At 36.9% G+C, this 121,896-nt stretch overlaps 2 protein-coding genes and 1 pseudogene across 3 annotated transcripts; 2 read left to right on the plus strand and 1 right to left on the minus strand.

Moving 5' to 3' along the window:
* The first annotated feature begins 8,865 nt into the window (after positions 1–8,865).
* RBMX2 (RNA binding motif protein X-linked 2) lies at positions 8,866–23,268 on the plus strand. The gene is made up of 7 exons (XM_081276992.1): positions 8,866–8,976; positions 9,177–9,292; positions 10,438–10,489; positions 16,528–16,657; positions 18,191–18,368; positions 18,899–22,573; positions 22,759–23,268. The coding sequence occupies exons 1-6, from the start codon at positions 8,972–8,974 to the stop codon at positions 19,711–19,713; spliced, it is 1,296 nt and encodes a 431-aa protein (XP_081133118.1). The 5' UTR covers positions 8,866–8,971; the 3' UTR covers positions 19,714–22,573; positions 22,759–23,268.
* A 17,698-nt stretch (positions 23,269–40,966) lies between these two features.
* Positions 40,967–117,471, minus strand: LOC308639542 (fibrous sheath-interacting protein 2-like; the record flags this gene model as incomplete). The annotated part of the gene is made up of 15 exons (XM_081277749.1): positions 40,967–41,488; positions 44,427–47,143; positions 47,486–53,560; positions 55,429–64,222; positions 75,910–76,001; positions 77,796–77,841; positions 79,883–79,986; positions 112,197–112,314; positions 112,838–112,948; positions 113,620–113,758; positions 114,555–114,694; positions 115,228–115,317; positions 116,002–116,163; positions 116,864–116,989; positions 117,376–117,471. 15 exons carry the CDS (start codon positions 117,469–117,471, stop codon positions 40,967–40,969), a joined length of 19,332 nt encoding a protein of 6,443 aa, XP_081133875.1.
* On the plus strand, positions 117,470–120,314 carry LOC308639543 (14-3-3 protein theta-like; annotated as a pseudogene). Its single transcript has 3 exons — positions 117,470–117,506; positions 119,405–119,512; positions 119,780–120,314. The product of its transcript is annotated as a 14-3-3 protein theta-like (transcript).
* The last annotated feature ends 1,582 nt before the right edge of the window (positions 120,315–121,896 follow it).

The raw sequence follows: 121,896 nt of genomic DNA on the forward strand, positions 1-121,896 counted from the left end.
TATTCAGTTCTTGTTTCTTACTTTTTTCATTGAAAAATCTTTTTTGAAGGGTTATTCTTCAACAAGAATAACCTGATCTCAAGGGACCATTCTAGCCTGAATTTTATATAGTAACCCTCAAATTCTCAGATAGCTATTTACAAAATTTTCCTAAGAAGGAGCTGGTTTAGTTCATTTGTGGTTTGTAGAAGGGATGGGGGTTGTAGCAATGGCTGGGAGTATTTGGAACCTAAGAAGACTATTAATATTGGTAACACCTACTCTTTATCTCAATCCTCACAATATTCCTGAGAGTCAGTATTTTCACCATGTCATAACTTGGGAAGCCTACCACAAAGAAATTAACCAAAGTTAATTAAATTGTTTAATGGTTTCATAACTAGCAACTGGTGAAAGTGAGATTTGAACTCACATCTGTGAAGCATCTGAGTCTACATTCTTCTAACTATGCCACCTGGTCTCTTCAAAATATAAGATGCTGACTAGAGATAGAATGAAAGCTGTGTAGCAGCTGTGCCCAGCCTCATGAAGGAAGACAACCCCCAACCCGGAAGAATGCTACCAGCTTCACGTAAAATCATTGTGACTTCAGTCAAGACAGACCCAGCCTGTTTCATCTCTGAGGGCTTTGTATGGCTCCTTAGTTTGTATCTGTCATCACCCATCTGCTCTGTTCTTTCTCTAGATCAGTGTTTCCCTTTGCACTAGTAGTAACTGGCTTCTTCACCTTGGGCATGTTATGCCATCCTGTGATCTGTTGGAGCAAGAAAATACCCCAAGAAAAGTCTGGATCAGTACAGTGAAACTGACTAAAAGGATGGTAAAATTTGCACTTGCAAGAAATCTTTTAGAGAATATGGACAATAAAGTGTCTTGAGGCTTGACTTGCTTAGGTGCAACTGTGATGACCCTATGGGAACTCCTACTGTAGGCAGACTCTTGTTATCCCTTGAAAATGAGTTTCTGTTTAACTCCAGTTAGATCAGCCCAACATTACTTGTCATTCTACCTGGTCTGATAGTCCCATTCTGTTCAATCTGGCACACATGCTCCTTAGGTCTGTGTTACAATGGGGATTTCACATTATGAATTTAGAATAAATGTGATTTGTGATCACAGGTGGGTTGTATTTGGATGAAAGCATCTGTTCTCCCACCATTTTTCTCTCCCTTTCTTCTCTGGAACTGGATTTTGCATTTAACTAAGCTCATCAAAGAACCTTGGCAGTTTCTGAAATTTGTGCAGCTTGAAGTATGGAAAATGGTTGTTTTGGCTTGGAAAGTGGGGGAAAGATAAACAACAACAGCCTGGTGATAAAAAGATATCTATTGTGTGTCTTCTAGAAGGTATACACACCCCTGGAAGCAACTTGGTCTCTTCCTCCTTAAGGGTTTGGGATTCTCTGTTCAGTCCCTCCAGATTGCTGACTCTTATAATTCTTGTTAATTATCTTGATACATCTTCTTTTTCCATATTTAATTGGTGCATCATAATTATACATATTAGTGTGATTCATTCATATTTGCTACAGCCTCTTGATAAGCTTTGCAAACTGTTCTCCATTATCTCTGGGTGACGGTGTTCATAGGTAGTCCTTAGATATACTAAAGCAGTGCCCCTTAGCAGTTGTTTTGGGGCCATGGAACCCTTTTAGAATCTGATGGAAGGTATAACCCTTCTCAAAAATGTACATCTTAATATACATATATGTCATGCAAACAAATTCAAGGTCCTCATAGACTCCCTGGAGCCCATGCATGAATCCCAAATTAATAAGATCCTCTGAAATGCATCATTTCTTATTTTCTTTATTCCCCCCCAGCCAATAGATAGATACCTAATGCATTTCAGAGGATCTTATTACCTCTTCCAAGGATATTAATTTGGGATTCATGCATGGGCCTATGAACAGAAATACTTAATCATCCTTTTAAACTCTAGCAAGCATCTACATCTACCCTCTGAAATTTGTGTTTTGCTTCCATCAGATAGCATTTTTCCTAAGTCTTCATCATAGGAGCAGGTAAGTTCAGAATACATCCTGGTGAGATTTAGAGGTCTCTCAACTCAGTTTTCCTGATGCTGACATTGTTTTGGGTCAATTGAAATAAATGGGTGAGGGGCTGGGGTTGTAGCTCAGTGGTAGAGTGTTTGTCTATCATGTGTGAGTCATTGGGTTCGATCCTTAGCACCACATGCAAATAAATAAATTAAATAAAGGTCTATCTACAACTAAACAACAAGAAAGAAAGAAATGAGTGAAAACATTGAAAAATTAAATTTGCTTCTGCCAAGAGAATGTTTCTGTATCATCTGACAATAAGGACCACCTATTACTTTTCTTTTCTTTTTGAGTACACTTTCTCCTGCTTCTTTATTTTCCTCTCTCATCTTCCTGCTCAGTCTTCTTTGTAGACTCCTCAGGAACTTTGGCTCCTCAATTGGACAAGTTAATTCATCAGTTTTCTCCCAAACAAGTCTTCTTACTCAAGCAAAGGTCATCACTACCCACCTAGTCTCTCAAACCAGAACCTCAGCCTCATCTCACATGCTTCCTCACTACCCACATCTTCTTTACTCAACATGCCTCTGACGCCTCTTGACCTTGAACCTGCCCATCACAGCCAACTGATCTAACTGATATGCCAGCATCAACACTTGTGTTCCTTTAATCCATCCTCCATTCTGGATCCAATGTGATCTAAAGTAAAAATTGACCATGTCACTCCCAGGCTCAAAGAAGCATACCTGAATTGTGTTTTATTTTTAATGTTTCCCCTGTAGACTGCACATATTCACCTTTGTATTCTCAGCATCTAAAGCAATGTCCTCAACAAAAATGGCTGGCTGGTTGGTTGGTTGAATGACTGATTAAGCACATGAGCTCTTTTATCTGAAAAGCTAAAATCTTACCTTCTTTATCTCAACAACAAGTCTTTTCACAAAATGGCCCTAACTCTTCCATCCTCACATACTGCCACTAATGCCCTGCCCCATGCCATCCCCTGCTCACACCATACATTTTGCACAGTTTGATGCTTTTGCATCTGGTGGTTCCTCTGCTAGAAATTCTCTCTCTGTACAGCACCCATTCCCTAGCTTCCATCTACATGCTGACTGACTTACAGGCCAATCTCAAGTGTCACCTGCCTCTCTATTGCTTCCCCTGACAATCTGCTTTCTACTCCCAGCTTCTGCTGACACCCCCAGCAATCAGACTTAATTCTCCATCATCTAGTGCTAGTGGCATTTTATGCACATCTCCATTATGACATTAATCAAATTGTATTATGTTTATTCACGTTTCTAACTACCTTGCAACACTATGAAGCTGCTCAGGGGCAGGGAATGAGTCTTGTTTTCTTGTTCACTGGAGTGTCCCTAATGTCAAGCCCATTACCTAAGCACTGACAAACAGGATATTCCTTTATGTTGCTGTCATGTTTTTTCTTATTTATTTTTATTTAAATATATTTTTAGTTTGGAAAAAATGCCATCAAGAAACATTAACTTTGATATCACCCCGAGGCAAACCACCATCATCTCATCATCTCTTCCCTGACTAGTTGTTGTTGTTATTATTATTATTATTATTATGGTACCGGGTATTGAACCCAGTGGTGCTTAGCCACTGAGAAACACCTCCAGCCCTTTTTATTTAATTTTTTTCTAGTTGTAGATGGACACAATGCCTTTATTTAATTTATTTATTCATTTTTATGTGGTGCTGAGGATTGACCCAGGGCCTCACACATGCAAGGCAAGCACTCTACCATTGAGCTACAACCCCAGCCCCTCATTTTTTTATTTTGAAACAGGTGTTGCTAAGATGCTAAGTGCCTTTCTAAATTTCTGAGGCTGGTTTCAAACTTGCAATTTTCCTGCCTCAGCCTCACGAGTTGCTTGGATTACAGGTATGTGCCACTGCATCCAGTGCTCTTGTGTAAATTATTGCAGAGCTTCTTTCTTAAAATATATTTTTTACTTGTTCTAATTAGTTATACATGACTGTAGAATGCATTTTGACCCATAATATGTAAATGGAGTATAACTTCTCATTCGTCTGGTTATACATGATGTAGAGTTACACAGGTCATGTAATCATATATACACATAGGGTATTAATGTCAGATTCACTCTACTATCCTTCCTACCTCCATGTCCCCTCCCCTCCTTCATTCCCCACTATCTAGTCCAAATTACCTCTATTCTACCCGCTGCCCTTATTGTGAATTAGCATCCTCATATCAGAGAAACATTTGGCTTTTGGTTCTTTGGGATTGGCTTATTTTGCTTAGCATAATATTCTCCAGTTCCATTGATTTACTGAAAAATTCCATAAATTCTTCTTTAGGCTGAGTAATATTCCATTGTGTATATATTCCACAGTTTCTTTATCCATTCATCTGTTGAAGAGCATCTAGTTTGGTTCCATAGTTTAGCTATTTTGAATTGTGCTACTATAAATATTGATATGGCTGTGTCACTGTTGTATTGCAGAGCTTCTTAACTGGTCTTCCTGCTTTTACTCTAGGTATTCCCCTGCACTCCCACCCCACCCCCAGTCTGTTGACAGCACAGTAGCTAAGGTGATCCTGCTTAAATGTAAGTCTGACCAAAGTCCTTTGGTAACTTTCCACTTCATAAAGTCCAAGGACATTTATCAGCATGGCCCTTCCCAATCTTCTCCCCTTACTTTCAGTTATTCTGGGTATTGTGGTCAAGAGTGCAGACTTTGGAGCCATAATACCTGGATTCCAATCCTGCCTCTACCATTTACCAGTGGTGTGACATAGGACAAGCAACTTAAGTTCACTGTGCCTCCATTTCCTCATCTTGTAAATGTTAACAATCGTATCTACTGTATCTACTTCACTAGATGAGTTAATATATGCAAAGTACTTAGAACATTTTCTGGTCCATCATAGGTACTAAATAAGACTTTGTTAAACAAACATAAACCTCCTATCATTCTCACTCTTGCCCACACTTCCAGTCACACTGGCTTCTTTGCTGTTTCTTAATACAGTCCAATCTCAGCAAGTTTGGATTTACTGCTCCCTCTGCCTGGAACACTCTTCTCTAATGCCGCCCATGGCTTGCTCTCCATAATCTTGCACGTCTCTATGTCTCTACGCACAAGTTACTTTTATCAGGGAGGCTACCCTTGACTAAACTCCTTCCCTTTATAAAATAGTAACATCCTACCACTCTGTCCAATTAGCTTAATTCATTTTTCTTTCATAGCACTTATCAACATTGGACTTATATTTATATGTTTATTTTCCTTCTTCATCAGCAAGAATGAAAGCTCCATGAGGACAGGGATTTGCTTGTCATGTTCACTGTTATTACCCCAGAACCTAGAATGTCATCTGGCACTTAATAGCTACCCATTAAACATTATATGAATGAAAGACAAAAGAAAAGGCATGAACACTGCCAAGGTACCATTTAAATAAAAAAAATAAGTGATATCTAGATAAATATCAGAATATTCTAATAGTATAGATAGGAACAACGGGAAAATAAAAGCATCTCCTACCTTCATCTGTTTCCCAAAGGTAACCATACTTGTGTGCATTTTTAAATTTCATTAATTGATAAGTACATTGGATGCATGCTATGTCTGCAGGAAAGTGAGGTTTGAGGTGTTTGGGGCATATAAATGCAAAGCCTTTACCTTCCAGGATCTCACAGTTTCTCTGGGGGAGAACATGAAGAAGTTTTTTTTTTTTTTAATTCTGCAGAATTTAGAAGTAGAAGTCATCACTGGGAACTGGGAAGTCAGTAAAGGTTTCCTGCAAAAGAAATGACTTGATGGGGTTTGGGCAGGTTTCAGTCAGAGAGAGGAGGTGTGTGGCTGAGGGATGTCTAGGTTGGGTAATGAAAGGGCTCCATAAGGAATGTATAGAAGTAGATCCTGGCTGAGGGTGAGGCTGAGGCTTTGTGTGCCAGAGCAGTAAGAGAAAAGACTGAGGCTGTTATAGGTGTACACTGCAGTGGTGCAATTATTAGGACTGATGATAGGATGAATTTTTTAAAATATTGTTTTTAGTTGTAGATGAACACAATTGTCTATTTATTTTTATGTGGTGCTGAGGATCGAGCCCAGTGCCTCACACATGTGAGGCAAGTGCTTTACTACTGAGCTACAGCCCCAGCCCAGGATGAATATTTTGAGGTGAGGAATGGCAAAGACTGAAATATGACACCCATGATTTTGAGACTGGGAGAAATGATGATTACATTACCCAAAATATGAAAGTCAGGAGGAAAAAGTGTTTGAGAGTGTGGTGTGGTGTTAGGAAGTGGTGAGAGGACAAATTGTTCAGCATTTTCTTGAATATGAGGACTGCCTTTGTATTCCTTAAGAGTGCCCAGAGGAGCTAGAACTTAATTCTGCATACAGTAAGTGCTAAATGAAAGTTTTCGGTGGAGATCACTACTAGTCATCTTGATGACAAACTCTCTTCCTTCTCTTACATAAATTCAGAGAGTCCTTTGGATCCCTATTCCTTCTCAACTCAGATTTATAGATATTTATCATCATCATTTCCATACCAATTCCTACTAATTGAAAGCACATCTCTGAAGAATTTGACTTCCTTGCTTCTTTCTTTACTTCAGGTTCTTCCTGCTGATCAGCTATCCCACTTTTCTCTGGGCTTGGCAATTTTAGCACTGATAGTTGGGAGTCCCAGGAAACCCCTCAGTTCCAGGCAAACTGAGATAGTTTTCAGTGCTCCCAGATTCAGAATACTTCAGCTGAATCTGCTGGTAGGATAGTAGTAGACTTCTCATATTAACAGTCTAAACTGCCCTTCCCTTTGGTTGGTGTTTTCTTTATTTGCTCCATCTTCTTTCCAGATGTTGATGACTGAGCCCTGGCATATAGCCCTCTTATTTCACAGTCAACTGAAGAAACCAGCAAGATAATGCCATGTGGTAGCTTACTACCTTGCAATGGCCACTTCAACCCTATCAACTAAGCAACCTGAGATTCCTAGGAGCAGATAAAACTCAAACGCAATCTGTCACTGTTTAATTTTCATTGCCAAGATAATTCTTCAAAGTTAATGAATAGCTGGGTGGGAGTGGGGGAAGGAGAAGGACAGTCCCTGTTCTGGTTCTTGGCAGGATATTGGTTACAGATTGTAATCAATCAAAATGCTTTTATGTAGGGCTTACTATCTGGTGCTCTGAGCTAGGCCTATACAGAGAACTAGAGTTCTGAACCTTCATTTTGAAAACATTGTGGTCCAAGAACACATAATGCTGTGCACACATGAAAGATGGACTCAAATCTTCAATATGGTTTAAATCACACATTATATGTCACCATTTCTTTTACTGATTCCTGGGTATTTCTGGAGTGAAATACATGAAGCAGAAATATATATTTACCCCTCATATCATTAGCTCTTTGAATGTAGAGTACCCACTCTTATAGTTCTTTCTACAGAACTTAGCTGAAGAGGACAGAGTTAGGGTAAAAAAGTGAAGAAGATATGTATAGATACTCAGTAAGGACTGATCAAATGGATGTGGTCTGATGGGTGTTACCACTGTATACTGGTGATGAGTCTTTGCTTCTCCTAATGCTGAAGTAGAACACCAGAGAAGCAAGCTGAGGCAAGTGTAGAGAGGAAAGTGGAAGGCTTTATTAAAGGACAGCAGAAAAGACTTCTCCCGGACCTGAAAGACAGAATCCATGGAAGGGGGAAGTCTTCCCTTTTTTATAGTCAATGTCTTCTTTTAGTCTTCCCACATTCATGTCTTTAGTTTCCCTTTATCCTGCAGTGATAGAATGCAGGTGGGAAGCCCAAAAGGTGGGAGACAGGTGGACTATTTCATGGGCAGAAAGGGCCTGGGTAGTTTGATTAACACTTCCCTGTTTGCTGGAAGCTCATTCATTAACAGTTCCTTAGGATGGGCTCCAGGCCTTGGGGACAGTAACATTTCAATTTCCCCAAGTGCTGCTCAGCTTTCCTGGACTCTATTCTCGATAATGGTCTCCATTTTTTTTTAAACATACTTGATATTAGACCTGATTTACCTAACTACACTAACTACCTATCTTTAAATCTGGCTTCATGGGTACAAAGTACCTTTCAAGCTAGTCATTTGAACCTCAATTTTTTCTCTATAAAATGGGGATAGTGATTGCATCTACTTCATGGGGTTGTAAGGTTGGAGAAACTATATGTAAATTGCTTAGCTCATTTAGTATCTTTTAGCTGGTTGTCTGCCCAACTGGGAGCTATTAACAATATTAATTTCTACCTCCTGTTCCACTAAGAGAAAGACTATGGTAAAATGTAAGCGTTGGAGCTCTGACAACAACCTGCGGGTGTTGAATTCAGACTATGGAGGCACACTGTAGGTTACCTATATATTAGGATTTGAGGGATAACAAAAACTTGATTCTCCCACCTATCTTCTTCACTTTTTTGCCCTAACTCCGGAAAATGAATGCTTTGATGGAACTGTATTTGAGCAACTGATTGGGATTGAAGACCCAAGTGGAGCTTTAGACCAGGAATAAAGCCGCATCAAGTACCTTGTTCAACCTTCATTCAGCAAAAATTTAGTACTAAATCAATCAGTGCCTGGAATTATGTAAGAGCTGTAACGGACCAAGCTTGTAAACCCTAGCTTCGCATCAAAGAGGGAAGTTGCGATGAACTAGGGAAAATCTCTCGAGAGGAACGAACGCCACCACGCGTGGAGATCCGCTTTCGCGTTACTGAACAGGCGCCGCGGTTTTCGGCCGCCTCTGCTGAACTCTTCCGGCGCCAGTTCCGCAGACTCGAACGCGCCGCGCGGGGGGTGGGGGGCGCTGTGCTTGCTCTAGAGCGGCGCAGGCGCCAAGTCCTAGATAGGCGCATGCGCGACAGATGCGCATGCGCGACAGAGTGTAGCTTTGCCCGGAAGTTAATCCGCGGGTGTCGAGCGCGAATTTGTGAAGATGAAGTAAGGTTTCAGCTTTCCTCTCAGAAAGAGGGAGTGGGTTGCCGTGGGTGGCCCACCGGGGCTGGGACGGTAGAGTGAGTGGCTGCAGGGCCGAGGGGCAGGAGAGTTTCAGAGGAGACTAGAGTTTCTAGTCGCCTAGTTTTGCTCTCTGTGAATTCGGGCCGGACCAAACTTACTTTCCTTTTCCGCCCTCCGTGTAGTCCTTTAACTAAAGTGAAGCTGATCAACGAGCTGAACGAGCGAGAGGTCCAGCTTGGGGTGGCGGAAAAGGTGTCCTGGCACTCCGAGTACAAAGACAGCGCCTGGATCTTTCTGGGTGAGCTTCACATTTTTCTGGAAGTCTCTCCTGGCCGGCTTCTGATCTTTTCACAGTCCCGCCCAATGTTTCTCTTCACACTCATCACCCACTCTTAGTTAAAAAAAAAAAAAAAAAAAAAAAAAAACCCCATATATATATATATATATTTTTTTTTTAGTTGTAGTTGGACACAATACCTTTTTTATTTATTTATTTTTATGTGCTGCTGAGGATCGAACCCAGGGCCTCGCATGTGCTAGGCGAGCACTTTACCACTGAGCCCCAGCCCCTCATCACCCACTCTTATGTTCTGCCTATCTGTGAATCTGTTTTCCGTCTTCTCTCGCTCATTTTAGTGTGCTTTCCCTGCCAGTCAGTGTTCCTGTGAGTTACCATTTGCCCTTCACAGTGCTAAGTCCTGCCACTTGGTTTCTCAGAAACAGTTATGTTCCTCACACCCACCCACTAGACAGCTGAGGAAACTGATGTACAGAAAAGTTAACGGAAAAGGAATTGGGCAATACAAATGAGAAGGCAGCCATGGTAGAGAATCTGGGTGGTACACCCAGGCTATTTTGTTCAACTTCCGAGTGCTGGAAAGTGCACAGAAGGTGTAGCCTTTAATCAGTAATTCTGCAGTTTTACTCTTCAGAGAGGTTATTGCACCAGACATTGTGCTAAGCACTTTATATGCATTGTTTTATTTAATTCTTGTAACAGTGATCTCATGAGGCAAGTATACTTCTCATTTTACAGATGAGTAAAACATTTGGAGGGGAAATGATTTCCTATGAAATGCTTAACAGTTATTTTTATGATCCTTATTATATGTATAGGTGGGTTGATAATGACACATTTAAGCTGATATTTGTGGAAGCAGAGTTTTGTGATGGAGATATCAGCTTTGTAGGACTTTGGATGTGAGGAGGAAAGAATGATCAGATTAGTTTGGTCTGCAGTGACCTGAGCCTTTCCACTCAATCACTTTTTTTTTCTGTACACTTGCCACCTTGTATATATTTGTGTCATTCCATCAGACTGTTTTGCTGTGAGGGGAAGGTGTATAGCTTATGTTTTGTACCTCTGGTGCCTGGCCTAGTGCATAATACACAGTAAATACTTGGTTAGTGTTTGTTGAACTGTAATGTATTTTTCTTTTCTAGGAGGGCTTCCTTATGAACTGACTGAAGGAGACGTCATCTGTGTGTTCTCACAGTAAGTCCTCTTTCATTTCCTGCCTCCTGTGTTGACAGTAGTTTGATTCTGCAGTGCAATTTGTGGCATTAGAAAGCGACATTTTAATTCTAGGCTCAATGACATCCCTGCATGGGGAAGACTGCAGCTTCTGCTCTACTCTTGATCTGTCCCAGGATACGGTTTTAAGTATATTCTCATGTGGAAGATTTCACAAGTTGGATAATTTGGGAGACTGTCTTAGGGATTCTGGTCTGTTTCTGTTACTTTTTCACTGACCCTTGTCAGCCAGGTTTTACCCAAATATAGTGTGGAACTTCTGGGAAGATACTGTGTTGGCTACCTCCTTTGGATTCTGAAAACTAGTATCCCATGATCACAGGGCCCTCTGGGCCCTTACCTGTGTGGTATTGAAGGATTAGGGCAAAGCACAGAGGAAATGGGAGACAGAACCCAGAAAGTTTGTGTGGTAGTTTGCTTTCTTCATTTCTAGATGAATGTGAAATTAGTGAACAGAGCCATTCTTTTTTTACCCAGGGGCTGAAAGTCACAGGCTGATGAGGAACAAACTAAGAGATCTGTTCTTGGTAGGAGAGGATGTTGGCAGCTCATAATGATAGTGCCACCTGGTAGAGAGGCTGGGCAATTGACACACAGCCAAGAGTTAAACAGAGGCTGGGCAGTCCACAGGGTTAGAGGGCTTTTGCAACTCTTAAGAGCAGAGGGTCACTGCCTTTTTAAAAAAGATTTTTAAACCAGCATTTATTTTTAAATTAGCATTCAGTAATTGTACATATTTGTGGAGTTATAGTGCAATAGTTGATACATGCCTTTGGGTTTTGTAGCTTTCAGAGGCAGAGAACTGTTTTCAGAGAAGTTGGATATCTAGTAAAGGTAGAAAGGATGGGGCAAGCAAACACAGGCAGCAGCATATCCTGGCAGAAGGCTTGCCATAGCAGGATAGTTGGATTATCTGTAGGGCCCTGGTTGAGTGGTTGGGCAGTTTATGGGGAAACAGGCCAGGGAAAAGGAATTGGGCAATACAAATGAGAAGGCAGCCATGGTAGAGAGTCTGGGTGGTACACCCAGGCTATTTCATTCAACTTCTGAGTGCTGGAAAGTTCACAGCAGGTGTAGCCTTTAATTTCCACACTTTTGTGATACTCTACTGGATCCAGCCTCCCATCTTGGAGCTGGTTCAGTGTTGGTTGCATTGAGTAGTGATGGGCTATTGTGTGTGTGTATGTGTGTGTGTGGTGTATTATAATTCTGTATTCTGGCCACACAAAATAAAGATTGCCTTTGCCACTGGTAACAAGGACTTGCAAGTGAAAGGCTCCAGGTTTCATTCCCAGCACCACAAATAAATCAAAACAAAAAAGAGCATTATGGGAAAAAAAGTATGAAGAAGTATGTACAATGCTCTTTTTTTATTATTTGTTCTTTTTAGATATACATAACAGTAAGGTATATTTTGGCATATTATACATGCATGGAGTATAGCTTATTCCAATTAGGATCCTATTCTTGTGGTTGCACATGATGTGGAGTTACCCTGGTTGTGTATTCATATACAAGGATAGGAAATTATGTTTGAATAATTCCTCTCCCCTCTCTTCCTTTCATTCCCCTTTGTCTAATCCAGTGGACTTCTATTCTTCCCCTTCCCACCATCCCTTGTTATGAGTTAGCATCCACATATCAGAGAGAACATTCAATCTTTGTTTTTTTGGAGACTGGCTTATTTCAACAGAATGCACTTTAAAAGGAAAAACTTAAAATTTGGACTGTTTCTTTATCATCTTGTTTTAATTAATGTTGGACATTATTTCCAATTGTTTGCTATTATAAATTTATATTGCAATATATAATGTAGTATATAAATCTTTGTATGCATCCCTGATGGTTTCCTTAGTGAAGGAGGGGTGTGAATCAATATGTTAGTATTTTTAAGATGCTTTATAAACATTGCCAAATTGTTCTGAAAAGGTTGTACCAATTTCCACTCTGATACCAATTGTCACTAGACAGCCCATTTTTCTGAATCCTAAGCAATGACGGTTATGCAAAAAAAAAAAAATTGCCAAATGGTTTCTCATTATCATTTTACTTTGCCTTTATTTCATCATCAATGAGGTTAAACATATTTTCAGCCCATTATTATTTCTTTCTTTCTTTTATTTTTATTTTTTGGTAAAAGAAATTGAATGCAGGGGTGTTTAACCACTGAGCCACATCCCCAGTCCTTTTTTAAAAGTTTGCAGATAGGGCCTTGCTAAGTTGCTGAGGCTGGCTTTGAACTTGTGATCCTCCTGCTTCAGCCTCCTGAGCTGCTGGGATTACAGGTTGTACCACCTTGCCCGGCAGCCCATTATTATTTCTTTGTAAATTGTTTACTCATATCATTTATTGGGTCTTTTTTCTTGTGTTTCTCCTTCTCTTGTTGATTTTATGAGAGTCTTTATGCATTAAGGATATTAACCTTTTGTTATAATACTTGTCATGGATCACTGTGGATTTAATTTTAAAAATATTTGATGTTGTGTTACTATCATTATTCTTTCCTGATGCACAAATTGTCCCAATTTGAGTCAGTAGGATTCCTTTCAAGCCAGCTCTTATCTTTCTTTTTTTAATTTTGAAATAATTTTAGGCTTAAAATAAAAAATTATAAAATAGAGTACAGAATACTTATATTCCCTTCACCCAGATTCCCAAGGTCTTAGCACTTTATCCACATTAGCTTTATCATTATTTTTTCTCATGTGTAGATATTATAATTTTTTTTCTGAAGCATTGAAGTCAGTTGCAGGTACGATGCATCTGTCCCTAAATTCCTCAATGTCCTTCCCCTAAACAAGGACATTCTTTTGTGTAAACTTAGTATAGTCATGAAATTCAGGAAATCAGTACTAATATAATATCATCACCTAATCTATAGACTTTATTCAGCTTCACTAGTTGTTCTGATAATGTCTTTCCTTTTTTTTTTTTTGTACTGGAGATTGAACGCAGGGCCTCACACATGTTCGGCAAGCACTCTACCACTGAGTTCTGCCCTGTTCTGATAATTTCATTTTAGAGAAAAGAAAAATTGCTTTCTGGTCCTTTACTTGTGATATACATTATAAATATTTTCACCTAGTTTGTCGTTTGTCTTTTGACTTTACTTAATGGGTATTTATTTGCTGGGCAAAGTTATTTTATACATTCATTCATTAATATGTTTAAATTAGCATATGGTAAAATTGATTTTTGAGAAATATGTAGCTGTATGAGTTTTAATACATGTATAGATTTGTATAATCATCTCCACAATTAGAACAGTTTCATCACTCCCAAAACTCCATTGTGCTTACCCGTTAGTATTTTATTTTTCTGTGGTCAAATTCTTCAGTCTGGTTTTTATTGCTTCTGGATTTTGAGTCATAATTAGAAAGTATTTCTCTCCACTCACCCATCTGTGTTATTACTGTCATGTTATTTTATGGTTTCAGTTTTTTACATTTATATCTCTAATCCACTTAGAGTTTATTTTGTTGTACAATGTGAAGTTTGGATCCAGTGGATTTGTGTATGTGTGTGTGTGGTGTGTGTGTATGTGTATGTCTCTCTGGGGATGGAACCAGAACCTCATGCATCCTAGGCAAGCACTCTATTACCAAGCTGTAGTCTAGATCTGGATCTAGTTTTATACTTTTTCAAATGGATATCCAGTTGTACTTACCTCATTACTAATATATCCATGTTTTCCCCAGAAAATTGGATGCCACCATTATAGACAATTTTTTTCATATATACTTGGTGTGGCTCTACATTCTGTTCTGTTGGTTTGTCTGCCTTTCCATTGGTCAGAGCCACACTAGTTATTCACAAGTTTTTCAGTATGCTTTGTAGAGTTACTCATGCTCATGACTCATTCTTTTTTTTTTTTTTTTTAGGTTTTCCTAGCCATTCTTACATGTTCATTTTTTCCCCAGAAGAACTTTAGAATAGACTTATCCAGACCCCCCCACCAGGGTGGCAAACTTTTTTTTTTATGTTATTACACTTAATTTATATATTAAGTTGGGGGAAGATTTTGATTATCAACTCATCCTGTCCAAGAACAAGGGATGTCCTTATATTTGTTCAAAATATGTTTGTGTTTTTCGGGAGTTTTAAAAACTTTTTTATATATGTTTTGTACGTTGCTTGTTGTTAAGTGTATTTCTAAGTATTTTTTTGTTTCTATTATAAATGGTATTTCCCTGCCATTATATCTTCTGATTATTGTTTTATGTAAGAGAATGATTGACTTTCAGCTGTATCGTCTTACTTTACTGAATTGTTATACTGTTTTTCTCATTGTTTATTTTTTGAAATTATTTTAGTTGTAATTGAACACATTACCTTTATTTTTTATTTATTTATTTTTATGTGGTGTTGAGGATTGAACCCAGTGCCTCGCATGTGTTGGTGAGCACTCTACCGCTGAGTCATAACCTTAGCCCCTCGTTGTTCATTATTGATTGTTTGATTTCCTATATATTCTATCATATGTAATCTGCAAACAGAGATAGTTTTGTTTTTCCAGTTCTTGTATTGGTTTTATCTATTTGCATTGACCTGTACTGCTAGATATTTACTGCTAGATAGCTCTCAGCTTTAACTGAATCACCTCTGGTGTTTTCCTTAAAAAAGGTACTAGATTTTTGGACTGAGATGTATAGATATGTTCATGTAATGCTTCCATCAATTCCTATTATATTTTTATGATTTTACTTTTAATTTTTTTCCTGAACACATTATTATTTCATTTCCAGTAAAGAAAAATTTATACACAGCAGAATGCCCAAATCTCAAGCATGCAATTTGATGAGTGTGTGATGCACACACACACACACACACACACACACACACTCACATACATACATACACACAAGCACATATCTATTCCCTCAGCTATTTCTGTGATTTTATTTTTTAATTTATAAAAGTTTAACTTATCTGGAATTTTAAGGTTACAAATTTTCCCAAGTATGGCCTTAGTCACATCCCATAAATTTTAGTACATATTTTTCTATTTTTGTTCTTTTCTAAATAGTCTATCACTGATCACTTTTCTTTATTTTATCTTTGTTTTATCCAGTTGTTAGCTGGGAGAGTATGTTTCAAGTTCTAGTTAGTAGACTGTTTTTTTAAAATATTATTTCCAGATTTATAACATTATCTTTGGAGAATATAGTCTATTCTGGTTTTTGGAGTTTATTGAGATTTACTTTGGGACCTGATCTACAGCTAATTTTATTATATATTTCATGAATACTATAAAAGAAATTGTAATCTCTTTATAGGATTCAAATATATCTGTGTATACTACTCTGGAAGTATTTGTTAGATTTATTGTCATGTTTTATTTGCATTTGTATCATATAAATTCATGTTAATTTCTTTGGTCTTATTTATTTCTGTCACTTGTTATAAACTTGAAAAAAGTTTTTAAATCTCCCCTAACTTTCTTTGTATTTCTAACTTTTTTTTTTGGTCCTGGGGATCGAACCCAAGGCTCTGTGCATTTGAGGCTCTAACCATTTTTAATTAAAATTTTAATTTCTTAATTGTGGCATAATTTCATTAGCTATACCTATATATTAGGACCTTTTAAAATATAAAATAACCCTCTTAAGTCCCGCTTAATTTTGGCCTTGAATTTCATGTCTTCACTATTTTTTTTAATATTTATTTTTTAGTTATAGTTGAAAACAATACCTTTATTTATTTATTTATTTATTTACTTTTATGTAGTGCTGAGGATCGAACTCAGGGCCTCACACATGCTAGCGAGTGCTGTACTGCTGAGCCACACTCCATGTCTTTACTCTTAATATTTCCACCCATGTTTTCAATTGGATAATCCTTCTGTATCCTTGTTTAACATTTTATTTTCAACCTTTTTAAGTCATCTTTTTCTAAATACATCTCCGATACTGTCCATATTATTTGACTATTGTTTTGTGATTCAATCAAAGGTTTGCATTTTACATCAATAGTGTCTTATTCTTTTGTAAAATAAACAGATATGGGGAGATTGTTAACATTAATCTTGTGCGAGACAAGAAGACTGGGAAATCCAAAGGGTTTTGTTTCCTCTGCTATGAAGACCAAAGGAGCACAGTTCTGGCTGTTGACAATTTTAATGGGATCAAGGTAAGCATTTTATTTATTTATTTATTGTTTTTGTAGTTGGACACAATACCTTCATTTATTTATTTATTTTTATGTAGTGCTGAGGATTGAACCCAGTGCCTTGCATGTATTAGGCAAGTTCTCTATTGCTTAGCCACAACCCCAGCCCCTAAATGTGCTTATTAAGCAAGATTTGGCTGAACTTTTCCTGGGTGTAGAGGTTGGATTTCATTCTCCATCTGATCCCCACAGGTTCAGGGATGTACTGATTGGTTGGGTGTGTTAGGAGGACTGTAGAGCTACCAGCTAGGAAGGGATTCTGGGAAATATTCTGTTGGCTCATGGTTCTGCCAGGACTTGTTCTTTTTTTCCATTAACAAGCCAAACCATGGGTGTTACACACCCCCACACTCAGGCTTCTATTTTTCACCTTTCCCTTCTTGTCCTCCACCTTCATCTCTAGTGTACTAGAGAATGAAGAGACAAGGTAATGCTGCTCTTCCATATTGTCCTGTGCTGAGGAACTTGGAGCTCTATCAGGGCTTCATGGCCTAGGATATAGGTGTGCATATCTGTCATGTGACACTACTGACCTAGCATATTGGGTCCTGGGGGGGAAAATCTCCTTTTAATCTCATAACAAATTGTACAAAAGTCAGTCAGTATGAAATTTTAAGAGAGCCAGAAATCATAGGGAGTCACTGTGTCAGGAAAGTTTTCAAAAATGTTTCAAAATGGGAATCTGATAGATAATAGAAGCTTCTCAGGCTTAAAAGATATGAAAATCTCTCTTGTGTTGGAACAGTAAGAGCCAAACTTCAAATTTCAGTTGTCTTTGCCTGTGGAAAAAGTATGTATCTGCTTGAAAATAGGATTTTACATGAAGGATTAATTTTGTCATTCTTTGCCTGGAGAGTCGTGGTTCTTGGCCCAATTGTGAGCTGTGTTCCAGTATGGTATGGGTAGAACAAGGCGTGAGGGCTTAAGAAAAAGAAAGTAATCTTTTTTTGGTCAATTTCCCATCCCACCCCCAACAGTTGATCTCACTTTGCCTTCTACCTACTGTGTTAAGAAAGCAGCTATAGCATTAAGCTAGATTTCAGGAATTCCATCTAGCTGCAATGCTTGTCTAGTTTATGTTTCACTGTAGACTGTTATAAGTTGTGGGTAATTCATTGTGTTTCTAAATTCTCATAGTCTTCCCAAACACTTGTGCTTTGGGGCAGTACTTCCCAGATTTTTTTCACTTCATACACATACAGCATGAAGATATTTGCATGGCACCCTGTGGTAAGCCAGTGAGGCTGCTGGTACAACTGCCCCCGCCCCTGCTGCAACACACCCTACCTAGCTTCTGAGATCATTGAGTGTATTAATATCTAATACATGTGCTGTGACATACCATTTGAGCAGTTCTGCTTTAGTGGTTTCCCCAGAAACGAAAGTAGCAAAAAGATAATGATATAATTCAAACCATTGTTCTTCATAGCTTGGGCTCAATAGATTGTTTGATATGAAGGCTGTCTTTGCTGAAGCATTGCCTTTCTTGCTTAGATAAAAGGAAGAACTATTCGTGTGGATCATGTGTCTAACTATCGGGCTCCTAAGGACTCAGAAGAAGCAGATGATGTGACCAAAGAACTCCAGGAGAAGGGCTGTGGGGCTAACACCCCCTCATCGAGTTCATCTGAGAGTTTAGAAGATGACAAACCCACAAAAAAGCACAAAAAAGGTGAAGCATTGAGACCCAAAAGACGATTCTAGGTAGTCTTAGTGTCTGGTCTCCCTAGCATTCATGGATAGTCAATAATCAACTCTTAAGTGTGAAGAGGAAGATGTGGGGTTTCTTATTTTTATTGGGAAAGGGGCGGTATCAGTGGAAGAATAGTGGTATGGAAAGAATTCTGTCCCCCCCAAATTGATATGTTGAGTTCTTAACCACCAGTACCTCAAAATGTGACTGTATTTGGAGACATGGTCTTGAAAGAGAATTCAGAGTGAGGATTGCCTTGTATAGGAAGTTGACCTGTCAGTGGCCACATATGTCCAAAATTACTTCTTAACGGCACTGAAAGCATAGCCTGTGACTGCTTCATCCTGCTGTCATGAATGTTTTCCTGATGCACATTTTCTATCTGTTGGTATGTGAAGATTTTAACTATAACAACTTGGTTTGATGTGATGTACTCAGAATAAATGCACTTTTTAAGGGGAGTTTATGTTTTTCTCTTTTCTTACTGATTGCCTTCCTTTTTCCTCCAGAGAAAAGGGAAAAAAAGAAAAGAAAGAAAGACAAAGAGAAGACTGACAGGGAGGTAAAAGCAGAGCAGCCATCTTCTTCATCTCTCGGAAGCAAGACAATAAAAGAAAAGGATGACCCTGCCCCTAAGAAACACAGCAGTAAGAACTCAGAGAAGGTTCAGAAGTCTGAATCAAGAGAGGGACAGAAGCACTACCCACGCTCCCCTGATGTCAAGACTTCCTGCCATGTTAGAGCAGAGGGCCCAGAGAGGGAGCTCAAGAAGGAGAAACCCAAGTATGAGCACAAGCCCTCAAGCAAGAAGGAGGCAAGAGAAGACAAGAATAGGAATAGGGATAGAGGGCGAAGCTCAGACACACATTCTAGCCATCACAGTGGGCATTCTGAAGGGTGGAGTCACAGAAGTAGAAGTAGGAGCCATGGGTGTTCTGAAAGGTGGCATCATAGAAGTAGAAGTAGGAGCCATGGGCATTCTGAAAGGTGGCATCACAGGAGTAGAAGTAGGAGCCGTGGGCGTTCTGAAAGGTGGAGTCACAGGAGTAGAAGTAGGAGCCACGTGTATCCTGAAAGGTGGAGTCACAGGAGTAGAAGTAGGAGCCGAGTGTATCCTGAAAGGTGGAGTCACAGGAGTAGAAGTAGGAGCCATGGGCATTCTGGAAGGCGGAGTCAAAAGAGTAGAAGTAGGAGCCATGGGCATTCTGGAAGGCGGAGTCACAGAAGTAGAAGTAGTAGTCAAGATAAATCCCGTCGACATAAAAAGGCCCAGCACTCCCGGGAGCGGGAGACTTCCAATCCCAGTGAGCATAGGCGATACTGAAGCCTGTTCTAACTGCCTGGTTAATTGAAAAATGAATTGTTTTTAAAAAAACGTAATCAGATTCAGTTCTGCTGTTAATATTTCCATATATAAAATCTCTGTGACTGAGTTCTTTTAATCCCTTCATAGTAGATTTGTTAAGAAAGTTGTAATTTCAACAGCCAGTTATCCCAAATTTTTTGGTACTGTCCATTGTCCCTGGGAATATACTTGGTACTTCATCAGAGTATGTGCCCTGAATTTTAGTTCATAAATATTAACCTATAGACCCCAATTTGAGGTGAAATTGCCAGAAAGGGAGAATACCAGATAATTCTATAAAAGTATTGTTTGCGGTAGGTATTTAGAGCCCAGAAATATAGGACCACCTCAGTAGCACATGGAATTATATAAAACGATGTATAACTATTTAGCTATTGTGAATTGACTGCTATAAACATTGATGTGGCTGTGTCACTCTAATATGTTGATTTTAAGTCCTGTGGGTATAAACCTAGGGTTGGGATAGCTGGGTCAAATGGTGGTTCCATTCCACATTTTCTGAGGTATCTCCATACTGCTTTCCAGTGTGGTTGGTGCCAATTTGCAGGCCTACATCCTCACCAACATTTATTGTTGTGGCTTTATAGGGATTGGTAGGATTCCTAAAATTAGCCAGTTCCTTCCCCAGCTTTTCCTTGAAAACCAGTTTTTAAATACCTTTTTTTAATTTTTATTTTTGTGGTCAATATATCTCTGCATCTTTTTCCTTACCATTTATTTATTTATTTATTTGTATTAAGATGAAATTCACATAACATGAAAAATGAACTATTTTAAACAATTCAGTGGCATTTGGCACATTCACAGTGTTGTACAATCGCCAGCTCTGTCTAGTTCCAAAACATTTTTAGTACCCCCAAATGAAACCTTTTACCCATTAAGCAATAACTCTTCATTCCCTCCCTTTCCCAGTCCTTGGCAGCCATAAGTCTGCTTTCTGTTTCTATGAATTTACCTCTCTGGCTATTTGAAGTGAAACCATGTAACAGTGGTGTTTTGTGTCTGTCTTCTTTCACGTAGTATAATGTTTTCAAGGTTTGGCCATATCATAGCATGTGTCAGTACTTCATATTTTTTTTTTTTCGAGATGGGATCTTCCTGTGTTGTCTAGGCTGATCTCTTAATTCATGGGCTTAAGTGATTCTCTCACCTCAGCCTCCCAGGTTCCTGGGATTGCAGGTGTGTACCACCATGCCTGGCTCACACTTCATTCCTTTTTATGGCTGCATAATATCCCATTGTATAGATATATCACATTTTGTTTATGGATGGATTTTTGAGTTGTTTGTACCTTTTGGCTAGTCAGTTTCCTTTTTGTGTTCCAGTTATATAAGGCTTCCTTCTGGGCCTACTTCAGTTTTCAAGTAGCAGTTCTTGCTGCAATGGGAACACTTGTCAGTCCTGGTGGTCTTAGCAGTTCCTTCTCATTGTTAGTCTTAGTTTTCTTATCAGTCCTTATCAGTTCCTTGGGAGGAACAGGTTCACAGGATCTTTAATGCTTGTGCTCCATTGTTAAAATTGAATTTCTCTTTTTTGAAATCCTGAGCTCATTTTCAACTTCTTTCTTTTCTTTTTTAAAAAATTCTTGTTTTTAGATATATACATGACAGCAGAGTGTATTTTGACATAGTGTACATACATGGAGTACAACCCATTCTAATTAGGATCCCATTCTTATGATTGTACATAATGTGGAGTTAGAGTGGTCATGTATTCATTTATGAGCAAAGGAAAGTTATGTCTGATTCATTCTGTCTTTCCTATTCCCTTACCCCTTCCCTTTCCTTCATTCCCCTTTATCTAATGCAATGAACTTCTGTTCTTCTGCTCCCTACCCTCCCTTGGGTTAATATCTACATTTCGGAGAGAACATTCGGACTCTGGTTTTCTGGGATTGGCTTATTTCACTTAGCATGATATGCTCCAGTTCCATCCATTTACTGCCAAATGCCATAATTTCATTCTTCTTTAAGGCTGAGTAATATTCCATTGTGTATATATGCCACATTTTCTTTATTCATCTATTGAGGGGCATCTAGGTTGGTTACGTAGTTTAGCTATTGTAAATGGAGCTGCTATAAACATTGATGTGGCTGCATCACTATAGTATACTCATACTAAGTCCTTTGTGTATAAACCGAGGAGTGGGATAGCTGGATCCAATGGTGGTTCCATCCCAAGTTTTCTGAGGAATCTCCATACTGCTTTCCAGAGTGCTTGCACCAATTTTTAGTCCCATCAGCAATGTACGAGTGTGCCTTTCCCCCATATCCTCATCAACATTAATTGTTACTTGTATTTTTCATAATTGCTGTTCTGACTGGGGTGAGATGGAATCTCACTGTAGTTTTGATTTGCATTTCTGTAATTGCTAGAGATGTTGAACATTTTTTCATAGGAAACAATTAAGAATGTGAACAGAGAGCCTACAGAATGGGAAAAAAAATCTTTGATACCTGTACGTCAGATGGAGCATTAATCTCCATGGTATGCAAAGAACTCAAACAACATAACACCAAAAAAAAATAATAACTCAGTTAATAAATGGGCAAAGAACTGAATAGGCACTTAACAGAAGAAGAAACACAAGTGGTTGAAATTGAATTTCTGACCCTGCAAAAGGGAGGATCAGAGCTTTAATATGTACTTAGATTATCCTGTGTGTTAGTTTGGGTAGGTCCTTGATTATCTGTGCAGGAGATTGTGGTGGGATTGAAATTCCCATAAAGAAGAATAGAGAGGGAGCTGGAGGAGTGTGGGAAAGTTGTCAGACTATGGTGTTAGGTGTGATGTCTGAAGAAGAGAGTGGAAGAAGGATGTTTAGGAAATTTTTTTTTTTTTTAAAGAGAGTGAGAGAGAGGGGAGAGAGAGAGAGAGAATTTTTTTTTTTTATTTTTTAGTTCTTGGCGGACACAACATCTTTGTTGGTATGTGGTGCTGAGGATCGAACCCGGGCCGCACGCATGCCAGGCGAGCGCGCTACCGCTTGAGCCACATCCCCAGCCCTAGGAAAACTCTTGTAATGTAGGTATAAGAAAGTTCCAGCAAGACCAATGGTGGGTTGTTGAGCTAAAGTCACCTTTTAGAAAAGTCCTGCAGGATCAGACCTGATAAATAGTAGTCCTTGCTATTTGCCTCTGTCTCTGCCATTGTGTCTATTTTGTTCATGTGCCCATAGTGCCTGGTCTGTGTTAGCCAGTGACAAAGGCCTATGCAGTTGACTGAATCATTTTGTCTTGTTGTTTTAAAACGTGACAGAATTGAATCATACAGTTGTGAGGGCTTGATTAGGTAAGCCTGAAATTCATAAGGTCAGAGTTGACATTGTAGTCCTTAGGCAGAATTTTACCAGGGGAACAGTTTTTACTGTTAAGGCTTTCAGCTGATTAGATGAGACCCACTCAACTCATCAGGGGTAATCTTAAAATCAGTTGATGGTAGATGTTAACCACATCTATAAAATATCTTCCCAGCAACACCTATATTTAGTGTTTTGAACAACTGGGAGCTATAGCCAGCCTAAGACAATTATACAAACTAATCATCATAATTTACCATCTTGTCCAAGCGTGGCGTTCAGTTTTAGACATTTCTACTTGGCTTTCCTCATTGGGACAGCTGTTCCTTGACAGGCAATGGAACCCTTCTGGGGCTTATTCCAACTACCAGAACGATTCCAGTTATATACTTGGGTCTAGGAAATGACCACTGAGTAAATCAGTAGGCTCACTATGAGCCCTATTTGAGTCACTCAGAACTTAGTTGTTACTTGGCCTCAATAAATCCTCAGTTTAACGGGCACTGTGATGATGCTTCCAGTCTCTAGGTATCAGTCAACTTAGGTTCTCAGTGCACTGTACATCAAAATGTTGGAATATTCTTTCCCCAGTGTACATACATTCAAGTAAGTGGCTATAGGTTCCTTTAGGGAAGTTTAGGGAAGTCATCGCATGCCATTGTCCTCCCCAGGAACCCAGATACCTCTTTCCAGATCTGAAATGGGCTGAAGAAGTCTGGGAGTTGATTAAGAAATTATAAATTTTTATTAGAGGAAAAGTACTCAGGCTCCTGTTCTTCCACTCTTTTTCAGCCTCTAGATACTGAGTAACACCTTTGTTTGGCTGTTGGTATTGCTCTTGGGGATACCATGTTCCTTTAGCCATTTCCAGACTGCCTGAAAATAAAGCCCTCCTGGCTACCCATCAGACCTTGTAGTAACAGTATTTGTGGCCTCCCTGAGTCTGGTGCTTAAGTGCATCTACCTACTCTCTGTTTCTCTGGAGCCCCTTTATTCCCTTGGATGTTAGAGTCCACCTCTGAGGGTTTCCCTCTGTCCTCTTTGACTTGCAGCAGAGGCTACCCTGACCTTAGGCATGCTAGTGGCCCTGTCACCAGTACATTCCTGATGGCCCTTGTTTTCTCTGACCCCTCTGTGGAGCACTGTCATATGATGGGGTTTTTGATCACATAGTCCCTCCACTCCAGTATACCCTTTTCTTTTGACTTATTCTTTCTGTGCTGTTTTCCAAGGCAGCTAAGGCCACTATTTTTTTCAGCATTGGCCATTACTTTTACCAGCCTTCCAGGAGCCACCTAGAGGCTGCTTGCCCACTGTGGTCTTTGCCAGGGGGTTAAATCGTGAATCCTGAGAAAGTGCTTCCAAGTCTGAAATCTTGCTTTTCTGGCCTTCTTGATATAGCATCCTTGAAATCCAAACCTAGTGCTTTCTTGTTGGTGTGTGTCTGCTGATTCTAGTAGCTCGCTGGTATGTATGCTCTAACTTAATAAGCCCAGTATTTCGCAGCCAGGCTATGTTGGGATTAAACCCTACTCATCCCCTTAATAATCAGGAGAGGCTGCATTCAGCTCCTCTGAGGGGTACATTAGTTCTAGGCTTTGGGAATTAGTTTGTAGCCTCTTCTGGTGCAGGGGAAGTGCTATATAATATGATATAGCACTAGAGAAGAACATAGTGGTTGCAGGATCAGTACCCTCAGGGATGTCTGGTTGAGTGTTCCCATCCCATATTTCAAGGTGCTAGCACACCTGAAAGGCCACTCCCCTAGGCCATCTCCATAGAAATTGTTAGCAGTGGACTGCCACCCTATGTCATAGGTTATTCGTGCCCAATATCCCACTCACAACAGTGTCCAGAACCCCATCTTACCATGGCCTGTTTTCCTATTTCACTGGCACCAGTTGTGCTAGTTTGGCCTCTCTCAGAAGCAGATGTGAAGATGGGATTAGACATAAGAGATTAAGGAAAACCGAAGGAAATGGGGAGGAAGCTGGGAAGAGCCTGGATGCAGGTCTAACCCTTGTGGATGAGATTGAAGTTAGGAGGGGTGATAGAAAGAGCCTTGAACTGTGTGGTTCTAAGACCTTTTCAGGCAAAGAAATGTGTCTGTTGGGAGAGGCTGTGTACCTAGACCCTGAGCACACCTTCATGTTATTATTGGCTGGCTTAGACTGCAAACTTATCTATCTCCTAATACTGAGTTATTGCTGCAGTCACATAGGCAACTAAGTATGACAAGGTGATCACAGTGTGAGTACTATTTAAACTTGCTTTCCAGGGGAGGGATACTGGTTTGTTTGCTCATTACACAAAAAGTCCCAAGTCCTTGACCCCAGATTCCTCAGCTGTAATCCAACCCCCCACATATGTTGCATTCATCTGAGCCTATTGCATTGCCCTGGTACTTGGGAGCAGGGGAGTTGGAGAAGCTATGTGGATGTTCATAGTGTTCACTGTGTTTTAATAAACTCTTGTTCTAAACCACGAAGTCTCATTGTCTCCTTTCTGCTTCTGGGAGGTAAATGATAGGTTTACTCCTTACCATCTTATACGAGGTTGGCCCCTGGCTCAAAGTTTTCTGTTAGGGCAGTCTCAGGGTCTTAAAGAAATCATTTGTTTTAGTGATTCTGCCCTACTGGGGCATGCCCATGGGAAGTCTAGGCTTGGTGAAGATGTGGTGATTGATGGTAGATTTTAGCCATTTGGGTTTCAGCTGCAGCTCAGCCACTGTGGCCAGCTGTCAGTTATGCTCCCAGCATTCAGATTCTAGAGGCACAGATTTAGCCTTCACTAGGCTGAGCCTGAAACAATCCATTAGCCATTATTTTTATTTATTATTTTGGTACCAGAGGTTGAATCCTGGGTTGCTCAACCACTAAGCCACATCCCCACATTTTTTATATTTTCTTTTGAGACAGGGTCTCACTAAGTTGCTTAGAACCTTGCTAAATATCTGAGGCTGGCCCTGAACTTGTGATCCTCCTGCCTCAGCCTCCCAAGCTGCTGGGATTACAGGCATGAACCACCATGCCCACTAGCCATTTGTTTTAGTTAACCTTTGGGAACAGTGATTGTTCTCATTCCTTTCACAGGTTCCCTTTACAGAGGACAGTGGAAGTTCATTGGTGGACAATTTTCCAATGACCTCAATGCTTAACAGCCACATTAAATGAAATGCTCACAAAAATGCTTTTAGTTCTTGGCATATTTATTTTATGATGTGGCCTAATTAATGCCTGAGTCTGTCTGTCTCTGTTCTGTTTCCTGTTAGTTCATGCACCTAGTAAGTACCTGTCTTGGCAGTTGATGGACTCATTGACTCTTAAATTGGAAATAATCTTTATCTGGAACAGGCCATCCTTTCTGTAAACATGTTTTGAAGCTCTTTGAAAGGAATGACATGGTCGTCATCTAAATCATATTCTACTGAAGTGTAAAGTGTTTTGCACTGGACTGTTGTGACCAAATGTTTCCTGGTGTCTTTTATTTGATCTGAAAATGTAAACTTTGAAGATGTAATTTTAGGTGTGATTATTTGCACTATGAAGGATTTAACCTAGAGTTCTTCCTTTACTAAATAAGTGGCTCCTGATTTCTGCAAGTGTTACTGGAAAGTGCATCATAAAATAGATAAGAGCAGGTTATATATTTTTTTCAGTAGAAAATAATCGGCAATTACATTTGTGATAAGAATTTGGCATTTAATAAATTAAGTATGACCCATAGAATGTCATCCAAGATGCATTGGTCCCTCAATGCATTGGCCCCCTTTCATCTTAAATCCCTGAGGTCTTTGAATTTTTAATAGTATACAACATGATTGTTAAATGACAAATGCATGACAATACTTTGTGATTGTTATTGGAGTGCATATCTTTGTTTTTTTTTCACTTGTATGGACATTTCTGTGTTGTCACTATCCATATCATTTTCAGTGGCTATATAGCATTTCTTACTAATACAGCATACCAGTCTCCCACTTGGATTATTTTAATTTTCCATTTTAATAATAGTACTACTTTGGAAATTTTTGCAGTCCTTTTAAAATTTTTCCTCCTTTTAGAATTTTCCGAGGACCATATTCTCCAAAATGGAGTTACCAGCTCCAAAAGTACAGATAGAACCGTAGCTTGCTTTATTGTCAGTTTGCTTTTCAGAAATGCTAAATTGGTAGAACTATCAGCACTATAGAATTCAAATGCAATTTTTCCCTACATTCTGGACAACCTTGAATTTTATCATTCCTTTTTATCTTCTCTGAAAGTTATCTTGATACCTTCAGGTTATTCTAATTTGCATTTGCTTTCATTGCAGGTGAGGCCCAGTTTGCGTTGTTAGGTGTAGGCTTTAGCTCTTTAAATGGTTCCATCTCCAAGGACTGTAGATACTAGCTCATACATTTTGATGCTTTTTTAGTTATAAAAACCTTTATCATTTTTCACGATGATAATGTGTATTCATTTAGGAATATGGACAATTCAAATAAACAGGAAAAATTCATAATCCTACCACTGAGATGATACTTTTTGCCTGTCATCCTTCACCAGTTTTTGTGTTCATATACGTAATATACAAATGCACTCTTCAAAAATATAACCTTTTTCATTTTATATATTATCAGAAACCTCTTCTTTTTAAACAAATGAGTAAAACTCTTCTATTAAAAGGTAGAGACTTGTAGATTGGTTCAAAATACAATAGATATAGACAACAGGAGAGACATCTAAGACCACTTCTAACAGCAACAGGTTAAAAGTAGAAAGATGGACAAAGATATCAGGAAAATGCTAATAAAAAATGTTATGTAGCAATCAGGTAATATAGAAATCAAGGTTAACTATATTAAATAGGGGTAAAGATGGTTTTCATTAACTTCACCAGTGCATCATTATAAGTTTGTTTCTTATTCTCCTTATCTATTTCATCCACTTCCCTAAACATATCTTCATTGCCTAAGTGCCTGTTGTGTATCACTTCTCTAAATTCCTGGAGAGCTTGAATCAACCATTCATGAAAAGTTTCTTCTGCTTTTTCCTCCCAATCTGACTTTTCCTCAGGTTTTGGCTTTACCTCAAACTTTGGTTCATTTTCATTTTTTGGTTTTCAGGGTTTCATCTTATGCCTTCATCCTTCCTTTTTTTTCCTGCTTATTCTTTGAATGCAATTACTTTTGTCTACTTTTCCAACCTTGGTGGTGCTCAGAACAGACCTGCAAAATTTCAGTAAGTTGACGACTCCTCCTGCTGGCCTCCAGCACAGCGACCTGCACTGCTGTAGGAAACTGATACCCAGATGGGAACAAGGATCAGACTAGCAGGACTTTGGCACACCTAGCTCATAGATTTTAATATATTTTAACCAGCAGACTTTGAACAGATATGCTAGGCACCTTTCCTCCTATTCTGGTGCTTACTTTTGGATATTGGTTAATTAGCCCAACAGCATTCTGTAAAGGAGGGCTGGCTGACTTTGCTTATTCAAAGGTGGGATTGTGAGCATAGAAACAAGCTCCAAGCAGTGTTACCAGAAAATGATGGCTGTCAAAGAACACATTGATGTTCTTTGTCTTTCCTTCCATTTTCCCCTCCCTCCCTGTTTTCTGCTTTTCTGAAGGGAAGATACTTGAACTTCTTTTTAAAGACAGATGTTAATGTACTTTTTTATTTCTCAGACTATCTTCATTAGTAGCAGAACTCATTTCTTAAGAGAAGTAGGTAGCATTTGGGTGATGGGAAGGAGAGGAAAGGCTTTTCACTGTATCTTTTGTATTTTGGATTTCTGTACGAATTTTTGTTACTAATAAAAATGAATTAAAAACATTTGTAAGATCAGTGTTTATTATATCGTAGACCTTTAAGAACTGACGTCAAAACTTATGCTGCTGCATTTGATGAATTTTATTTAGTATGTGAGGGCAGGCAGGAATGAGTGAGCAGATGAAGATAGCCAAGTTTGAGTATATATATGTGGGCATCAGAATTGCCTGGCATTCTAGATACTAAAATTCAGTTCACTTAACATTCATGGAATGCAGGTACACATGAAGGAAATTTACTTGCCAAAAAGTATTTCTGGGAACTTCCTCTAACCTACCTTTGGATAAAGCCAAGATAGAGAATAACTAGATGAGTGACCATTTTCCTGTTTACTGAGTGGCTCGAGGGAGGCCAGTATGGTTGTTTCAGTACCAAGGTGATGTTTCTGTCTAGAGAAGCTGTTTCTAGTCCAGAACTGTGTTTGAGGCCCCCTGGTGAACACAGGTTCTGATCTGCTCTTTGATTCCTTCCTTCAAGATCAAGGTGCCAGCAGGGTTGGTGTTTGGTCAGGCCTAGATGGGGCCTATGCTTTCTCCATTAAATTGAGTTTTGGCGAATATGGATGAACAGGTATGGCTGAAAAGCATGAACTTGCTTCTAGCCACATTGGTGGTGCATGTGTCTTAAAGAGGTCAAGAGGATGACTGAAGGTTTCAGAGATCCTCTGAGGAGTCACATCGCTGCACTGCCTTAGATGTTTGGGGAAAGACTTTGGAAATGAATTTTCAAGGAACTCCTCAGCATCACCTGAATTGGCTTGTGTCCATGAGGCCACATACTGACTAGAACTGCACTATCCAATGAGAGAGCCAACAGCCACATATGGTTACTTAAATTGAGATAAAATGAAAAAATTCCAGTTCCTTAATCACACTAGTGATTCAATGGCCACATATGTGTCTGGTGACTGCTATACTAGACTCTGTATATGTAAACCAGTCCCCTCATCAGCAAACATTCTCTTGGACAGCACTCAGTTGTAACCTTCAGGCATGGCAGAATTGGAAGTAGATGTGTGGTTCATAGTGCAAGCCTCTTTGACACTTTCCATGCCCACTTAAACCCATTCATCATTTGAGATTTGGCTGAATTCTAGTCCTAGGAAACTTTTTATCACTCCAGCTCACAGCAATGACTCCCTCCTTGGGATCCCTTAGATCCCTGAAGTACTTCATAGCACACTATGTTATTGGTATCACACCTTTACTTATCAGTCTTATTTTCCCAATAAGGCTTCAGGGCCCTCAAGAGCAGAGCTTAAAACCCATACTGCCTAGGAGATGCATTTGTGTGTGAGGCCCAGCTCTTCTTTCCATGCCAGAATGCTCAACAAAAGCATTGATCAAACTTTCCTTATGTTCAGCATCCATGAGAATCTGCATGTAGGATAGACACTGTGTCGTGCTCAAAAACCCATTTATTTTGAGAAGAAGGTTAGTATGCTTATTTATGTCAGTTATAGCAGCTTCAGCTTCTGTCTTCATGAGGAGGTGAGGGTGGGGGTGGGGAAGACTTAGAAATATTGGCCTTAGACCTTGAAAACGCCTTTGCCATAGCTGATGACACCTTCTTCATCATTTCAGAGCCCTGTTTGGAAGTACTAGGCTTAGGGTCTGTAAACAACCAAGAGAGATACAGATATTGATTAGTCTTTCTAGTTGAGGTGGTCATGATAGGGGATTGATAATTAGGACTCAGTAGCATTTACAGAAAATAACCTTATGCTTTCACAGAGTCTTTATTTGCTGTATTAGATACCCCTGTGAGGAAAGCAGGAGAGGTTGGTGAGTTCAGAACCTTCATCTAAGGTCAGATTGGCAGAAAGTAGCCAAGTTGGTACCATGGCAAGCTCTGCACTCCTTGCACCCTGATGTTTCTTTAGCCAACTCTGCAGAACCTGTCTTCCTCATCATAGCTGATAACACTAAAAAAGCCTACTGAGCCAATTCCAAGAATGATGTAGACATTAAAAAGGAAAAAGTCAAAATCTATAGGGACCAAAGACAGAGGCTTGAATGGGGACCTAAATAGTTTAAAAAAGTTAGACAAAGATTTTAGTTGCAAGACTAAGGCATGTACTGCAAGAACATATTCTGAAAATCTCACTGGAGTGGAAAAAAGAAGCACTATTTTTGAAATATAGGGAATCTTGTTAAAAATGCATTTGCCTGGACATTATTTCCCAGAGATACTGAGTGGGTAAGCCTGGGGAGGGACCAGGATGTTGCTGTTAATGACCATCTTGGATGGCACTTGGAAACAATGCCCCTCAATTTGCTAGTTGCTATGCATTCTTTTTTGGGGGGGCATACTAGGGATTGAACCCAAGGGACACTTTACCATTGAGCTACATCCCTAGCACTTTTAATTTATTTTTTTCAATTTTGAGACAGGTTCTCACTAAATTGCCTAGGGCCTCATTAAGTTGCTGAGGCTAACCTTGAACTTGGGATCCTCCTGTCTCTGCCTCCTGAGATGCTAGGATTATGGGTGTGCATCACTGTGCCCAACTAATTTTCCAGTTACTATGAGATTCTACATATTGCTCTAGATTAGCAGGTGGCTGTTATCCTAGGATCCCAGAACACACGAAACTCATCTTGAGCACAGCAAACACTTTGGTTACTGATCCATACTCCTTTCAAAGTCAAAGAAAAACCAAGCAGTAGATGTGGTGTTCACTCTGTATTGGGAGTAGGAGAGTTAGGTTTCATGTTAAAATGAAGTCACCTTGGGATTGGGGTTGTAGCTCAGTGAAGCACTGGGTTCGATCCTCAGCACCACATAAAAAATAATAAATAAGTTATTGTGTCCATCTACAACTAAAAAATAGAATATTAAAAAATGAAGTCACCTTGGTGAGACCAATTCTCTTTGACACAGATATTCCGATGCTTTGATGGGTTTATGGGCAGAGTAGTGGGGTCCATCTGGTTGATACTGGTCACTGTGAAGAGAGACATGTGCCTGAGGTTTGTATGGCTGAAGTGAATAGGCCACAATGCACTCTAAGTGCATAATGTGAATCAATGCACCTAATAAACTGATTTAGATTCCCAATAAAATTGTCTTTTTAAAAAATACAGTATAAGATGTAATGGGCATGTACTGGTCCAGAAGTCCTTTCTCTTGTGGGTTTTCATAAACAGCATTGCAATTTTTAATAAATTCTCTTATGTGGGACTCTGCCATTTTGAGCATCTTAGCATAAAGTTGGCCATTTGTATTTATTCCTCCCATGGCCCTTATTAGCACAAAAATATAATCTTTGACTTTATAACTGCTGTCCAGTGAGTTTTTGGATCCTGCAGAATATAGTAGTGGGGAAGAGGTATGTTCCTGTCAAACTAAAGGTAAAGAAGAATGTGATTTTACTACTTGATATGTCATCGGAACCTCTATGGGGGTCTTCCTCTCCTTTCCACTAAACTTTGCAGGCTGTCCTTGTCATTGCCTATTTCTGGGGTGCAGCAATGACTGGATGTAGCCCCAGGCTGGCAGAAAGAAAGTGTGTGGGATGAAAGCCACAAGTTGTGCAGAGTTTGAGCCCCAGTTCGGCCATTTGCTGGCTATGCAACCTCAGCCAGGTCATTTCCCTTCATTTTTATCTGATGTAAAATGGGACATGACTTGTAGAGAGAGCACATAATGGTAAGCTATTTCACCTCTGGGACTGTTTCCTTATTAACTAAATGGAGACAATGCTTCACAGAGGGGATGTGAGAAAAAGCACTCTGGTATATAACTGGTACCTAATCAATGTATTAAATACCTGTTACCCCTATACTGTGAGGTTCAAGTCAGAGGTTTGCATTAACAACTTGCAAATCATGATTTATATTCATAGTAAATAATATTATTTCAACTCTACAGTGGAGGTGGATGGAGACACTGCAAAACAGGAGTTCCTTGCTCTAGGGGAGTGCATCAGCAAAATGTTTATATTCCAAGTGTCATAATTGAGAGCTGTATTAGAAAAGTATATATATTTTGTACCTGCAAGATCATCACTTGAAGACTGTACATTGCTAAGAATACTTGCACGTTGAAAGAGGGTTGTGAACTGCCAGTACAAAAGGGAAACATTGTGTTAGTCCTCTGTCCTTTGTTGAGTAGTGAACACTAGAAATACCTAGAAACCCTCAAGGGTGGAGCACCACCATTGTGGCATTGTACCCTGTAATCTGTATGTGCTATAGACTCAAACAATTGTTCTCTGGGGCTTTAGACGTTTCTATGCTTGACTTCTCATCATTTTAAACAATGATGACATCCAGAATTGGCCCCAGACTGGGATGCAGAATTTAGCTGCCCTTGTGGGATCATTTCAAGGTCTTCAATGTCCCATGTCACGAAAATGTCAGTCATGTCTGCCTCCTGCATCCTGGGACATGGAATATATTACAGATCTTCTCTAAGAGAAGGTAATGATGTGATGGACAAGGTCTTAAGGGACATAAGAGTAAAGGGATGTTTATGTTATCATTCCAATTTCCTTTTAGAGAATTCTTAGCAATTGTGTGGTCTGGAGCCAGAAAGTGGTAGGGTGCATGGAAGTGGTGGTCAGGCATGAAGAATGGCTCAGGCCCTAGCTTTCGTCTGTGGACCTTTATCACTTTTTGGAATTAAGAAGCAGCATGGTCTGGAAGGCATAAAATAGGCTATGGCAGGTCGCTTGGCTATAGGGTAGCTACTCCATGGTGGTGACAGTTCCAAAAGAAGTGGAACATCAACAAAGTAATGTCTAAATACATGCAAGATGAGAAATGTGTTCTGTTTAGGCGGAGAGCAAAATATATCTTAAGAGTTTGACTCTAGTTCTTCCAAGAGCATTTGGGACAGCTTATGGTTTAAGATATTACCAAATAGGATACTTAAAGTGATAAACTAGGACAGGGACAATCTAAAGCAGTGGTTCTCAACCCTGCCTGCACAATAGAACCACCTGGTGGAATTTAAATAATACAGGCTTTGGGCTCACCCCAACTTAACAGGAATACCTGGGGACAGAGCAAGTACAGGAATGTTTTTTTTCAGTTCCCCACGTGTGGAGTTATGCAGCCAGGTTGAGAAGCTGGAAGGGCAGATAACACCAAACCCCTCACGTGAATAGATTAAGTCTGTGGTTCTTGGTGTTGGTTATACATTATAATCCTCAGGGAGCTTTTAATGTACAGTTGGTAGGGGCAGCCTAATGAATAAAAATTTCTGGGGGTAGGAGCTGGGCACCAGTTATTTTTAAAGTTTGCCATATGGTTCTGATATACAGCGAATGTTGAGACCTTGTCTGCTCTTTGTGGTGGTTCATAAATATAACTGTGCATCACATTCCTGGGAAGAGTGTTTGGGAACTCCTGATATGGAGACCAAATTTGACTCTGAAGCTAAGTCATTATTCAGTCAACAAATGTTTGTTGAGCATCTACTATGTTAGGGATACTCAGTGTGAGGGATATAGTCATGAACTAAAGAGAAAAGGCCCTCACCTCATGACTCATAAACACATACACACACGTTTTATATATATATATATATATATATGTGTGTGTGTGTGTGTGTGTGTGTGTGTGTGTGTGTGTGTGTGTATAAAATCTCCAGAGAATAAGAACAGGTGAACAGGTATTTTTGTCAGCTTTGTTTACTGCTGAAACTTCATTGTCTGGTATAGTAGCACTTGATAAATAATTGTCAAATTAATGGTGAATTAAGTACTATGAACAAAATAAAGTGTGATAAGGGGGTTAGTTTATGTATGTGTATTTTTCATAGGGTGGTCAGGAAAGGCCTCACTGAAAAGATAACCTTTAAGCAAAGGCCAGAAGAAGATGAGGGAGCAAGCCACACAGCTATCTTGGGGTGGGGAGTTCCTGGCAGAGGAAGAGCAAGTGCAAAGGCTCTGAGGTGGGAGCAGGCATGGCATGTTAGGGGAGCTGGAAGGAGATCACTGTGGCCGGAGTAGAGATTGACAGGTAATGTGGAAAGGAGGGGAAGGAGTGGGTAGCTCATGTAGGGGCTTGTAGACCATGTAAGGAGTTTACCATGAAAAGAAACATGTAGCCTCTTTTTCTGAGTCTGACACTGGAGAACTCCTGCATTCATATATACAGAGACTACCATTTTCGTGGAACTACATACCAGCAGTTATTTCTGTGCTACTCAATAAAGCACACTGAGTATCTCAGTGGAGTATACCTTTAACTAGAATTTTATAGCTAAAAAAGAAAAAGCAAGGCAGAAGAACAATTAGAAAAAACAGTCTAGATGAACTGGGGAATCAGCTTGGCAGAAGGAACAGCCTGTCATTTGGCCTCCAGATGGAGATTCTACCTGTCCTCTATAATTTTACTTGCAAACTGTGGTCTCTAATGAAGCCTGAGGTGGTCACACAAATGTTACTATTGATAAATAAGAAATGACTGGAAAATTGATGGCTGTGTGTGTGTGTGTGTGTGTGTGTGTGCTCGGAGTGGGATTAGACTGAACAAGAGGGAAAGCAAGGGTGATATAAAACAGAGAAGGTTCTGTACCTTCTGCTCTTGTGGGAGATTTACTGGGGAGGGGGTTTTGTAGGCCAGTCCTCCATAACATTGGGATATGGTTGGAATCAGTATTTGTTTGTCTTAAGAAGTGCCTCGTCCTCTCTGAAGCATCTCTGTCCCAACCAGGCTTCTCCCCAGGTCTACTTGTGAGTGCCATAGGACTCACTCACTGCCTTTCCCTCAGAGGTTGCAGGAATAGCATTAATGAGTGGAACTGAACTAAGAGGCACCTGTGGTTTACTCTGCACACTAAGACAAGGGCAAGGACTTGAACCACAGGTGAGGACTTTGTTGAAGGGAATTTTAGGTATCAGGAGTGCACCCCAGCTGGGACAGATTTGGGCAAGAGAATGGTGAACAAAGGGTGGTCCCTCAGGGCACAGCACACAGGTATTTTCTATTTCACCTTAATGATCAGGCCATTTCTTCCAGGGTCCCACTGGATAACAATGAGCCTGTGAAAAATACTTACCTTAACACTGCCTGACCTTTCTGGATCTAGCTCTGCAAGACTTTCTGTGATGAAAACAGAGTATTAGGAAACAGTTATTTCTGAGACACAATAGTTATTTTTATAACAAAAGCAATTTAAATACTTCCATCAAAGAATCATAGAATTTAGGCAAACAGAAAAAGCTTGAAGAGGCTAGATCTCTAGAATGCTGGGTACAGGTCTTGGCTCTTTCCTCCAATACTGGGAAAGATGGAGAGTGATGTGGTGGAAGGAATCCAGGTTAGAGTGCCAAAAGAGGCAATCTCTTCAACTAGCTATGCATCCTTGTATAACTACTCAAACTCCAGGCCTCTTTGCTCATCTGTAAAATGAGAGATTAGGCTGTGGAGGATTTCCAAGAGCCCCTTCAACTCTTTAGTTGTATATAGTTTAAAAGCATAATTTTTCTACTTACTATATCTTGTGCCTGGGGCCCTCTTCTAGATCTTCCTGTGGCTTACTCCTTGTCATTAAGGACATGTTTCTGGACTTCATGTTTACTCTTAATTTTCTTTCATATTTATTCAGAGATTCTACAAGTACTTACTGAATACCTACTAAGTGTGTCTTTTCTAGGCATGTGGGAACACAGTGAACAGAACAAAATCCTAACATTCTAGAGAAGGGATATAGATAAATAATAGAAATATGCAGTCTATCAGATGGTATAGTGCTAGGGAGAAAATTAAAGCATGGAAAGACATAGGGAATGTTGGGGTGGCTGTGAGGTTTCAATTTTAAAGAGGGTGCTCAGAGAAGGCTTTCACTTAGAAGATGATGTTTGAACAAATATCTAAAGGTGGTGAGGAGTAACCTGTGCAGATATCTGAGAGAAGACCATTGCAGGCAGCCTTGCAAGTGCCCAGGCCCTGAGATAGGAGAATGCCTGGTGTGTCTGAGACTTGGTGTAGCTGGAATGGAATGATTTAGGAGAGGTCATCAAGAGAGGTGGTCAGGAAGGTTATGGGGAAGGAGTGGTGTTCAGACCCTCAAGGACCTTGTAAGTCATTGTAAGGGATCTGGATTTTACTCAAGGTAAGAATGGGAAGTACTTATTCATATCTAAAATTTTTGTGTTTATGTTTCCTGCTTTCACATACACTCCCAAGTTAAGTCCCATGAGGGCAAGCACTTTTTGTTTGATTCACAACCCCAGCACTTGAAACAGTGTCTAGCACAAAGAAAGTGTTCAGTGAATATTTGCTGAATAAATGAATGAATTGTGTAGGTATAGTATTACCAAAAGATATATTAACTAAGGGTGACTTAAATAATGAAGTTGAACAAAATACTGACATTGGAGTCAGGTTTAGAAGATTTTGAATTTACATTCTGACTCATTGTATAACCTTGGGCAACAACTCTTTATGCTGAGCCTCATTTTCTTCATCTCTAAAACTAGGAGGTTTTTTTTTTTTGTACTCAATGACTTATTTTGGGCTGTATAGCCCTTGATTCCACAATGTAGGAAACACATCATGATATATCACCACCCTTTGCAGTATGATGTGTTCATGGAATTCTGACATACTGCAATTCTAAGGTTCATCTTTTAATAAATGTCATTTCCACCTTTGGGTGGAGAGGACACTTTTCTTGAGTAAATCCTTGAGTGAATTGCAGACTTGAAATAGTCAAGGTCAAAGCAAGTAATGTGGTTTGAGTTTCAAGGCCATCTTTACAGTAAATATGACACTCCTACATCAAGTGCTGTCCTTGTTGGAACCACACTGATGCTGAGGTTTCAACAAACTGAGGACCAAACATTCAACTCATAAATATTTTAATGAAGGGATTCTAACAGATAAAAATAAAGTGGAGTCTATCCTAGTTACATTTTAATGTAAGCAAATAAATTCAGGTTTAATCTTTACCTTTAAATGATTTTTTAAAATATATTTTAGTAGGGTTAAGCTACTTATACAAACCAAGCATACACTCTTAAGATGATTAAATTTTAGTAGTGTGGGGTTGGGTCCCCATATAAATTATCGGTGTGATAAACTCTTTTTTCCTGGTAAGTTCCCACAGGAGTATGATAAATGTGAACTTAAATATCATATCATATGCTCTATCATTAATAATTAATGAAATTGCCCTTTGAAAAGGCAAACTAGTTGGTTCATGTGAACTAATTAACTGACCTAGTACTCCTCCAAAGTAGGTCAACCTACTGGAAAACCCAGGATTAAATTCAGGTTTGACAATAGGAAAACTCATCAATGCAGTTTACAAAGTCTCCTTTTAAATATCATCTAGTTTAAATTAGGGAAAAAAATCAATCCGACCTTCTGTTATTTTGGCACTTGGATCTGGGAGGTGATCATCATCACTACTAAAAATAAAAGGTAAAAGACATTTAATTTTCTATGATTTAATACATGAAGGAATGCTAATTAAGCAAAAGAACATATGTCAAAGTCATTATTCATATAGAAGCAAGTCTGAAATGATTGTGTCTCTGGGTTCTCAAATCATGTGCAAATGATTGCTATATTGACTTTTATTTGGTCTTATATATATAGCTTCCTCTTCTCCATTGATCCAAATAATTGAAGGTTCCCTACATCACGAATCTTGTATGTTAAAACAATCATGAATGATGGGCTGGGGTTGTAGCTCAGATATAGAGTGCTTGCTTCGCACATGTGAAGCCCTGGTTTGATCCTCAGCACCACATAAAAAAATAAACAAAATGAAAATAAAGATATTGTGTCCATCTACAACTAAAAAAAAATATTTTGAGGGCTGGGGATGTGGCTCAAGCGGTAGCACGCTTGCCTGGCATGCACACGGTGCTGGGTTCGATCCTCAGCACCACATAAAAATAAAATAAAGATGTTGTGTCCACCGAAAACTAAAAAATAAATATTAAAAAACTCTCCCTCTCTCTTTAAAAATATTTTGAAAAATCATGAATGGAGATAGGGTCAAGAGAGAGTCAAGAGTAAGTGTCCTAGGGGCTGGGGATATGGCTCAAGCGGTAGCGCGCTCGCCTGGCATGCGTGGGGCCCGGGTTCGATCCTCAGCACCACATACCAACAAAGATGTTGTGTCCACCGAGAACTAAAATAAATAAATACATTCTCTCTTTCTCTCTCTCTCTCCCTCCCCCTCTCCTCTCTCTTAAAAAAAAAAAAAAAAAAAAAAAAAAAAAAAAAAAAAAAAAGAGTAAGTGTCCTAAAATGGCATCAGGTCAAAAAGAAACCTTAATTTCATGGTGCCAAGAAGAAAAGAATGTAGGTACAACCAGGTCAGTTTTTCTCCTTATACCCACTATCTCCCATGATACGAAGTGCTACTCTTCCTAGTTTGTGAATTCTTATAAATGTAAGAACAATTTTAGACATGTTTTGGCCATTCTAGGAAATAGCATCGATCAGACATCAAGTGTACAGTATACTTTGATCCTCTCTGTCCTCTGTAAATTTTGCCTAGCCCAGCCTTTGCTTCTACTGGCTTTCTCAACTTGGATGGTCTTTTTAATTACGTTTTATCCATCCTTAAATGCTAAAATCAAACTCCATTACTTTTGAGATTTCTTCTTGGAATACTTCAACTTACACCTTCTCCTTTATTCTTTAGACTCCTTTGACAGTCAATGCCACATTTAGTTGAGCATTTAGAACCTTAAGGGAATTAAGCTGGACAATCTCTGGGCAAGCTATTAGCACAGGAACTATTGTTTACCCAGTGCCTGGCTCCCAGGCTCAAAAACCTAACACATTAAAATCCTAATCTAACAACTCTAATTGGACCACTATATACTGAAAATCAAGTCTGAGGAGAAGGAAGTAGAGTCAGATAAATAGAAATGGGAGAGAAGATGAAATATGAAGATTCAGGAAGTAACCAGAGCAGGGAAACAAGGGAGATGGGGTGAAGATTGAGAGGCTAAACACTACTTCATAGGTTGACTCAAGGGCCCCATTCTTCCCCTAAGCATAATATTTATTGCAGATTTCTATTTTCTTAACCAACTCATGTTGCTTTAACTGAGGGTACCTGGAATATGAAGGGAAATCATCTTCATTATATGAGGATGAACTCATGATTCTATGTATGGCAAAATGTATTGGTTCTGTGGAAGATCTCATTTCTTCTACCTGGAAAAGTACCAGTTGAGTATTAAACAAAGTAGCATTTATAATAAGTCAAGTCAAAGTATACTGTAGCATTTCCTTAGTTTTCTATATAGCCATCATTTTAGATAAGGCACACTGTGTTTGTGTTTGGTCATGAAATCTCAAATAGCTACCCAATAAAGAGCAGACTGATTTGGTGAGCTAGCTCCTGCAGTGACCAGAGTTGTATCTCTGTTTTCTCTGGTTCACTGCAGCTTCTGGGTTAATCCAGGAAATCCTAAATCATATGCAGTCTCAAAATACATGGTATGATACGACTTTTTGGGTACGGCCAACACAAGAAGTCAATGGCTCCCAGACCATCACTAAGATAAGGAACCAGGGACAGGAGTTGTGTCAAAGTGATTGCAGGCTCACAGGCTGATTGCAGGAGGAATATTCAACATAGTTTGACTAACTTGCTGTGTTTCAACAAGTTGGTAAAGTAGGTTTTAAGGAAAAAGTTGGATAAGTAGCTTGCCCCAAGGTCATACAGCTAGTAAGTGGCAGAAACAGAATTCTAACCCAGAGAGGTTGAATCTGCATGCCTCATTTCACTTCCTTCAGCCTATCTTCTGATCAAGTTCATTGGCATTTAGTTTCTGTGCACCAAACTTATAATGAATATTTGCCAACCAGCACACAAGAAATGATAAAACCTATCATTTAAAATAAGTAGCCTGCATTTCTCTTTACTGATTCCCAATTTCTATTTTTCTTGTGCTTCTATGTAACTTAAGACTCTCTCCATGATCTTTTTTTTCCTCAATTAAGGCTTCTAGCTTTGTCTGTTAATCATTTACCATTCACTGTGAATATCATCAGAGGTAGTAGAGACTCACTAAATCCAGTTTAGTACCTTTTCCTTCTTACCCATGATACATTGCTTGAACCACATTTGTAAAACTCTCTACCTTCTCCAAAAAATCCCAACACTAATATTAGTCATATTCCTCACTTACACTAGATCGTGTCTTTCTCTCCCAATAAGAAGAATTTGTGTCAGTTGAGGATTTCAAGGTAGGGACACGAACTTCAGAAACAGTTATTTTTGGTTCTGTCATCTTAGATTCTCTCCACTGGGTTGATATTCTTTCAATATTTTTTATAGATGTTCTAGAATTGGGATGACGATATTTGCTAAATGATAGAAATTTTTTCAGACTTCTCTTGCTCAATAGTGGCTTAGGGGATGTCACTGGGTTTGCAATGGGCTTTATGTCTTCTTCTACTGGGCCTTGAATTGGTTCTTCTGTAAAAGCTTCTTTAACAACTTCTTGTAGAATAACTTCATCTTCGTCAGAAGTTAAGCCTTCTTCTACCTTGTTTTCTGACCCTCTTTTATTAATATCATGAGCTACCAGTCGGATGATAAGATCTTTTTTGTTCTGGACATCCTTTAAAAGTTCCACTTTAGTGATATCAGGTTTTAACAGATTCTGAAAAGAATTCCTACTCGCTGTCTGGAATTGAAGAGACAATGAATATTAAAAACAATTGCCACAGTCACTTTTCCTGTGGTTCATTTATAATAAGGTAATTTTTATTATATTTTCTACTGAGTAAATTGTTTATATTCAAGTGATATTTACTTATATATTAGTGATATACTTAAAAGAAGAAATAAATGAACACCTTAAGCAATATTTGCATATCCACCTTCCCACCCCCACATATATATTGCATTTAGATATTATTCCAGTCTAAAGAAGAGAACCTAACTAATGTTCTTTCTTTTGCTTCAAAGTTTACTTTATACTTGTCAATAAATGCAAAGTACACAAATTTTTAAAAAATTTTTTAGTTGTAGATGAACACAATATCTTCATTTTTATTTATTTATTTTTATATGGTGCTGAGGATCAAACCCAGGGCCTCACGCATGCTAGGCAAGTGATCTACCACTGAGCTACAACCCCAGTCCCAGTACACAAGTATTTTAATTACATTCTGTTTTGATCATTTGTCTTGAAAGTTTTGTTATCATAGTTATGATAACACTTTTTTTGAACTTCTTAGTAGAGCAATCTAAAGACACATATTTTCATGAAAAAAAGGACAAGGTAGTGGCTGACATGGAGTTTTAAAAATGATGGATAACAGACAAAATTGCGAAGGCCTTTGAATGTTCATTCCTCACCATTCTTCTCTCTTTGCATATGTTTTTCCAAAAGAAGCTTCAAAGTGTAAAACTTCATTGATCCTCCCCCCTCTAGTCAAATGTCACTTTCCATTTTACAATGTTAAAGACAGCTCAAGAAAAAGACAGTTATAATTAAATAAATGACTTTCCCCATTTAAGTAGCTTTTGATGATGCCACAGACCCTTTAAATTCATTTGAGTTATCAATCCTAGATCTAAAAAATCTCTTAATAACATTACAGACCAGTTTTTCATATAAATGCTACTCTAAAGGAATGTCTTTTGTGCAAAACAAAATGAAAGAGGGACTTCTGTGAGAAATGGAAACAATCAATTTTGATTATCTGTGCTGATGGAGGGAAACAGTGGTTCAAAAGATTGCATTGTTCATTCTATATGGCTTTGAAATTTGTCACTGTGTGAGCCTTTAATATGCATGTGTCTGGTGTGTCAGCAAATGTTGTATATCAAAACAGCAAATGAATCCCTGATAGTAGATTCCAAACTGCAGAGTAGCCTGCAACTCATCTGGGTTCCCTAAACTCATCTATGATTCTTTCCTAAACCTCCTCCCCCATGCTGACGATGGATGGGGGATTGCTATCCAGATCACTGCAAAGCATCTGTTGTAGCTGAGCTGCCTGTGTCTGTTTATTTTCCTTAAGATACCATTTGCTTCCATGAATAGTGGCAGGAGTTGTTGGTTTGAATTAAAAATTCTCTTCCAACTTTCTCTGGGCTATAAAGAGATGAAGTACTGGTAAAGGATATAAGTGAAGAGAACAGCTAAGCAAGAATAAGAACTGTGACAGATATTTCTGCACATGATAAAGCATCAACTTGGAGTAAGTTCTACAGTTTAGTTACACAGATACATGCACAGGGAATTACTTACCTATAAATGATACTACCTATTAAATGCAAATATAAATTTGAGAACCCAGAGAGAAAAGGACACTTTAGAGCAGAAAAGGACCTTCATATGGTCCAAGAAATTAAGGAACAAGGAGATTCCATTAGTGTCCTAACCCTAACCATCTCTATAGTTGGCACTGAAAAAAAAGTAGCCAGTAATGTACTCCATAGCTCTGAAACTTAGTTGAATGTTTTGGAAAATACTGCTAAGAAAAACATGCTCCTAGGCTTATGCTCCAGGCAGGCTGGTTTTTTAGAACTTTGCTTAGTTTTTTAAGTCACAAGCTACATCCCCAGTATGAAAGCATATCATCAATGCTAGAGACTCATTTATAGCAAGGGGTGTGGTATTAAATGAAATGTGGGGATGGATCAATATAAGTCCATCTCTGGGAAAAATCTTATGAAATGAAATAATAACAGTGAAATCAAAAGAGTGTGCAGCTAGTTGGTCACCATGGTGCTTGCCTGCATCCCAGCCTCTCCAGAGACTGAGGCAGGAAGATCGTGAATTCAAAGCCAGCCTCAGCAATTTAGTGACGTCCTGAGCAGTTTAGCAAGACCCTGTCTCAAAATAAAATACAAAGAAGAACTGGGAATGTGGCTCATTGGTTAAATGACCCTGTATTCAATCACTGATACCATAAAAAAGAAAAGAAAAAAGAAAAAGAAAAAGAAAAAAAGTATGCAGTCTATTATTTGTCAATGACTGTTGCTAAGTCAAAACAGAACTAGTGTGGATCATTAAGTTTGTGGATTTAAATGTCAAGTAAAGACTGGTTTAACTGATATTCTAACTGGCCCTTCTGCACCCCTAGAGGACAGGTAGCCAAGAATAAGAACTGTGACAGATATTTCTGTAGACGATTAAGCTTTGACTTAGAGTAATGTTCTATGGTGTAGTTACACAGATATGTGTACAAGGAATTACTTACCTATAAATGAAGACTAAGACAATGTATATCCATAAAAAGAGATATGAGAATTATTAAAGGTTATATTTCTTCTGAATTGCCATATGTGAACAATTCCTCTCAGTTTGGTTGCTGTCCAGGGCACTTCGCTATATTCCCATTCCTCAAGAAATAATAGTTCAGTCTGACTGGCAAGTGAAAACTGGTTTATACCTTTATACTGAGCCATAGAAGTGATAAAGTAAGTTCTAGCAAGGCAGAGGATTTTACTGAATGAATCAGGAGTACTTCATTCTACTGGACTGGGCAAGAGAAAACTGACCATATCTTACAAATGCATTCCATAGACCAACCCAAGGAAAGGAGTCACAGAAAGGGAACCTAGCCAGTAGCCACTCGTTTCTTATCATCATTGCCTTTTGTACTTACCTCTAATGGCTTTACATTCAGTCGTCCAGTCTTATCCAATGAGATCCGAGTATCCTTCCTCTGCATTGTTGCAATAGATGAGTATTTGGAGTGACCTATCCCACTTATTGATGCTCTTCTAAGGGCTTCTATGGTATGTCCAGTTCTAGCTAAACACTTCACTTGCAGTTTTTCAAGAGATTGTGTTTTTATAGAAATGACTCCTAAGTGTTCTGCGACAATGTGTGGATCAATATTGATTGGTTTTTTCCCATTGTGAGGAATTATTTTAATTGGGAGTTGCTCTTGAGGTAAATCTTGATATGACTCTTTTTTCTCTAGCCTAGTATCCATTTTAACAGCACGTTCATGTGTCTTTTCAATAATTCGACCAATGTCCAGATTGCCAAAGAGATTAGCATAAACATTTTTTGAGGTAAATATTTCTTGTGGGCAATTTAAAATTTTATTAATAATCATAGAAGCCACCTTATTAGGAAAGAAGTTTGTATTTTTTATATCATAATAGAGTTCTTCAGGTGTTCCACACTGTTGTAGTATATGATTATATAAAGAATCAACAATCTGAGAAATAATTTCTATACTTTCTGAATTTAATTGTTCTTCAGGATTAGCAGGTATGACACTGATGTTATTTCTGGCAATTTCATCTATCACAGATTTTGTCAAATGAGATGCAATTCTATTTAACTCAGGTTTTGATAAGTTTTTAGCATCTTTGTTTGAGGTAGTTGGCAACTTGGCTATTTTGGCCAAGAACAAGGCCAACATTTCCTCTAAAATTGTGGCATCTAACACACCATTTTTTATGAATGAAGGCTTTTCCTTTGACCTAAGGTTATCAATTATCTTAACCACTTTTTCCATAATTGTGGCAGCTTCCAGAACTAATTCTGAACTTGATGGTTCTTCCTCCACTTGAGGATGAAATTCAGAATTGGAAATTTCCTTCACCATTAAATATCCTATTATGTCAGACAGCATATTGCTTTTACCCATTAAGTCTTTATACATTGCAACATGTGAACCAGATTGCTTTAAAACAGTATTATAAACAGAAGTAACTACTTTTTCAATAGTTGCACTGTCTGCTAAAGATATAGTATGTGCTTCTTTGGCCTGTGGTACAACTTTAATCTGACTTTTAGACATATATTCTTGGAATGAGTTTAATATTTTTGAAGTTATATTTTGCACTTCATCATTCATATAATTTTCTGGCTTGCTATCCACATTTGGAAACACAGATAAAATCTTTGATAAAAATTTTACAGCGATTTCTTCTATTATGTTAAAAGGCAATTCATAAGCCAGCAGTTGTGGAAGCTGAGGAAATTCAGTAGTTTGGATAACAGATTTAAGGATATTTTCAACAACATTGTCAACTTCTGTACACTGTTGTGGAGTTAGCTCTCGAGAAAAATAGTTTTGCAACTGATTGCCAGCCATTTCTTGCACAACTAAATTAACTATAGTTTCTGAAAGCATTCTGCATCCACTGGTGAAACAATTTTGTATGCTCTCTTGAGACACAAATTGAGACAAGAGATTATTATAAATAGTCTGAACCACTAATTGAACAATTTCATCATCATTAGGATGTAAGGATTCTACATACTGTACAATCATATGTTCATCTTTGGAGATCTCTGTCATAATTGTATTTACTAACTTCATTTGAAGGAAATTTAGTTCTGTGGATGAATAATCAGATTCTCCTGCTTTAGTGTTCAAGAAAATTTTCAAAAGGAGAGAAGAAGTTACACTTTCTAAAAATTCATAAGGTAACATTATGGTATATGGACAAGATGTCTGGCATTCTTTGTAGGCTTTTTGGGACACTTTTTGAATCCTTCTCACAAACTCCTTTGATTCTAAAGGCAAACATACTGAAGCTGGAACCTGGTTGCAAAGTAGCATGTTTACCTGATGCTGAAGTAGTTCTTCTATTACTGCATTGGCTAACCTTTTTGCTACAATTTCACTGTTTCTATTTATGTCCTTACAAATGCACTCTTGAGATCTATATTCCTGCAAAATATTGCATATAGAGGAATGAACAACTTTATTGACCAGCATTTTATCAATTGATGGTGTTTGAGCCATTAAAGTTTTCCTATCTGAAAAAGGCATGTGAGTTACAGGTGGTATTCTATGTGTGAATGGTATTTTGTCCATAATTATCATTTTTATCTCTGATGGTCCTTTAGCCACAGATGTTTCTTTCTGCCTAAGAGATACTTTATGAACTGATGGAACTTTATCTGCAGTTGGGATGGACTGATTTCCCTGATCTGGGTTTAATATTTTAATTTGAGCATCTGAAAACTCCTTTAATAGGGAATCAATCAGTTTCATAGCTGTAACATGGAGCTCATCTTTATTTATATCACTGGTTATATTTTTACATGCATCATCTGTGCCTGGTGAGGAATAAAATATCAACTTATTAACTATTTCAAAGATAACATCTTCTAAAAAGTTGGCAGGCAAAATCCCAGGATTTTTTCCTGGTAGGTCCAGAGAATAGACTGGTTTACTCAGTTTACTTTTAGTCTCTTCATCTTTACATTTTTCATTCCTTTCCTTGGGGGCTGGAGCATCTTGGCTAGCTGAATTTGTTGACACAGGCTGTACCAAATCCCTACCATCCTCTTGAGTTACATATGCTGCTTTATCATCTAGGCAGCTTTGGAATGTTGAATCATCAATTGGTCCTTGAAAAGAAGATGTTTCTATAATGTTGCTGTAAATACTTTCAGTGATATTTTTTTGAACTTGTTTAGGATGGAAGATTGGTTTGTCATCTATAATTTTGTAAGCTGGAGAATGTCTCCTCTTCTCTTTCACCTTGGACTTCCGAGATGGTAATTCAAAAGATACATCCTCTTTTTTGAATGTACCTTCTCTTTCTTCATTATTCTTTTTATCATCTATTTTAAAATCTAGTTCCAGTAGAACATTCTTATTTTTCTTGTCAATGGTAGCAGATGAAAGATGTTGGTATATCTCATCATCATGCCCTTTCTCATCTTCTCTACTGGAACTTTCCTTTTTACCCCCTTTATTTTTATATGCCACACCTCCATCTAACTCTGATTCTATGGTAGTTACTTTGTTCTTCATTATACTAGTTATAGCAGTACATATTGGCTCATAGATGCTGCCTTTTTTCATTGATGTGTCTTCCTTTATGAAATCCTCTTTTACAATAAATGTTCCTGTATATATCTTTGAAGTGTCCATTTTGTTTTTCAGGCCTGAGGTAGATGGTTGTTCTGGTGAATAAATTGGGTTCTCCTTTAAGCTTCTGTTTATCTTTGTAAAGGATTTATATGGCAGGCATTGAACTTTTTGGATGATGTTATCCACATCCAGAAATGAAAAGATGGTGGAAGACCAGTCTCCCCAAAAAAGTGGTTGAATTTTAAAAGCAGAGATTGCATTCTTAGCTAAAGCAGCAATCATCTCTGCAACAATTTTACTGCTATCATCTTTCTGAACATTGTTAGGCCTATATAGTTCCATGACTTGTTCATACACAGAATCAGATACTTTATCAACTATCTCTTTATCTATTGGTGGACAAGAAAATGTTTCTTCGGCATTCTCTAGAACTTTAACTTCACTTTTCTTAAATTCCCCTATCAGGATATTTGCAAAATTTATAGCCATGCCTACAAGTTGGTCTTCTGACATTTCTTTGTCCTTAGGATTTTTAGAAATACTTTGGAGAATAGAAAACTTGTGAACAAGGTCAATTATAACATCTTCCAAAAATGAAGCAGAATACACAGAAGTCTCCTGTGGTAAGGACGAGGTTTTTTCCTTAACAGAATTTGAGAGTTCAATGGCGTAGTTATTTTCAGGTAAGTTATTTGAAGATGATTCTTCATCATATAAAAATGGCCGGAGATGGTGGTCTACAATTTCCTTCATAATGAAACCAGCTATTTTCTCAAGGAATGACCCTCCCCTTTGGCATAAATCTTTCTGTGTGTCAGATTGAAATTTAATTTTTTTCATATTGTTACATATGGAGTCAACAAAGTCCTCAATTACATCTAATTGTATACTTTCTGCATACTCCTCTGCAGTGGCAAGTCTAATCTGATGTTCAGAAATTTCTGTTATGATTTCATCAGTCATTTTTGAAGCTGCACCCACAAAATCATAATCTGGTGACACTTCTTCCTCTTTTAGTTCAGTTTCAGTCACAGATGAAGGGAATATATATGCTAGCAGCTTGTAAATCATATCTTCTAAAAGGGCACGAGGCAAAACAGTGATGCATGATGGTAAGATATGGCCATCATCATTGATGATACTGAGCACATTTCTGATGATGTTCTCCTCTTGCAGAGAGGTGTAAGACGACATTGCAAATTCTCCTGAAATTAATGCTTCCACCTGATAATCATAAATTTCTCCTAATAGCAAACAATATATCTGCCTTCCAAAATTGGTGACATCACTTTTTATGGCACTATAGACATGAATTAGAGATTTATATTCATCTAATATTTTCTCATAAATTAGGTTAACAGTTTTTTGAACCATTTCTTTATATTCTTCTGAAAGATACAGATTTTCATCCAAGTTATCTACAACTAAAATCTCCGATGCATTGAACTCTGACACAATCGATCTTACTAACGCTGTAGCAATATCAGTAATGTTGGCTGTTGCCAAGAGACTATGTGAGAATACATAAAGGATTTTGCATAAAACCTCAGAAATTACTTCCTCCAAAAAGGCAGCTGAATTTATAATGAAAGACAGTTCTTTTTTTTTAGAATCTCTTGCTTCGTGTTTATAAGTTTGATCAAGAGTGCCTGGAGGGAGAGTTTTATCTTCTGGTAAAAATGACTGAAGGTGATGGTTAAATATTTCTTTTATTATATAACTTGCTATTTTTGTAACAGGCATGTTACTTATGTCTTTCTTTTCTTTTGTAAGGGAGTGGTACAGATTTGAATGAGAAATATCAGTATAAATGGCATCTACCATAGCCTGAATATCTTTTTCTGAAACTATATGTTGTTTATCACATCCATGTTTAGTGATGCATATTGCATGTTTAGAAATTATTGACATGATTTTGTCAGTCAGTCCCATAATTGTGTTACTTAAGTCCAACTGCAAGAGTTCTGGATCTTCTGCACTGAAGTCCAGTGGACTTATCTGAGATAAAACCTTGGTGACTATTTTTTCCAAATGTGTGTGTGATAATATGGTGGTGTATGTTGTAGAAGTCTGTCTTTGCAATCTTGATTTAGTAATATTGTCATGAACTCTTTTTATCAAAACATCAATATTGAGTCTTGAATATGATTTAAAAGGAAGCTTTGCCACAAGATCTGGATGAATTTGGAAATCAACAACTTCCTCCAGGATAATTTTAGTTATCCTCTCAGACAATTTCATTGTGTCACTGAGAAAATCCTTATCAGGTGATGGTTCTAATTCATATTCTTGTAAAACTTTGCTATACACTGTGTCAGTAATTTTAAGGATTACATCTCTATCTACTGTTGGCAGACATAATTGTTCCTGAACATTTTTTAGGATGATAACTTGGGCTTTTGAGAACTCTTCTGTTATCAAATATATGAGTTCTTCAGATGTTTCCAAAAGTTCATTTTCTGAATTTGTAACTGATTTTGTTTGCACAATGCCTAACACTCTATGGAATATTTTTCTTAAAACCCCACAGATCACATCTTCCAAAAAGACGGAGGGGTAAGCATTGGAAAAACTCTGTTGCCTTCTTGCATCATTGACATATGTACATGTTGAAGGAGATGATAGATTTCTATACACAAATGGATGAAGATGTTGTTGGCAGATATTTTTAATGATAAAACCTGCTATTCTATCAATAAGAACCTCATTACTACTTGTGATATTGTGCTCAATTTCTTCTTGAGACCCAGAGTTTTGCAAAATATTTCTGAATACTGAATCAATGAGATGCTGAGCGTCATCATCTGAATAAACAGAGTCAGTATCTCTATCTTTTGAAAATCGAATTTCATGTTGGGAAATTTTCCCCTTAATGTCATTGATTAGTTTCGAAGAGAATTCATTGACATTAATTTGTGATCTGTCTTCTGGAGTTTCTGCAGATGAAAGCATGCACAAAGAAGGAGGAAAAATTCTAGATAGTAGTACTTTGATTAGGTCTTCTAAAAATGTGTATGGTAGCATAGTGTTATATGGAGATAAATGCTGGGTTGGCTTTGTAGATTTACTGATCCCACTAAAGATGTTCTGAATAACATTCTGTACTGTTAAAGTAGCATAGGAAGATGCTGACAAATCCCCAGAAAACAGTGGATGGAAAAGATAGCCAGAAATATCTTCCACAATTAAATTGGTAAGATGTTCTGCAAAAAGTTCACTGTCTTTGAGTTGTTTATTAACAGTTTCAGGATCCAGCCCATATTGTTTCAGAACATTCTTATAGACTGAATTGACAAGTTCATCCACAGTGTCTGTATCTATAGTAGGAAAAGAGTGTTTTTGATCATCACGAAGAATATAGATTTTAGCTTTGCTAAAATGTTTATTAATTGAGTTTACCAATTTTTGGGTCATTTTATCCAGTTCAGTCTCAGTGTTATAGTTTGGGTTGAAGATTCTTGATAAAAGCCTGCCAACAACTTCTTCTACAAATGCATTAGGATAAAAACTCATACCTAGTGATGATGGAGTCTTGCAGTGTCTTTGTGGTTGTGTGACTTCACTGAGAACCTCTTTAACCATATTAGATATTTCATCCAATGGGGTCTTCGAATGAGGTAAGGCATCTCCACACAAAAAGGGCTGAAGATGATTTTCAATGATCTCTTGAATAATAAGACTAGCCATTTGGTCAACCAGAATTGGGCTTTGGCTTGCTATGATTTTCTGTATTGACACAAGAGAATCATACATCTGCATAATATTACCATAAATAGAATCCACCATATTTTGGAGGTTACTTTCCATATATAAATTTTGACAATCATATTTAGTGAGCCAAATCTTATGCTTTGAAATGGACAGCATAACTTTATTTATTATACAAGTGGATATTTCATCAAAATCTGAAGTCATTAGATTATTCCCCAAGCATGAAGCCTTGCTGGATAGAGGAAGGAGTTGAAATAATAGCTTTCTAATGACATCTTCTAAAAATGAGTGTGATAGCATGGTAGTATAACCTGGTGAATGTTGAACTTGGTAATTAAGTTCTTTCAGGTTATTTTGAAGTTTTTGCAGTATGTTTTCTGCTTTGAGAGGGCAGTATGAATTAGGTGTGAGATTTTCTAGAAGGTACAGTGGGAGTTGGTAGTCTAAAATCTCTATCAATATGCCATTTGTTATCTGTTCTGCTATTGATGTAATAGCATGGGTCAGATTATCACCACAGGCCACTTGCAATTCATATTCCCATAAAACATCATTATAAACTGAATCAACAATCTTACTCACAATTTCTTTAGAGACTGATGGGAAATAGATCTTTTCTTCAACATCCCATAGAACAGTGACTTGAGCATTATTAAACTTATTCACCACGGAGTTCACCCCTAATGCATTCATCTCATTGAGCTGGATCTCAGTGATATTTACATTTTTGGCCCACAATGAGGTATGGAAGCTAAGAAAAATTCCTGAAATTATTTCTTCCAAAAATGTGGCAGAATAAACTCCTATTACATTCATTGCCTTTTTTCCTGGTCTTCGAAGAGGAGGTAGACAAGAGGATTTTCTTGGAATATGCCTACTAAAAGGGGCTTGTATTTTGGGAAAAATCTCCCTGAAATTATTGAATGCCCCTATTAAAGGCTTGTTGTCATCACTTTTGACCTTTGCAGAGCCTTTACCCTGCCTTGATTCATTTAATTCTGGCCTTTTTGTTTTTGGAAAACTGGAAAATGTCTCTCTTGTCTCATATGTTAAATGTTTTTTTGCAAAGATTGGACTTCTCAGAGGTTGCTGTACATTGTGTGACAGTTTTTCCATTAAGGATTTTACCAAATTATGGGAAATGATACTAACCAGGGATTCTTGATCTATTTCTTCCAGATTTTCCAAAAGGTTTGACATATCATATCCTTCAAATGGTGAGCATACATTCTGAAGTATGTTGAACAGTTGACATTCAGCTGATATTTCATCAGAAAGAGGGTCACTTTTAAAAGAGTTGTTAGGTGCACATTCTTCCAACAGTATTGTAATAAGTTTTTCACATACAACATTTAGAAGAAAAGCAGATTTGGGAGAGAGCATTAGGTTTTCTCTGGGTGTGCTATGACTTTGCTGATTACTTAGAGACGGGTACATTGTCATTGCTATTTGACCAGAATCCATATCCCAATTTGGACATTTGTCTGATAAAAACAAATCTAAAACAATATTAAAAATTTTATTGACTACTATTTTGGATTCACGAGTTTTTAGGCTACCAATCAGGGTGCCTAATTTACATGCCAGAGAATTCAGCTTACTTTTCTGTATGAGTTGGTCCATTCGAGGAATAAGAACTGATTTCCAATCTCTGGGGCCTATCTGTCTTTTCATACTTCTGGTTTTGTTATGAATGGTCTCACTACAGCTTGTAAGCATGGACAATGACTTATTTCTTCCTTTGCTGTCAGACTGCTCATTTATTCCCATATCTTTGGACAGAACATGGATCACTCCTATTAAGAGATTCTGAAAGACATTCTTGAAGTCTGTTACATCTACTCTTGGGCAGTAAATATATTTGATTTTTCGAGAAACCATTTGTTGCCTAATGTCTACCTTTAAAATATCACTCTTAAGAAGGATTTGAATAATGATTTCAGAAATGTTTAAGGCAAGTTTTCTGATAGATATTGACCGACTTTCAAACAGTTGGGAATGAATTAAAATAATCTTGTTAAGAGCTGCATTTTGGCTTTCTAGGGATTTCTGTCTTGTTTCACTGTCTTGGTTGCAATCAGAAATTCTTGAAAGTATATATGAAATAACCAATTTTGTGAGATGCTCACAAAATTCATTAAGTGAAAAATCACTGTTTATGCTCCTTAGAGGTTGTTTTGATTCATATTTTTTCCTTAACAGTGTGGAAGCATTAGATACTTTTTCATCCTGAGGACCTTAAAAGAGAAAAAAAATTGATTGCTATTTTTAACAAGCAAAATATGGACCGTTAAAAGCACTGGCAATATTTTATATATGAATTTCACCTCACTCAAGAAATAGAAAAACCTAGTCCAGAAAAAAACTGTTTTTTTTTTTCAAATCTCTTTTTCCCATCTGTGGAATCCTTATTTCAGCTAGGAAGTTAAGAAGAGAGCCCAACAGAGTTCAAATCTCTAAGTGCTGGTTTCTTCCTTGAATAACTACATTGCTTTAAGGAAGCTGGAAATCCAGAGGCAGAGACATGATTTCTAGCTTTAGTGTTGATATGCCTTAGTTAGATTCTAGTGATTTTTTTGTTTGTTTTTGGATTTGAACTCAGGGGCACTCGGCCACTGAGCCACATCCCCAGCCTATTTTGTATTTTATGTAGAGAGAGGGTCTCACTGAGTTGCTTAGTGCCTTGCTTTTGCTGAGGCTGGCTTCGAACTCATGATCCTCCTGCCTCAGGCCTCCCAAGCCACTGGGATTTTATAGGCATGTGCCACTTCACCTGGCTAGATTCCAATTATCTTTAGAGACAACACAATTCTTTTTTTTATAGTTTTTTTTATTATTTTTTTATTGGTTGTTCAAAACATTACAAAGCTCTTGACATATCATATTTCATACATTAGATTCAAGTGGGTTATGAACTCCCATTTTTACCCCATATACAGATTGCAGAATCACGTCGGTTACACATCCACAATTTTACATAATGCCCTATTAGTAATTGTTGTATTCTGCTACCTTTCCTATCCTCTACTATCCCCCTTCCCCTCCCCTCCCATCTTCTCTCTCTACCCCATCTACTGTAATTCATTTCTCTCCTTGTTTTTTTCCCATTCCCCTCACCACCTCTTATATGTAATTTTGTATAACAATGAGGGTCTCCTTCCATTTCCATGCAATTTCCCTTTTCTCTCCCTTTCCCTCCCACCTCATGTCTCTGTTTAATGTTAATCTTTTCCTCCTGCTCTTCCTCCCTGCTCTGACAACACAATTCTTGAAAAATGTTTGGGCTAGGCAATTAATTATCCAATTTAACATATGTTGAATCGAACTAAATGAAAACTGATATTCAAAGGTTTTTGAAAAACAAATGTGGCTAGTTTATAAACCTCAATCCAGTATGTGCATGTAAAATGCAGAAAGGGAGTGCAAATACCATTTTTGCAAGCATGGGTTTAAAGTATCATGCCTAAAAAGAACTTAAGATAGGCACTGGAACATGAGCAGAACCAGAAGTTTAATGCCACTGGTCTTAAACTCTATCAAGAATAATGGTAATGACAACTATGCACCTCAAAAAAATTGGATGATTACTTTGTCCCCAATTATTTGTATATGAGTTATGACTATACATTATTGTAAGCAGACTTTTTTTAAGGAACTTAAAAAAAACCCTTAGAACTTTTTCAAAAAGTTATTTATGTATTTATATTTTAGGAATTGCCTTTAGAGCAGTTGTATGTACCACACAAAGAAACTTGTCTCATCATTTCATAGACATCCCTCATGTCCAACCATAATCTCCTGCTTTAAATTATGTCAATTTAATCACATCTGTAGATGGGTAAAACTGAACAACAGCTCTCCAAATGACAATTATGTGAATGCATAACGTATTTTCTTTTAGCATACTGTCTAGATGAAGAACAAGTAGATAAAGAGCTGCCTCAAATGCAAGACTATTAAAGAAAAACAGTGAATGCAGCTTCTCAGAGGTGAGGGTAGTAAGAAATTATTAATTTTTAAAAGTTAAAATTCTGAATTCTTAAAATGATCATTGATTTTGTTTTCTAAAATTATGCCAACTTTTTATAGTTCGTATCTTACTCACCTGTGGCTTCAAACTTCTTAAAATGTGTGATCACAGATGTAGTAATATATCTTGCTATTAGATGGATTTCATTAGGTCCCAGTTCTTGGTCTGTAAAGGCAACGACTTGAACCTCTTTGAAAGCTGTGATTTCCTCTAAACTTGGAGACTTATTTTTCCACTTGTCCAGTAAAGTGAAGTTTCTACTTGTTTCAAGGCTTTTGTTTTCCTTTTCAGTTTTATAGCCAATCCTTTCTCTCCAAATTTTCAGCAAACTTTTCTTCTCATCCTTTTGTTCTTTAGATATAACAAATGAAGCCTTCTCCTTTGATACCAAAAATGACTTCATTGTTTCCATATTTTCATTAGTGTGAGTGAGTGATCCTGGAAGGTCATAACTCAACAGTATGCTATTGACAATATTTTCTGCAGCTAAACCTATTTTGAGTGAAGAAACAGTTGTCTGTATTTTATTTGAGTAAAGCATTCTTTGATTTTCACCTTCCTCCATTTTTGTGAAGCACAAGGTGTGTTCCAGTGCTGATTGTTTGGGGACACCAGATTTCTGAGATAGTTCTGGCAAGACACTGTCTTTAAGGAAATGGGTGTTTCCTTTTATGGATTGATTAAAATGTCTGAGGTCTTGTGCTTCACTTCTAGAACATGATGGTTTAACTTCTCTTTCAATCTTTTTCATTGCATCTGTAGTTTTACTTGTATCTCCTGCAGAATATCTGACATACATAGGGGACTTTGAGGAAGCTCTGCCCTTTCTTCTATCTTCCTCTGAATAAAACACCAAGCCAGATGTCTGTGAAGGATTATCCCTTCGGCTAAGTCCATTTGGTGTTGAGGTGAGCATTTCCACACCATTTGAGGATTTGGCCCAATTAACAGTGTAGGCATTTTCAGTTCCTCGGAGTAGATGTTTTTTGGGATGATTTTTGATCAATGATTCATAGAAATGGGTACACTGCTCCATCAAAGTGCTGATAATCTGACTTGTCACAGTATTTTCTTCAAGTGCATGAATCGAAGATGGTTCCACTTGCTGTTTTTCTTTGTCTGTCTTGTTCTTAATTATTCCGAGCATGTCATTCACAGTATTAACAGCGTAAGTAAGCAATTCTGAATGGAATGAATATAACTGCCGAAGGGTATCCTGTATATTTTCCTGAGAAATCATAGTATTTGACTTAGAGTCATGAGGAAACTTACTTAGTGGTTGTAATTTTGGCAACAGTTTTTTCATTGATGGTTTCTGTAGACCAGCAAGGAAGTTTTCAATAGGCATTTTCACAATTTCAGAAAAAGCATATGTAGAGACATGCTTAAACTGTAAGTCTGCAAATGACTCTAAGATATTTAGAACTCCTTCAATGATCTCTTGAGCAATTTTGTGGCAGGATCCCAAATAAATTTTGTCTTTTAATTCTGTGTTATAGATTGATGTATCATTGCTATTGTTAGTTCTTACTAGAGTTTGTCTTTTGCATACTTGAATTTCTTTACTTTCTGTTGTGAGTACCTGATTCAAGAAACACAACTTTAATTTTTCAAACAATATTTCAACAATTTCATGGCCAAATATATTAATTTGTTTTTGGAAATCCTCAGTTCCTGCAGAGGCTCTTCTTAAATTATGGTACCTGCTTTCACAAGTCTCAAGAGGTGCCAAATTTAAAAGTGAAATGGACTGCTCTAATTCTTTTGCTTTTATTAGAATTTCATTCAAAACAGTCTCAGCTACCACCAACAGCTTACATTTTTCATTTTTCATGTCGCTTGATTCTGTTTGCCATATATCAAACATTTGTTTAAAAATAACTTCTTTAGGAAAAATTTTTTCTAGCTGTGAAGAAACATTTTCCAAAGAAAAACGTGCTTCTGGGTTTGAAAGAGAAATTGTAGTTAAATTATTTTGTGAAAGTTTGAATTTATCTGGCTGTGAGCCTTTTGTTGGATTCACCAAATTGTTCTTGGTTGCATATAATCCTTCCAGAATATTATTGACTATTTCACTTGCTGTCATGAGTCGATTGAGGGGTAAAGCTTTTGTATTTATTGTTGCTCTATTTTGCTTCACCTTTTGAAATTCATTCACAATTGTTTCCAGAATTGTACAAACTATATTGATGGCATGCATTTTTAGTTCTTCAGGGGGAAGTTTTGTTTTCACTAATGAATTTTGGGCATCTTCTGTTGAGACTAGGTGTTGTGGCCCAGTGGCTAACTTAGACTGGATGCCTCGTGGAAGCTTCTCTGTAGAAATTGACTTGGTCTTGCTTTTTGCCTTACCACCACTAGGTGTGGACTGTGGTTTGGTCCCAAATTTAGACACAGAGATAGCTTTTGACTTTGTTTTAAAATTTTTTCTAATACCTGGTCCAGGGCTGCCCTTAGGACCAGCTTTAGAACTGCATGGCCTTTGAGGTGGTGTTTCATCAGACTGATGGCTAGGGGATGAACTTTCATCTAGATTTAGCCAAACAAAATTTGTGATCTTTTGGAGAATCATTTGGAACAACTCATTGCCTACACGTAGTGGAGAAAGTTCCAATAATGTGGTTTCCAACAAAATGACACTTTTGAAGTCTGTGAAAGAATAAACTTGTGATGTTACACATTCAGGGGGAGGACTTCTTTTTTCTGCTTGTTTCAATACCCTAAAGCATGATGGCTTCATTGGTGATTCATCACTGCCAGGTATTTCCAATTCTCTTTTGCTGTCCTTATTTTCATACAAGGTTGTCACAACTATTGAGAACATTTTTCCATAAACACATTCAACAATGTCATTTGAGACTCTGCTTATTTGTGACAGCAAGGGTTTTTTTCGTACTGCTGTTGTTTTAATTTTAGAATCAGTTGTACAGTGGGAGAGTTCACCAGATGGAGACCCATGGTCTATGTCTTCCATTACCATTTGATATGCCTTCTTTAAAATGTCCTTTACTGAACCTAACACAGCAGGTGTTTTCTCCTGTCCAGATTCTCTATTTCTAAATATTTCCTCTAGAATTCTTCCAAGATTCTCTTCTTCTGATATGATTTGGTTTTGATTTGGGCATTTTGAAATGAGAGACAATTCAGGGTTGAAGTCCATCTTTCTTTGTCCTGGCAATATTTCATTTTGTACAGCCAATTGAGTAATGACATCAGAGTTCTGTTTTGAGTAAAAACTACTGTCCTTTGAAGATAGTTTTTTGTTCAAATTCTTCAAGATATTGTTGATGGTTTCATTTGCAATGATGTTTTCTTGAAATAAAGCATTATTTGAATATGAATATGTCTTTTGGATTTCTAGGTCTATGTCACTTTTAATAAGCATCAAAATGGTACTGGCAATGATGTCAGCATATTCCTTAAGACTGCCTTGTGATACGTGAATTGTGTGTCCATGCCTTTCTTTGTAACTGTCAAATGTGTAATTTGTGGCCTCTTGACTGAGAATGGTTTTATCTGTAGATATTTTCAGGATGCTTACATCTGATGGCATTTGCTTTGATTCAAGAAAGACCCTGTCATTTTGTTGATAATTTGTAATTTCAGGGCTAACAAATGATTTTTCCCCATTCTGGGGATTGAAGGTAAGTAGTGACTGTATTCTCTCTGTGACAAATACATTTAGCCTATTAAAAATAGTTTTTGTAATGAAGTGAGCATTTCCCTCACATGGGTCAGGGGTAAATGGCTTGGTATCATGTTTTTTCAGTATAGTTGTCTGACTATCATCAGAGAAAGCTGATTTCAGCAATGTATCTCTTCTTGAAAATGGAAATCTCTGCTTTTTCCTTTCGTGTGTTGGGTCCATAACAAGGGATTGTTGACATTCTGCTGTTGGAAATTCATCACACAATGTCAGGGATGATCTCACAGAACCCTTCGCCTGTATGACAAGCATCACAGCAGAACTAAGATTTTTAAGAACAATATCCACCATATCATTGGAAATCATAGTAACACATGACTTAGGAACTAAAGTCATTTGAATATCCTTATTTGCATACTTGGGGACAGTTCCAGAATTTGTTTCTAGATACCTCCCACCTACATTATATTTAACACTTGGCACAAAATATGATAAATTATTCTCCTCAAGTGTTTTCTCACAAATGTCACTTAAAATTCTTTCAATGGTGTCTAATATTTGAAACTGAAGTTTTTTTCGATAGTTACTCTTCTTGAATAGTTTTTCCACAACATTTTCTGGCTGGCTTGGATCAGTCTTCCTGCCAGCTGTATTTTCTATGTGCTTGCCTTTAGTAGATATGATATCTAATGTTGTGTTAACGATCTGACTTGTAATACTTCCAGAAACTACATTATGACTCAAGACTGGATTTTTTACTTCTTTGTCTAACATATGTTTGATTCCCTGCAAAATATGTCTAGTCAGTTGTGTTGCATACATACTTAATTGAGAGCCAGTCAATTGACATATTGAGGTTGTCTTTTGTGACTTTTTATGATCCACTGAACAACTGGAGACTTGATCATCAGAACATGAATCTTCATTTGATAAACATGATTGGCTGGTCACTTCCTGCTGTAAAGGGAAAGTCATTGGAACTGTGAAGTTGATCTGAGGATAAAAGAGAGATTTTACTTTGGAAGTAACAAATGCTTCTAAATTTGTCAATACTGACTGTATAATATCTTCAACTACATTTGTTCTGGTCAATTTGCCAATATTGAATCTGGTCTGAAGAGTACATGAATTTCTATCCAGTATGGTAGAAAAAGCAGAGGACTTTCCTCCACTGGTGTATTCATGAAAAGATACATTTGATGGAATGGTGATAGTGTTATACCTATTTTCACAGGCATTTCTATCTGTCATGGTAGCAGAGTAAAGTTTTTGAAATATGATTCTAATAATACCATCTGCAACAATGGTTACATCTGCTTCTGACACTAAATGAGCCATCTTTTTCTCCAGAGCTCTAACAGATGTTTGAGCAAATGGCTCATCACCAGCATGAAGGATGTCACGTAAATGGGACTGTGGCAAAGAAAGTGCATTTAATTGATCAATTAAATCATTCTGAAAGATTTCATTCAAAATATTTCTTATAATTGGCACAGCTGGGGACTTCTGTGGCTCTTTGAGTTCTATTTCAATTTTTTTCAATATTCTTTCTAGTTCCTGTTGTTCAGAAGAATCAGATTTAGCTTCTAATTCTAGTGGTCTTTGCTTCCCAGCACTTTCTTTCTCTGTGTCTGCATTATCTTCTAGATATGATTCTGGTCCAGCTCCACCAGGAAGAAAATTTCCATAGATTGGCCTGTATCTGTAACTCTCATTGTCTTTCTCTTCTGGTTCAGTTTTATCACACGAATCTGGAAGCATTCCATCTAAAACTAAATTGACTAGCTTCTTAAGCATTTGTTTCTCTTGTAGTGGGTTGCGTACACATGTTTCCAAATCTGGCAAGCTCACATTTAATTCAGTTTGGATAGCCTTCAAAATAGCACTTGCTATCTTCTTTGTATGCATTTGTAAAGCAGAATGCAATCGTTCTTCATGTGTACTGGCCCCCATGTTGGTACTTTCATTTTCCCAGTCCATCTTGTTGCTCTTTTTATTTCCATTGATTATAGAACCCAGAGTTTTAAAATTTTTATTGACAAACCCTTCTAGTTTAACAAAAACTGATTCAAGGATATCTAAAGTCCTGACTTTTGATTTATCTGAATACTTTTCTTTTGCACTCCCGGTTTTGGGGGCAGTAGTTTTTCTGTTATTGGCAGTCACCTCTTGACTGTCTTGCCTATTTACACCAGACATCAGGGTGGAGATGATGTTAGAGCACCTGTTAATTTCCTCAATAAGTGAAAAAAAGGATAGACTGTCAGTGTCATTATACTTGGAGATATCTTTAAATTCAGAATATATGAAACTGCTATTCTCAGTGCTACATAACTTCCTAATGATATCTTCTAGAATTGATTGAGAAATATGCTGTATGTCAGGATCCAATGCAGTGGTCATTCTCAAATCAATCCACTCTCTGTTTGACTCATCAGATGAGAGAGGCTGAAGTTGGTCTCCTGCGAGCTTGCATAACATGTCATATAAGGTATCTTCAATTCTATCTAGTATTTGCAATCCAGCATTTTTGTGAACTTCTTTTTGTGTAGGAGGCCAATGAAAAGGAGAAAATGTTTGTTGATCAATGTCAGCAGTTCCACATAAGAATTTAGACCTTAGCTCATTTGAAGGCAGTAGAGTATTGCTTTTATCTGTCACTCCACTTAACACCTCACAAATACAAGTTACTAATGAACTTGTCATAATGTTATTGCTTAGCTTCATAACAGCAGAGTCTAATTCTTTCTCAGTGTTAAGAGGAAATTCTGTATCCTTAAAGTTTCTGGGAAGTCCCCTTATTCTAAGATTTTGATTTTTCTTATTACATTTTAGTCCTTTCTGGATACCATCCAGTACAATTTTTACCACTTTGGTTGCATATGTACTAACAAGAGGTTGAAAAAAAGATTTCTTGCCAGGTGCAGCACTGCTTCCTGGTTTTAAGCATTTTTGCAATTTTGGACTAATAAATGAGTTCAACTTCTTAAAAATTGTGTGAGTGATCTTATCAGTAATATGAACTATAGGTTCAGATGTTGATATGCTTTCTTCATGTTCTAATTGGGGATACCTTGTTGAGTCTTTACCAAGTGCAGATAAAAATATCATCTTCTTTTTACTCTCCAACCATATTTCTAGTGGCTCTTTATTTGGTACATCGGAGATAAATACAGAAGTTTGGTGTAATGATTTGGTGGCACTGGTGATGTGACTAGAACTCATGTGAAGTATTTTTAATACAGCATCTGCTAATTCTTCAGCTACTGTGTGGATTTCGGATGCAGAGAACAACTGATCCATCCATTCTTGATGTGATAAAACTTGTGGTTTTCCTGAGGTAAGCAGTGAAGCTTCTTGACCATTTTTATTGGCCAGGTAACCAAGGGACAGAGAAGGTATGTCTTTAAGCACTTCTGTTAAAGTACTTGTTATTACATTCTCTGAGGCTATTTCTATTTTATGCTTTTCATCTTGGCTGAAAATCCAAATGTCTTTCTTCAAACATGGCTTGTCCTTGAGAAAATCTGTATTGTTAAAAGCTGGAAGGTCAGTACTTATCCTCCAGACTTGAAATACTTCTTTGCCTGGACAAGCAGATGTTGTAGGTAAGTCGATATTTCTTTTGTATTCAAGATCATCATTTCCTCTTTTTGACAAGTGATCAGGAAATTGTCCTTGTGATTTTCCTTTTTCATCCTTGATAGATGAAATCAGCACATTTTCCACAATATTGTTTATTTCTTCATTTTCGTCTTCAGAATAAAGGACCATACCAGGAACATTAATAGGTGTAAGTAGTTGCCCATATCTAGGACCATCAGCTACTCTAGTGCCAGTGAGCCTGTTCTCTTCTTCAGGGTCAGAAAGCCCGCTCAGTCTGGAGCATCTATTTATTTGGACATCTCTTTCCCTTGACTTCTGATGCAACTGAGTCAAGATATCATCAAGTACCTGAAGGGTGAACACTGTTTCTTCAGTTGCAGTAAGCCTTTCATTATTAAGTCCAATTTGTATATAATCTAGTATAGTGCGGATTGCTTCCTCTATGTGACCAAACAGAGAAGATTGGGACAAAATATTTGACACTAAATTTTGTAAAATGGCTGCATCAGGTTCAGTACTGGATTTTCTTATGCTGGAAATCTTTCTCTGAAGGAGAGAGCATGTTGGATCTTTTGTGTGTTGCTGATAAGCATGTTTGGGTGTGACTTGAAGGTGAACAAATTCATTTTGCTTGGAAGATGCAAGAGCCTTTAGCTTTTCTAAAATCACACGAACCAGATCGTCTGCAATATCACGCATGTTCTCCAAAGTACAAGGCAGTGAATTATTTAAAGATTTTTCTTTTGGTGAAATGAAATATTCTCCACTAGGTGTTAAGTCTGATTTAAAGTGGACTGATACATCTTCTTGGGAAAATACCTCAGAACATTTTTTCTCAATTGCATGCTGTAGCTTCCCAAGCACGTTTTCCACAATTTCAGAAGCTACTGAGGAGATATTGACATTAGAGATTATTTGTTTTGTGTTGGCATCAGTGTGGTTAACAGAAACTTCAGCCGTAGTAGAGGTGAGTGTAGGAATGGTCTGGGTTAAATCAGACATCATTTCTCGAAAAATGTTTTCTAAAGTCAACTCAGTTTCCTCTTTTAGGTAATATTTAAAGTTAACAAAAATATCCTTTAACTCCTGCATCTCATTTACAACATTTGCTTTTTCATCAGAAGATGGTGGGTATTCTAAGTCATCCGTTTTTGTAGCAGCATCCTTAGGTATCTTGGTGCCTGCTTTACTTGGTACAAAAAGGTCACTATTGGATTCACAGACTTTCACCTTGGGGTGGTCAAAGGTCTCACTATAATCACTTTCAAGGGCTATATGTTTTTTTTTCTTCTGATGACTTTTTCCCACAAATTTTATTTCTGTGTCAGCAGATGAGAATTTTGAAGGTGTGGGTAGGTTCTCCATTGACCTGTTAGGTACCTTTGCAAAGGGCTCTGCCTGAAATGTCATATTTGGTTTGTATACCAATATTTCACTGCATGTGCTACAGCATCTTGAACTATCTGAAGATAGGGAAGAGTCATAAGACTTTAAGCATGTATTATTTTTTATCCTTTCTTCATAATTTGTGACGACTGGGTATAATATACTGGTCACTGCAGCCACAACCCATGTCATTATATTATGAATTATAGTGTTCAGTTCTTCATAAGTTACCTGGAAGAGAAGTGAGCAGGAATACAACAAAAATCAAATACAATTGTTCTCTGTCTCAGAGAAAGGGGTAAACTTTAATTCTGTATGTTAATGTGCAGCTAGAATAGTCATGTATAGAGAGAGACAATATGAAAGGGTATTTTTAGAACCTCAGATTAATTTCAACTGGTTTATTTTCTATGGCTGTAATCTATTCTTTGATTCAAAAGCCCTTGGAAATTTTATTTTTAGTATTTATTACTGGAGATAAATTGGCTTTCTGGGAAAAGCCAGATAGATGTCTAAACTCATACCAAACAAATGCTTTGGTGAGAAATAAAATTGCATTTATGATCCAGGCAATATTTCTTAAAAATACAAATAAGATTACCTCAAAAAAACTATTTCATGAAGCAGATTTGCAGTCAAAATTGTGTTCATGTCACAGCTGACACTGGCCCATGGGTAGATGCAAAGTATATTTTTAAAACTCTGCATCTGTTCATGTTATTGTTATAGATATATTTTGGGAACATAAAAATCCTCTTGCCTATATTAAATAGTAAGTTTTTTAAGTTGTTTTTACACTCAACACAGCTAGGCCAAGAGTGCTTAACTGTTGCAGGAACTCTGGTTTTCAAGGTTTGAACACAAGTCAATGGCAGCAAAGGCCAGGAGCCGGACATTTGGGCAGCGCAGGTAATGATAGAATCCCTATAATGTGGTTGTTGCCTACACCCTCTTTCTCCCCAGAGTTGGTTCCAACCAACATTCAAAGGAAAGTTTACACTTTGTTATATTTTTTACATACTCTCTCTTGATCTCCTGTCAAAGGGTTGCAAGCCAACTCAATGGAGAGTCATTTCATTCCACTTTAATTACCAAATACCTCAATGAATTTTTATTGTAATAAAATACATGACATAAACTTTACCATTTACTACTTTAAAGTGTATAGTTCAGCAGCATTATGTACATTCACAATGTTGTGCAACAGTCATCACTATCTAGTTCTTTTATTGCATTTTTTAACCTACTACCCAGACTGGAAAATGGCAGTTGAGTTGGAAAAATATACTTTGGGATGACAGTATATAGTTTAAAAATACTTTTTTAGAGAAACATATTCTAAATCAAACACTTCTAAGAATAACATCTAAATATTAATAAGAAAGTCACTCACCTTCTTGGTCTAATTTTTCTAAATCTATTCCAATATACATAAGCTAAGAATTTCAATATATATTATTTGCTTATTACCAGAGGTCATGTGCATCATTCTTACATTTAATTTTTTTTAGTTATCAATGAACCTTTATTTTATTTATTTATATGCAGTGCTGAGAATCAAATCCAGTGTCTCACACATGCCAGGCAAGTAAGTGCTCTACCACGGATCCACAATCCCAGCTGTCATATCTACATTTTTACTCTTAGCATAGTTGAGAAGAAGCATTTCCAACTTTGACTGAAAAAAATATAGGCATTCTTAGACATTTTTCATTAAGTGAAATGTGATAAATAGAATTTGCTTTTTCAGTTGATTTTCATCACAAAACTGAGAAATACCTTTTGGTGATAGTGTGTATTTGTGTTTATCACATGGTCTATGAATTGAATAGACATGTATGAAAAAGTGTGAGAGAATGTATGCCAATCCTCTGTACCTTCCTCCCCTACATGTTTGCTGTCTAGCCCCTGAGTTGGGTCTCATCACCCTCTTAGCTTGCAATAGTCCAAGTTTCAGCTCTCAGGTGACCAGGTTCTTTCTTTTGGTGGAGTAGCCAAACTACATTCATTTTACTCCCAGGAAAAGTAAGAGACAGATTTCAAGTATCATGGCTCAGTCTTGAGCAAGGTCTGTAAAGGCATTTCCCTTAATGGCTTCCCATTATATGGAGTGCATTTTTGGTATTTGATGCTTTTCCTGTGATGGATGAACCTCCTAAGGCTACCCCAACCTACCCTCCTCACTCCCCTGCCCTAAGGGCAAACATCTTCTTTTATAAATAACTTTGGACCACTGCAAAACCCAAGATTAACTGAGAATGAAAATCAAGGAAGAGAAAAAGGCAGAGGGAGACTAATGTGAACAGATGATACAGCTGGCTCTCTGATTCACAGATTTTTCTATTATAAGATATGAGGCAATATCCTTAACATGTTACATTATCAGTATATTTCATCATACATACTTTTTCTTGACAATAATCTTGATAAGAGGTCCATTGTCTAAAGAGTCAAGAGATTGATTTTATTACTTAATAATTCATGGAACTTCCCCCCAAATCTGATATTATACCCTTGATCCATGTTAGTCATATTTATTTTGTAGTTGAGCAGTAGTCAAAGATCTACAGATAATGATTTGATAATGATGAATGAAAACTATGGTTTTCATAATAATAAAATCAGTGTCAAATTAGATGTAACTCTTTTCAAGATATCATAATATTCTAATATGTTCTAATCAGAATTATCACCTACCACACAGAAACAAAAATACATTTTACTAAGTTGTAACAAAAAAGAGACCACTGAAATCATGCACATTATAGACTTAAAGTTGAAAAAAACCCCCTAAGGTCTAAAGATGCAATTCTGATTTATTTTCATATTTTTGCCAATATGGATACACTGTTTCTCTTCATCCTGAATTTCTTAAAAGAAAAATGATACTCCATCTTCATTGTTACTTGGCCTACACCTTGCATTATTGAATTTACTTTTCCCCCAAGGCTTACAATTCAATTTTGAGAAGTTCAGCCAGAGTGAGATATTATAACCTAACTTTTGGTAGAAAAAGAAAATTTTACAGTTTCATAATATGGTTAGTAGCAAGAGCCCATCCTCAGATGAGTACTTTGTTTTGCAATTTAGACCTGAAACCTGAATGCTGTTAGTGACATAGTTTCTATCCTGGACTTCATTTATTTTTCTGAGACCTGGTTTTGAAGGCCAACTGTGACACAATATACTTCCCTGTAGATCTCCTGCAATATATTGTTCCCAGAATAATTTTTTTTCTTTCTCTACCTTGTATCACAGGCAGCAAGTGGAATCCAGTGATTCCTGTGTATTCATTACTACCTGACCCCATAGGCTTTCATCCTAAAGGCATGCATTTAGATAAAAGGAGAAAGTAAAGCCTCATGAACAAATCTAACTAGATAAATGAGAAAAGCCTCATGTAAGAGCACTAGAAAGTTGTTACAATATTGATATAATCTGGAATTATGAATTAATCATCTTGTTGGGGTCAACTGAGCAGAAACATGCAAGTGAATGGGGTTGTAAGATCTGAAAGTTCTACCGTAATTCCAGGAGTAATGGGATAGTCCATCTATTTTTCCCTAGTCTGAGGTGGTTTTTCATGATAGAGCTCTGGTTATGTTGATGTTACTTAGAGTAAAGCATCTAAGATTTAGGTCATTTTTGGTGTCAACTCTCTATTTCTTAAGTAAAAAGAACAGAGATATTAATCACAATTAATTCAGAATCCCCAAAGAGAAGGCACATTTTCACATGCCATAAAACTATAAATATGCTTATCTACTTCTGACTTTCCTTCCATTTAAACTCACTTTAGTCCAGAAGATAACTTCAAGACATCTTTACTTGGTTGACCAACCACCGTCTACTGAAGACTAATATGACAAGACTAAATTTTAGTCAGTTTGCATAACCCTTCTGAATATGTAATCTTAAAATCTGATCAGTTGTATTCTACCTGTAACTCAGGCCTATAGCTTTGGGGTGATTTCTGACACCTCTTGATTATCTACACCACGGAGTTCATTCTATTGCCAAATCCATTCATTCATTACAGAGGCTGTGTGGGATTTGAAAGCAGCATCTCTGCACTCTAACTTTGGTGTTCTACTCTAAGAGCTAAAGACTAGGTAGAGTTCTGTGGGTGGCCGACATTTTGTCCACTATCATTTTGTCCTCAACTCACTCTCTGTTACTATGCATGTCTCTCTTTTTTTCCTGATGAATGTGTAGCACAGCTAAAGTCAAAAAAAGTGCTTCATTGATCTTGGTGTCTACCTGATACCCAGAACTATGCTGTGAACATAGTATGTTATTTAAAAAGTGTGATAAATCCTATTCAACATGTTTTGGGTCTGTGCATATTTCTCTCTACTCCAAAATTGAGGTCTTTGTACAGGCCACAAATCACTGATGAACTTGTACAACTGACTCCTAGTTAATGATCCTTAATTTATCCTACATGTTGTTGGCAGAGGCATTTAGCAGAGTTGTTGACTTGAGAATATCCTCTTCCTCCTTGCAATCAGAATGTCACCCAATGAATCAGATAGAAACTATTGAGCACAGTCTTTAGGGCAATAGACTCACTATATTTTTGACTCTTCTTCTCATCCTCTCTTCCATACCAATCATAAAAACATACTCATCATCTGAATGCAAAGCTTAATTGTTGCAATTGTTTATTCTTAGATACTATCTTATCACATTTCTCCTCTTGTCCTGATATCTTTGGTTCTTATTATATTTTATTAATCTCACTGTGTATGTACTTGTGCTAGCTCTAGAAAATACAGAAAACTAAGGAGGTGAGGTGTGAGAAGAGAAAGGAGGTAAATGATGGAATAGTTGTGATTTGTCCACAGTTGAAACTTCTGAAGCAACAGAAAAAGAGGACTGAGTGAAAGATCTTGAACCTGCTTCATTCTGAATAAGGTAAAGGAATGTGACATGGGTGCAATGGAAAGAATTTGAGTAGATGGTGGTGTTAGCTTGTGTGTGTGTGTGTGTGTGTGTGTGTGTGTGTGTGTGTGTGTTTGTGCATGTGCCTATCTGTGTGCATGCTCTGGCCTAATGCTGTCCTGGATATATCTTAAAGATATTTTAGCCCTATATATTTGAAAGGGATGCTGGAGAAGCCCCAGGTCATATGTGGAGTTCTCTATCATAGCTAATTTTTAATAAAGTGGTATTCAGAGCATTTGCTATTAAAAAGACTCAAGTGATTCTGTAGCTCTGTAGTCTATAAGGAGGGAGGAGAGGAGTAGAGAGGTAAGAATTAACACTTTATGAACTACACATAATCATTACTACCTTTATACTTTTAAACTGATTGAATATTTGGACTAGTCACTTTCCTCCTTATGGTGTCTTTGAATCCCATGAACACTTGCAAGTCAGACAAACTGATGCCCGTCAGTCCTTAGCTCAAATTCCTTCTCCAAAAAACTTGGTCTGAATGTCAACACGATTTATCACCACACACTATTTCACTTCAACCAACCATTTGTGCCATACTTTAGGATTCTAAAGCTCATCTTGTACCTCATTTGGTTCACTGAGTGCTTAAAAGGTGGTGATGGTGATGGTGTGTGTGTGTATTCCATTGGGAGTTATTTCATGTTTGTGAAATATTAATTCAAGGTTGAAGAGAACAGCACATTGGCAAAACAGGTGGCCACTGAGTTTTGAGGGTGGAAAAACCCTTAGACTAAAATAAAAATCTTCTCTACTGGCGTTTATTTTCCATCATTAGAGACTGATTATTTTAGATTACAATGCAAATAGCATTAGGATTGGGGTAATAATAATACTAGATAATGGACTAACTTATTGTCATTAGGATACCAATGCCCTAATAGGCAGAAGTAAAGATACATGTTAGAACAGGGAGAGAAGAAGAGAAAGCTACCTGGAGAGGAGAAATGATAGTAGGGTTCTACCTGAAAAGGAGTGAAGGCCCTAGGTGTTGAGGGAGCATAGAACCAAAGTGAGAATAGACGAAGAGATGGAAGAAGTTGACTACATTTTGCCTACTTTACATTTTTAGCTTAGTTCTGAGAGGTTATAAAAGATGAGAATTTTACTTAGTAGAACTTAATAAAGTAGAACTACAAGAATGAAGAGAGAATGATAGAAATCTGCCTTCAAGCAACATTCCTGTGCAATTACTAAAATCATATATTAATGTATTAAGTTTTATTAAATACTTACCTATTTAAAAAATCCTGAGAAGGGACAATGTCCTGAACTGTATAGATTTTTCAAAGAGAAAAAAAGAAAATTATTATTTGTTCTTATCTTTCCCAAGCTATTTGTAAAACAGCAATTAACATATATGTTATCAGGTTTTTATTCTCTGTTATTACTGCTTTGTTTCAAACCTCAAGGTACTCCTCAGGAAGTATAGAATGTACCTTAAAATCTTGGACCTTTCCTACATGTCCAGCTTAATTTCTGGTCACTGTTCTTCAAATATTCTGTGCTCCAGAGATGTACAACAACTTGAAATCCCCAAAATATAGCATGTTTTTCACACCTCAAGGTCTTTGCTCTTTCTTTGTCTGGAATTTTAGTATCCCTCTTTCAAACTTCTCATCCTTTAGGATTTATTCAGCTCATGTCACCTCCTCCAGAGAGCCTTCCTTGAAATCCACCTAAGCCCATCCTCTGTTAATGCTACTGAAGCATCTTATACACACTTCTATTATAAGACATCCTGTGCTGTATTGTAATTACTAGTTTACAGTGTCAGGTACATTGTAAATAGGACTTATTTGTTTAATGAATTCTTTAATGTATTTACTTGTTCAATGTTTAGTCTGCATGTCATTGATCTCTTCCCACTCAAATGCTATCTAAAATGTTTGTATGCCATCTAGTTTTAAAATTTTAGTAAATATTTTTGAATAATTATACTAAAGTCTTTATTAATATGTCCATAAGAATCCTGGGATGGTATGTCAATTATGCATCTACATGATTAAATGAAAATCTTAAAATAATGCTCTGAATAATAAAATAGTATCACTGATTAGGGCCTAGGTCATGGTCAAGGTGATTTACTATTTATTTTTCTCCAAATAAATGTAAAGTACATAGTGAGTAATCAATAAATCCCAATGATCAGGACTAGGAGTGTATCACAGTGGTAGAGCACTTACCTAGTGTGTGTGAGAGGCTCTGGGTTGATTCTCAGCAACAATTTTTTTCAACACTCTTTAAAAATGTTCTACTTAAATTGTATGTACCCTTGAGTTTCTTTGTGTATGAGTATGTTTTTGTGAATGTTCAGTTTTGGAAAGGAAGGGGCTGAAATTAATAGTGTATAAACATGAGAAATGAAGTGTGAAGATAGAACTGTTGTGGTTTTAGAATATGTCAAACAAATCCTTTGTTATCCTCCATAAGGAAAAGTTCAATTCTCTTCCTTTTGAGAGTGAGTGGGACTTAGTGACTTGCTTCTAATGAATGGTACATAGTGGTAGTGATGGTGTGCAACTTTTGAAACTAGGATCATATGGTGTATTGTAGCTTAAGCCCCTTCTCTTGTATCTCCTCTTCTGGGGGAAGCAAGCTACTCAAGAAATCCTATGGAGAGGTCTACATGGTGAGGAATTGAGACCTCCTGCCAGTGACCATCAGAGACTTGAGCCCTCTTGCCGAGAGTCCTATAAATGAACCACCTTGGAAGTGAATCCTTCAGTTAGTCAGGTCTTCACATGACTGTCTTTGCATGACTGTAACAGTTCTGGATGATATATCTTGACTATAAGTAAATTCATGAGAGACTTTGAATCCGAACCATCTAGCAAAGTTGCTCCCATATTTCTGACTACAGAAACTGTGAGATAATAAATATTTGTTCTTACAAGCTTCCAATTAGGGAGCAATTTGTTATTCAGCAAAAAAAGATATCTAGTGAATTTCTTAAAGAAAAAGAACTCTATGATTTCCAGCAATGGGAAGAATTAAATATCCTGAAGAGCCCAAATGTATAAAACCTGTTAGAGATGCAATGGGAATTTGATGGAAATGCAACTGGAGAACTTTAATACACATCTTTGATGGCTGGACATATCTAGTTGACAGTAAGAAAAGATATTCTAGTACACAAAAAGTTCAGTAAAGACATCAAATAATTGAATAATAGAAACAATAAGTATAATTTAATACTCATTTAGAGTCCTACATCTTTCAAATAGAGAATATACATTTCTGGTTTGTCTATGGAACACATTAAAATATCAATCACAGGGCTGGGGTTGTGGCTCAGTAGTAGAGTGCTTGCCTGGCATGTGTGAGGCACTGGGTTCGATCCTCAGCACCACATAAAAATAAATAAATAAAATAAAGGTATGTGTCCATCTACAATTAAAATATTTTAAAAAATATCAATCACATATTTGGCCACAAGAAAACCTTAACAACTTCAAGATGGTAGAGATTTACAGGCTATACTCTCTGAACCTAGTTTCAAAAATATGACCCTAAATACTAATTACTTAGTAATTAAGAAACTATTGTGGGTAACTTTTAAACCAAGAGGGAATTAAAAGGAGAAAAGTATAACCTATCTAAATGAGAGTACATTAAATAACTATAGAAAAAACCCACAAGTTGTTCCTCTAGGCTTTGCTCTAAAGTATTCTTTCATTGCTTCTCCCATGATTCCAGACCAGCTTCTATAACTGCCTATATGACTGTTCCACTTAGATGTCCTACTTTGATACCCACATGCACCTCAAACTCAGTATATTCAAAGTTGACTTAATTCTTCTTCTTTCCAACTTGTTCCTCTTTCTGTATTATCTAATGAATGGCACCACTATCTTCACTATCCATTTAGTTGCCCAGTCTAGACATCTGAGAGTTGTCTTTAATTCCTTATCTCCCTTATTTAATTGGGAACCAAGTCATCCATTCATCCCCCATAGTCAAATCTGGGCCCAGCTCTCCAGTCTTACTGCCATTGCCTTCATTGAGAACATATTTCTTGCCTTGACTATTTGTAATAACCTCTTTAATTGTGATAAGAAGCAGCATGTATTATGATTAGGATTGGTTGAATCAGACAGATTGGATCTGTTTGATTCAATCAATCTGGGTTAAAACTCTGGCTTTGCCATATACAAAGTGACTTTGGTAAGATAGTTTACCACTCTGAGACTTAACTTACTTATATGCAGAATGGTAGATAAAAATGTTTCTGACCTAAATAAGTTACCAGAAGGGTTAAGTGAGAGGCTATAAAGGGTATAGCATGGTACATAGCAAGTGTTAAATAATTGCCATTATTATTTTTATTGTTTCTTTGACTTCATACTTTTCTAGTTCCATTTTTACTCTTTTGAAATGACAAATTCTGACCATTTTATGTCCCTGGTGATATTCTTCAATAGCTATCCTTAGATAATAGGATAGATGGCAAATATTTGGCATGGCCTACCAGAATCTTAATGATCCAGTTTTATCTCTCAGTCAAGCTTCATCTTCCACAACTTTCTACCTTTAATTTTTAGCCAAAGCAATTATTTCCTAGAAGGTTATCTCTATCATTTTTCTGTGTAGAAAATTCTTTCTCAACCTTCAAGTCTCAGCTCAATTATGGCTTCCTCTACAAAACTTCCTGTATTTCCCTATACTTCCACTGGACTTTATACATACGTCCATTGTACACTCATCATATTGAGTTGTGATTATTGATATAATTGTTCCCCCCTAAACTGTAAAATCCAAAGGTAGAGACCATGGCTTTATTACTTTGTATGTTAAATAATTATCACAGCACTTGACATGTAGCAGAAACTCAATAAATGTCAATTAAATGATTGGGAGATTTACTTAAAAATTATTGCTTATGTTTACCTGGATCATAGTTGATACTTGATTTCTTGTAATTTTTTTCATTCAAATCATCATTCGTTATCTAGATATGGCATAAAAAATATAAATAATGAAACAAAATTTACCCCCAAAGAATTTTTAAAGGATTTGAACATTGACTATTTTTCATATTAAAGATCCAAAAATTGAAAAAAAATATTTTAAGAACTTATTTAAAAGTCTATTTAGAATAAATATGTATGCCTTATTATGGGTCATATTACATATATTATTACTGAAGAACTCAAGATAACTAAAAAAAATGTACTGATCAACATGGAAGACAATCAACTGAACAGCTAAAAAGAGTATGTGTGGTTTTTGAATGAAGCTAACCATAGGAGAAGTGTATTCAGAGAGCCGGAAGGCAGAGACAAGGTTATCTGCACACTTGGAATGTGACTCTTTGACTTGGCCAAGAACTCTACTTGCTTGGGTAATTATATGGGGAGATAAATCCAACAAAGTAGATCTTTTTTTTTTTTTCTCTCTCTAGGTCTGAGAGCTGAACACAAGCCATCAGAAATACATTTCCTGATACCAGTGGGATGGGAGAAATAAATTGGAAAATAGTAACGTTCTAATTTAATAAAAGAATTCATGATACTTTTCAAAATAAATGAGATGTTTGTGACCATTTGATATACTCATATTGTCCAACATATTTTCAAAGTCTCTTTTAAAAACTGATGATATGGGCTGGGGATGTGGCTTAAGCGGTAGCGTGCTCGCCTGGCATGCGTGCGGCCCGGGTTCGATCCTCAGCACCACATACCAACAAAGATGTTGTGTCTGCCGAGAAGTAAAAAATAAATATTAAAAAATTCTCTCTCTCTCTCTCTCTCTCTCTCTCTCTCTCTCTCTCTCCTCTCTCACTCTCTCTTTAAAAAAAACTGATGATATAAATTTGTTTATTGATATTTTTAGGTAAAGTATGTTATATTACTTTTGTAATCCATGTTATACTGAAGGACACTTTTTATCTGGCTCTAGCTAGAAGCTAGTAAAAATTTAATTTCTTATATGCAATTGCTAAACTATCTCCAAGTAGTAAATTTCTTTCTTTAGATACCAAGCATAGTGATTATGGATGTTGACATAGTAGCATAGTGCCCATACACAATAGGTGCTTCATTAATGTGTGTTTATACAGAGAAGCTTATTATGGCCAATACATGACTTTTTAACCATTATATATGTGTATCTGTCATTTACTATGCATTTAACATAGGTTATAGCAAACAATACCACTTTCTACTTTAGTTATGTAGAATTCATTTGTGAAGACCACAATAAATTTACTGCATGATGACATCTCTCTCAAGTCATGTTAATTTTTAGAGCTGAAGAAGTAGTTAACACAGTGATAATGGAGCTAAGAATGTTATATGCATTTGATTTCTGTAACAACAACTGGAAGCCCCCAGTGACAATCTATGTTGTGACCATAGGCTACACTGTGAATATCTGCTGTTACCTTTCCAACATTAAATGACTGGGCACTGGTGACAAAGGGGACAGAGTAAGACAATATGGCTGTCTCTGCACACCCATTACCACTTGAAGAGTAGTGATTCATCCTCAATTTGATGCTTCCTTTGCAGGGAACAGGTACCTTAAAGTTCTGGTAACCCACCAGTTAGGAAGCCTATAACCTAAGGGTTATTAAGTGGAAACACTTATTTCTGGTGATTACTATTATGAATTAAGGCAAATATAACATTCAAGTTTTGGATCTAAACAAGTTTAAAATCTCAGGCTCACTACTTTTTTTTGCCAGCTTACAAATTGTTATTGATATGGCCTACATTTGCTGTATGGCAACATGAACATAACTGATAGCTATGAATGTCAGTAGACTGAAGCAGCCCAGGACTGTTACTGGGGTTCCTATTTCAATTTTTATAAAATCTTACTATGGAATGGTTAACTACAGGGAATAAGGATATTCTAAATTATCACTTAATGAAAGAATTTTATACCAATTGTTAATCATAATTTCATACCTTATTTGTTCTGCTTGCATCTGGTACAAAAGAGGTACTACTTACCTCTTGTGTTAGAATATCCAGTATAGACTGTCTGGAGATAGATGTTGATTTGTCAGAAAAAACTGGAGTAAGAGCCAAGGCACTGTTTACTTCTGGGGGACAGAAGAGGTACTGTTAATTACTAGAAAATGATATAGTTCTCCTTGCTGTGTTGACATTATGTCTAGAATTATTATAGTCAAGAATGTATTTATTGATGCAAGTTGAGGCAGATCCAAGGATAAGATGACTTGATGACTTTCTGAATTCTTCAGCCCTATAAACTTCTACTGGCTCACCACTGCCTCAAGGACAAGCCTGAACTCCCCAATCTATGACCCAAACTTCCTTTACCAGCTTAATACCCCTTCACCCCCACTGTCAGAATGACCTATTTTTCACTTTATGCAATAGACAAGGGGGAAACACGAGGATTTTCTTTTTTATTTGTTCTTTGTAGATATACATGACAGTAGAATATATTTGGACATATTAATACATGCATAGAGTATAACTTATTCTAATTAGGATTCTATTCTTGTGGTTGTACATGATGTGGAGTTTCACTGTAGTATATGCATATATGAACATAGGAAAGTTATGTCCAATATATCCCACTGTTTTTCATATTCCTATACCCCTTCCCTTCCCTTCATTTCCCTTTGTCTAATTCATTGAACTTGTATTCTCATCCCCCCACCATTTGTTTGTTAGCATTAACATATCAGAGAGAACATTTGACCTTTGTTTTTTTGGGGGGGATTGGCTTATTTCACTTAGCATGATAGTCTCCAGATCCATCCATTTACTGGCAAAGGTTATAAAGGCATTCTTTTTATGGCTGAGTAATATTCCATTGTGTATATATGCCACATTTTCTTCATCCACTGATCTGTTGAAGGGCTTTTAGTTGGTTCCATAGCTTAGCAATTGGGAACACTGAGGACTTTCATGTTGAGTAATTATATACCCAAAGCTGTCTTTCAGGAAGATTACATTCACAGTAACATATAGGATAGGTTAAAAGGGTAGGTCAAAAGGAAGAAGAAGAGATTGGGAGAAATTTATTGCAATAATTAATGTCAGGGTGACACGAATAGGAAGGAAAAGGAGGTTGTGAGAAAGCTTAAGGAGTATATTAGAATGTAAAAATTTGGGGATGTAGAATATGAGCACTAGAAAACAGTCAAAAATAAGTCAGGTTTTGTGCCTGGATAACAATGGGAGGAACAGAGGATAGGGATTGGGTTGACTGGGGGTTGATAGATGTGGCTTTGTTTATATTAGATTTGAGGGGCTTGATGGCCACCCATGTGATTTCCTAATGTTCTTGATAGGTGTGTGTGTGTGTGTGTGTGTGTGTGTGTGTGTGTTTATGTGTGTAGAATATACATGGGAATACATGGGAAGCTTTTGCAGAAACTGGTAGATATTTGGTTAAACTCTAGTCTAGCCCTGGGGAAATGGAAAACAGCATGCATCAATATGAGAAAGGATGACAGTAGAGGATTCTCTGCACTGGAACTCCCAAATCACAGTGCAATATGTCAAGAAATTACTTCCACAGTGGAGACTCTAACTTCCTTACACTTTGCAACCCCAAAGAACCTATTCACCCAGGAATTACTAAAAAATATAAATTAGTAACATTTATAATTATGGATAATTTTTAATCTTCATGTACCAAAATAAACACACATTTTTAAACCTTTATTTCATTTTTATGTGGTGCTGAGTATCAAACCCAGTGCCTCACACGTTAGGCGAGTGCTTTACCTCTGAGCCACAACCCAAGTCCCAAGCACACATTTTATAATCAGAAAAAAAGCATAACTTGAAAACCCATACAAAAAATTAAGCATTGAACTGAAAAAATAACAAGTTATGGATATTGTCCATTTTCTTACCTTTATCATCTAAAGACTGTGATGTTTCAGTTGTTTCTATATCATCCTGTATGATTTAACATTCAAGAAAAAACATTAAAGTAATTAAGCTTCTAAGAGACGTTTGCCTACTCTAAAGCAAACAAATTAACACAGTACCCTTTCCCCCATCCCTATCTCTTTCCTGAGCACTGATCTCAATGCTAATACATACTATCAACTTTCTTCTTACTAACACTTGTGGGTTATCTTAACTAGTTAGAACTAAACTAGTTCAAAATGAAGACCTATACCTGTGTGCCCCATCCTTCCAAGCTTGCTTCTCCTCTATTCCACGTTTTGGTTAAAGCATAAAAATCCACCCAGTAATCCATTCTAAAAAGCTGAGAGTTGTTCTATGTATTTCAAATAAGGACAATTCAATCCAATCTACTGCTTATTGAACACAATGCATGAAAATGAAATGTGATACAATAATTTCTGACTAAAGAAGATTATCACCTAGTAGAACAAATATGATATAATATATATTTTATACATAGTGTATATAATATATATATATATATATATATATATATATATATATATATATATATATATATATATATATGTTCTGAGATTGAAGTAAGCCTGGGCACAGAGACAGAGATCTCATTAATGTAAATCTATATACAAAAGTTGAATCAATAACATCATCAACATCATAATCTCCTTCACTCTAGATCCATACATCTATTGATTAACCAATTCCTGACACAGTTTAACTCTGAAGTATCTTCAGTCTGTGGTCTCTTGTTAACACTAAAAGCCACTGCCTTAATTTGAGTCCTTATATTACATTTTTGGGGTACTGGGGATTGAACCTAGGGGTGCTTTTCCACTAAGCTACAATCCCAGCTCTTGCTATTTTGAGACAGGGTTTCACTAAGTTGCTTAGGGTCTTGCTAAATTGCTGAGACTGGCCTCAAACTTGCAATCCTCCTGCATCAGCCTCCTGAGTGTCTGTGGTTACAGGCATGCACATAGTACTTGGCTAAGCACTTAAATTTTTATCTGGATTATTTCAGTAGACTTGAAACTATCTTTCCCCTAATCTCTTCTTTTTACCATCTCTTTCACACATTGAAACTAGATTATCTTTTTAGAATCCAAACCATTCTCTTTTGGGGGGATGGGTACTGCAGATTGAACCCAATGGTGCTTCACCACTTGAGCCACATCCCTAGCCACTTTTATTTTTTATTTTGAGACAGAGTCTAAGTTGCTAAGGACCTTGCTAAATTGCTGAGACTGGTCTCAAACTTGCAACCCTCCTGTCGCAGCCTCCTGAGTCACAGAGATTACTGATGTACACCACTGCACCCAGAAAATCATTCTTTTTTTGCATCCCTACTAAAACACCTTCAGTGTCTCCCTATTACTGAGAGGATAAACACATACTTCAGGAAGGTGTATAAAGAAGGCTTTGGCTTCAATTTACCTTTTCAGCCTCATCTCCTGCACTTCCCTGGCTATGGTGGATAATACCTCTTTGTTTTCCCTTGCACTTTAATTTCTGTCTGCAATATTGCCTCACTATATCCTCAGATGTATTCATCTGAAAAATTCAAGACTGATATTTCAAGACAATTTGATTAAACTTTCCTTTAATAAAGCCTTTTTAGACCTCTTTAGGCAGGATCACTCTCTAAAGTGTTCCCAGAGTATTTTGTACAAAACTTTCCTCTCATTTATTACAAGATCTTTTATTTATGACTTATTCTTAGGTGGTGACTATGTCCTTTCCATTTTTGTATGGTATGTCACTCACATTTTCCCTTTCCTTTCAAGCTTAGCATGGGACCTTGCCCACAGTAGGTTCTCAATAAATGTTAGCTGTCATCATTTTCATCATTATCATCTTAATCATCAAGTGTTTAAGTTCATTTCTTCTAAACTTTCATGGTTCACGTAGCATGAAACTAACTCAGCACCTTTGCCAGGAAGAGGTTTAAGATTCCGTGATCTTGAAATCAGAAAGTACCAAGCCAGGGGCTATTCATCAAAATAAAAATTAATGACAAATACTGATGATCAATATAAAACATATGAATCATATAACTTTTCACCTTTTTTTCTGTTGTGTTATTCTGTACATCCTTCTCAGGATAAAATGAAGTTGCTGATTTTTTAACAGAAATCTTGTTATTGATTGGAAAATGGTGAACTGATTCTAAAAGTAAATGAAAGGGAAAATACAAAATTTGTAAATGACTTTATTGAATATGATCACTTACACATATTTAAAATGTTAAATTTGTTTAGTTTTAATATATGTATAAGCCCATGAAATCATTACCATAGTCAAGGTAACAAGCATTTCCATTGTACCCCAAATTTTAAAATGCTCCTTTATAATTAATAGTTTTCTCTACCTCTGTACCCCAGGTAACCACTAATCTTTTTGTTGTTATATATTGATTTCCATTGCCGAGTATTTTACATAAATGGAATAAAATAGGATCTATTTTTTTCCTGACTTCTTTAATTCAGCATATTTTTTGATGTTCATCAACATTGATGCCTATATTAGTAGTTTATTCCTATTTATTATTATTATTTTTATTGAATAGTATTCTACATTATGTATGTACAAAGTTTATACATTTGCCTATTAAGGAGAATTTAGGTTGTTTCCAGTTTGGGGCTATTATAAGAAATGCTGTTGTGAACATTGGCATACAAGTCTGTGTGCACACATATTTTTGCTTCTTTGGGTACACACCTTTTGAAATGGCTGAATCACAGGGTAGATATAAGATTAAGTTAAGTTGCCAAGCTGTTTTCCACAGTGATTGTACCATTTTATAATTCCCACCAACAATGTAAGACAGTTCTAGTTTTTCTAGGTCTTGAAAATACTTGGTATGATCAGTTATTTAAATTCTAGTCATTTTTACTAGGTATGTGATTTAATTTACATTTCCCTAATAACTTACAATGTTGAACAGATATTCATGTGCTTATTTCCTATCTTATGTCTTCTTCAGCAAAATGTCTGTTCATGTCTTTTGTCCATTTTTGTTAGAGTTTGTATGATATATATTGTATATATTTATATTCTACATCTTTTTACAATGAACATGCCATCAACATACAAGACTGGAGACCATGTTTTTCTGTGCTTGCATTTTGGGGCTTCACAGATGTAAACATACATTATGCAACAGGACTACTGTTTCAGAAAATTTATATCATTATTTTCTCATTTTTGACTCCTTAAGTACATTTTACCCTTGTCTTCTGGGGCATCTTTCTTTGGAGTTGGAGATAGGGATGGAGTATTGAATTTGTAACATGAAAAATACCATGATAAATATCAAGGTAGCATTCATCACCTGTCATCTAAAAGTAGGGTGATATAGGGACAGTATGCCTTGGGAGCCATGTACATGTCTCTAGAATTTTCCAAAGTTTTATTTTCATTTTTTGTGTAGCAATAGTTTGGAAAACTTAACTCAGAAAAATTCTCCTGTAGTGTTGTGGTTTGGATCCTAAATGTTCCCCCCAAAGCTCATGTATTGAAAACTTGGTCCTCAGTTGATGGCATTATTGTGTGGTGGAAACTTGAGGAATTGAAGCCTATCTAGAGGAAGTTAGATCATTGGAGGCATGCCCATGAAGGACATATCGGGACCCTGTTGGACCATTCCTCTCTCTCTTTTTGCTTCTCAGCTGCTATGAGGTAAGTAGTTTCCTTCATCCATGATGTATTGCCCCACCAAAGTGCTGGGGCTATGTGACCATGGACTGTAACCTCAAAATATTCGGCCATAAAAAAATCTTCCATCCTTTTGTTAATCTTAGGTATTTTGGTCACAGCTATGGAAAGCTGGCTAATACATGTAGTGCACTGGAAATACCCTTGCTCACCATTAAGAGTTATCTGGGGTCAGAAGGAAGGGGGATATGACTTAGGGAAAATTACCAAAGAAATATCACTTTTTTATAGTAGCACAGAGGTGGTTAGCAAATGGAGGGGTGGTTGGACAGAGAAGCTGGAGAACAAAGGAAAAAGAATAGCTTCCTACATGACTTATGCTGGGCTTTGGTTAGCTTAGATAAGTGAAATTAACTTGGAAAGCAAACAAGAGGCATTACTGCTCCACTCTCCATTTAAGGACTCTAAAAAGAGATCTGTTAGGTTATCCCTATCCTTGTTGCCTTTTTCTTGCTTAGTTCTTTGGGGTCAGGCATAGCAAGTTTCTCTCTGAAGTGTTGCTTTCTTAAGCTATTCTTGGCTCCCATGCAGTGTGGACATGGCCTAGAAAAGGTTGAGATTCTAGCTGGGGAGCTTGTGAGCAAGGAGACACTATGGGAGAGGTGAGAAAACTCTACCCCAATTGTTATGGGGCAGCCAGACAGGATGGGGGAGATGGAAAAGCCAGAGAACCCTCCTAAAGTCCAGAGAGACCAGAATATTAGGTCATTAGCTGGCAGCAGTCTTCAACTATGAATGCCAATAGGCCAAGCACTTTCAGAGTGGAAATAGGAACATCTTTCTGAGAATCCAGGGAGGCAGAGCACATTTCATCCAAGCATCCTGACTCTGTTTGTCTTTATGAGGTCATGGAAGCCAGTGCTTCACCCAAATTCATGTGAATATGAAGTACCTAGGGATGTTTTTAAAATGCAGATCTTGACTTAGTAGGTCTAGGGTGGGGACTGGGAATCTTCATTTACAATAATTTCTTGGTGATGCTCATGCTACTGACATTTAGAAGAGTAAAAACATAAGACTTATTTTTTGTCTCAGACATCTGGACACCATCTTTGGGAAAGAAGTAGAGAGATGGGGAGGGTCCCTGAAAGTCTGAGCAATTTGGGGGGCCCCACGATGGTAGAATCTAGAGGAATATTCTCAAGAAGTCAATCACTGAGCCAGAAAACAAAAGGAAGGAAGACGCTTAAATGAAGTAAAGAGTGCTGGTTCTCTGCGTATTAAAGAAGCCTCCTTGAGAAGTAGGCTGAAATGTTAAAATGACAAAAATAGGGGGCTGGGGATGTGGCTCAAGCGGTATCGCGCTCGACTGGCATGCGTGCGGCCCGGGTTCGATCCTCAGCACCACATACAAACAGAGATGTTGTGTCCGCCAAAAACTAAAAAATATAAAAAAATTCTCTCTCTCTCTCTCTCTCTCTCTCTCTCTCTCTCTCTCTCTCTTTAAAAAATTATCTCTCTCTCTTTAAAAAAAATAAAAATGACAAAAATAGCTGCTACTCAGTTGGACTATTATAAAATGAACAGGGGAACAAGAGTGGGCAACACCGTACTGCTGCAGAAAAACATGGGGCAGAATAAAATATTTCTGCTGCCAGTGAAGTGACATAAGTTATCACAGGTCTGAAAAGGCCAAAATCAAAGTAAGGGCAGGATTTTGAGAAAGAACATTAGCACCAGCAGAGGTCTCACCAGGACCCTAGGGCCAAAACCTTCAGAAATATCAGTAGCACCTCCATTCAGCAATGTGCAAGGATGGTTCTCCAGCTGGAACAAATGAGATATAGGTACAAATCTCCCTAGGAGGCAGTATTTCTGAGCAAGGGGTAATAACAGCAGGGGTAATAACAGGTTGAAGTGCCTCAGGATCTTATTGATAATTGAAAAGTACAGAGACAAGATCAGGAGCAGGGACTGTGGCAAAGTCAGGGTTCTGAACTGTGTTTGGAGAGTTGTCAGCTGCAAGATGTGGGCTACCTTGCTCATGGGAGTGTGGAGACAATGACACTAATTAGGAAACCCAATGCAGATGGCAATAGCACTGTTGGTAAGGATTACTCAAAGTCCATTTATGTGCATAATAAGTAGGAGAGATCATTACCAAACCCAGTATTTCCACAAATTATTAATTTCTAATAATAACATTTCAATTACGTTTTTTCTCCTGAGGTCCTTGGGATACTTTCTGGTCACTGGCAATATAATTCATCTTCTTCTTTGGAGCAGAAGCTTTTAAAAAATGAGACATTTATTTTCAATAGTGTAAATAACAAAATTACCTAAGATTGACTCTATCATTTCATGCCCAATAAGAGGATAAACATGTGCCAATCTATGTATGGGGTTGTGTTGTGGGAGGAATTGGAGAGGATAGGCAGCAGTTCTCAGTGGGAAGAAATTTTGTTCTCCAGAGGGACATTGGGAAATATCTAGAGTCATTTCTGATTGTCACAAAAGAGGGCAACGTTGTTCCTGGCATGGGTAGAGGCCAGGGATGCCATTAAACATCCTATGATGCTCAGAATGCCCCTCCACACAAACAAAGGATTACATGGCCCCAAATGTCAAAAGTTCCAAGGTTGACATCTATGCAATGGGGAGGAAGGACAATGGCATTTATAATATCGAGTGTACTTAAGGTTATACTTTAGCTCAAACTGCACATAATTGCGTTCTTGGAGAAGGGGGAAAACTACATCCTACTCAATGGGAGCATTTTTTTCTCTGTACAGGATGTAGACCAGCATGATGACTGTGCTAGGGACCCTCCAGGCTACAGTGGCAATTAAAAGTTGGTTGTGCCTCACACTTTTGGTAGAAGCAACCATATACAGAGACCTCACCTGGGGGAAAGGTGATTACAGCTCCTGTTTATATCCATTTAGACAGATGAAGAGAATTCCAAACTGCATGTGTGCTAACTGGGTTTTCATTACAGTTATAAGGTGGGCATCATTTGGAGTCTGCATGATGGAAGATGGCAGCCTTATTAGAGTAGTGTGTGTCAGTTTCATATGTGAAATAGACATTTTCACCATTCTATTGCCTCTGTAATGTTGTGAACTTAAATTCTTTTATATTTTCAATTTCAAAAAGGATTTGAGGTGGCCACACTATAAGATTCCTTCCTGTAACCTTCTTTCTACTCGAGGTAGAAGTTAACAATTGTGAATAGAGGGGGCAATATCACTGTTGAAGTGACTTATCAACTAGGGGGCAGAATGCCTACCACCTCATTGTTTCACTGAACCAAATAAGGAGCTGTTATTACTGACTCCTGTTTGATAAAATTTCATTCTTTCTTCTCTTTCATATTGTCTAATCTTACTAGCTCTTTTACAAAAATTGTCCCCCAAATAAACTGTACTGTCATTCTAAAGAGATTGAATAAAAAGTAAAACTTTTTGCACACATTCTCTCATTTAGAAAACCTCTTCTGTTTGCCTTATAAAATGTTTTTCTTTTTTATCCCTTCCCCTCCCCTTTTTTCCTTCCCTTATTTCCCTTTCTCTCTTTCACTTTATTTTTATATCTTTTCTGTGATATATATATATATATATATATATATATTTAAAAATATTTTTTTAGTTGTAGGTGGACACAATACCTTTATTTTATTTATGTAGTGCTCAGGATCAAACCCAGGGCCTCACACATGTGAGATGAGTGCTTTACCACTGAGCCACAGCCATAGCCCCTCTGTATAAATATATATATATATATATATACATTTATAAATATATATAAATATATATATTTAGTTTTTAGTTTTTTTTTAAAGAGAGAGTGAGAATTTTTAATATTTATTTATTTATTTTTTTAGTTCTCAGCGGACACAACATCTCTGTTGGTATGTGGTGCTGAGGATCGAACCCGGGCTGCACGCATGCCAGGCGAGCACGCTACCGCTTGAGCCACATCCCCAGCCCCTAGTTTTTAGTTTTTTAGGAGGACACAGTTTCTTTATTTTAAACTTATGTGGTGCTGAGGATCAAACCCAGTGCCTTGTGTATGCTGGGTAAGTATTCTACCACTGAGCCACAACCCCAGCCCCTGTGCTATATTTTTAATTGGTTCCCTTTGTTAGATCTTATTTTGTTCTCTTCCACTTTCATTATTTTCTGCAGTGGCAATTTTTGATTCTTTGTTCAACATCCTACTTCTTTTTTCCCTCTTTGTCTCTAATTTATTATTAGTCCCTTTTAAACAATGTTTATTTTTTAGTTGTAGGTGGACACAATACCTTTATTTTGATTTTATGTGGTGCTGAGGATCGAACAACTCCTCACACATGCTAGGCAAGCACTCTACCACTGATCCACAACTCCAGCCTTACTAAAAATCATTATTAGCTCATTATACAAAATACATGTATGAAGATGTGAATTTTGTGTCAACATACCTTATATACAAACAGAGTTATGATCAATTGTGGTATAAAGGTGTATTAAGAATTGTAATGCAAAAAAAGTCAGTAAGAGAGCTCATATATAAGGGCAAAATTTGGCATGAACATACTTTATATAGAGAGTTATGAAAAATTGTTCTGTAAATAGATAATTATGAATGTAATGCATTCCACTATTGTCATGTATGAAATAAATAAAAATAATTATTAGCCCCTTTTATTTTTTTAAAGAAAACTTTCATTTTTGTTTGTTTTAATTAGTTACACATGACAGTACAATGACCTTGACATATCATACATTTGAATCAGATGGGGTATAATTTCTCATTATTCTGAGTGTACAGGTTGCAGAATCACATTGGTCATGCAGTCACATATATACACACAGCACTACTAGTGTCTATTTTATTCTGCTGTCCTTCCATTCCCCCCCTTCCCTTCCCCTCCCCTCCCATCACTTCTCTCTACTGAATTTAATGTGACCCACTTCTTTTTTTTCCCCTCACATCATCATACCTGTATTCTGTATAAAGAAGGGGGTCTCCTTCCCTCTTCCATGCAATTCCCCTTTTAAAAATCATTTTTTTGGGGCTGGGGTTGTGGCTCAGTGATAGAGTGCCTGCCTCGTATGTGTGAAGCACTGGGTTTGATTCTCAGCACCATATAAAAATAAATAAAATAAAGGTCCATCAACAACTAAAAACTATTTTTTAAAAATCATTTTTTCTTTTTTTGTGTAGTGTTCTTACAATGTTCGTCTTTTAAGCTTTTCTTTCTTATCCTTTCTTTTTTGCCCCCTGTCTTTCCTTTTCTTTCTCTCTTCATCTTCTTTTTATGCAGTATTTATTTATTTATTTGCTACTGAGGATTGAATCCATGGGAGCTTTTCCATTGAGCTACTTCTCCAGTCCTTTTTATTTTTTATTATGAGACAGGGTCTTGCTAAGTTGCTGAAGCTGGTCTTGAACTTGTGATCCTCCTGCCTCAGTCTCCTTATGCTAGGATCGCAGTCATGTGCTAGTGCCACTTTATTCTTAATGCCCCTTTCTTGCTTGTGAAACTTTTCTTTTATTCTCTTAATTTTGACATCTTTATTTTCTTGTCAATTAGACGTTTTTAAAAATATCTTCCCCTTATTTTTCTTCATTTTATACTCCTTCCTACCTTCAGTCTTTTCTTCTCTTACTCCTTTATCTATGTCTTTTTCTTACTCCTTTTATTTCTGTTTCCTGCCTGTCTGCCTGCCTTCCTAATTTACTCTTTCTTTTTTTTTTTCTGACCTATCGTACATTTTCTCTTTCTTTTACCCTGTACTTACTGGCATATTTTAAAAGCATTTTCATTTCTTCTCTTTCTCTTCCTATTTTTTTAAAGCAGTTCATTTATATGCTCTCTCTCTCTAATAACTCCTTTCCCTTCTTTCATCCCTTCCTCTGTGCCATCCATCATCAATCTATCTTATTTTACTTAAGATTTTTACTGACTTCTTCCTTGTAGATCTCTCCCTATTGGCCACGACTGTACATAATTTTCAGACTAGCTCCTTCACCTTACTCTCACGTTCTGTTCTTTAATTTTTTTTTCTTTTCTACAGACTCAGTACCTTAAGCTTTTCTTTCCATCTTTTCCTTCTTTTATTCCATTTTCTCTTTTCTCACTCAATTTCATTTTCTCACTATTCCTTCCCCCATTCCCTCCCCCTTTTCTTTCCATTTCTATTTTTTTGTTTCTTTATTCAAATTCCTGCATTCTCTTCCCTCTTCCTTTATTCATTTCTTCTCCTCTTCCTCTGGTCCCATTCTTTCCTCCCATACTTCTCTCCCCAACTTTATTTTAATCTTTGTGTTGTTCTGTTTGGTTTATTTGCTCCTTGTCTTAGGGTTTATCCCACTCCTGCTTTCATAATATATTGCTGAAGCATTTATATTGATTCTTCCTTGCTAAACATCTTCCACTTTCCTTCTTTCTTTCTCTCTTACACTGTCCATTTTCTACTTATTTTATTCACTCCTTTATTTCCTGTTTTTTTTCCTCTCTTCAATTTATCTCTGTATAAAACTTCTCTTTTATGTATCAATTTCTCAGTTTAAAATCTTTTGCTCTTTTTACTTCTCTTTCTTTTTTGTCTATATATTTTCTTCTTTTATTATTTTTGGCACATTTTATTCTTATTGTCTCTTTTCTGCTTTTGAAACACTCTTCCTTTCTATAACTTTCTTTTCTCTTTCTCATATTTTTCCCTTTGTTTTGCTTATTGGTTCATTTAAAACATTCTCAATATTTCTTTCTTGTTTTCTTGTCCTTCTTTTCTTCCTTCCTTTCTTGTCTTTTCTTTCTATTTTTTTCCTCTGTGCTTATCTGTATGCCTTCCTTCCTTCCTTCCTTCTACCTTTGTCCTCCTTTTCTCTCTCCTTTCTTCCTATGCTGTCCTATGTTCACCTTTTTTTTCTATCTGTTGAATAATTGAAAAAAAACCCTTTATTTCTTCTCTTTTGCTTTGTACCTCTCTATCAATTATATAGTGTTCTTTTCCCCTGAGTATTCCTTTTAAAAAGTAATCTTCCATCCCTCCCTTCCTTCCTTTCAATTTATTCTACCCCGTGAACTTTCTTATCTTCTTGTCACCCATCCATCATTCTATCTCATTTTACTGTAAGACTTTAACTGACTTCTTTTTAGGTCTCTCTTCTTGCAGTTTTATTTATTTATTTATTTTTACAAGCTCCTCTCTTTAATTCCCTGCCTCTCACTCTATTTTCCCCTCTCTTACTTTTAAATTTTATTCTCTTCTACAGATTCATCATTTTAAATGTCATTTCCATCTTTTCCTTTCTTCCTGCTCCCTTCATTCCTTTTTTTTCCTTCATTAATTCATCTTTCTTTTTTACTCTATTTCATTCACTATCAGTTTTTTCTCATTCTTGTTTTTTAAAAATAGTTTTATTAGTTGTTGTTGGACCTTTATTATTTATTTATTTATATGTGGTGCTGAGAATCAAACCCAATGCCTCACACATGCTAGGCAAGTGCGCTACCACTGAGCCACAACCCCAGCCCCTCATTTGTTCTTTATAAATTCCTCCTACCTCCACTGTTTCACTTTTTTCTTTCTGTCTTTTTTTGTGTGTGTCTGTGTGCTGTTTTCTTCATTGGCTTATCTTGTAATAACATTTCATTCTTTTTTTTTTTTTTAGTTTTACGTGGACACAACATCTTTATTTATTTTTATGTGGTGCTGAGGATCGAACTCAGCGCCTCACACATGCTAGGTGAACGTGCTACCACTTGAGCCACATCCCTAGCACATTTCATTCTTTTTATATTTTGTTTTCATTATTTATTGCAGTGGTATTTCTCATAGACCTTTGTTAAGCATCTTTCTCTCTTCCCTATTTTCTTTCCTTATCAATCATTTTGATTGTCTTTTCTAAATTGATCTTCTTTTTTACATTTCTATTAAATTTGTATTGGTGCCTCTTTTTTTGCTCCTCTTAAAACTTTTTGTTCCCTGTTGTGTAAAGTCTTTGTATAGGCTTCTCATATTTTTAACTTTTTGCTTTCTCTATTTCTGTCTCTTTCCTTTCTTACATCTCTTTCCTTTACACTTTATAACTGGATCCTTCCTACTTGCGTAATGCTCTTTCTGTTTCTAGTTCTTGTTTCCTTCCTCCCTTCCTTCCTTTCTCTCTTCTCATATTTTCCCCTTTTACTTTTTTTAAATTTTAACTAATAATTTGAAAATATCTCTACTTCATTTTTTCCTTATTTCTTCATTCTTTTCTTTCCTTCCTTTATATTTTTCTTGCTTCCTTTCCATTTCTCCTCTGGGCCTGTCTAAGTGCACACTGGCCCACCTTGGTACCACCTTCCTGCTGCATTCTTTACTTCCTTCTGTCTTTGTTATTTTCTCCCTTCCTATTCTATATTCTCTCTCTTTCACTATTAGCCCCCTTAAAATATTTTAACTTACTCTTTCCTTTTCTAATGCTCTTTCTTTTATGCATTGAATTTTTAAAAATTGGGTTCTTCCTTTGAAAATCTCCTTTTCTTTCTTTCTCTATTCCTTCCCTTAATTCCTCTCTTTCATCTCTATGTATCTGTGTATTCCTCCTTCCTTTTCTTTCTAGTTGTCATCTCTTATTTTACTATCATATTTAATTTTATGAATTCCTTATAGATATTTCCTTTACTGTCCACAATTGTATTTTCTTCCTAGTTCCTTGATTTCAATCCCCTCTCTTATGCTCACATTCTTTTGCAAACTTTCTCATGAAAATCATAGACTCATCACTTTGTAATTCTTCTCAGTCCTTCTTTAATATCTTGCCTCTTCCCTCCTTTCTTCATTTATTGCCTTCTCCTATCATTTCTCACTCCATTTCCTCCTCTCTTGTCTTACCCAGACTGCAAACCTTCCTTTCTTTCTTCCTCTTCATCCTTTATTCTTAACTATCCTTCCTTTGTCTTTCCTTCCTTTCATTTCTTTTTCCCTCACATCCCTTTTCCTTCCTTGTATTTTTTCATTCTCTTTTTTTGTTACTGGTACCTATTTTTAAACATTTCTCATTTTATTGTCTCCTCACTCATATTGTTTTTCTTTAACATTTTAAATTTTTTGACTAATCATTTATAAGCTTTTTTTATTTATAAGCTTATTCCCATTATATTTCAATCCTCCTTCCTTCCACTCTACTTTAACACTTTTTTTCTAGTGCCTATAAGATCTGATCTATCCATCTCTATCATCTATCTTTTTGTCAGTCTTCCTACCTTATATCTGCCATCCTTCCTGTCTACCTATTATCAATTAATCTATATTTATTTTATTCTACTTTCAACTGGATTCTTTCAAGATCTTTTTCTTGCTGACTCTACTTCTTCCCTTCTTTTATCTCCTTCCTTTGTTCTTGCCTCTATAAACTTTATCTTTTCTTGCTCCATTTCTTTCACTGTCTCTACCCTTGATTTTTTCTTTTTGTTCTCTACCCCATAACTACTTACCTGCCTGCCTGTCTGCCTGACCTACCTCCTTCCACTCCTCCCTCCCTTCCCATCTCTTTCCTGTACCTTATTCTCTCATGACTTCCTTCTTATTGTCCTTTTGTTTCCATATTCCCTGTGACCTTCCTCCCTCCTATCTTCATTCATTTTCCCCTTTTCTCTTTCCGTTTCTCTTTTACCTTCTTTTTTCTCCTTTCTTTCTCTCTCATTCTTCTTTTACTCTTTTTCTACTAAATCATTTTTAAAAACTGCTTCACACTCCACTCTTTCTCATTCTTTTCCACCTGTCTTCTTTCTTTTTTGTCTCAATATGCATTTATTAATGTATTTAGAAATGTAAACATAAAATTATAAAAATGACATTTCCATTCATTTGGTTTACCAGTGTATGTCTTGCTGAAGGGAACCATTCTAGGGACAACAGACAGGATGTGGAGTGCGTGTGTGCGTGCACATGACACACATGTGAACCAGTGGGGGTGAGTGTATTCTCTTAAAGTGGACCCTTTGGAATCCCGTAGGTTCTTGTGTTAGCAGATAAAGACTTTCTAAAGTTTTTGTACCCTGCTCCAACTCATGTGCCCAACTAGTGCCTCAAGATGGACAATAAGGGGTGTTTAAAAAATTGTTCAATGAGGAATGTCTGAGGAAACTGAGTATCCAGCTGAAGAAAGATATCCAGAAGACACAGAAAGAGCATGTAGTTACTGCACCTTCAAAAGGCAGAATGTTGGTTCAGGGAAGTAGGTGGTTTCCAGCTGACATAAAAAGGGTCATTCCAACCAGAATTTGCTGAAAATCTGGGTGGGACTTGAGCAAAAGGAAGAAGTCCATGGGCCAGCAAATGTCAAAAAGTGGAAAGAATTGGGGAAAAAGGGAAAAGAAATATTAACTGACTGGCACCAAATTTCCTATACAAACTAGTTACACTGCGTGCCTAATGGATAGAGTTAAATGCTGGGCATTTAATTAAAAACAGGTCATCCTCGAGTCAAATATACCAGATGCTTTCTACATTGGGCACATTTACTAGCCTATTCCCAGTCTCCTTTATAAGGGAAGTTAAGTTATCCCCATCTGCCTTGGCCACACACACATCCCCTGTGCCAGCCCGGGCCCTGTGCATGCACTTCCTCTCGATGGCGGCAGGTGGCGGTGCGGCGCACCCTGGAGGCGCCCTTAGGCCACTGCAGGACTCACTCCACACTGGCTGCCCCGCCCAGCAAATTATTAGGGACTTTCCGGTAGCAATCACACAGCTGCTATTGCAAACTGGTAAGAGGACCTCAGTGTTGAGGACGGGATTGCAAAAATGTGCCCACCCTTTTGGAAGGGCACTTTGTGGTGGGAGAACCTGTGAAGAAGCTTCTTAGGAGCAGAGCAGAGCTGTACCAGGCTTTCTCCGTTTATGTTCCATCCTATCTATCTATCAATCATCAATCATCTATTATATCTATCTATCTGCTAACCCACCTACCAGTTATATGTTTATTCAGTTATCAATCATCTATCTTTACATTTAATTTTTTTATAATAATAAGTCTCTTCTGTTTATTCACGTCAATGCAAAGGGAAGGAGGAACGGGAGGGTGGTCTGAGGGGGGCTGGGCAGACAAGCTTCAGGACTGAAGTCCTCCCCGATGTGTGACTTCAGGACTGTCACCCTAGCTATCCCCATGGCTTTTCTTTTTTTTTTTCTTTTTTTTTTAAAAGAGAGAGAGAGGTAGAAAGAGGTAGAGAGAGAGAATTTTAATATTTATTTTTTTAGTTTTTGGCAGACACAACATCTTTGTTGGTATGTGGTGCTGAGGATCGAACCCGGGCCGCACGCATGCCAGGCGAGCGCGCTACCGCTTGAGCCACATCCCCAGCCCCTACATTTAATTTTTTCTGTTTGTTTTTCCTCACATTTTTCAAATCTCTTCCTCACTGCACAATGGCATTTGATTTTGTTGGCTTTCCCTCTCATATTCCTTTTGTCTTTGCTCCTTACTGACTTATTCTTTATAAACTTCTTTCCTTCTTCCTAAATTATTCTTTCTTTATCTCTTTTCATTGTCACTTTCACTCTTCCCTTTTTGTACGTTTTTGGCTTCTTATTTTAAAACTTATGTTCTCTCTCTTTTGCTTCCATTATTTTCTACAGTGACATTTTATATTGACTTTTCCTTGTTAAATATCTTTGTTTCTTTCCATCTTTTCTCCTCTTTCTCTAATGCTATCATTTTAAAAATTTTTACTAATTTATTATAGACATACATGACAGAATCCATTTTGACATAATTATACAAGAATGGGGTATAATTTGCTCTAATTCTGTCTCTAGCACTTCCCCTTTCCCTTACTCCCACCATCCCTCCCCCATTCCCTTTCTTTTACTTTACTAATGGTATTACATTTTTTTTCTTTTTTTATATTTATTGTTTATAGTTGTAGTTGGACACAATACCTTTATTTTACTTTTATGTGGTGCTGAGGATCAAACCCAGTGCCTCACGCATGCTAGGCAAGTGTGCTACCACTTGAACCACATCCCCAGCCCCTGCTGGGTCTTTTTAAAAATATGCTTTTTCATTTCATCTCTATCTCTTTTAACTCTTTTTATTTATTTCATAAGTCTTTATATTGTCTTATGCCTTTTAAAGTTCAATCTGTCTTTCTGTTTACCTATCTAATTCCCTATATTTGCACCTATCTATCCATAGTTTCTTTTTTTAGTTGTTGATGGACCTTTATTTTATTTATTTATATGTGGTGCTGAGAATCGAACCTAGTGTCTCACACATGCTAGGCAAGCACTCTACCACTGAGCCACAACCCCAGCCCCCAAATAGTTTCTTTTTTTAAACTGACTCCTTCATTTAAATCTCTTCCCCATCAGCACAACTGTATTTGATTTTCTTATTGCCTCCTTCCACATTCATATGCTTTTTCTACATTCATAAAATGTTCCCTTTTGACTCATCCTTCTTAGATGTCCATCCATCCATCCATCCACCCACTATCTATCCACATCTTTCCATATCAAGTAGGTGTCATCCTTCTATTTGCATTTATTTTACTCTATTTTTTACTAATTTATTTTAGATCTCTGGCTCTCTGTTCTTCACATATGTACCTAATTTTCTTACTCTTTTTAAACTAACTCTTGTCTATGTCTTATTTATTTATTTTTTTAAAGAGAGAGTGAAAGAGGAGAGGGAGAGGGAGAGAGAGAGAGAGAATTTTTTAATATTTATTATTTTTTAGTTCTCGGCGGACACAACATCTTTGTTGGTATGTGGTGCTGAGGATCGAACCCGGGCCGCACGCATGCCAGACGGGCGCGCTACCGCTTGAGCCACAGCCCCAGCCCCAATATGTCTTATTTTTTCTCTTCTTTTTAATTTTTTTATTTTCCTAGCTTCAACCCTTTAAAAATATTTTATTCTGCTGGGCATGGTGGCACACGCATGTAATTCCAATGGCTCAGGAGGCTGATACAGAAGGATCACGAATTCAAAACCAGCCTCAGCAATAGCAAGGTACTAAGCAACTCAGTGAGACCCTGTCTCTAAATAAAATACAAATTAGGGCTGGGGATGAGGCTCAGTGGTCCAGTGCCCCTGAGTTCAATCCCTGGTATCAAAAAAACCAACCAACCAACCAACCAAACAAACAAACAAAAAAACAAACTAAAAACGCAAGACTTTTATTCTTTCTCTCCCTTCCTTCCTTTCTTTTCCCTCCTTCTATCCTTCTGCAATTTTACTGTCACTATATGCCTCTGTGTCATTTTCTTATCATTTTATCCTCTCCCTGGCTTGAGTTATAATTGCAGTTGATCTGCAGTTCCATTGTGAGCCTATAAACTTTTTCCCTTCCTCCCTCTCCCTTATTTCCTGCGTGCCTTTTTCCTTCCTACTCCTTTTCTCTTTCTCATACTTTTAAAAGTAGTAGTTCCTCTTTCAAATATTTCCTCTTCACTTTCTCTCTTCTTTTACCTATTTAATATTGTCTTCTCTTCTGACCCCTCCTTTAAAAAATCTGGCCTGCATAACTGTCAATCTACCTACCTGTTGATCTAGCTGTCATCCATCCATGGTTGTTTCATGGCATTTTTTAAAGATTTTTTTTGACTGAATTTTTTTATACAGTTCTTTCAACCTGTTTATCTACTCACCTACCTGGGTACCTAGCTATCTTGCTACCAATCATCTATCTTTCTGTCTTTATTTATTTTTTTTAAATGCTGACTTCTTTTTAATTTCTTGTACACTACACAGTTGTACTTGATTTTCTTATTGGCTTCTCCCTTTCCCTCTCCTTTCTTTCCCTTGCTGATTCATCCTTTATGAACATTTTTCCTTCTTCCTCTCTTCCTTCCTTCTCCTTTTTTAAAAATTTTTGCCATGCTGGGGATTGACACAGGGCTTTTCACTTGCTAGACTACCACTGAGCTATACTCTCACCCTTCTTTCTTCTTTACTTCTGCTTATTCCTTCCCTTTATCCCTTATTTCCCTTCTCCTCTTGCTGTATTTTTACTAGTTCCTTTTCCAAACCTTCTTTCCATCCCTCTGACTTCGTATATTTTTTGTCCTGACTTGCTAATGATTTTTTGGAAGTCTTTTTTTCCTCTCTCTCCCTATCCTCTGCAATTCTGTTTAATTTTCTCAGTAGCTCTTTTTAAACTCATAAGTGTCTCATCCTTATATTGTCTTGAAGTAGCTCTACCATTGAGCTACATCCCTACTCCTTTTTCTTTTTTCCTTTGAGACAGAATCTGGCTGTTTCCCAGGCTGGCTTTGAATTTTGGATCCTCCTACCTCAGCCTCCTGAGTCACTAGAATTATAGATGTGCATCACCATGCCTGGCCATTCTCTCCTTTTTAATTTTATGATTTCTTCATAGACCCATCCCTCTCTTCTTCCTTCTTGTCTTCCTTCTTTTTCTCTCTTTTAAAATCTTACTTTTTATTTTTTTTTGTCAGTAATTTAATTTTATTTGAGCTTTACGATCTGCTATAAGTTGTTACTTCAGAGGTTCTTCATTGATTCAATTTATTTTTTTTTATTGTTGGTCATTCAAAACATTACATAGTTCTTGATATATCATATTTCACAGTTTGTAAAATCTTAGTTTTTAAAAATATGTTTTTGTTGTATATGGACACTAATACATTTATTTTATATATTTTTATGTGGTGCTGAGGATCAAACGCAGTGCCTCACATGTGCTAGTCAAGTGCTATAACTATCATTGAGCTACAAACTCAGCCCCAAACTCTTAAAAATGGTTTTATTTCCTCTTGGGTTCTGTAACTCTTTCTTTCCTTTTATATTGTGCCCCATTTTATTACTAGATTCTGCTTTTAAAGTATGTTCTTTCAATATATGTTCTTTAAATGTGTGTGTCTATTTTCAGTCCTTTTTACTGCATTTGTTAAGTCACTCTTGGTGTCATCTTGGGGCACATTTTCTCTGCTTTTTTGTTTTATTCTTTTTCCTAGAGACTCATCTTTTATAACCTTCCCCCCCCCACCTTCCTCCTGTTGTTTCTTCCTTCCCTTGTTTTTTTTTTTTTAAACTTCTTTTTTTTTTTTTAAAGAGAGAGTGAGGGGGGGAGAGAGAGAGAGAGAGAGAGAGAGAGAGAGAGAGAGAGAGAGAGAGAGAGAGGGAATTTTTAATATTTATTTTTTAGTTCTCGGCGGACACAACACCTTTGTTGGTATGTAGTGCTGAGGATCGAACCCGGGCCGCACGCATGCCAGGCCAGCGCGCTACCGCTTGAGCCACATCCCCAGCCCCTTCCCTTGTTTCTTATTTCCTTCCTTTAAAAAATTTATTCTTTAAAGTTGTATATAACATTAGGATATATTTTGACATAATCAAAAAACATGGATATAATTTGCTCTGATTCAGTTCTCAGCACCTCCCTACCCACTTTCCCTTCTTCTTGCTACCTGTCCTCTACTAATCTTTCTGGCATTTATTTATTGGTTCTTGGGATTGAACCCAGGGTTACTTTTACTAATGAGCTCATCCTAGCCATTTTAATTTTTTTTTTTTGAGACAGGGTTTCCTTAAGTTGAGTAGATATGGAACCTGTGAACCTCCTGCCTCAGCTTCCCAAGTCTCTGGGATTATAGCCATGTACCACTGTACCTGACAGTTTTTTTTTTTTAATTAGTGTCTTGTGGATATACTTAGTTTTAGGATTCACTGTGGTATATTTGTGTATATACATATGAAATTTCAGTCAGATTCATCACACTTTTCTTCCGTTTTCCCATCCTTCTTTCCTCTCCCTCAGTCCCCTTCCTGTACTCTACTGATCTTTCTATTTTGATGAAATTCCCTCTCCCCTTTCCCCCTTTCTCTATTTCTTCCCTCTCCTCTTATTTTGCATTAACTTCCATATACCTCTTATTTCCTTCTTTCTTTTTGAAGTACTAGGGATTGAATTTAGGGCTGCTCTACTACTGAGCTAAATCCCCAACACTTTTTTTTTTATTATTAGTTGTTCACAACATTACAAAGCTCTTGACATATCATATTTCATACATTAGATTCAAGTGTGTTATGAACTCCCAATTTTACCCCAAATACAGATTGCAGAATCACGTCGGTTACACATCCACATTTTTACATGATGCCATATTAGTGAGTGTTGTATTCTGCAACCTTTCCTATCCCCTACTATCCCCCTCCCCTCCCCTCCCATCTTCTCTCTCTACCCCATCTACTGTAATTCATTTCTCTCCTTGTTTATTTTCCCATTCCCCTCACAACCTCTTATATGTAATTTTGTATAACAATGAGGGTCTCCCTCCATTTCCATGCAATTTCCCTTTTCTCTCCCTTTCCCTCCCACCTCATGTCTCTGTTTAATGTTAATCTTTTCCTCCTGCTCTTCCTCCCTGCTCTGTTCTTAGTTGCTCTCATTATATCAAAGCCCAACCCTTTTTATTTTTTTATTTTGAGACAAGGTCTCACTAAGTTGCCCAGGCTGACCCTGAATTTGAGAGTTTTCTGACTCATCCTCCTGAGTTACTAGGATTCATGGTGTGTGCCACTGAGCCTGACTCGTCTTTCCTTCTGACTGTCCTTTCTTTTCTCCATCTCTCACCTTGCCACCCTCCTTCCCACCTGCCTTTCTTCATTACTTACTAATTTTCTTTCCTTCCATTTCTGTCTCCTTCCTTCCTTCTTCCCATTTTTATACCCTTTACTAGTTCCTCTTTTAAAATATCTTTTCTACCCTCTGTTTTCCTTTCTATTTCCCATATCTACATTTTTGTACATTCTACATTCTTTTTTACTGGCTTCTTGTTTTTATGTTCAATCAGTCATCTACCTACCTGTCTATTTAGTAGTCGATCATCTGTCTTTCAGTCTTTATTTTACTACTTTTCCCTCACTCTTACTTAAAAAAATCTTCCCTCTTGGGCTGGGGTTGTACCTTAGTGGTAGAGTGCTTCTCTAGAATGTGAGAGGCCCTGGGTTCAATCCTCAGCACCACATATAATTAAATAAAGATTTATTGACAACTAAGAAAATATTTTTTAAAATTTCCCCCTTTATTTGATTGTACTTGATTGTCCTACTGTTTCTTACCTCTGATCATTATATATCATCTTGTCCTTGAATTAATCTTGTCTTTGTTGACTCATCCTTTACAAATTTTCCTTTTCTCTCCTCTGTCTACCTTTATTCAATCCTTCTTTCCCTCCTTCTTTTATGTTTTTTCATACTGGATGTGTTTAATGGTCTTTTTCACTTTCTATATTTTCACTCTGTTTTACTACTGGATTCTCCTTTTTGAAATAATAATTACCTTCCTATCATATCACACACCAATTTATCCATTCATCCATCCCTGTACTACTTAGCTTTCATTCACCTATATTTATTTTAATCTATATTAATCTGGCTTTTCAGACCTCTTTCCCTTCCACAATTATACTTGACTTTTATTACTAGTTTCTCCTTTTAAATTCAGAACTGTCTCATTTCCATTTTTTAATTATTATTATTATAAATATTTTTAGCTGTTGATGACCTTTATTTTATTTTTATGTGGTGCTGAGGATCAAACCCAGTGCCTCACACATGCTAGGTAAGTGCTCTACCACTGAGCCACCACCCCCAGCTCCCTCCATTCTATTATTTTACTGTTTTTGCTAGACTTATTCATTTACAAATTTTCTTTACCTGTCTCCTTCCTTTTCTTTTTTCACTCCTTCTCCCTGCCTGCTTTCCTTCCCTCCTTCCTTTTTTTCTGTTCTCATTACCTTTTTATATGTTGTTTTCACTCTTTTAAAAATTTTCTCTTACTTTCTGTCTTTGTGTGCTTACATGCTTGTCCTTCTTTCTTCTTCTTTTTTCCTATGCTTGTTTTTTTTAAATCTTATGCCTGCTAAACATTTTTCTTTTCTTAACATTCTCTTTTTATCCTGTTAATACTGCTTTTTAAACTAGCTTTCTGGTTCTTCCTGCCTATTTATGAACTTACCTATATGTCATTTGTCCACCTATCTATATTTTATTTTATCTTTAACTGATAACTTCTTTTAAGATCTCTTTCTCTCCCTGTCCTCTACAATTTACTTTTCTTACTAGCTCCTCCTTTTCAAACTCCTCTTTCACATTCTTCTTTTATATTGCTCTTTTTCCCAACCAACTTATTCCTTTAAAACTTATTTCTTTCCTTCTTTTTCTATTCTTGCCTATATTTTAGACCCCTCCGCTGTCTCTTCTTTAAAATCTTTTCATTCTTTCTCCCTGTATTTTGTAACTCCATTTCTTTCCTTTCCCACTGCCTTTCCCCCCTACTTTTAATGTCCATTTATCTATGTTTATCACCTATGTATCATCTATTCTTATTTTAACATATTTGTTAGTTGATTTCTTCTTTTGAGGTCTCTTTCTGCTGTTCATGATCATACTTATTTTTCTCACTATCTCTCCTTTTCAACATTTTTTCTATGTCTCATACTTATATTCTCTTTTCCTTACAGAATCTTCTTTTTCCTTAGAGACCTTTCCGTACATTTTCTTTCTCCCTTCCTTTTTCCTATGCTTTTCCTCCCTTCTTTTCATTGTTTCTCTTCTTTACTTCCTCCCTTCCTTTCTGTTTTTTCTCCATTTTTTATTTTTAATTTTTTATTAGTTGCTCAAAACATTACAATGATCTTGATTTCTTTTGCTGTCTTTCACTTCCCCTTTTCTTTCTCTGCTTGTATGCCTGCTTACTTTTCTGTTTTCTTTTGCACCCCTTCATTATTTCCTTACTTTTCTCATTTCTTTCATTTCTCCTTCTTATTGTCCATCTTTTCTTTCTCTATCTTTCCTCTTTCTTTCCCTCTTTTCTCTCTTTCCATTATTTCTGATATTTTTTATTGGCTCCTCTTTAAAAGTTTTTTTCCTTCCCTTTCTATGTTTCTCTGATTCTGATTCATATATTCTTTAACTAGAATCTTTTATGTTCTTTATTTTCTTTCTTTATATCCTCTATTTACCTACCCACTTACCTTCCTGCCAGCCTATCTATGTGTCTATGTAGTTATCAAACATCTTTCTGTTTATTGTTTTATGACTCCTGCTTTTAAAATCTGCCCCTCCACTCAATTATGCTTGACTCTTTTCTTAGTTCCCATTCACTCACATTTCCTCTCATTCTTTAACTCTTTTTTTCTACTAATTCATCTTTTATAAACTCTCCTTTGTTCATTCATCTGTTCCTTCCTTCCCTCTTTATTTCTTTTGCTCTCTTTATATTGTGTATTTTATAATATTTTGTTGTTCCCTTCTGTATTTTTGTCCCATCTTTTTTACTGGATGCTCCTCTTAAACATCAGTAATATCTTGATGGTTGGATAGCACCCAGTCCCAGCCCTGCTTCTTACAAAGTAGGTCACTTAGCCAATTTTATTGCCTGGAAAATATTAACATCAATCTTATCTTACAGGATTGCCATTAGGATTACTGATAATGTATGAAAATCATCTAGTATAATGCTTGACCCATTGTTAAGTGTTCAATAAAATGGTGAATTTAATATAAAAAACAGTAATATCTGGTGGGCCTGGTGGCACATGCCTGTAATCCCAGCAGCCGGGGAGTCTGAGACAGGAGGATCACAAGTACAAAGCCAGCCTCAGCAATTTAGCAAGGCCCCAAGCAAGTTAGAGAGACCCTGTCTCAAAATAAAATATAAAAAGGGCTGAGGATGTGGCTTAATGGTTAAGTGCCCCTGGGTTCAATCTCTAGTACCAAAAAAAAAAAAAGTACTATTGCCATATTTTTCCATTTATGTACGTATTCGTCTCTCAGTTGATGATTGATTTTTCTCTCACATTTGCTCTCTTGTTATTTTATTATTTTCCCTAGGTTCATCATTTTTAAAAATCTCTTTTCTCTCCTCCTCTTTCCTTCTTTCCCTCTTCCTTTTAGTCTGTTTTTTATTGGCTCTTCATTTTTCTCTTCTATTATTCCCTATTTTAGTACTGCCTATTTTACTGTTTTCTACTTTTAAAGATCAGTCTCCTGTCTACCTTCCTACTTACCTAGCTAGATGTCTAGCTAACAGTCATATTTCTATATTTTGTTCTTTTTTTGGTACTGATTTCCACTTTTTAAAATTCTACCCCCATCTCCCCAAAAATAGTTCCTGATTTTCTGGCTAGCTCCTCTTCACTCTCACCTCCTTTTTTAATGTAATTCTTTCTTCTCTTGATTTCTCCATTAACTAACTTCTTTCTCCTTTCCTCCCATCCTCCCTGCCTTCCTCTGTTCTACTCTTTTCTGCTGTCTCCTCTTTTTAAACTTTTTCTTCCCTTCACTCTAGTTCCATTTTTATAAAATTGTCTGTTTCTGACTTCTTTTATCTTCCTATATATGTAACTTCCAAACACTTGCCTGTCAAGCACTCATTTTAATGAATTTAAAAAATCGATCTCCTCATTTCTCTTTTTCCCTTCTTCAGCTGTACATGAGTCTACTTTTAAACTTGTTGTATTCCTTCCTTCCTAATTTCTGAACTCTCCTCTTCTATTTCTTGTGTCTGAGTATAAATAACTCTCTCTCTCTCTCTCCTCTGTTCTTTGCCAGCTTTGCATGCTTGCCTCCTTCCTTTGAATTTCCTGCCTCCCAGAGTGACCCACATCTTGCCCTCATTTCTCTCCCTCCTTTCTCCCTGTATATTTTCCCACTCACTTCTCCGTACTCTTTATTTCTGTGTGTCTTCTGTAACTCCCCCTCTTGCTTTTATTTTTGGTACTCAGGGGTACTTTACCACTGAGCTAAGTCCCTGGTCCTATTAATTTATTTAGAATATTTAGAATGAGAAAAGAAATCACAAATTACAATTTTTTAAAAAACTTACAATAACCACAAATATTACAATTGCCAGAAAAATTGACCCAATCTATTTATCATCATGTCACACATCTTTAATTATTTTCCCTTCACTTTTTTTCTGCATGCTTTGTTTCTTCAAATGATAATTTTAACTATTAGTTTTGAGAGCAGAAATAGCTGTTTCCTTGAATATGGTTATCAGAATATGTTTATTAACCATAGTTCATAATTTTTGACATTATGAAGCTTTTTCCAGCTTTCTTTCCATAAAATTATTATTTTTTGGATTCCTATAGAATTTACTTCTCACTTGTAATTAAAATTTTTTAATAACAAATTATTCTAAAAACATAAAAATCATGAATTATCTCTTTTATTTTTCTTATTTAATGACTCATATCCTTTAAATCTCCCTCTAGAATTGTACTTGATTTTCTTTCTGTTTCATCTTTTCAAATTCCTCTCATACACAAATGCTTCAGTTTTTCTTTTACCTAATCCTAATGACTCATTCTTTATTAAAGTTGCCTACCTCCCTTACTTCTCTCTTTACTGGCAAAGATTCTTATGGACCAAACTTGAGTTAGGTTCTTGAACCTTCTGTTGGGCCCATCTTGCACTTCCTTGTAAAATCCAGTTTTACCAAAGAACCCTGCTAAACCAGTTTAGTCAGAACTTTACATACTCCATATCTGATCATCCTTAGTATCCAATCTGGTTCCTCATCCTCTACCACCCTTCCAGATGATATCTGATCACCCTGGCCTGTCTTTAGCAAGAATCCTGTTAGGTTGGTTTAGCAACAATTCCCTTTACCCCTGGTGTTTTCTCTTATTAATTCTGTATCCACAAATACCCACTCTGCTCCACTGGCTATCAATTTTCACTAGCCCATGCTTTATTTGAAGTTGAGCCAAGTTCTAATATGTGGTTTCTTTTTCCCTATGTCTCTGTAGCCCTGAATCAAATGTTTTACTGTTTTAACTACTGTCTAGCTCTGGTTTACTTTAATATTCCCTCCTTCTTTTACTTTTTTCCCTCTCCTCTTTCTTCTTACACAGTAGGTTTTTTTTTAAACTACTAGTTTTTCCTATTCATCATCTGATCTATCTACATGGTTACCTACCATTCTATCTTTATTTTTCTCTTTTTAGATAGGATATCACTAAGTTGCTAAGGACCTCCCTAAGTTGCTGAGGCTGCCCTCAACTTGGGATCCTTTTGCCTCAGTCTCCTCGTTACTGGGATTATGGGTGTGCACCACTGTGTCCCATCAGCTTTTCTATTTTTACACTTCTTTCTCTCTCTCTTTTCTTTCTTTCCTCCTTTTTTATTTTTGTTGCTCCCCTTTCACTTCTTTTTTCTGCCTACCTTCTATCTTTCCTCCCCTTTCTTCTTTATTCATCTTTGTCCCATGTGTTTCTTTACGCTCCTTTACCCCTCCTCTCCTCCTCTTTTTCTTCTTCTCCTACATTCTTTTTACTGGTTCTTCTTAAACTTTTCTTTCCTTCTATTTAACTCTTTTTTGTACTGTATTTGTGGATTCACTTTTTAAAAGTTTATTCTATTTAACTTATTTCTGCCTGTCATCTTCATTTCACTGCATTTATTTTCACTGAATTTTCTTTTTAAAAAATCTATTGTTGTTATCCATAATTCTAGGTAATTTTCTTCTTTTTTTCAAACATTTTCTCTTTCACTCTCAGATTCTCTATTTTCAAACTTAACCTAGATACTCATCCCTTTTACACTTTTAATCTTTTTCCTTGTCTTTTCCTTCCTTCCCTGTTTCCCTTTCTGTAGTCTCTTGATGTTCTTTCTCTTGCCTGCCTCCTTGCATTTCCCCACCCACCCCAAATCAAATCTACTTTTACTTGTTTTCTTCCTTTCCATCTCTTTATTTTTTCCTTCCTATCATTCTCCCTTTAGTCTGTCCTCTTCCTTTCCCTACCTTTTCTTTTTAAACTCTCATCTAACTGACTCCTGTTTTAAAGATCTTTTCTTTTTTTCCCTGTATCTTTCTTGTTTTTGTATTGTCTTTTTTTTAAAAGAGAGAGAGAGAGAGAGAGAGAGAGAGAGAGAGACAGAGAGAGAGACAGAGAGAGAGAGAGAGAGAGAGAGAGAGAGAGAGAATTTTAATATTTATTTTTTAGTTTTCGGCGGACACAACATCTTTGTATGTGGTGCTGAGGATCGAATCCCGGGCCGCATGCATGCCAGGCAAGTGCGCTACCGCTTGAGCCACATCCCCAGCCCCAGTATTGTCTTTTTTACTGGCTTCTTTTCAGAGTTCTACCTATATCAGCCTGTTTATTTAACTATTAAATAATCTATCTTTGCTACGTTTTATGGTTTTACTTTTTACCCACCCCATGTTGTTCTTAGTTTTCTTGCTTGTTCTCTTCAAGTTTTTTTTTTCTCTTTTACCTTTACTCTATCTTTTTCTGTGCTATTTCTTACTGGCTCTTCCTTTTTAGTCTTATGTACATACATACCTACCTATCTAACTAGCTATCAATCATTTCTATTTCTATTTAACACTTTTTCCCCACATTTTTATTGGTGCATTAAAGTTGTACATAATGATGGAATTTATTGTTACATATTCATACATGCACAAAGTATAACAATATAATTCTGCCAATATCACTCCCCATCCAGCACTTGCCCCCTACCTTCCCTCCTCTTACCCCTTGGTCCCTTTCCTCTACTGATATCCTTTAGATTTCCATGACATTTGTCCCCAGTAGCTCTCTTTTTAAATGTCTTTTCAAAATATCGTTACCTATATTGTACTTGATCTTCTCACTGGCTCCTCCTTTTCAATTTGTCTTTCCCTTTGTCTCATTTACTTTGCTCTTTTCCTAGTGTCCCATCCCTTTTAAAGTTCTTTGTTTTGTTTTCTCTGTTCCCCCAATTTTTCTTCCTTGTTTTATTTGTCTATGCGTTTTACTTTCTCTTTTATTTGCTTATTTTCTTCCCTCCCTATCCTTCCTACCTTCTTTTCTGGTTCCCTCCCTCCTCTCTCCTTCCTTTTTTTTTTAAACTCACTTTATGCTGGATTATTTTCTTAAGCTTCTCCCCCCTTTCCTTCTCTGTTTCTAATTCTCTCCCTCCTGCTATCTTGCTTTGTACTGTGTTTAATTTCTGGTTTACAGTTTTTTAATCAGACCCACCTGTCTGATTTTTATGACTATTTTGTCTTTTTCTTTTAAAATGGAAATCCCTTTTTAAAAATACCCTTCCTTCCCTAACTGCACTTAAATTTCTTACTGGCTCCTTGTTTCAAACATATCTCCCACAATTACACTTCCTCTTGTTTTTCATTCTCCTTTTTCATATTGGATCATCCTTTTAAAATTTCCCTTTCTTCTTTTTCTTGTTTATGCATTTATCTATGACTTTTACCCCACCTCTTTCTTTCAAAGTGTTTCTTAGTTTTTCTTGTCTCCCTTATTTCTTCCCTTTCTTCCTTCCTTCCTCCATCTTTTCCTTCTCCTCCCCCTGAACCCCTCCTTCTTCCTTTTCACCTTTCATCTTTTCCTTCTCTTCTTCCCTCCTTTATCCCTTCCTACGTTTTTTACTTAAATTTTATAGACTTCTCTTTTTAAATTTCTTTTATTATAAAAGTCTCCCTGTTAAGCCCTACCCTTTTTTATTTTACTCTTTTCCTACTAGCTCATTCTTTTAAAACTTCTTTCCTTTCTCTGCCTTTCCTTCCCCCTCTTTCTTTTTTTAATTTTTTTATTGATTGTTCAAAACATTACAGAGCTCATGATATATCATCTTTCATACATTAGACTCAATTGGGTTTTGAACTCCCATTTTTACCCCAAATACAGATTGCAGAATCACAACTGTTACATATTCACATTTTTACATAATGGCATATTAGTGACTGTTGTATTCTGCTACCTTTCCTATCCCCTACTATCCCCCTCCCCTCCCCTCCCCTCCCATCTTCCCTCTCTATCTCCTCTGCTGTTGTTCAATTCTCTCCCCTTTTTTCCCCCTCCCCCTTGCCCCTCATAACCTCTTATAATTTTGTGTATCATTGAAGGTCTCCTACCATTTCCATATGCTTTCCCTTCTCTCTCCCTTTCTCTCCCCCCATTCATCTTTGTTTACTGTTAGTCTTTTCCTCATGCTCTTCCTTCCTGTTCTGTTCTTATTTGCTCTCTTTATATCAAAGAAGACATTTGGCATTTGTTTTTTAGGGCTTGGCTAGCTTCACTTAGCATAATCTGCTCTAATGCCATCCATTTCCCTGCAAATTCTATGATTTTGTCATTTCTTAGTGCTGCATAATACTCCATTGTGTATAGATGCCACATTTTTTTTAACCATTCATCTATTGAAGGGCATCTAGGTTGGTTCCACAGTCTAGCTATTGTGAATTGTGTCGCTATAATCATTGATGTGGCCATATCCCTGTAGTGCGCTCTTTTAAGGTCCTCAGGGAATAGTCCGAGAAGGGCGATAGCTGGGTCAAATGGTGGATCCATTCCCAGCTTTCCCAGGAATCTCCATACTGCTTTCCAAATTGGCCTCACCATTTTGCAGTCCCACCAGCAGTGTACAAGTGTACCCTTTTCCCCACATCCCCGCCAACACTTATTGTTGTTTGACTTCGTAATGGCTGCCAATCTTACTGGAGTGAGATGGTATCTTAGGGTGGTTTTGATTTGCATTTCTCTGATTGCTAGAGATGGTGAGCATTTTTTCATGTACTTGTTGATTGATTGTATGTCCTCCTCTGAGAAGTGTCTTCAGGTCCTTGGCCCATTTGTTGATTGGGTTATTTGCTATCTTATTGTTTAATTTTTTGAGTTCTTTGTACATTCTGGATATTAGGGCTCTATCTGAGGTGTGAGGGGTAAAAATTTGTTCCCAGGATGTAGGCTCTCTATTTACCTCTTTTATTGTCTCCCTTGCTGAGAAAAAACTTTTTAGTTTAAGTAAGTCCCATTTGTTTATTCTTGTTATTAACTCTTGGGCTATGGGCATCCTATTAAGGAATTTGGAGCCCGACCCTACTATATGTAGATCGGAGCCAACTTTTTCTTCTGTCAGACACAGCGTCTCTGATTTGATATCTAGCTCCTTGATCCATTTTGAGTTAACTTTTGTGGATGGCGAGAGAAAGGGATTCAATTTCATTTTGTTGCATATGGATTTCCAATTTTCCCAGCACCATTTGTTGAAGATGCTATCCTTCCTCCATTGCATGTTTTTAGCCCCTTTATCAAATATTAGATAGTTGTAACTTTGTGGATTAGTCTCTGTGTCTTCTATTCTGTACCATTGGTCCACCTGCCTGTTTTGGTACCAGTACCATGCTGTTTTTGTTACTATTGCTTTGTAGTACAGTTTGAACTCTGGTATCGCTATACCTCCAGATTCACATTTCCTTCTTAGAATTGCTTTTGCTATTCTGGGTCTTTTGTTTTTCCATATGAATTTCATGATTGCTTTATCTATTTCTACAAGAAATGCCATTGGGATTTTGATTGGCATCGCATTAAACCTGTAGAGAACTTTGGGTAATATCGCCATTTTGATGATGTTAGTTCTGCCTATCCATGAACAGGGTACATTTTTCCATCTTCTGAGATCTTCTATCTCTATCTTTAGGATTCTGTAGTTTTCATTGTATAAATCTTTCACCTCTTTTGTTAGGTTGATTCCCAAGTATCTTATTTTCTTTGAGGATATTGTGAATGGAGTGGTTTTCCTTATTTCCATTTCAGAGGTTTTGTTGCTGATATACAGGAATGCCTTTGATTTATGTGTGTTGATTTTATATCCTGCCACTTTGCTGAATTCATTTATTAACTCTAGCAGCTTCTTTGTAGACCCTTTTGGGTCTGTTAAGTATATTATCATGTCATCCGCAAATAGCGATAATTTAATTTCTTCTTTTCCTATTTTTATGCCTTTAATTTCTTTTGTCTGTCTAATTGCTCTGGCTAGTACTTCGAGAACTAAATTGAATAGAAGTGGTGATAGAGGGCATCCCTGTCTTGTTCCAGATTTTAGAGGGAATGCCTTCAGTTTTTCTCCGTTTAGGATGATAGGTTTAGCATATATAGCTTTTACAATGTTGAGGTAAGTTCCTGTTATCCCTAGTTTTTCTAGTGTTTTGAACATAAAGGGATGCTGTACTTTGTCAAATGCTTTTTCTGCATCTATCGAGATGATCATATGGTTCTTGTCTTATTGATGTGGTGAATATCATTTATCGATTTCCGTATATTGAACCAGCCTTGCATCCCAGGGATGAATCCTACTTGATCATGGTGCACAAGTTTTTTGATATGTTTTTGCATTCAATTCGCCAGAATTTTATTGAGAATTTTTGCATCCAAGTTCATTAGAGATATTGGTCTGTAGTTTTCTTTCTTTGAGGTGTCTTTGTCTGGTTTCGGAATCAGGGTGATGTTGGCCTCATAGAATGAATTTGGAAGAGCTCCTTCTTTTTCTATTTCTTGAAATAGCTTGAAAAGTATTGGTATTAATTCTTCTTTGAAGGTTTTCTAGAACTCCCCTGTATACCCATCCGGTCCAGGGCTTTTCTTGGTTGGTAGTCTTTTGATAGCTTCTTCTATTTCTTCCTTTGTTATTGGTCTGTTTAAATTGTGTGTGTCTTCCTTTCTCAATCTGGGCAGATCATATGCCTTAAGAAATTTATCAATATCTTCACTATCTTCTGTTTTATTGGAATATAGGGTTTTGAAATACTTTCTAATTATCTTCTGTATTTCTGTAGTATCTGTTGTGATATTGCCTTTTTCATCCCGTATGTTGGTAATTTGAGTTCTCTCTCTTCTTCTCTTCGTTAGCATGGCTAAGGGCCTGTCTATCTTATTTATTTTTTCAAAGAACCAACTTTTAGTTTTATCAATTTTTTCAATGTTTTTTTTCGTTTCAATTTCGTTGATTTCTGCTCTAATTTTAATTATTTCTTGTCTTCTACTACATTTGCTGTTGCTTTGCTCTTCCTTTTCTAGGTTTTTGAGGTGTAGTGTGAGTTCATTTATTTGTTGGTTTTTTCTTTTTTTGAGGAAAGAACTCCAAGAAATGAATTTCCCTCTTAAAACTGCTTTCATTGTGTCCCATAGATTCCGGTATGTTGTGTCTGTATTATCCTTTGTCTCTAAGAATTTTTTTCATCTCCTCCTTTATGTATTTTGTAACCCATTGATCATTCAGTAACATATTGTTCATTTTCCATGTGATGTAGGATTTTTCCTTCCTTCTTTTATCATTGATTTCCAATTTCATTCCATTGTGATCAGATATGGTGCATGGTATTATCTCCACGCCTTTATACTTACTAAGAGTTGCCCTATGGCATAATATATGGTCTATCTTTGAGTAGGATCCATGTGCTGCTGAGAAGAACGTGTATCCACTTGATGATGGTTGATATATTCTATATATGTCGGTTAAGTCTAGGTTATTGATTGTGCTGTTGAGTTCTATAGTTTCTTTATTCAGTTTTTGTCTAGAGGATCTGTCTAATGGCGAGAGTGGTGTGTTGAAGTCACCCATAATTATTGTGTTGTGGTCTATTTGACTCTTGAACTTGAGGAGAGTTTATTTTATGAATGTTGCAGCTCCATTTTTTGGTGAATACAAATTGATAATTGTTATGTCTTGTTGGTGGATGGTTCCTTTTAACAGTATATAGTGTCCTTCTTTATCCTTCTTGATTAACTTAGGTTTAAAGTTGATTTTATTTTATATGAGTATGGCCACTCCTGCTTGCTTCCGAGGGCCATGTGAGTGGTATGATTTTTCCCAACCTTTTACCTTCAGTCTGTGTATGTCTTTTCCTATCATATGAGTCTCTTGAAGGCAGCATATTGTTGGATTTATTTTTTTGATCCAGGTTACTAGCCTATGTCTCTTGATTGGTGAGTTTAGGCCATTAACATTTAAGGTTACAATTGAGATATGATTTGTACTTCCAGTCATGCTTCTTTATTTATTTATTTTAGTTTGGCTGGTTTTACTTTTTGGTTATTTTCCTCCCCCTTTACTGAGATACCTCCTGCTGTTAGTTTTGGGCACTATTTTTGAATTCCTCTTCTTGTAGTATTTTGCTCAAAATGCTTTGCAGTGCTGGTTTTCTTGCTGCGAATTCTTTTAGCTTTTGTTTATCATGAAAGATTTTAATTTCATTGTCAAATCTGAAGCTTAATTTTGCTGGATACAGTATTCTTGGTTGGAATCCATTATTTTTCAGCATTTGAAATACATTGTTCCAGGATCTTCTCGCTTTCAAAGTCTGTGATGAGAAATCAGTCGTTAACCTAATTGGTTTACCCCTGAATGTAATCTGCCTCCTTTCTCTCATAGCTTTTAATATTCTCCTTGTTCTGTACGTTGGCTATCTTCATAATTATATGTCTTGGAGTTGGTCTATTATGGTTTTGAATGTTTGGGGTCCTGTAGGCTTCCAGGATTTGGCAATCCATTTCATCTTTCATCTCTGGGAGGTTTTCTAGAATTATTTCATTTAATATGCTGTCCATTCCTTTGGTTTGAGTCTCTGTGCCTTCTTCTATCCCGATGACCCTCAAATTTGGTTTTTTATGACATCCCATATCTCTTGCATAGATTGCTCATGGGATTTAAGCATCTTTTCTGTGTTGACTATATTCTTTTCAAGTTGATAAACCTTGTCTTCATTATCTGATGTTCTGACTTCTACTTGATCAAGTCTGTTTGTAATATTCTCGTTTGAGTTTTTAATTTGGTTTATATTTTCCTGCAATTCTAGGATTATTGTTTGATTTTTTTTAAGATCTCTATCTCCTGGTAGAGCTCGTTCTTTGCCATTTGAATTTGTTTGTTTAATTCATTTTCAAAATATAGTTTTATTGCTTGGACTTGCTGTCTCATGTCTTCCCTAATATTCCTTTCCATTTGAGTTAGGTATGCCTTGAGTTCTTTCCCTATCCCTGCTTCTGATGTTTCTATGTCCTCCTGTAGAATTGAGTTGTCTTGCATTGTTTGTAATCCTTTTTTCCCTTGTTTTCTCATGTTGTTCTCCAGCCTTAGCCACCTGGGTAGCTGAGATTAAAGTGCTTGTCTTTTTTGCTCCTTTTCTTGTATTTTCTTTCTCCTTTCTTTGCCTATCTGTTTTTTTTCCTCCTCATCTTTCCCCATTTCTTTCTATCTCTTACTTGTTTCATTTTATTCTCCAGCTGGCTTCTTCTGTACAATTTCTTTGACTCTTCCCTCCTCCTGGTCACCATTTCATCCTTTCTTTTTGTACCATCTTTCTTTCTCCTCCTTTCTAACTTGTTGTTGTTACCTTTTCTGTTTCTCGCTTATGTTTTTTCTTTTGTATCTCTTTAAAAATTTTCTTTTTTCTTACTACCTTGCCCTCTCTGTTAGATTAAGTATGATTTTTCTTACTGATTTACCATTATTTTATATTTCTCTTTTTTGTCTCCTTTACTTAGTCTTTTTTTTGTAATTTTTTTTTCTCTAACTGATTCCTTTTCTTATACTTTTTTTTTTACTCCTTACTGGCTCTTCCTTTTTAACTTATTTCTCTCTCTCTCTAGCTCTCTGTTTCCTCTTATTGGCTGTTTGCTCTTATTGGCTCCTTTTAAAACCAGGTGTATAGTACTATTGTCTATTTAGTCACTTTATAAGAACAATTGATCTGTTATAATGTTTATTTTATATACATGTGTATGTGTATACTCTTTACAATTGGAGTTGTAACTGGGAAGTGCCTTACACAGTGCCTGAGACAGGTACTGAGAACTTCTAGGCTTTAACTTTTGCAAGAATCTTTGTTTTCACCATATAAGTAGAGAAGGGTTTTCTAAAAATACCAATATTTAATATACACAAATGCTTCTTCTACTTAGTTCTTTTTTCTCTCTTACCTGTTTCATCTTGTCTTTTGTTTTCAAGGATATTTTCTTGTGATTCACTTGCTTTATGCCTATTTCTTTGCCCTTTTTGATAATGATAGGCGATTTTTTTCTCTAGAAGAGCTTGTTTCTAAAATATTAAAAATATATTTAATACATTTTAAATTGTTAATATCAACTTGTCATTAGAAATTAAAAAAACATACTTCAAATGTTATAGTGTATTTGAAATGAATCTTCATTCATGTCTGAAAATTTATAAAGTTACAATGAGTACAAAACTACAAAGGTAGTAAAGCAGTAATTTCCTGTTGTGGCCCAGCATGAAGAAAAAAAAATTTGTAATACTGTGTATCAAACCCAGAGCCTATGTATGCTAGGCAAGTGTTCAACCATTGAGTCACATCTCCAGCTCAAGAAAAATATATTTTAATAATTTATTAATAATTAATGATTAACTAATTAATTAATTAATAATTTAACTAATTGTCTGCTTTTTCAAGGTTGTTCACACTTCAGACAAGCCCTTGAAGTACAGGTTTAGGCCAAACTGGATCTCTCCAGTCTAGGCCATTTGTAACAGCACTGTAATATTTAAAAAATGGCAAAAGCCTTTCCTCAAACTGCCCAAGTCTTTGGTAAAAGCTCACTACCTTCTGGTCAATCTCTTGTCTGATTTTCCGACGTTGTTCTTCAACTTTTGCTTCTCTTTTTACTTCTTCTCTGATTTTTGTCAGAAGAAACATTTCTTTTGTTTTCCATTCCTAAGAAACACAATGTTACCGTAGTCAGCATGGATTCTCTGAAACATTTTTAAAAAGTATTTTGTATATCTTCCATCAATAAGCAAAATAGGGCAAATCCACAGCCTAATTGAAATTGAGCCAACCATAATGAAAATCTCACACTGGATTTAGAATTGGCTTGTTTCATTTTCTTTCATTGGGAATGTGTTGGTGGATGCAATGGAATGGCAAAAGGAAAGAAATTATTTTGTTATCATATGTTTAATTCAAGGATAAGTGTGGTTCCAAAGATAGTTCTAAAAGGCTACGGGAAAGAGGGTTTTCTGTTCTGGACTCAGGGTATATTATATTTTATCTGTTGCTCTTAAATATATTTTGATGGAAAAACTAAACAAATAATAGCTTTGTCTAAATTTGCGGAAGGAGAATGCAGCCATGATTATTTTTCACTAGGCTCAAATTTAAAAGAACAGATAAAGTCTGACTGTGTGACTATAATATAAGGGACCTGTAATTTGTGGTATAAATCTATTTGAATTAAAACTTGTTTATTATAACAGGGATAAACGATTTACAGGGGTTTATTTTTCAAACCTGAAATAACTTCAGGTGAGAATACTAAACATGGTTACATATAAAACAACCATACTCAATTTTCACCCTGATATTTAAAATTTGGCATTCCTTACCTCTTCAATTTGTCTATGTAAGTTAAGTTTCCTTCTTAGATGTTCCTGATGTCTTTCTTCTTCCTTCATCTGAGGTGCACTCTGCCTTTCTGTTGTGTTTTCATTCTTGTCTAATTCTCTACTAATCATATGTAAATATCTAAGTAAAAGTACAAATATAAGTGAAAGTAAGTTGATGATTTCCTTCATGATGGCATTTTCTACTTTAATATTTCCAAATCACTAGTTTTGTTGCTTTTTATTTACTGAACTACAGGGAATTGAGAGTTATCCAGGGACTTTTAAGCTGGCCTAATCCACCAACTCATCATGATATACTTGTTTACAGAGAGGTCTGTAGACTGTCACTTTGGGACACTGGTGGATTAGTATATATTCTAGTGTATCATGAGGTGAATTCATGCAATATAAGAGCCAGGTGATTAGGAGACTGGTCTTTACTCTGATAAAAGGAAAAAAATTGCTTAACTCATCTTTTACCTCCTGAAGCTCTGCCTCAATGGCAACATTGAGTGTTTGTGGCAGTAGCTAAAAGAGCACATAGTTTGTTATAGAATGATATATATTGCACTCATTTCTTTAAATTTATGTTTGAAATATGTGCTAAGGACACATTCTCTCTCCCTTTGCTAGTATGGCTTGGTTTTCCAAGATCAAGGATTAGTACTTTGGATTTCTTCTTCGAATATCAGTTTGATTTACCTCTTGGGTTCCTACTGGCTCAACTTTGTTAGGTAGAAACTGTCCCCTGAGCTGTGGTACCAATGTTCCCAATCCCTCTACCTCTTGTTCTTTCTCTTCTCTCCACAACAAAAACTATTGGTGGGTTGAACAGTGTTAAACTTTTGTTCATTCTGTAGTCAAGTCTTTCTAGTATTTTATAGCTTTTTGGGATCCACATGTGTCCATGAAATGTGCATTAACTTTGATCATACCTGCGTTTTATTAACAAGTCTTGGTCTGGAGTTGTTTGTGAGCTTCCCTGTAATAGCCATTGTTGGAAACGGGTAGCATCACAATTATCATAGACTCCCTTGTTTTCTTGCAAATCATTTACTTGTTTTTCAATCATTTTCTGAAAGCAAAAAGTATTAAAGATTTTATGTTTTTTTTTTAAAGAGAGAGAGAGAATTTTAATATTTATTTTTTTAGTTTTCGGCAGACACAACATCTTTGTATGTGGTGCTGAGGATAGAACCCGGGCCGCACACATGCCAGGCGAGCACGCTACCACTTGAGCCACATCCCCAGCCCGAAAGCTTTTATGTTTGTCAGAAGTAAACCTATCCTTTGACATATTTTCTTAAAATTTTAGGCTTAGTAAATGTCTTGTGCTTTGCAAATGGTTAAGTCTGTTAAATTGCATTTCAGTCTAGTGTGGCTCCACTTTAGACAAAGAAATACTTTTCTCAATAAATGAAAATACAATGTTTCATTATGTTTTTTTTTGTAGATTCCTTACAGTGACTTTATTTGATTTTTTACCTTAATGTTTTTGGTTAGAATATTTTTTAGGTTAGAATCTTTTAAGACAATGTTCTGCATAGTACCAAACCTTAGATAAAAAAATTTAAGTCCCAAATAAACAAATTGAAGAACTTGACTTACTTGCTCTCGTTCATAGTTTTTTTGAAAGTCTATTTTTAAAGTGGTCAGATATTGTCTGTACTTATTCAATTCCTTCAAGGAACATATAACCTATAAAACCAAAACCAAAAATATAAACACAAAGTTGTAAGAATCATAACACTTTCTAGAGAAGATAATAATAAGAACATTCATTTTAGTAAGAATTTTGAGATCAAATCTAATAATAATGCACCCTGGTAACAACTTTGAAGGCAGTATCTGTATATAATTCCTTTATCAGCAGGAAATTTCTATCTAAATAATATTATTTTATTAATGTCTTATATCATAGTCAGAAATTTGCTATTCCCACTCAGTTTGTTATTTAAATACCAACATAGTAATGATGTTTAACCCTCAAAAGAATTTATTCTGTCAATCTGTATTCTGCTGGGTTCCATTTGTTTTCCCAACAAGTATGGGAAATTACTTTTAGATGCAGGGGAAAGGCACTACATTTGGGGGAAAATACATAAATAAATGTGTTATATTATGCATGTCTTTACATACTTAACTTCTTGGTAAATATCTTTTGCTGTTTTTAAAGAAAACAGTCAAGTAAGAAGTAGTTTTAGAAAAAAAGCCACCTGATTTTCCGTGACCCAAATACTGAGTAATTAATTTAATTTTAAATTAAGTATCCTCCATTGCTCAACTAGATGTTGACACAGGCTGCCAGTGGGGCACAGAAGAGCAAGTGTCTATCAAATCCGTAGGTTTCTGCTCGTTAACAGGAAGTAGGTTTCCACATACTTTATTATTGCTGGTGATGTAACCGCCTTTCCTTAGTCGCTTCAGCATATCTTTTCTCTTATAGTATGTTTTTAGATGTGGATCGTGTAGATTTTTATAGCTGGGTTCCAGAAGTCGGCAATAAGGATCATTAAGATTAAAACCAAAAGAAGGTTGATAGAGCTGCAAACAAACAGATACAGAAGTATTATAAATGCAAAATGAATGAAGTTACACTTTTTTTCAGTGCTGGGCATGGAATACAAGCCTCACACATGCTAGGCAAGTGCTCTACCACTGAGCTATATCCCCAGACCCAAACATCAATTTGTGAAAATGATTAGGATGTTCATCAAAAATAAAACATGCAAGCAGAATCTGAAGTGAGAAAGTGCAGACAATGGGATAATTTGGTAAACGTATTGCCTTTCTCTTCCTGTCCTCTCCCAGAGTATGTTTAGGATGAAGATGGCAGGTGGAATCCTAATTTGTACACTGTGTGTTCAGTCTGCCTGTGGTCTCAACCTCAGTCCTGACACACAGAGGTCAGACTGACTGTTGGGAAGAAGGAGAGAGTGCATGCCAGGTTTCAGGAGCCAGATGGACAAATACACAGAAATAGGAACCAGCATGGGTATGTGTTTAGGCAGAAAAGACCCCAGACTGTTAAGTTGAGGCTCTGATTGGATATAAAGCTAAATGAGCACTGAATGTAACACCTGAGGCATGTCCTAGGGTCTTCTGTCATCAAAATGATAACTCCATTTGGTGTTTGAAATTCAAGTTGAGATAAAGCATAACCACAGAAAAATATTTTAAGTTTAATAGCAAGCCGAAAAGGATAAAGAAAAACACTTAAAAACTCTATTAAAAACTAGTTTACCGTTTCACTTATATTTGTAGTATAGAATACATTAGTACTTCCTGGGAGAACTGGTAGCTTGACCCCTAGAGGCATATCCAACAGATGAGATACGCCAACTTCTGGAATGGTTCTTTTCTGCGAGCTCTGTCAGATACAATTAGAAAGTTTGTGTTTTCTTCTAGGAAGTTCCATTCAGTTTAGAGCAATCAATTATACTTCAGTGGGCTAATACCTCCAAATAAATGAAACAATCACACACAGGATTGAAAGAACTCGCCAGACCAGCAACCCTGAGGACTTTCCTGCTTCCCAAACAGCACCTGTGTCCCGCCCAAGCCTAGTTCCGGCTGTTGGCAGTGACAGCGGTAGTGGCAGCTAGAATCACTGGTTGATGGAGGCCAGCGAGTAGACAACGGAATTGTTAAGAATCTGATGGTTCCCTCCCATTAATGGAGATCTACTCGACTGGACCCACCTGCCTACCTGAAACCCCACCCCCAGGGCCAACAGGAGGACTGGCAGACACTCACTATGCCGCAGTCCTTCTCAGCTTTCAGGGTGCTGGTAGCCACCTTGGTGGCGGCTACTTTGGCACTCTTAGAACAGCTATTGAGGTACAGCTCCATGGCCATCCGTCAGCCCCCGGGGGCCGGGGGCTGGGGTAACAGGCCGTCTTCGTTTCTCCTTCTATACCTTGCCCACTCTACGCTCTGATTAAGTCTGCGCAGCCAAGACCCTGGTTGTTAGGGTAACACATCAGCCAAGCCACGCCCCTCACAATACTGGGTTCCAGGCTGCGGTGGCATAGGCCCAACAGATGTCTCACTAACTGCCTCTTCCCAACGGACATCTCACCAACGGCTTCTCCCCAGTGGACATCTAGCTAACAGGTGTCACCCAAATGTGCACCATTCATAGGGGGAGGGGACTGAAGCACCACCTTGTATCCAGGATACGCGTGTTCAAGATCCAAGCCTCGAGGCTTCAGTGCCTCAAAAGTTAGGAAAGTGGTCTGAAATCCCGACCACAGCTGGGGTTTCCTGTCTTTTTGAAACTCATATCCCCCATTTTCCAGAATGTATCTGACTTTATCAGTGGGTAGATGGATTTAATTCCTTTAATTCTTCCTGGCTGCCACACAGCTAATGTTCTACAAGTGTTCACATCAATGAGTAATTGTGTGGTTTTTATTAGAATCAGAGGGTGACTTTTCACATTCACCCCCTTTATAGACAAAGTAACCTCCCTTCCCCTTCCCCTAGGCATACTCCCCAGTCCCACTTAGGACACTATGCTTTTGTTAAACTTGAGACTTAGAGGTTTCCATGACTTTATTAAGTTATTATGGATGCTAGCTAAAGGGCAATAGGACTGGTCCTGGGACAAATTTCCAAAGCTAGCAGCATGACTGGATATTAGTTGGAAAAATGGACACCAGGCTTAAAGGACTGGGGTGTTTTATAACAAATTTTGGGGAGATGAAACAAATTGTTCACACTGAATTTACATTGACTATGGATGAAAGGGGCAGGACAACATGAAGTGCACAAAATCCTGGGAAAAGCGTTAATCCATAGAGATGTGTTTGTGCTTCTTGATTGGCTCCTCAACACACAGTAAAGGAATATGGAGCAGTTTTTTTTTTCTTTATTGATTTAGCTTTATGCAGTGAGTTAAAATGGCCTTCTCTTCTTTCCTGCCTAGATTCTCTGGCCCTTTATTTAGGTCTCCTCCAAATTCTTAACAGTTTCTTCAAGAGCCCAAAGCTTCCTCCATTGAATTCCTGTTTCCTGTCCTGGACTTTTCATTTCTCTGGCCCTTCTCTCCCTCTTTTTATTTCTTTCTATCTTCTCAACCAACCAACCAACATCTACTGAGTGCCTTATCTGTGTCAGACACTGTATTGTGTACTGAGGATTCATACTCTCTGTCACCAAGGAGCTCACTACAGTGCAAATATATAAAGGGTTGAGACTGAAACACTTTTTGGGAATTTGTTCTTCTTCTCTATGCTACATATATATCTAGTTTATATACATATAGACCCAACACACATCATAATTAAACTTCTGAAAACTATTGTAACCATCCAGAAACAAATGAAACATTACTTACTGGAGAAAATGGATTTGAATGACAGAGTATTTCTCATCTGAAACCATGGAAGCCAGAAGAAAGAGGTACAGCACTTTTCAAGTGCTGAGAGAAATTAATTACCAACTGTGATTTCTGTACTCAGTGAAAATACCCTTCAGGAATGAAGAAGAAATAGAGACATTCTCAGAGGAAGGAGGACTAGAATTCATTGTTAGCAAAACTATTCTTGGTGGCTAAAGGAAGCTCTCTAAGCAGAAATGAAATAACACCCATTCTAAGGAAGGGGTGAGGATGAGGAGGTGTTCAAATTTAGAGATACAGAATGAAATACAGATAGCTCTTTTCTATTCTATTTAAAACATGGATATCCTGGGACTCATTTCATGTCCATGGAGACATGGAGCTCTTGAGGATAATTCACTCAGATCCAGATCAAAGACATGAATACTGTGACTTAGCAAGGTGCAGAGCTGTCCAATGAGGAATGCAATCTGCTTTTAGTGGCCTACAAAAATGTGGTCAGGGGGCTATAAGTCCGCCTGAAGGGACATCTCGAGCATCAAGCAGAAAGTGTTACAAATGGGCTGGGCACAGTGGCTCATGCTTGTAATCTCAGCAACTCTGGAGGCCAAGACAGGAGGATCACAAGCTTGAGGTCAACCTCAGCAAATTAGTGAGACTCTGCCTCAAAATTAAAAAATAAAAAGGACTAGGGATGTGATAAAGCACCCTTGGGTTCAATCCATGGTTTAAAAAAAGAAGAAGAAGAAAGAGTAGGAGGAGGGGGGGAGGAGGAGGAGAAAAAAGAGGAGGAGGAAGAGGAAGAGGCGGAGGCAGAGGAGGAGGAGGAGGAGGATGTTATTGTTGAAGTTGCAGCTGATTAAGGAAAACATGTAGTCAGAGATAAGATCTATCTGCATCACAGTCCTGGAATTGTTGGGTAAGTATTTAATTGCCAACACAACAAATCCAAAGAGTAAGGTATTCTATCTGAAAATGAAGGGAGATCACTTCCCGGTATCTTGCTGAAGTTGCATGTGGTGATGATCAGAAACTGGCAATAGGTATTTCCCAAGGAACTTACCAAAGGCATTTGATATAAGCAAGAAAGAGATACAACCTCTATACCCATTCCACCTGGGGCTTGCTCTTAACTTCTCTGTATTTTCTTATGAGATCCTTAATGATGCATAATTGCCTGTACACTGGCTAAAATGGCTTTTGATGAGGCCATTGTAGAACTTGATACACTGAATGAAGACTTATATGAGGACAACACCCTCATTGTGCAGTTCCTTAGAGACAACTTAACATTGTGGATATCAGACATGCAAGAGAAGAATTTGATACAGCAGAAGGGGCTGAAAACTAAATATAAATAGGGTGTCATCCTTATTCCCTTTAAGAAACCTTTTAATGTGTCTGCATTCCTTATTTCAGTTATTTCCTGTAACAAAGAAACACACTCATGTGTATGGAATCAACTTGGGGAAAACACCATTCCTTGATTTGTGATTGTCTTAGCCTTCTTGGTGTGCAGTTACTGCTGTAGAAAGTATTAATAGCTTCATTTCATATACACATAATTAACTTCTACATACTCAGTAGCGGACTAAAAATATATCTGGTGCTTAAGTAATCTGAACCAGTTCTGCAAGTTATTGTGCTTTGTATTACTGTGAAAATAAGAAAATGTAGTTAATTACAATTTTAAAATGTTGTACATAGCTTCTTAATTTCTACATTCCCTTCTTTATTCTTCTTTGAATGTTTCCTTTTAGTAAGCAACTTCTGCATACTCTTACTCTATTCCTTTTTAGTAGGAATCCAAAAGTATTAGAATGAATGGGAAAGCACTTGACATTCCTGTGTATCACATACGATGGAGATCGTGTCTATCTGTGATAACAGAAGTTTCCTTATTCACTCCTCATTTGCTACTGTTAAGTTGACAATTTCCCTTCCCAATAAAAACTCACTTACACCTCCTGCTTTGGTGGTTCTAGTATTGATGTTACTGTGTAATGGAAGTAGCATGTTCCTGCTATAATACAACATTGCTTTTTTGCAAATTAAATTGCATGTGACTTATTAATACAGTAGTTGGGGGAAATTAAAGTACACAAGTCCAAGTCTAAAACTTAGTACTTTTCCATAAAGATTTGTACACATGAGAGAGGGTGTTCAGTTTGTCTAGTGATAATTCTTTAGAGAGTTGGACCACTATTATGTTTTGCTAATCATTGACTGGCAGTCTCAAAGAAAACCTTGTGAAAATGTCATGCCCTATGTAACAGCAGAGTAACCTAAAACAAAATTAGGTTTCATAGGGCTGGGGATGTGGCTCAAGCGGTAGCGCACTCGCCTGGCATGCATGCGGCCCGGGTTCGATCCTCAGCACCACATACCAACAAAGATGTTGTGTCCGCCGAGAACTAAAAAATAAATATTAAAAATTCTCTCTCTCTCTCTCCTCTCTCATTCTCTCTTTAAAAAAAAATTAGGTTTGATAAAACAAAAAAATATCCTTGGATCAGGATTTTAAGAGACTTTATTATACAAGCTATATTTTCTGCTGCAAATGACAGAATTTTATTCTTCTTAATGACCAAATAATATTCCATTATATATATATCACATTTTTATTAGTACATTATAATTACATAAAAATGGGTTCCTTGTGATGTATTTGCACATGCACATAACAATTTGGTCAATTTCATTGTCCAGTACATCACCTTTTCCTCTCCTCCCCAATCCCTATCCTCTACTGGTCTCCCTTCTATTTTCATAAAAAAATTTTCTTTCTAGTTTCTATGTATGATAAAAGACATACTCCCTTTGACTTCCTGAGTCTGGCTTATTTCACTTTACATGATGTTCTCCAGTTCCATCCAATTTCCTGCAAATGTCATAATTTCATTCTTCTTTATGGCTATGTAAAACTCCATTGT

This window comes from Spermophilus citellus (assembly GCF_964194105.1).
Source record: "Spermophilus citellus genome assembly, chromosome: X".
Classification (NCBI taxonomy): domain Eukaryota; kingdom Metazoa; phylum Chordata; class Mammalia; order Rodentia; family Sciuridae; genus Spermophilus; species Spermophilus citellus.

Bases quoted from the DNA above. Each gene is read 5' to 3' on its own strand.
- RBMX2 (XM_081276992.1), top strand. The intron at 10,490-16,527 runs GTAAGTCCTCTT...TAAAATAAACAG, and splicing joins GTCATCTGTGTGTTCTCACA to ATATGGGGAGATTGTTAACA. The intron at 18,369-18,898 runs GTGAAGCATTGA...TTTTTCCTCCAG, and splicing joins CACAAAAAAGCACAAAAAAG to AGAAAAGGGAAAAAAAGAAA.